Source organism: Homo sapiens, chromosome 16, assembly GCF_000001405.40.
Source record: "Homo sapiens chromosome 16, GRCh38.p14 Primary Assembly".
Taxonomy (NCBI): domain Eukaryota; kingdom Metazoa; phylum Chordata; class Mammalia; order Primates; family Hominidae; genus Homo; species Homo sapiens.
In genome coordinates this window covers 24,424,534-24,533,954 of record NC_000016.10, presented here as the reverse complement: position 1 = coordinate 24,533,954, position 109,421 = coordinate 24,424,534, and the positions used below count along the sequence as shown (strand labels likewise).

General features: G+C 44.8%; 1 long non-coding RNA gene across 1 annotated transcript, besides 2 other annotated features; it reads left to right on the top strand.

Moving 5' to 3' along the window:
- Positions 16,653–16,947: an enhancer, noted in NCBI's record as "tiled region #9346; HepG2 Activating DNase unmatched - State 4:PromP, and K562 Activating DNase unmatched - State 4:PromP". NCBI's record gives its function as "activates a minimal TATA promoter and a strong SV40 promoter by Sharpr-MPRA in HepG2 and K562 cells {active_cell/tissue: HepG2 | K562}" and the evidence as "EXISTENCE:reporter gene assay evidence [ECO:0000049][PMID:27701403]".
- LOC105371143 (uncharacterized) lies at positions 38,778–68,429 on the top strand. Its single transcript, XR_950928.3, has 4 exons — positions 38,778–38,971; positions 54,842–55,069; positions 62,115–62,211; positions 67,058–68,429. It is a non-coding gene; the product is annotated as an uncharacterized LOC105371143 (long non-coding RNA).
- Positions 50,563–51,437: an enhancer, noted in NCBI's record as "OCT4-NANOG-H3K4me1 hESC enhancer chr16:24493839-24494713 (GRCh37/hg19 assembly coordinates)". NCBI's record gives its function as "activates a minimal SCP1, AML or CMV promoter by ChIP-STARR-seq in naive and primed H9 embryonic stem cells {active_cell/tissue: H9 hESC(naive and primed)}" and the evidence as "EXISTENCE:reporter gene assay evidence [ECO:0000049][PMID:30033119]".
- Positions 68,430–109,421: the final 40,992 nt, after the last annotated feature.

The window sequence follows — 109,421 nt, the reverse complement described above, 5'->3', positions numbered from 1 at the left end:
ATAAATAAGGTGTTACCCTGGCTCTCCTATGCTACTGTTTCCCCAACCCTCCCTTCCACCCCAGACCCCAAGCAATCATTGATTTCTTTACTGTCTCCATAGTTTTGCCTTTTCTAGAATGTCATATAGTTGGAATCATAGATGAAGTCATACAGCCTTTTCAGATTGGAGTAGTTCACACTTATGGATAAGCAGCAAGAACATAAGAAACCTCTATGTACCCTTTACTCAGATTCAGCAATTGTTTACCTTTTTTTCCCATTTTGGTTTTTTTTTCCTTTTTTTTTTTTTTTAGAGGCAAAATCTTGCTCTGTCACCCCAGCTGGAGTGCAATGGCACTATCATAGCTCAGTGCAGTCTTGACCTCCTGGGCTCAAGCAATCCTCCCACTTCAGCCTCTCGAGTAGCTGGGACTACAGGCTCCAGCCACCACACCCAGGTAATTTTTTTTTTTTTTTTTTTTTTTTTTTTTGTAGAGATGGGATCTCACTATGCAGCCCAGGCTGGTTTCAAACTCCTGGGCTCAAGTGATCCTCCCCCATCAGCCTCCAAAAGTGCTGGGTTTACAGCCATGAGCCACCGTGCCCCGTCTTGTCCCAGTCCTTTTTTTGTTTGTTTTTGAGACGGAGACTCACTCTGTCACCTAGGCTGGAGTGCAAAGGCGCCATCTCGGTTCACTGCAACCTCCGACTCCCAGGTTCAAGCGATTTCTCATGTCTCAGCCTTCCAAGCAGCTGGGACTACAGGTATGAGCCACCATGTCCAGCTAATTTTTTGTATTTTTAGTAGAAAAGAGATTTTGCCATGTTGACCAGGCTGGTCTCAAACTCCTAACCTCAAGTGATCTGCCCTCCCCCCACCCCTTGGCCTCCCAAAGTGTTGGGATTATAGGCGTGAGCCACCGTGCCTGGCCCCATTTTTTTTTTTAGTTAACCATTTGTCCCCTGCTCTTCTTCATATAGGTATATCTGGATCTCTCTGAAAGGATTTTGCAGACACGACGCCTCTTTATCCCTAAAAAAATCCATGTATATTTCTTGAGAACAAAGGCATTTATCTTACACATTACACTTATCAAAATCCAGAGGTGTAACATTGATACAGAACTATTACCCAATCCACAGTTCCGATTCGAATTTTGCCACCCACTAATGTAATTTATCTCTTTTTTTTTTCCTGGTCTTTGAGCCATTCCTGGATCACACATTGCAATTAATTGCCATGTCTCTCAAATCTCCCTTAGTCTGAAACATTTTGTTAGCCTCTGTCTTCTGAATTTTTTTTTTTTTTTCCTGAGACAGGGGCTTGCTCTGTCACTGAGGCTGGAGTGCAGTGGCATGACCACTGCAGCCTCAAACTCCCTGGCTCAAGTGATCCTTCTTCCTTAGCCTCCCGAGTAGCTGGGACTAAGGCATGTGCCACCACGCCTGGCTAATTTTTAATTTCTTTGTAGAGACAAAGAGTCTCGCTGTGTTGCCCAGACTGGTCTTGAACCCTTGGCTTCAAGCAATCCTCCCTTTTCAGCCTCCCACAGTGTTGGGATTACAGGCATGAGCCACTGCACTCGGTAGTCTTTTGATATTTTTGAAGAGTACGGGATAATTCATGTATATTTATGTCTCTTGATTTGGTTTAATGTTTCCTCATAGTTGGATTTAGGGTTTGAATACCTGGCAGAAAAACCACAGAATTGATGTGTCCTACTCAGGGAATCATTGCAGCAGGGAGTCCGTGATGGCTACTTATTATTGATGATGTTATTTTTATTTATTTTTTTCTTTTCAGAGACAGAGTCTCCTTTTGTTGCCCAGGCTGGTACAATTGTAGTTCACTGTAACCTCAAACTCTTAGACTCATGCAATCCTCCTGCCTAGGCCTCTCAAAGCTTGGGATTTTGAGAACAAAGACATTTTCTCTCACACATTACATTTATTTATTACATTACTTATTTATTTACTACATTACATTTACCAAAATTCAGAGATGTAACATTGATACAGAACTATTATCCAATCCACAGTTCAGATTTGAATTTTGCCACCCACTAATGTAATTTATCTCTTTTTTTTCTGGCCTTTGATCCAATTCTGGACCACGAATTGCAATTAGATCATTACATTTGCATGAGGCATGAGCCACCACACCCAACCTATTTTTGATTTTTAAATAAGGTTGTTTTGCTGGTTTTATCCACTCTACAGATATTACCCCTTTGTAATTAATAAGTAATTTGTGGGGAGATACTTTGAGACTATTTGAAGACCTTGTTCCTCATCAACTTTTCACTCATTAGTCTAGCATTCATTGAAGAGTCCTACCTGAACAATGATTACTACGGCAGTTGCAAAATAGTGATTTTTCTAAGTCCATCATTCCTTTTTAATTTTTTAGTTGTTAGTTTAGATATACTTTGATGAATAGAAATGTTTAAGTATAATGTCAAATTTGAAAGATGTTCCTTTATAGGCAGTGCATTTAGTCTATTCTAAAAGCTTTTAAGTTTACCATTCATATTTAATTCTTTTGTCTAGCTGAGTTCAGTTTTGTTTATGGCATGAACTGCGGGTTCTGTTTCATTTTACTTTCCACATATGGATATCCAAATGTCTCAGCACCTGTCATTTCATAAGTCTTCTGTTTTCTCATGGATTAACATTTTTTTTTCTCCAAATAGTCAACTGTGTTTTTTGGATTAAAAGTATAATAATTCAGCTGGGTATGGTGGCTCATGCCTGCAATCCCAGCACTTTGGGAGGCTGAGGCAGGTGGATCACTTGAGGCCAGGAGTTCAAGTCCAGCCTGGGCAACATGACAAAACCTGTTTCTACTAAAAATACAAAAATTAGCCAGGCATGCTCGTGCACACCTGTAATTCCAGCTACTTGGGAGTCTGAAGAATGAGAATTGCTTGAACCCTGGAGGCAGAGGTTGCAGTGAGCCAAGATCACGCCACTGCACTCCAGCCTGGGCCACAGAGCGAGACTCTGTCCCAAATAATAATAATAATAATAAAGTATAATAATTCACTGAAAATCATTTCTCCCAAAAGTAACCCGTACTATTCTTCCAATAGCACCGATTTTCGAGTTTAATGGTTTTTTTTTGTTTTTTGCTTTTTTTTGTGAGAGTTTCTCTCTGTCATCCAGGGTAGAGTGCAGTGGTTCAACCATAGCTCACTGTAAATTCAAACTACTCGGCTCAAGCAATTCTCTTGTCTTAGCCTCCCTAGTAGCTGGGACTACAGCTGTGTGCCAACATGGCTGGCTAATTTTTTTTTTTTGTATTTTTTGTAGCAACAGGAGTCTTGCTATATTGCCTAGGTTGGTCTTGAACTGCTAGGCTCAAGCAATCTCCCAACTTCAATCTCCCAAAGTGCTGGGATTGAGCCACCACTCCCGGCATTTCTTAAAAATTTAAAGGGGTTAAAAAAAAAAAAGCAAAGAAGAATAATAGTTCATGAAATGTGAAATATTTCCTACTTAGCCCTTTACAGAAAAAGTTTATTGACCCTTTTTCTAAATATTTTTCAGCCATTCCAGTTTGATAAATGACTAGCTGAACTTACAACATTTACCAAAAGTTTGTTTTTTTTTTTTTTACTATATTTTATGATGGTTTAATCACATGGGATGATTTTAGTTTTTAGAAGATTTTTACAATATTATAGTTGACTGCTTTTTGTTTTGCCTTCTCAGCAGCCTTTTAAAGAATGTTCAGCAAGTATGATGGCTCAAGCCTGTCATCCCAGCACTTTGGGGAGATGAGGTGAGAGGATCGCTTGAGCTCAGGAGTTCAAGACCAGCCTCGGCAACATAGGGAGACCCCCATTTCTACCAAAAATTAAAAAATCAGCAGGGCGTGGTGGTGTGCACCTGCAGTCCCAGCTACTTGGGAGGCCAAGGTGAGAGGATCACTTGAGCCCAGGAGGTTGAGGTTGCAGTGAACTATGATCTTGCCACTCCGCTCCAGCCTGGGAGACAGAGCAAGACCCTGTTTTGTTTTGTTTTGTTTTGTTTTGTTTTGTTTTGTTTTCAGATGGAATTTCCCTCTGTTGCCCAGGCTGGAGTGCAGTGGCGTGATCTTGGCTCACTGCAACCTCTGCTTCCCAGGTTCAAGCAATTCTTCTGCCTCAGCCTCCTGAGTAGCTGGGATTACATGCATGAACCACCACGCCAAGCTAATTTTTATATTTTTAGTAGACATGGGGTTTCACTGTGTTGGCCAGGCTGGTCTCCAACTCCTGACCTCAAGTGCTCTGCCTGCTTGGCCTCCCAAAGTGCTGGGATTACAGGCGTGAGTCACTGCGCCAGGCCTAAATGAGACCCTGTCTCCTAAAAGAAAAAAAAAATTCAATTTGTAGAAATGTAAAGTAATAAATTAAGTCATCATATGAATAGATTTTCCGAAAATTGATGTGAGAAATCCATTGTTTTCCCACTATTCATTTAATTCAAAACTCATTCAATTTGAAAAATTTAAAAGTTTGACAATACCATGTGTGAGAGTTGGAGACCAGACCAATTGTTTCCCAAAGTGATTATTCCAATATACATTCCATCACTGGTGGGGGATGTATCCCAGTGATGGGATATATATTGGAACGATCACTTTGGGAAACAATTTGGCATTTTCTAGCAAATTTGAACACTCCTATACTCTATGTAATTTCATTCTTGCTTATATACCCATGGTAAAATTTAATTCTAGCAACTTTGAGCATTCCTTTACCCTATGAATCAGTAATTCTATTCTTGATTCTATACCCGAGGTAAAATTTAACTATACTTGCACAAGAATTCATGGAAGCTGTCTTTTTAAGACAAAAATCTGGAAAGCTTGGCATGGTGACACATACCTATAGTCCCAGCTACTCAGGAGGCTGATGCAGGAGGATTGCGTGAGCCCGGGAGGCCACCACTGCACTCCAGCCTGGGTGCCCAGAGGGAGACCCTGTCTCAAAAAAAAAAAAAAAGGCTGGGCATGGTAGCTCGTGCCTGTAACTGTAATCCCAGCACTTTGGGATGCCAAGGCAGGAGGAGGATTACTTGAGCTCAGGAGTTCTACATTAGTTTGGGCAACATGGTGAAATCCTATCTCTACAAAAAATGCAAAAATTAGCCAGGCGTGGTGGTGCTCACCTGTAGTCCCAGTTATTTGTGAGGCTGCAGTGGGATGATTGCTGGAGCCCAGAAGGCTGAAGGTGCAGTGAACTATGATAATCCCACTGCACTCTAGTCTGGGTGCCAGAGTGATACCTAGTCTCAAAAAAAAAAAAAAAAAAAAAAGCTGGAAACAACCCAAACACCCATCAACAAGAAAAGATTGTTGTTGTGGTCTATCCAGATAATGGGATATCATACAGCAGTGAAATAAATGAAATATAGCTACATGTAATAATATGGTGGTGAAATCTTTTTAGCTCATCTGGGTCCACAAAGCAAGTATCCAAAGATGACATAACTTTTTAATGAATTTCAAAGACGCATAAAACTGAGCAATACATTATTTAGCTAGGCATACCTCTTTTTAATTTAATTTTTTTTTTTTTTAGAGACAGAGTCTCGCTCTGTTGCCCTGGGTTCAAACAATCTTCCTGACTCAGCCTCCTGAGTAGCTAGGACCCACTCAGTTAACTAATTTTTTTTTTTTTTTTTTTTTTTTTTAGAGACAGGGTCCCACTACGTTGCCCAGAATGGTCTTGAACTCCTGGCCTCAGGGGATCCTCCTGTCTTGGCTTCTGGAAGTGCTGGGATTACAAGCAAGAGCCATGGCACTTAGACCTTAATACTTCTTTTAAAAGGGTGACTAAACAACACAAAATTCAGGGGCTGGGCATGGTGGCTCACACCTGTAATCCCAGCACTTTGGGAGGCTGAGGCAGGCGAATCTCTAGAGGTCAGGAGTTCGAGACCAGCCTGGCCAAAATAGTGAAACCCTGTCTCTACTGAAAATACAAAAATCAGTGGGGTGTGGTGGTGCTTGCCTGTAATCCTAGCTACTCCGGAGGATGAGGCAGGAGAATCACTTGAACCCGGAAGGCAGAGGCTGCAGTGAGCTGAGATCGCACCACTGCACTCCAGCCTGGGTGGCAGAGTGAGACTCTGTATCAAAAAAAAAAAAAAAAAAAAAAAGGCCGGGCGCGGTGGCTCATGCCTGTAATCCCAGCAGTTTGGGAAGCCGAAGCGGGCAGATCACCTGAGGTCGGGAGTTCAAGACCAGCCTGACCAACATGGAGAAACCCCGTCTCTACTAAAAATACAAAATTAGCTGGGCATGGTGGCACATGCCTGCAATCCCAGCTACTTGGGAGGCTGAGGCAGGAGAATCATTTAACCCCCCAGGAGGCAGAGGTTGTGGTGAGCTGAGATCGTGCCACTGCACTCCAGCCCGGGCAACAAGAGCGAAACTATGTCTCAAAAACAAACAAACAAACAAACCCCCACCAAACAAACAAAATTCAGGATGGTGATTACCTCTGAGATGGAAAGATGAGATAGGAGGAAACCATCCGATCCCTCCATGTCCCCTCCCAGAGATGTGAGTTGTTGGTAATGATGTTGTTCTTGGGTGAGTGAGTGAGTTCACAAGTGTTCATTATTTTACTATAAATAAATAAAGAAAAAATAATTAAACTAACAGAGAGTCATGCCTAGGGCAATGATGATGAGGTGTTACGACATTAGGATTATGATTAATTCATTTATGTTTTCCTGAGTTTCCTTCTCTCCCCCCCTCCACGAACCGACTGCCAGCAAAGCATCTTATAAACATTCAGACAGAAAAATGTAGTTCCTTTCAAAGAAACAATAATTAGGCTAGCTCCCTAAATCTAGTTAAGATTAGATTACTCTGATTAGATTAATCCAGATTAAATTTGGCTGATCTAGTTATTTACGGTTATGGCATTAGCTGGTGGTGTTTGTGTGTGTGTGTGTGTGTGTGTGTGTGTGTGTTTGTTTTTTGAGACAGGGTCTTGCTGTGTTGCCCAGGATGGAGTGCAGTGGCACAACCACAGCTTTCTGCAGCCTCAACCTCCTCGGCTCAAGCGATCCTTCTGCCTCAGCCTCCTGTGTAGCTGGGACCACAGGCACGTGCCACCACTCCTGGCTAATTTTTAAATTTTTTGTACGGGTGGGGTCTCACTATATTGCCCAGGCTGGTCTCAAACTCCTGGGCTCAAGTGATCCTCCTACCTCTGCTTCCCAAAGTGCTGGGATTCCAGGCCTGAGCCACTGTGCCCAGCAGCATTAGCTGTTTTTTCACTTAATGCCATAACCACAAATAAAACCCATTTTTTCCTTCTGCTTTAATAAGTTGGTTCTAGTTTCCTTGCATTAGGATCAGACCAGGGACTTGGCCATCAGACTTCAGGTGATGTGGGGGCCTGGAGTGAGGTATGCCATCAGTGACCTTCCATTATCTCATGTCCTCTAGCTTCATTCCACCCCATCACAGTGGGACTCAGAGGCTAGGAATGCTCTGGAAAGGTGGAGCCTCATAAAAGTGTCCGGCGTGTGGCCATTACATGTAGACAGGCATGCCAGTTTTGCTTTTTCTAGGAATTCAAGGCTTCAAGTAAACATGAAGGAGGGGCAGAAATGGGAGTGTTACTTGTGCCAGAGCCAAGGCAAAACAAAAGAACCTCCAAGAAGCTGCTTGGCTCTTGGGTGAATGTGACCTACTCATTCATTCCTCCAAATATGAAATACGTCATGAGTGCCAATGTGTGACAAGCCCTGAGAGGGAGCCAGGCAATCGGTGGTGATAAGATCAAAGCCCCTGCCTGCAGGGAGTTTTCAAAAAGTAAAGGGAGTCATGTCATTTTAGAGGCTGGGCTTGAATCCTGGCTCCAACACTTGCTGTGTGACCTTGGGAAAGTTATACAACTTCTCTGGCCCGTGGTTTTCTCCACGGTCAGCTTCACCGGCCCTGTGTGACTATTCAGAAGGGCTCTGTGCTTCAGTTAATGTTCTACTGTCACTGTCTTGACCTTCTTTAGAGCAGTTTAAACACTGGGGGCCAGGTACAGTGGCTCACGCCTGTAATCCCAGCGCTTTGGGAGGCCAAGGCTGGCGGATTACTTGAGGTCCGGAGTTCAAGACCAGCCTGACCAACATGGTGAAACCCCCATCTCTATTAAAAATACAAAAATTAGCCGGGCGTGGTGGTGTGCGCCTGTAATCCCAGCTACTTGGGAGGCTGAGGCAGGAGAATTGCATGAACCTGGGAGGCGGAGGTTGCAGTGAGCTGAGATTGCACCCACTGCACTCCAGTCTGGGTGACAGAATGAGACTCCGTCTCAGAAAAAAAAAATTTTTTTAAACATGTTTTTATTTTACTCTGAGTCCCTCAAATTATGTAGCTGGATTCGGTTTCTTGATTTGTGAAACAGGGCTAAAATAGTCCCTTCCTAGAAACAAAGTAGAATGGTGGTTTCCAGGGACTGGCAGTGAGGGGTGGGGAAGAAGGAAATGGGGAAATGGTATTCAAAAAATACAGAGTTTCAGTTTTGCAAGACAAAAATTCCTAGAGATCTGTTGCACAACAGTGTCAATATACTTAATACTACTGAACTGTGCACTTAAAAATGGTTGCGAGAATAAATTTTATGTTATGTGTAAAAAAATGATATGAAAGATAACAAAAGTACCTTCCTCATACAGCTGTTTTTGTTTTGTTTTGTTTTGTTTTTGAGACAAGATCTCATTCTGTCACCCAGGCTGGAGTACAGTGGCACAACCACAGCTCACTGCAGCCTTGACCTCCTGGGCTTAGGTGATCCTCCCACCTCAGCCTCCCAAGTGGCTGGGACTACAGGCTCATGCCACCACACCCAGCTAATTTTTTTTTTAGTAGAGATGGGATCTCACTATGTTGCCCAGGCTGGTTTCAAACTCCTGAGTTCAAGCTATCCTCCCACCTGTGCTGAGATTACAGGCATAAGCCACCATGCTCAGTCCTTCATAGAGTTTTTAAGGCAATTTAATGATCGTGCCTGGTACACAAGCACCACTTAGGGGTTGTTTGGGACATAAATTCATGTGGCATGTTTCTCTGAAGTGCTTCCAACTTGGTAAACCTAACACCAACAAAACAACACCTGCTTGCATTTACCATGCATTTTCTGTTCACCATACCCTGAGCCAAACACTTTTTACTGCACTGAATTCTTAAATCTTCCCAGCAACACTGTGAATCCATCCCAATATTATCCCATTTTATAGATGACGCAATGAAGTTTAGAGAGTTGAGGTCACACAGGAGCCATCATTTAAAATGGATGTGAGCTGGATGTGGTGGCTCATGCCTGTAATACCAGTGCTTTAGGATGCCGAGGTTGGGGGATTGTTTGACATCAGTTCAAGACCAGTCTGGGCAATAAGGTGAGATGCTGTCTCTACAACAACAACAACAACAAAAAAGTTACATTATAAAAACAAAACTAAACCAGAGACCAGGCACAGTGGCTCACACCTGTAATCCTAGCACTTTGGGAAGCCAAAGTGCTTGAGCCCAGGAGTTTGAGAACAGCCTGGGCAACAGTGAGACCCCATTCCCACAAAAAATACAAAAATTAGCTGGATGTGTTGGTGCATGTCTGTAGTCCCAGCTACTCGGGAGACGGAGGTGGGAGGATCGCTTGAGCCCAGGAGGTGGAGGTTGCAATGAGCTCTGATCTTGCCACTGCACTCTAGCCTGGGTGACAGAGTGAGACTCTGTCTCAAACAAACAAACAAACAAACAAAACAACATCAAAACCTCCAAGAAAACGGGATGTGTCTTGCCAGGGAGAGCAGTGTCTCCCCCACTCCACCAACTCTATTTTCCTGCATGTGGCTAACATTTCCCGTGGAGAACAGGAGCAGAGCTGGCCCTCTGTAAACAGACCAACATATCCCCTTGCGACAGTGAGTCTCCTATTATCTTTGTTTTTATCTTGTCTCAGCTTTGAGATAAGATTCCCAGAGGGCACAGACCTTGTCTGCCTCACCTGTGTCTTCCCTAAGCTCGTGGCAGGGGTTGGGGAATTATTTGTGGGGCCCCAGAATGACTCTTGATAAGTGGTTCTGTCTGGCTTCCGCAGCAGTGACAAGCTTGATAGATTAAAGCAGAGTGCTGGCCTGGAGTCTCCCCTCGCACTGCTGAACCTCCCTGGACGAAGTGCAGACGGGGAAGCCTTCGCTCATCTGGGTCATCTCTCAGGCTTTGTGAGTGATGCTGCCAGCAAATATCTGCCCCGCCCTCCTCTCCCCAACTCTGCAACCGGGGTTGCTGGTCCTATAGGCCTGGTGCTGTACTACAGGCTTAACAGGTACTATCTCACTTATCCTTGTGATGACCTGGTGAAGGAGGCCTGATTCTTCTCCCTGTTTTACAGAGGAAGAAACCCCGGGCTTACAGAAGGAAACCTCAGGTTATATATCCCAGAGGTGGGTCCAGGGCCCCCGCTAATAGTGATGGAGTCAGGGTTCAAACTCAGGGGGTGAGCTCGCCCTCCCTGTTAGGTGCTCCTAATGGTGTCTGTCACACCAGTGCCCATCTCAGGCACAGTAAGTCCTCACCTAACGTCATTAACAGGTTATTGGAAACTGTGACTTTAAGCGAAACAACACATAACAAAACCAGTTTTACCATAGGTTTATTGATATTAACAAGAGTTAAATTCTTACGGCATATTTCTGGTCAGAAAAACATCACCAAACTTCTAAATAAAGACCAACACACTTCTCCTATTGAACATTGAAATGAATGTGAGCTATACATACTTTTAAGAAAGATTAAGAAAAACATGTAAGATTGTTATTTTCCTGTTTATTCCAGTTCACGGTCTCGGGTGGCCTGAGCCTGTCCTGGCAGCCCAGGGTGCGTGATGCGACCCCATCCCGGCAAGACACTCTCCATCACAAGGCACACTCACAGACACACTCACTCACACTGGGACCATGTAGACGCCCGGTTCCCCGAACAGGCACAGCTTTACAATGTCGGAGGAAACCTAATGAGGTAACCCATGCAGATGGGGGGAGAGTGTGCGAATTCCAGATAGTGGCCCCGGCTGGCGATTGAGTTATGGTGAAACCACTGATGTTGAATGAAACAATGTATTATTCAAGGACCTTCTTTTTTTTTTTTCTTTTTTGAGATGGAGTCTCCCTCTGTCGCCCAGGCTGGAATGCAGTGGCATGATCTGAGCTCACTGCAGCCTCCGCTTCCTAGGTTCAAGTGATTCTCCTGCCTCAGCCTCCTGAATAGCTGGGATTACAGGCGCACGCCACCACACCCGGCTAATTTTTGTATTTTTAGTAGAGACAAGGTTTCACCATGTTGGCCAGGCTGGTCTGGAACTCCTGACCTCAGGTGATCCGACCACCTCAGCCTCCCAAAGTGCTGGGATTATAGGTGTGAGCCACTGTGCCTGGCCAACATGGTAAAACCCAGCTTTAGAATGCAGTAAGTGCTGGGAAGACAATAAAGCAGGGTAGTGAGATGGAGAGTGATGGGGAGGCAGAGAGCAAGGGTGACTTAACATTGGGTGGTCAGAAAAGGCCTCCGTGAAGAGGTGACATTTGACTTGACATTTGATTGACAAGAAAGAGTTAGCCATAGGAAGTTCTAGGGGAAAAACTTTCTTGGTAGGGTGAACAGCAAGTGCTGAGGCCCTGAGGTTTGATCAAGAGAAATTTAGGCAGGCACAGTGGCTCACACTTGTAATCCCAGCACTTTGGGAGGCTGAGGTGGGAGGATCACTGGAGCTCAGGAGTTTGAGGCCAGCCTGGCCAACATAGTGAGACCCTGTCTCTATAAAATAAACTGGCTGGGCGCGGTGGCTCATGCCTGTAATCCCAGCACTTTGGGAGGCCGAGGTGGGCAGATCATGAGGTCAGGAGATTGAGACCATCCTGGCTAACACAGTGAAACCCCATCTCTACTAAAAATACAAAAAATTAGCCGGGTGTGGTGGCGGGCACCTGCAGTCTCAGCTACTTGGGAGGCTGAAGCAGGAGAATGGCGTGAACCTGGGAGGTGGAGCTTGCAGTGAGCGGAGATCGTGCCACTGCATTCCAGCCTGGGAGACAGAGTAAGACTCTGTCTCAAAAAAAAAAAAACAAAAAAACACCAAAACACTAAAAAATTAACTGAGCATGTTAGTGCTTGCCTGTAGTCCCAGCTACTTAGGAGGCTGAGGTGGGAGGATCGCTTGAGCCCCAGAGGTCGAGGCTGCGAGGAGCTTTTATCATGCCACTGCATTCCAGTCTGGGTGACAGAGTAAGACCCTGCCTCCAAAAAAAGGGGAGGGGGAGGGAAGAGTCAAAAGGCCAATGTGGTTGAATGAAGTGTGGTTATTGGGGTTGGGGTTGTGGGGAGTGGTAGGGCTTGGGCCTGACAGATGAGCAGAGGTCAGATAGTGTAGGATCATAAAAGACACGTGAATGAATTTAGATTTGAGAAGGGAATGTTCTAGAAGGGTATGAGAACTGAAGACATTCCTATTTTAATGTTCAGGATTCTCAGTATGGTTGGTACCGTGGGTTCCTAAGTCCTTCAACTTACAACTGAACTGTAATTATCATCAAGAGCATCCTGGGAGGTTCCAGGAACTTGCAGGGGCTCAGGAGAGCATGGGGTTGCCAGGTGTGGTTTATTTAGAATGCAGAGATTGGGTGACACACACCATGGCTCATAGCATCTTTGCCAGAGGCCACATGACCAGAGTTACAGCTTCAGCCACGCAGGTATGGATGATCCAAGGGGCAGGGGCAGCTGTTTCCTGCCGAAGCTCCTGGAGCCTGTTCCACCTGTTGCTCAGGCTGGTGACATAGATCTATCAGGAATGGGTCAGAGGTTACCCTAATAATCTAGGCCTGCAATTTGGTTGAGAACCCATAAGAGGCTGGCAGCAGCAATCCTCCCCTGTAAATCAGGAAAAGGGAGACCAGGAGGTAAGGATGTTCATATTTCGGCACTGATTCAATGCCAAGGCATGGAGATTTTTCCAAATACAGAGGCTGGAGATTCTGATTCAGCAGGTCTTTGAGGGAAGCCCAGGTGATTCTGATGCAGACCCAGGATGAAGAAGCACCACATTCGGCTGGCCGTGGTAGCTCACGACTGTAGTCTCAGTTACTTGGGAGGCTGAGGCGGGAGGATCAGCTATGATTGCACCACAGCACTCTAGTCTGGTCAACGAGTGAGACACTGGCTCTTTGCAATTTTTTTTTTTTTTTTTTGAGACAGGGTCTTGCTCTGTCACCCAGACTGGAGTGCAAAGGTGTGATCTCAGCTTACCACAACCTCCACCTCTTGGGCTCAAGTGATCCTCCTGCCTCAGCCTCCCAAGTAGCTGAGGCCACAGGTGTGCACCACCACCCCCGGCTATATTTTTGTATTTTTAGTAGAGAGGGAGTCCCACTATGTTGCCCAGGCCGGTCTCGAACTCCTGAGCTTGAGCTATTGGCCCTCCTTGGCCTTCCAAAGTGTTGGGATTACAGGCATGAGCCACTGCACCTGGCCTGACACTGACTCTTCAAAACAAAACAAAACAAAAACAAACCCCACATTATAGGTTCCACATGATTAGGTGCACGGATGCAGGCACCACATGGCCTTGGTTCAAATCCCAGCTCCACCACGTACTCCATGAAGGATACTGAGCAAATCACGTAAACTCACTGTGCCTTCATGTCCTCACCATCAGATGGAGCCGATAATCAGAGGACCTCACTGATGGGCTGTGGCAGGGAATAAAGTACCTGAGCAGCAGTACCTGTACACTGTAAGTGCCACAAAAATATCAACCATCACTGTGCTTTCTCATTGAATTTCTGCGCAAGCCTGCAAGGAAAGACTCATTGACATTCAGTTTTATAAATGAGAACTGAGGTGAAGCGGCCCTTCCAAGGTCATGCTGACAGTGTTTTATTTGTCAACACACACAAAAACCAAAACCACACTCCATCTTAAATTGCTCAAATGATCTGGGATCTGATGGCCCATATCACCTGTTGCTCTGAAGACAGGAGGGTTGAAGAGTTGTGATCTTTCTCTTTCTTCCTTCCTTTCCTTCCTCCCTCCCTCCCTCCTTCTTTCCTTTCTTTCGTTTTTTTTTTTTTTTTTTTTTTTTTTGACGGAGTTTTGCTCTTGTCGCCTAGGCTGAAGTGCAGTGGCACAATCTCAACTCATTGCAACCTCCACTTTTTGGGTTCAAACAATTCTCCTGCCTCAGCCTCCCAAGTAGCTGGGATTACAGGTGTGAGCCACCGCGCCCAGCTGGGTTGTGACATTTCTGAAGGTGAAATGTGGCAGTTAAAGAGTGAGGCAAGCTGGGCGCGGTGGCTCACATCTGTAATCCCAGTGCTTTGGGAGGCCCAGGTGGGAGGATTGTTTGAGCCCAGGAGTTGGAGACCAGCTTGGGCAACATAGCAAGACCCCATTCTTCAAAAAAAAAAGAGTAAGGCAAAAATTCATTCCCATCCTGGATCAACCCTGTGCAGATAACAACTGTAAACTCTGGAAAAAATGTGAAAACCTGAAAGCACTGAGGAGTGAGCACAAGCAGGCAGGTGCTAGAGTGGTGCTGCCACTTGGGACAAGCCGGGTGAGTGCCTCGTTTTTGAGGGCAGGGCAAGTCTGTGCCAAGGTCTGGGAGTAGCTTAAACCCTGCAAAAAAAACCTGGTTTTATGTGGAAAAACCAGAGGGCAGGGTATGCACAAACACAGTGTCTGGAGATCGAGGCAGGGGGAATCCTGGAAAAGAGAGATCTGGGGAAGGGGAGACCCCAATTCTATATATGGGCCAGGCACACTGCCTCATGCCTGTAATCCCAGCACTTTGGGAGGGCTGAGGCAGGTGGATCACTTGAGGTCAGGAGTTTAAGACCAGCCTGGCCAACATGGCGAAACCTTGTCTCTACTAAAAATACAAACATCAGCCAAGCGTGATGTCACATGCCTGTAATCCCAGCTAGTCGAGAGGCTGAGGTGGGAGAATCGCTGGAACCCGGAAAGTGGAGATTGCAGTGAGGCAAGATCACGCCACTGCACTCCAGCCTGGGCGACAAGAGTGAAACTCTGTCTCAAAAAAAAAAAAAAGGAATTAGATGGCATACTATTTACTGTTGTGGAAAGGTGTCCAAGATATATATAGACAAGTGAAAAGCACAGTAAAAACCAATGTATAATATGCTACCAAAATTATATCTATCTATCTATCTATCTATCTATCTATCTATCTATCTATCTATCTATCTATCTATCTGCAGTTGGCCCTTGAACAACCTGGGTTTGAACTGCTTGAGTCCATGGATTTTTTTCAATAAATGTATTGGAACATGTTTAGGAGATTTGCAATAATTTGAAAAAACTTAGGCTAGGTGTGGTATCTCATGTCTGTAATCCCAGCACTTTGGGAGGCCAAGGTGGGAGAATTGCTTGAGGCTGGGAGTTCAAGACCAGCCTGGGCAACAAATTGAGACCCTGTCTTTACAAAAAATTAAAGAATTAGCTGGGCATGGTGGTGTGTGCCTGTAGTCCCAGCTACTTGGGAGGCTGAGGTGGGAGGATCACTTGAGCCCAGGAGGTGAAGGTTGTAGTGAGCCGAGATCACACCACTGCACTCCAGGCTGGGTGACAGAGTGAGATCCTGCCTCCAAAAAAAAAAAAAAAAAAGAAAAAGAAAAAAGAAAAAAGAAATTTGCAGAAAAACTGCATAGCCTAGAAATATCGAAAAAATTTAAAAAATAGGTATGGCATGAATGCATAAAATATATGTAGATGGTAGCCTATTTTGTCATTTACTACCATAAAATACCCTTGAAACAGTTAAGACTAACTCCTCCTTTTCCTCCTCCTCTTCAGTCTACTCAGCATGAAGTTCTTTTTTTTTCTAATAAATTATTCTTTTTCAAGACTCCTAGACCTGAGGCAATTTTTTTTCTTTTTTTTAAAAGACTTTTGAAAGGATGGAGATCTTTATGATAATCTACTTATACTTAACAAATAGTAAATAATTTTTCTCTTCCTTTTGATTTTCTTAATATTTTCTCTGGCTTACTATATTGTAAAAATATAGTATATGATATATTTACCATACAAAATACGTATTCATCAACAGCCTATGTTATTGATAAGATTTCCAGTCAACAGTGGGCTATTAGTATTAATAGTTAAGTTTTGGGGAAGTCAGAAGATAACATTTGCATTTTCAACTGCATGGAGGGTTGGTGCCCCAAACCTTCATGTTGTCCAAAGGTCAACTGTATATAAATTATGTTTTGTTTATTTTTTTGAGACAGGGTCTGGCTCTATTGCCCAGGCTGGAGTGCAGTGGGGTGATCTCGGCTTACTGCAGCCTTGACCTCCTGGGTTCAAGTGATCCTCCCACCTCAGCCTCCTGAGTAGCTGGGACTAAGGGCATGCACCTTGGCATGTTCAGCTAATTTTTGCATTTTTAGTAGAGAGAGGTTTCACCACGTTGGCCAGGCTGGCCTCGAACTGCCGACCTTAAGTGATCCGCCCTCCTCGGCCTCCCAAAGTGCTGGGATTACAGCACCGGGCCTATTTGGTTCCTTTCGATCCCTTATATTTTCTTATAGTGGTTTTGCAGTTTCAGATCTTATGTTTAAATATTTAATCCAGTTTGAGTTCATTCTTGCATAAGGGGTGAGATAACGGTCTGTTTTCCCTGTGCCCGTGGATTTCCAGCTTTAGTTTCATTTGATTTGAAGCGACTTTAGCAAGTGAATGCTGTTGATGGCTGCCCCCTAGTGGACTCCCATGAGATTGTGTTTTCGTGGTCTGCTCTTTTCCGCGGGAGGACCTCTACTGGATACCAGCACCTGGCCTCCAGCAGAGGGTAAACAAATTAATACTCCCTAGTGTGGCAAGAGTTTAGATAAATCACATTCTTATCCCCGCAGCATGGACACACGCTCGGGGAACAAGATGAAGATCTGCCTTCAATATCACCGTTATGATTACAAGGCTGGACTGGCCGTCAGAGAAGCACAACAGGACCAGGTGGGGTGGCTTACGCCTGAAATCCCAGCACATTGGGAGGCTGAAGCAGGAGGATCACTTGTGCCTAGGAGTTCAAGACTATCCTGAGCAACATAGCGAGACTCATCTCTACAAAAATTAAAAAATTAGCCAGGGATGGTGGCGTGTGCCTGTAGTCCCAGCTACTCAGGAGGCTGAGGTGGGAAGATTGCTTGAGTCCAGGAGGTCAAGGCTGCAGTGAGCTATGATCACACCACTGCACTTCAGCCTGGGTGACAGAGCAAGTCCCTGTCTTAAAAAAAAAGAAAAGAAAAGAAAAGAAAAAAGCCGGGACTGGTAGCTCACACCTGTAATCCCAGCACTTTGGGAGACTGAGGCTGGTGGATCACCTGAGGTCAGGAGTTCAAGATCAGCCTGACCAACATGGTGAAACCCTGTCTCTAGTAAAAATACAAAAAAATTAGCTGGGTGTGGTGGTGGGCGCCTGTAATCCCAGCTATTCAGGAGGCTGAGGCAGGAGAATCGCTTGAACCCAGGAGGCAGAAGTTGCAGTAGCTGAGATCGCACCATTGCATTCCAGCCTGGGTGACAAGAGCAAAACTCCATCAAAAAAAAAAAAAAAGAAAGAAAAAAGAGAAAAGGCACAACAGGCTTTAGTCTAATAGTTCTTCAACCTTGAGGCTGGACAATCTTTTGTTGTGGGAGACTGTCCTTTGCGTTGTAAGATGTTTAATTACATGCTTGGGTCTTTATATGCTAGATGCTAGTAGCATCCCTTCCTCCATTATGACAACCAAAAATATCTCCACACATTGCCTATGGTCCCTTGGGGGGCCAAGTTGCCCCCATTTTTTTTTTTAGATGGAGTCTTGCTTTGTCTTCCAGGCTGAAGTGCTGTGGTGTGATCTCGGCTCACTGCAACCTCCACCTCCCGGGTTCAACTGATTCTCCTGCCTCAGCCTCCTGAGTAGCTGGGATTACAGGTGTGCGCCACCATACCCAGCTAATTTTTGTATTTTTAGTAGAGACTGGGTTTCACCATGTTGGCCAGGCTGGTCTCGAATTCCTGACCTCAGGTGATATGCCTGCCTCAGCCTCCTAAAGTGCTGGGATTACAGGCATGAGCCACCACATATGGCCTTTTTTTTTTTTTTTGGAAACAGGGTCTCATTCTGTCATCCAGGCTGTAGTGCAGTGGTGCAATCACAGCTTACAACAGCCTCGATTTCCTGGGTTCAAGCGATCCTCCCACTTCAGCCTCCTGAGTAGCTGGGACTACAGGCGTGTGTCACCATGCCCAGCTGATTTTTTAATTTTTATTTTTACTAGAGACGGGATCTTGCTGTGTTACCTGGGCTGGTCTTGAGCTCCTGAGCTCAAGCAATCTGCCCTCCTCAGCCTCCCAAAGGGCTGGGATTACAGGCATGAGCCACTGCGCCCAGCCAGCAGATTAGTCTTGGTGAAAGGGAGCCCATGTTATTGAGCTCTTAGCAAGCCTCCGTCTGTGCCACCATGGTTAGTCTATTCAAGGACCCACTGTGCCAACACAGTTACGGCTGGGTACACAATCTGGCGGGCCTCCACTGGACCAGTCAGCCTGTCCGCCCAGTTGTTTAATGCTGTCTTTTGGAAGATACCCTCTGGTGGGCATTGACATGAGACTTGAAGATCCACACAGTTGGCACCTCTCCCACAAATCCATCTACATACTTCTGCTTCAGGTTCTCCTGTCTTCCAATCTCACTCCTTCAAGGCTCCCTGCCAACCATTTAAGCTATTCACCACTGCCAAGATGTCTGCATATATGCTCATGTCAGGCAACTTCTCTCTTCTCACAAAGTCGATGGCCGGGTATACCATCCAAAGCTTGTCCAGCCTTCCTAAGCTGCCCCTGCCTGGGAGTCTAGTGTAGCAGCAGGACATCTTCAGCTCTCACCAACAGAGGAGACATCCCGTGCATAAACTTGGCTTGGGGTCTCTCCTTCTCCATCAACTGTACATAAGAAACCCTTGGCCGGGCGCGGTGGCCCACACCTGTAATCCCAACACTTTGAGAGGCCAAGGTGGGTGGATCACGAGGTCAGGAGATCGAGACCATCCTGGCTAACATGGTGAAACCCCGTCTCTACTAAAAATAAAAAAAAAAAATTAGCCAGGAGTAGTGGTGGGTGCCTGTAGTCCCAGCTACTCGGGAGGCTGAGGCAGGAGAATGGCATGAACCCGGGAGGCGGAGCTTGCAGTGAGCCGAGATCGCGCTACTGCACTCCAGCCTGGGCGATAGAGCGAGACTCTGTCTCAGAAAAAAAAAAGAAACCCTTCATGAAGATGTAAGCATGAGCTGAGGAAGGCATCAGAGCAATGAGGCAGGGAACATGTAGGTCTGGGTCACATCTTTCTGTAACTTAATTGAACTTTGGACCTGCCCAGGACTGACCCTGAAGGTGCTGTTTCCACTGTACTACGGATTTCTGCTGTACTTTTCAAGCTAAAGACTTGGTGGGTCTGACAATTACTGGCTCACGATAGGCATCCCATGGTTAAGTACTCCATCTCTACTAGGGCCCAGTAGCATGCCAGGAGCTGCTTTTTCCAATGTTGAAGAGTTCTCTGTTGCAGATGGCATGGCCTTGCTCCAGAACCCTATGGGTATTTGTTGTAACTCTCTAGTGGGGCTTGCCAGAGATTCCACATGGTGTCATTTTCCACCCCAGATAGCTCTATGCCATGGGACCTGCCATGCTGCATGGCCCAAGTTGCAGAACCATTTGTATTGCAGCTGAAACCTACTACAAAGCTCTATTTCACTCTACGTCTACTTCAAAACTAATATTTTTTTTTCTGAGTTAGCAAGAAGCAGGAGCCCAAAGGATGGTATGAGCTGTCTCTAAAACACCAAAGACCTTGCTAATGCTAGGTTTTTCTTTTTTTCTTTTTTCTTCTTCCAAGACGGAGTCTTGTTCTGTCACCAGGCTGGAGTTCAGTGGAGGGATCTTGGCTCACTGCAACTTCCACCTCCCTGGCTCAAGCAATTCTCCTGCCTCAGCCTCCCAAGTAGCTGGGACTACAGGCATGTGCCACTATGCCCGGCTAATTTTTGTATTTTTAATAGAGACGGGGTTTCACCATGTTGGCCAGGCTGGTCTCGATCTCTTGACCCCATGATTCACCTGCCTTGGCCTCCCAAAGTGCTGGGATTACAGGTGTGAGCCACCGTGCCTGACCAATGCTAGGTTTTTCTTAGTGATAGTAAGTGAATGGTGCAGGCCAGGCACGGTGGCTCACGCCTGTAATCCCAGCACTTTGGGAGGCCGAGGTGGGCAGATCACCTGAGGTTAGGTGAGACCAGCCTGGCCAACATGGTGAAACCCTGTCTCTACTAAAAATACAAGATTAGCTGGGCGCACTGGTGCGCACCTGTTATCCCAGCTACTCAGGTGGCTGAGGCAGAGGAATCACTTGAACCGGGGCGGGGGAGGTTGCAGTGAGCTGAGACTCTGTCAAAAAAAAAAAAAACAACAACAACAACAAAAAACAAGGAAGTAAGTGCATGGTCCAATATTCTTTCCTCTGTCTTGGAGGAGACGTCTTTCTATGCCCCGGACCACTAGGCTGCAAGGAAAACTTCACCAATGTGACAGGTTCCTGGATCTTTGTAGGATTTATCTACCATCCTGTGGCACACCAGAATGTTCAGATATCTTCCACTTCCTGCTCACCAGGTCTGATTGACATGGCGTCATCAATATAGTGGACCTGAGGGATGTTCTGTGGGAGGCCCAGAAGATCAAGGCCCCTTGGGACTATGTTGTGACAGACAGCAGGAGAGTTACTATAGCTCTGGGCTAGACCTCAAATGTGTACAACTGTCTGTCCCAAGTGAATTGAACTGCTCGAGACTCGCCTATCTGATGGGGATTGAAAAGAACTCATCTGACTGGGCACAGTGGCTCATGCCTATAATCCTAGCACTTTTGGAGGCTGAGGTGGGAAGATTGCTTGAGGGCAAGAGAGTGAGACCAGCCTGGGCAACATGGCAAGACCCCATCTCTACAAAATAAAATAAAATAAAAAGATGAGCCACACGTGGTGGTGTGTGCCTGTAGTCCCAGCTACTCAGGAGGCAAAGGTGGGAGGATCACTTGAGCCTGGGAGGTTGAGGCTGCAGTGAGTCGTGATCATGCCACTGTACTCCAGCCTTGCTGACAAAGCCAGACCTTGTCTCAAAAAAGAATTTAAAAAAAGAATAGAACTCATCTGCCAGATCAACAGCTGCTTGTTCAGTTCAGGGGCTGTGTTGATTTGCCCTGGTGAAGATTTCCAAAGAGCAAGAGGCAGATGCTGAAGATTTTGATTAGGGGAGTGATATAATTACATTTGCATTGTAAAGGGCCACTTGGGATTCTGTGTGGGGAAGTGATTGGAGAAGAGGGCAAGAATAGATGCAGTAAGACCTTATATTTTATGTTCTTCACAAATTTGCACCCAGCTAGCTTGGCTGGCAGAGCATGAGGCTCTGAAAACACACACACAGACACACACACACAGACACACACATGTGTGCATTTGGAGTTGTTGGTCTGGTGGGCTTAGCTCTATTCACTAAGGTGAGGGAATAGGAGCTAGGATTGATCTGATGCATCTGTTAAGGTGAATAACATGAGCTGTTGTAATGAGAGGTCTCCCCAAAGCTCAGTGTTCTACACAATAAAAATGTATTTCTTACAACGTAATAGAAGGCAGGTCATTCAGGGACCACTGCTATGAACTGAATTGTGCTCTCCTCGCCCCAATTCATATGTTGAAGCCCTGACCCCCAGTGTGATGGAATTTAGAGATGGGGCCTTTGGGAGCTAATTAGATTTAGAGGAAGTCACCATGGTAGCGCCTTTATGATGGGAGTAGTGTTCTCATAAGAAAAGACGCTAGAGCAGGCACCAGGGCTCTCTCTCTGTCTGCCAATGTGAGAACACAGTGAGAAGGTGGCTGTCAGCCAGCCAGGAAGAGGGCCCTCCCCAGAACCTGACATGCTGACTCCCTGATCTCATACTTTCTTTCTTTCTTTTTTTGAGACAGAATCTCACTCTGTCACCCAGGCTGGAGTGCAGTGGTGCCATCTTGGCTCACTGCAGCCTCTGCCTCCTGGGTTCAAGCGATTCTCCTGCTTCGGTCTTCTGAGTAGCTGGGATTACAGGCACCTATCACCATGCAGACTAATTTTTGTGTTTTTAATTAGAGAAAAGGTCTCACCATGTTGGCCAGGCTGGTCTCGAAATCCTGACCTCAGGTGATCCACCCACCTCAGCCTCCCAAAGTGCTGAGATTATAGGCGTGAGCCACCGTGTCCTGATCTCATACTTTCAACTTCCAGGACTGTGAGAAAATAAATCTCTGTTGTTGAAGCCACCTAGTTGATGGTGTTTTGTTATGGCGGCCTGAGTTGACTAGTACAGATCCCATTTAGGATCTTGAATTTTTCTAATCAACTGGGAGATGGGGAAAAACAATGGAAGACAGCATGTAGGAGGTTTCACTGGGCCAGTCTTGGAAGTGGTGCCTTGCTTATGCTCAGTTTATTGGCCAGACTCAGTCACATGACTACTCCTAACTGCAAGGGAGGCTGGGAAATATAGTCCAGTTTTGTGCTCAGGAGGAAGAAGAAATGGGCTGGGTAAGAACCTGAAGAATCTCTGCCACAACTTGAGAACCAGGAAACAAAACACAGTAGTGCTAAACATAACTTGTCAGGTCCCAGTAGCCCCATGGAGCCAGGCTATCTTCCAATGGAAGGAGGAATTGTCTGAGTTATTATAAATGTCTTGTTTACCAACATCTTGTCTTTACCAACAAGACCATACTAATGTCTTGTTTCCCATCAAAAGGCGGCCATCTCTGCCAGGTCACTCAGGCAGGTGGAGCAGGTCACTGGGGAATCCAGGAGGTGATATTTGGAGACCCTGGCAGGAAGGTAGATGGGTAAATAGGTTATCAGAAGTGATATGGCCCCAGGCATCCAGGCTGGGGTCCAAGGGTGAGATTCTGATCCCTGAGTTACAGAGAGGGAATATTAAACTAGGCAAGATTCTAGGTGTATGCAGGTGGTCCAGCCTGGAATTTAGGCAGAGAGAGGAGAGAAAAGTCCAACTTTAAAAGTAATGGCAAAAACTGCAACTACTTTTGCAGCAACCTATTAAATCTGAAGTCTAAGGTCAGGAGTTGACTAGAAGCCTGGATTCCTGGATGCAGAGCCTCACACTGTTGGGTTCAGAACTCTTGATCTCCACCTGTCTAAAGCTATCTAAAGTCTTTATTGGTCTCTCAAATGGAGTGGGATAATAGTGGACACTTGTTATTTTTCCTTGAGCAGCACCTGTTTTCATTTTTTTTCTGCTTTAAGAACTTTTTTTTTTTCTTTGAAGAGCTACTCCTCACTGACTCTCAGTCCATGCAGCTTTAGCGGTGCTGAGCACAGTCCCCTGGTTCCAGGGTTAGGAGTAGGACCCAATCCTGGCCAGTCAGAGTCACTGCCATGGTTCATGGATGGACCCATGACTCCGCTGGAACCCATAAGAGTCAAGCGTGTCATGAGAGAATGTGAACCAGAAGAAGAAGAGTAGTCTTCTAAAAAAATAAACAAAACATAATTTATATACAGTTGACCCTTGGACAACATGAAGGTTTGGGGCACCAACCCTCCATGCAGTTGAAAATGCAAATGTTATCTTATGACTTCCCCAAAACTTAACTATTAATACTAATAGCCCACTGTTGACTGGAAATCTTATCAATAACATAGGCAGTTGATGAATACGTATTTTGTATGGTAAATATATCATATACTATATTTTTACAATATAGTAAGCCAGAGAAAATATTAAGAAAATATTAAGAAAGACACATCTCTTGGTGGTCATAGTGGTCGACTCTCTAAAATTCATTACCCCCAGATAATTATCTTAAGTTAATCATAATAATCCATTTTCTTGGCAGTGACTAGTTCAAGGGTGGACAAGTTAAAATCAATTTGGGCCAAGAGGTGCAAGGAAAGTCTTGCTAGGAGCTTCTGAAAAGGATGCTTTAATACATTTAAGCCAGATCGAGGATGAAGCCAGTGCTGTGAATGGGCAGAGTAAAGAGACAGAATAAAGATTCATCTTGGTGCAGATGAATCAACTGAGCTGAAAGCTCAGCCCACCTCTGGACTCTGTCTCTGGGTGCTGTCTGTCTTGTTGAGTCAGCTTTTTGGTTATGAGTCTCCAAAAGGCATCTTAACTGGTAGAGGTATCCATGGGATGTAGACCTGGGGCTGCTTGGGGTCATCTGTGCCACTTCATAGCGACAGCCTGCCTTCCATAGAAGCCAGCACAGAAAAACTGAACTAAGGGGTTTAAAAGGACACATTCCCAAAGCTACTTTTTTGGACACCCAATCCAGTAGTGCCTGGCATATTCAGTAACTTGAGCCTATAAACCCACCCTCTCTATTTTTAAGCCAATTTGTACTGAGGTTCTGCAACTTGGAACCAAGGAGTCCTGATTTTCTTTTTCTTTGTCTTTTTCTCCTTCCCTTCCTTCCCTTTCTTCCCTTCCCTTTCTTCCCTTCTTTTTCTTTCCCTCTTTCTTTCTTTCTTTCTTTCTTTCTTTCTTTCTCTTTCTTTCTTTCTTTCTTTCTTTCTTTCTTTCTTTCTTTCTTTCTTTCTTTCTTTCTTTCTTTTTTTCTCTCTCTCTTTCTCTCTCTCTCTCTTTCTTTCTTTCTTCTTTTCTGAGATGGAGTTTTGCTCTGTCACCCAGGTTGGAGTGCAATGGCACAATCTCAGCTCACTTCAACCTCTGCCTCCTGGGTTCAAGCAATTCCCCTGCCTCAGCCTCCTGAATAGCTGGGACCACAGAAACATGCCACCATGCCTGGCTAATTTTTGTATTTTTAGTAGAGATGGGATTTCACCGTGTTGGCCAGGCTGTTCTCAAACTCCTGACCTCAGGTGAACTGCCTGCCTCAGCCTTCTAAAGTGCTGGGATTACAGGCGTGAGCCACTGCACTGGGCCCAAAGAGTCCTGACTCATAAGCTTGAGCTGGAATGTGAGACAGTGAAATTGCTCCCGCTCTGGGATGGAAAGAGTAGCTAAAACAGGAAACCAAGCAGGCTGTAATGGAAATGCTCTGACTTGACTTGGCAATTTGTTGGCACATACAATTGGTAGAAAAATCACTTAAAGATCTGCTGTTGAAACAAACTAGAGTTGGCTCAGAGCCAGGTACCATAACATAAGAATCAGGTAGGCTGAGCATTGTGGCATATGCCTGTAATCCCAGCACTTCGAGAGGCCAAGGCAGGAGGATCACTTGAGGCCAGGAGTTCAAGACCAGCCTGGGCAACATCGTGAGGCCCTGTCTCTACAAAAAATAATTTAAATAAGTTAGTGAGGCATGGTGGTGCACAAATGTAGTCTCAGCTACTTGGGAAGCTGAGGTGGGAGAATCACTTGAGCCCAGGAGGTCAAGGTTGCAGTGAGCTACAATTGGGCCACTGCACTCCAGCCTGGGTGATAGGGCAAGATCCTATTTCAAAAAAAAAGAATCTGATGGACTTAGGGGGTTTATGGGGTGGCATAGCAAGACAGTCAGTGCCCCACCCAAATCCTCACGCACTCACTGTCCCTTTTCATGCTGACTGCATCCTGCTGTGAGCAGCTGCATCTGTCAGCCCGAATACTTTCTCTTAGACTGTGAGTGCTGGGGAGCTAATGTCCTGGAAGCAGCCATTGACAACACAGATGGGCAATGAAAGATAAACACCCCACTCCTTGTTCCTCAGCAGGGAAGGATCACCCTGAGAGTGTTTATTTTATTTTTATTTATTTATTTTTTAGACAAGGTCTTTCTCTGTGGCCCAGGCTGGAGTACGGTGGTGCAATCACAGCTCATTGCAATCTTGACCTCCTGGGCTCAAGCGATCCTCCCACCTCAGCCTCTAGAGTAGACGGGACTACAGGTGAGTGCCACTGCACTAGCCTTATTTCTTCATTTTCTTTTGGTAGAGATGAGGGCTCTCTATGTTGCCCAAGCTAGACTTGAACTCCTGGACTCAAGGGATCCGCCCGTTTAGGCTTCCCCAAGTGCTGGGATTACAAGCGTGAGCCATCACACTTAGCTTGAGAGTGTTTTTTTTTTTTTTTCTTGAGACAGAGTCCCGCACTGTTGCCCTGGCTGGAGTGCAATGGTGCAATCTCTGCTCACTGCAACCTCTGTCTCCCAGGTTCAAGTGAGTCTCCTGCCTCAGCCTCCTGAGTAGCTGGGACTACAGGCACACGCCACCACGCCTGGCTAAATTTTCGTATTTTTAGTAGAGATGGGGTTTCACTATGTTGACCAGGCTGGTCTCAAACTCCTGACCTTGTGATCCGCCCGCCTCGGCCTCCCAAAGTCCTGGGATTACAGGCATGAGAGAGTGTCCTAAACTGTCTCAGATGTACCCAGTGGGATCAGCCCCGGTTCCCCACAGCAGTAACCTACTTAGTCAAATGCCCTTTCATTGTGTCTTTCCCTCCCGTCTTACTTCCTGTTAGGGACTGAACTGTGTGCTCCCCTCCCAATTCACATGTTGAAGTCTCAACCCCCAGTGCTTCAGAACGTGACTGCATTTGGAAATAGGGCTTTTCAAGAGGTTAATAAGCTAAAATGAGGCTGTAAGGGTGGGCCCTAATCCAATCCGACGGTTGTACTTAACAGAGGAGATTAGGACACCGAGAGACACCAGGCATCTGCTGCACAGACAGACAACCATGTGAAAAGGCAGCAGGAGGTCAGCCACCTGCAGCCAAGGAGAGAGGCCTCTGAGGAAACCAACCCTGCCAGCACTTTGATCTTGAACTTCCAGCCTCCAGAACTGTGAGAAAGTATATTCCTGTTGTTTAAGCCACCCAGTCTATGGCATTTTGTTTTGGCAGCTTTAGCAGACTAATATACTTCCCCATTCCCCCACAGTGCTTCCTGGGGTCAATTCTCAGATAAATGATTTGCACTTTAATCCTTATCTCAGGGGCCAGGTGGGAGGGGGCTCACGCCTGTAATCCCAGCACTTTGGGAAGCCGAGGTGGGCAGATCACCTGAGGTCAGGAGTTCAAGAGCAGCCTGACCAACATAGTGAAACATCGTCTCCACTAACTTTACAAAATGTAGCTGGGTGGGGCGGCACATTGCTGTAGTCCCAGCTACTCAGGAGGCTGAGGCAGGAGAATCCCTTGAACCCGGGAGGTGGAGGTTGCAGTGAACTGAGATCGTGCCACTGCACTACAGCCTGGGTGACAGAGTGACTTCGTCTAAAAAAAAAAAAATTATCTCAGGAAACCAACTCGCAGACCAACAACGCATATGTAAGTACATGGAACCACATGGAACTTTGTAGATCAAACAACAGTGCCCAGAAGTCAGGGACAAAGTATTATAGTGCAGTGGTTAAAAGTGTGAGATTGCGTGGTGATTTGTGCCTATAGTTCCAGCTACGTGAGAGGCTGAGACAGGAGGATTGGTTGAGGCCAAGAGTCTGAGGCTGCAGTGAGCTATGATTGTGCCACTGCACTCTAGTCTCGGCAACAGAGCAAGATCCCGTCCTTAAGATAAAAATTAAGGGAAAAGAAAAGAGGGCTCAGTGACTCATGCCTGTGATCCTAGCACTTTGGAAGGCCAAGATGGGAGGGTTGTTTGAGCCCAGGAGTTCAAGATCAGCCTGGGCAACACAGTGAAACCCCATCTTTACAAAACATTTTTAAAAAATGAAAAATAAAAAAAATTAGCCAGGCGTGGTGTGCGCCTATAGTCTCAACTTCTTGGAAGGCTGAGGTGGGTGGATTGCTTGAGCCTGGGAGATTGAGGCTGCAGTGAGTCATAATCGTGCCACTGCACTCCAGCTTGGGTGACAGAGCAAGACCTTGTCTCATTAAAAAAAAAAAAAAAAGAAAAGAAAAGGGAAAAAAAGGTGAAATTTGGAGTCAGGCAGAACTGGACTCAGGCTCTGGATCTGTGGATAGAGTAAAAGAAAATTAAGCCCTAGTATCCCCATCTTTGCTGAATTTCTAGTCCAGGTAAGAAGACCAGGCCAGGTGCAGTGGCTCACAACTGTAATCCCAGTACTTTGGGACACCTGAGGCAGGTGGATCACTTGAGGTCAGGAGATTGAGACCAGCCTGGCCAACATGGTGAAATCCCGTCTAATAAAAATTAGCCAGGCATGGTGGTGGGTGCCTGTAGTCTCAGCTACTTGGGAGGCTGAGGCACGAGAATCGCTTGAACCCAGGAGACAGAGGTTGCAGTGAGCTGAGATCACACCACAGCACTCCAGCTTGGGTGACACAGCAAGAGTCTGTCTCAAAAAAACCAAAAACACAAACAAAAAAACAACAACAAGCAAATAAACCAAAAACTAGCCACCCAGAAAATCAGCTGGCATTCCTAGTGTCATAGCAAAAAGATCATTTGCCTGGGCAACGGGGACCTCAGTTCTGGTAGCAACTGATTAATCTCCAAGCCTTTTGCGGGCAGGGTAGGGATCTTGTGTGTTTTGCTTTCCATTTATTTCCAGTGTCCAGCACTATGCTGAAGACTGAGTGATAAATTAGCATTGAATGAAGGACGGAGTATGACTTTGGGCTAGGCTGTTGAGCACTGCAGCTTCTAGGTGTAAGAAGTGGGTGTAATAACCTTTGTCACAGGATGTGTGTGTTGTTTCAATGATGTAAGGGAAGGGCTTTATCCACTGGGTCACCTGTCTGGATGCAACGTGATGGTTTTCTCCAGCCAGGCGCTGTGCCTTGTGGATAAACAAGAAGGCTCTGAGGCCAGACAGGCTTGGGAGACCCCAACCCTGCCACTTACAATCTGTGTGGACTTCAATGAGGTGCTTAAATTCAACATCTAGTAAGCTGTCAATAACAGCTACTCAATAAAGCGTCCTGCCAGGGCGGGGACTTCGCTTTGCCACATTTGAGCATCTCCCGCCAGCTTTGTACTGTTTTCTGTTTGCCCACTAGAGGTCAGGCTAACCCCAAAGTTCAAAGCTCCTAAACCCAGCCCAAAACACCATTTCTAAAGTGTCCAGGCAGGGCGCGGTGGCTCACGCCTGTAATCTCTGCACTTTGGGAAGCTGAGGCGGGAAGATCACTGGAGCCCAGGAGTTCCAGACCAGCCTGAGCAACAAAGTGAGAGCTCCAAAATACGAAAAAATTAGCCAGCAGTTGTGACGAGGGCCTATTGTCCCAGCTATTTGGGAGGCTAAGCTGGGAGGATTGCTTGAGCCCTGGAGGTTTAGGCTGGCTGCAGTGAGCTATGATTGTGCTGTTTCACTCCAGCCTGGGAAACAGAGCGAGACCCAGCCTGAAAAAAGTGTCGGGAGGGGAAGATGACTTAACCTGTGAAACCGCGCTGGTCATACAAACACATTTTCCAAGGTTGCTCTCTGTCCTTCTCAACCAACCCTCGGATTTTATCACTAGACTAAGAGAATGGAGATTTGTATGGAGGGCAAATTTATTGAGTTACTTCTGAGAAATCATCAGGGAACAAAGGACACAAAAGAAAGCGAAAGCTGGAGGTAATAATAACAATTTCCGAGTATTGACGATGTATTGGGAACTTAAATAATTTTACACTTATTAACTGATTTCATGATTGTAACACTCTATGGGGTAGGTATAGTTTCATGTTACAGATGAAAAGCCGGCACGGAGATGTAGCACTGGGCTCTTAATCACAGTGTGATGCTGAGATTGGCAAGAGCCTGACTGCCATTAGGAACCAGCTGATATATTTCAGGCCTGGGATCTATGAAATACAAAAGGCTTTGAGCATTTCCCAGGTGCAGATATTTTTGTTGTTGTTGTTTGTTGTTTTGAGATGGAGTCTTGCTCTGTTGCCCAGGCTGGAGTGCAGTGGGGTGCTCTTGACTCACTGTAACCTCCACCTCCTGGGTTCAGGTGATTCTCCTGCCTCAGCCTCCTTAGTAGCTAGGACTGTAGGTAGGTGCAACCATGCCCGGCTAATTTTTGTGTTTTTAGTAGAGACAAGATTTTGCCACGTTGGACACACTGGTCTTGAAGTCCTGCCCTCAGGTGATCTGCCTGCCTCGGCCTCCCAAAGTGCTGAGATTACAGGTGTGAGCCACCGTGCCCGGCCCCCAGGTGCGGATGTTTTTGGTCTTTGAGACACATCTTTTGGGTTCGTTGAACCAGGGAGAAAACTCTCCACCTCCCTCCTTCATTTATCTCTGTCTGTGGCTCTTTGGGGGTCACACAGACATGGGTTCAAATCTTGGCACTGCTGTTTGCCAGCCGTGTGGCCTGGGTAAGTATGTACTTTGCTGAGCCTCAGTTTCTTCTACTGTAAAATGTAGAATTTTTCTCACAGGCCACTCTCCAATCTCTCTGACTCCTCTTCTGTCTCCTCTGGAATGTGAGTTCCTGGAGGAAAGTTTCCTTCTTGGCCAGGCATAGTGGCTCACGCCTGTCATCCTATCACTTTGGGAGGCTGAGGTGGAGGATCACTTGAGCCCAGGAGTTCGAGACCAGCCTGGGCAACATAGTGAAGCCCTGTATCTGCAAAAATTAAAAAATTAGCCATATGAGGTGGCATGCATGTGTAGTCCCAGCTACTCAGGAGGCTGAGGCAGGAGGCTGACTGAGCCCAGGAGTTTAAGCCTGCAGTAAGTTATGATTGTATCGCTGCACTCCAGCCTGGGAGACTCTGTCTGGAAAGAAAAAGAAAGAAGGAAGGAAGGAAGGAAGGAAGGAAAGAAAGGAGGGAGGGAGGGAGGGAGGGAGGGAAGGAGGGAAGGAAGGAAGGAAGGAATTTCTAATGTCCAGAACAGCCTGGCATATGTTAGATGCTTAAGAAATAAATGCTGATGGCTGCCTGATGCTTCCCACTGAATGTCCCTTAAAGTGTAAGTCTATATTCCCATTGAAAGTGCAGAACTTCAATCATTTGCTAATGACTGTCAAGCAGCCATTCATTCATGGATGCATGCGTTCATTGCTGAACACTTGTGCATTAGAGGCTGGGCATGGTGACTCACACCTGTTATCCCAGCAGTTTGGGAGGCTGAAGCAGGCTGATCATTTGAGGTCAGGAGTTCCAGACCAGCCTGGCCAACATGGCAAAACCCCGTCTCTACTAAAAATACAAAAATTAGCTGGGCATGCTGGTGCATGCCTGTAATCCCAGCTACTTGGGAGGCTGAGGTAGGAGATTCACTTGAACCTGGGAGGTGGAGGTTGCAGTAAGCTGAGATTGCACCACTGTACTCTAGCCTGGGTGACAGAGCTAAACTCCGTCTCAAAAAAAAAAAAAAAAAAAAAAGTAGGAGCCTGCTCTCAAGAACTTCAAGTCCAGCATGAGACAAGCTGGCCATTATGGAGTTCCAGCCTCAACAGTCCCACCCTTGGCTGGCCCCACCATCCATGTGCGTTTTCTGTGTATTTGATCCTTGCCCACTTAGAAGTGGAACTCGCTGGGCCAGGTGCAGTGGCTCACGCCTGTAATCCCAGCTCTTTGGGAGGCCGAGGCGGGCGGAACACAAGGTCAGGAGATTGAGACCATCCTGGCCAACGTGGTGAAATCCCATCTCTACTGAAAATAAAAAAAATTAGCTGGGCGTGGTGATGGGTGCCTATAGTCCCAGCTACTTGGGAGGCTGAGGCAGGAGAATGGCATGAACCTGGGAGGCAGAGTTTGCAGTGAGCCGAGGTTGCGCCACTGCACTCCAGCCTGGGTGACAGAGTGAGACTCCATCTCAGAAAAAAAAAGAAGTGGAACTCGCTGTGGCCATGCCATGCTCTTCTCTTTTGCTCTTCTGGATTGCTTGAGCCCAGGAGGTTGAGTTCAGTCTGGGTAATATAGGGAGACCCCATCTCTTAATAAACAAAAAACACCAGCCTGGGCAACATGGTAAAACCCTGTCTCTACTAAAAATACAAAAATTAGCTGGGCACAGTGGTGTACGCTTGTAGTCTCAGCTGCTGGGGAGGCTGAGGCAAAAGAATCACTTGAACCCAGGAGGCAGAGGTTGCAGTGAGCCGAGATCAAGCCACTGCACTGCAGCCTGGGAGGTCTGGGTCACATTCTTGGACAGACTGAGGATCAGGTGCTGTATTAGTCCATTATCACACTGCCATTAAAAAAAAAACTGAAACTGAGTAATTTATAAAGAAAAGAGTTTTAATTGTCTCATGGTTCTGCAGGCTCTACAAGAAGCATGGCTGGGGAGGCCTCAGGAAACTTACAGTCATGGAAGAAGGGGAAGCAGGCACATCTTACATGGCTGGTGTAGGAGGAGGAGAGAGAGGTGGGAGGTGATACACTTTAAACAACCAGATTTCATGCTGGGTGCGGTGGCTCATGCCTATAATCCCAGCACTTTGGGAGGCCAAGGCAGGCGGATCACCTGAAGTCAGGAGTTCAAGACCAGCCTGGCCAACATGGTGAAATGTTGTCTCTACAAAAATACAGACACACACAAAAATTAGCTGGATGTAGTGGTGGATGCCTGTAATCCCTGCTACTCAGGAGGCTGAGGCAAGAGAATCGCTTGAACCCAGGAGGCAGAGGTTGCAGTGAGCTGAGATCATGCCACTGCACTCTAGCCTGGGCGACAGAGCAAGACTCCGTCTCAACAAAACAAAACAAAAAACAAAACCAAAATAAACAACCAGATCTCATGAGCACTCACGAGCAGCACCAAGGGGGAAATCCACCCCCATGATCCAATCACCTCCCACCAGGCCCGGCCTCCAACATTGGGGATTACGATTTGGCATGAGATTTGGGTGGGGACATGGACCCAAACCATTTCAGGGGCATAAATCAAGACTCCTGGGGCTGAGTATGGTGGGTCATGCCTGTAATCCCATCACTTTGGGAGGCTGAGGAGGATGGATCACTTGAGTCCAGGAGTTCGAGACCAGCCTGGAAAACATAGTGGGACACCATCTCTACAAAAAGTAAAAAAATAAAAAATTATCCAGGCATGGTGGTGCACACCTGTAGTCCCAGCTACTTGAGAGGCTAAGGTGGGAGGATGGCTTGAGCCCAAGAGGTTGAGGCTGCAGTGAGCCAAGGTGGTACCACTGCATTCCAACCTGGGTGGCAGAGGAGACCCTGACTCAAAACAACAACAACAACAACACAAAACAAAACAAAACAAAAACTCCAGTTTCCTCTTATATGGTTGTAGCAGGAAGAAGTGGGGGAGGAGGTGTGTGTGTGTGTTTAAACCTTTTTTTTTTTGGCAAGCACACATGTGCACAACCCAATATACACATCACGCTTACTTCTCTTTTCTTGGGGTAAGCTCCAGCATGACCAACCTCGGGCAGGTCTATTCTCTCTGGGCCTCATTTTCCTTATCTGCTCAATGAAGCTGATGGATACAGCGCTTTCCAAGGTACCTTTTCACAATAACATGTTCTCAACCAGTGTGCAGGTATTCCCCTCCTAGGGAGACGTTTCTTGCATCTTTCCCACACACATGGCCCTGCATGCACACACAGACACAGAGCTGCAGTGTGTGCACATCTATCCCACACTCTGTCCCTCCAAGCCTTCCTACCCTGGACTATCTGGACTAGTAAGGAATGAAACAAGAAACACAGGGTCCGGGTCATGGTGGTGAGGGTGAGGGAGGCAGAGTCCCAAAGGCCTGTTCTCACCCTTAGGAGGTTCTGGGGCAGGAGGTCTGGGTCACATTCTTGGACAGATGCTGGAGGCCAGCTCTGCCCTAGTCTATGATCGAGGCCAGGCACTCTTTGAACTGATGGATATGGGGAAGCAGTACTTTTGAGCCCTCTCTAGACCCAGCTTTACCCCTACAAGCTCTGCAAATCACTTCTTAGTATTTAACTTTTTTTTTTTTTAATTTAGAGATCAGGTGTATCAGTCCGTTCTCACACTGCTATAAAGAAATAACTGAGACTGGGTAATTCATAAAGAAAAAAGGTTTCATTGGCTCATGGTTCTGCAGGCTGTACAGGAAGCATGGCTGGGGAGGCTTCAGGAAACTTACAATCATGGCAGAAGGCGAAGGGGAAGCAGTTTCCTCTTATATGGTTGGAGCAGGAGGAAACAGGGGAAGAGGTGCTACACAATTTTAAATGAGCAGCTCTAGTGGTAAGTCACTATCATGAGAGCGGCACCCAAGAGGAAATCCCCTCCCATGATCCAATCACCTCCCACCAGGCCCCACCTCCAACATTGGGGGTTACAATTCGACATGAGATACGGGTGGGAACACAGACCCAAACCGTATTACCAGGTCCTGCTTTGTTGCCCAGGCTGGAGTGCAGTGGCATGATCATAGCTCATTGCATCCTCAAACTCTCAGATGCAGAGATCCCCCCGCCTCAGCCTCTGGAGTAGCTAGGACGACAGGCATGCACCATCACGCTCGGCTAATTCTTAGTATTTCTGAAAGCATGGGTAGCAGTGCGTGTGTGGAGGAAGGAAGGCTGTAGAGGGCTGGTGTTCCCTCGCTGTTCCTTCTCCACAGGAGAAATTGAGTTGGGTGTGTCTAATTCCAGCTTGCCAGCTGAGGGCGCTTCTGTTCCGTAATTCCACCACCCTGGCCTTGGTGAGCCGAGTACAATTTCTTATCCCAAAGATAGGCCTAGGAGCAGGTTCTTTTTCACTCAAAGTAAGGGAGGCTTCAACACAGACCATAGCCAACACAGACCAGGCATGGTGGTGGGCGCCTGTAGTCTCAGCCATCAGGAGGCTGAGTCGGGAGGATTGCTTGAGCCCGGGAGGTAGAGTCCAGTCTGGGCAACATAGGGTGACCCCATCTCTTAATAAACAAAAAACACCAGCCTGGGCAACATGGTAAAACCCTGTCTCTACTAAAAATAGAAAAATTAGCTGGGCACGGTGGTGTACGCTTGTAGTCTCAGCTGCTGGGGAGGCTGAGGCAAAAGAATCACTTGAACCCAGGAGGCAGAGAATGCAGTGAGCCGAGGTCAAGCCACTGCACTCCAGCCTGGGTAAAAAAGCCAGGCTGTCTCAAACAAAACAAAACAAAACAAAACAAAACCACCCCGAAATCAAGCAAACAGAAAACAAAAACAAAACAAAAAATACCCACAAGGTTTAGGCTGCCGCCCATCTTTCTTTGATGGTGAGGTGGAGATTGGGAGGAGAGAAAGTAATCATTTCTTGCCTATGGGGTAATAGGGAATGCAAATTCTCATCCTTTGACTTGAGTTGGGTTCCCTAGCAGGAGATCCTAAGATGGAAACCAAGAATTCTCAGGAGGAGATGAGTGAGGAAGCAGGATAAAACAGTACAGAAAGCTCACTAATGCCACAGGAAGCAAAATGACAACACAGAGCTGGTCCCCACTTAAGGCCAAGGGGCTGGCCCCATTCCCGTGGGTTATCGTCCGAGGTCTGATCCCAGGAGGTGTGGGGGCCATCATCTAGTGGTTCCTTTCTGCCCAAGGGCTGTGCATTAGTTTGGAAGGCTGCTGAAACAAAGTACCACCACCTGGATGGCTTAAACCACAGACATTTATTCTCTAATAGTTCTGGAGGCTGGAAGTCCAAGTTCAAGGTGCCAGCAGGGTTGGTTCTTTCTGAGGGCCATGAGAGAGAGTCTGTTCCATGCCTTTCCCTCAGCCTCTGGTGGTCTGCTGGCAATCTTTGGTTTCGCTTGGCTTGTAGAAGCACCACTTCAATCTGTCTTCTTTTTTGAGGCAGGGTCTTGTTCTGTCACCCAGGTTGGAGTGCACTGGCGCAATCATGGCTCACTGCAACCTCTGCCTCCCAGGCTCAAGTGATCCTCCTGCCTCAGCCTCCCGAGTAGCTGGGACTACAGGCACGTGCCACCATGCCCAGCTAGATTTTTGTGTTTTTGGTAGAGATAGGGTTTCACTATGTTGCCCAGGCTGGTCTCAAACTCCTGAGCTCAAGTAATCCACCCACCTCAGCCTCCCAAAGTGCTGGGATTACAGGTGTGAGCCACTGCGCCTGGCCCTCTACCTTCATTTTTACCTAGCAGTGTGTGTGTGTGTGTGTGTGTGTGTGTGTGTGTGTGTATCTGTCTGTCTGTGTCCAAATATCCCCTTTTTATAAGGACAGTGGTGGTCCTAGTCTGTTTGCATTACTATAAAGGAATACCCAAGGCTGGGTAATTTATGAAGACAAGAGATTAATTTGGTTCACAGTTCTGCAGGCTGTAGAGGGAGCATGGCATTAGCATCTGCTTCTGCTGAGAGCTCAGGATGCTTCTATTCATGGCAGAAGGCCAAGGGGGAGCTGGTATGTGCGGAGATTACATGGTGAGAGAAGAAGCAAGAGAGGGAGGGAGGTGCTGGGCTCTTTGTAAGAATCACTTCTCAACTTATTACTGGGAGGATGGCACCAGGTCATTCGTGAGGGATCCACCCCCATGACTCAAATACCTTCCACTAGGCCCCACCTCCAACACTGGGGATCACATTTCAACATGAGATTTGGAGGAGACAAATATCCAAACTATATCCGTGGTTATATTGGATCAGGGCCCTAAAGACCTAATGATATAATTTAAGTTAATTATCTCTTTAAAGGCCCTCTTTCCAAATAAGGTCACATTCTAAGATATTGAGGGTTAGGACTTTAACACTGGAATTTTAGGAGCATACAATTAATTCAACCCATACCACGCAGTGCTCTAGAGAGGAAACAGCTGTGAGCTATTAGCAGCCAGTGCTCTGGGCATCTGGGGATGGATGCACTGGCTGGGAAGAGGGTCCCTGTGAGGCACCAACAGCACCCACTACACCAGTGGGTGCCTCCTGGGCCAGCAACATCAGCCTCCCCTGGGAATGTGGTAGGAATGCAAAGTCTTGGGCCTTCCTCCAGACCCTACTGAATCAGAAACTCCGGGGATGGTGCCTCACAGTCTGTCGTGATTCCAATGCATACCAACGTTTCAGAACCACTGCAGTATACCACTTGGGTCACTGAACAACAAATGCTGATGGCAGAGAAAGGCAGTGAGCATTGATTCAGGAGGCTCGAGGTTCCCCAAGGAACACAGGACTGCCGCACTGCATAACTCTAGAGAGCACTATTCCAGTTGCAGTTCAGGTCAATGGTGCTCACAGAGTACAGTCTGAAGCATGCAATGGAGTACAGTTGCATGGTGTACACATGGAGTGGTGCAGCTGCCACCAAGGAGCCAGGCCTGGGCTACTCTATTAAGGGAAGTGCAGTGCTTTCTAGCAGGGCTAGAAAGTCTAATCAGGGCCAGGTGTGGTGGCTCACCCCTGTAATCCCAGTGCTTTGGGAGGCCAAGGTGGGAGATCGCTTGAGTTCAAGAGCAGCCTGGGCATCTCTACAAAAAATGAAAAAATTATCCAGGCATGGTGGTGCATGGCTCTAGTCCTAGCTACTTGGGAGGCTGAGGCAGGAGGATCACTTGAGTGCAGGAGCTCCAGGCTGCAGTGAGCTTAGGTTGCACCACTGCACTCCAGCCTGGGTGACAGAGTGAGACCCTGTCTCAAAAAATAAAAAAGTAAAAACAAAAATCCCAGAGAAGCCATGCCCATGTGTATGCCCCGATCATTTCTTGAGGCCCATCTGACCTACTGCATGATGTGAAACTGAGACAGAGTGAGGAGCCCCTTTTGTAAGGGCCTGTGAAGCCTAAGAATGGAAGTAAAGGAAAATCCTGAGTTCCTTCAAGGGAAATTCCAGGCACCTAGCTGGCCCTGAGAACTAAATAAGTAACTTACTTTTTTTTTCTCTCTCTCTCTTTCTTTCTTTTTTTTTTATTTTTGAGGTGGAGTTTTACTCTGTTGCCAGGCTGGAGTGCAGTGGCGTGATCTTGGCTCACTGCAACCTCTGACTCCTGGGTTCAAGCCAATCTCCTGCCTCAGCCTCCCGAGTAGCTGGGACTACAGGCGTGTGCCACCACCTCCAGCTAATTTTTGTATTTTTAGTAGAGATAGGGTTCACTATGTTGGCCAGGATGGTCTCGATCTCTTGGCCTCTTGATCTGCCCACTTCGGCCTCTCAAAGTGCTGGGATTACAGGCCTGAGCCAATGCACCCGGCCCTAAATAAGTAACTTCTTAAACAAGAAAGGCAATCATCCTGAAACAATAGCCAAGGAAGTTAAGAGTTAGGAGATATTTGCTTACCCTACAGAAACTAAAGATAACAACTTAACAAAGCTCCCTGAATTGTCTTTCAGATGGTGGGACATAGACCCCAAGTAAGAGTGAAGCGAAGACTCAACTTTAACCACCACCCTCTAAGTTTCTTTTGAGGAGCTTGGAGAACGTCACTCCCTGTGGGTCTAAGTGGTACAGGCGCTAAAAAATTATTTAGGCAGATAGTGAGGGTAAGGAAGTCCTCGGCTGTTTCCCTTTTAACAAAAAGCAGTCCCTAAATCATTTATTTTCTAACAAAGAGCAGCCTGTAAAATCGAGCTGCAGACATAGATAAGCAAGCTGGAAGCTTGCATGGGTGAATGCAGCAGCTGTGCCAATAGGAAAAGGCTACGTGGCGGCCAGGCATGTTCAACATGGCGGCTCCATCTTCCCTTTTCTTTGTCAACTAGGTGTACAGTAAGGAACCGACAACATCACACCGGCCAGGTAGAGAAGCCATTTGCATAATAGAAGATTAGGGTGGGGTGGCCAGCTTCTTTGCGCGCTTTGTAAACATCACACCTAGTCCACCAATCTTTGGGCCCTATGTAAATTAGACAACACCTCCTCAAGCCAGTCTATAAACCCTCCCCTCCCCGCACATGCATTTCACCGCAAAACCCAAAGACCCACTTAGGTGTCCCCTCTCTCCGCAGAAGAGAGAGCTTTTCCCTTTCTCTCTGTTAAACCTCTTCTCTTAAACTCACTTCTTGCGTGTCCTCGTCCTCGATTTCCTTGGCGTAAGACGACGAACCTCAGGCATTTACCCCAGACAACGAAGGTGCTTCATAAGGTCATGCAGCTGGTAAGTGGCAGAGCGAGGATTTGAACGGAGGGAGTCTGGCTCCAAGGCTGGGCTCTCTCTCTCTCTCTCTCTCTCTCTCCCTCCCTCCCTCCCCCCACCTTCTCTCCTTTTTTCTCTCTCCCTTTCTTTCTCTCTTTCCTTCTCTGTTGCCCAGGCTGGAGTGCAGTGATGCAATCTCGGGTCACTGCAGCCTCTGCCTCTCCAGCTCAAGCAATCCTCCCACCTCAGCCTCCCAAGCAGCTGAAACTACAAAAATGCACCACTATGACCAGCTAATTTTTTTTTTTTTGAGACAGATTCTCACTCTGTCACCCAGGTTAGAGTGCAGTGGTGTGATCGTGGCTCATTGCAACCTCTGCCTCCCAGGTTCAAAGGATTCTGGTGCCTCAGCTCCTGAGTAGGGATTACAGGCACCCACCACCATGCCCAGCTAATTTTTCTATTTTTAGTAGAGAAGGGGTCTCATTATGTAGCCCAGGTTGGTCTCCTGGACTTAAGCAATCCTTTTACCCCAGCTTCCCAAAATGCTAGGATTTCAGGAGTGAGCCACTGTGCCTGGCCAAGGCTAGGCTCTTATCTCCCAGCCTATGTGACCTTCTGATGGTGTCACAGGTGAGGGGGGCATGGTACATGGCGGCTTGATTTTCACCAAGCACTCAACTTGGTTCCCAGTCCAACTCTGTTTCTGCCCTGGGGACCCTTCTTGATATTGGAAACGGATAAAGCCTGTGGGTTTTTGTTAAATTTATTTTTCCCCACACAACACTGATGTATCAAGGGGGTTTTACCCAGTCTGGATTATGACTTTGTCTTTGACTTTTGATTTTAAAAACTAAGCATTTGTTTCTATTGTTCTCTGGTTTTATGGTGACAACTTTCTCCCTAAGGCAATGAGTAGGTGACTCATGTTGCGTTGCCTAGAGGACGGGGTGGGGAAGGAGTGAGCGGGAAAGGGCGTCAGAGTACCGAGCATGATTCCACTTATAGGAGGGATTTAAAATAGTCAAATGCACGGAATCAAAGAGTGGAATGGTGGTTGCTAGGGACTGGGGGAGGGCAAAATGGGGAGTTACTAATCAATGGGCAGAAAGCTCCAGTCAAGCAAGATGAATAAGCTCTAGAAATCTGCCGTATGACATTTACCTATAGTCAGCAGGAATGTATTGGACACTTAAAAAATCTGTTAAGAGAGGAGATCTCATGTTGTGTTCTTTTTTCTTTTTTTTTTTTTTTAAGAGATGGGGGTCTTGCTATGCTGCCCAGGCTAGTCTTGAGCTCCTGGCCTCATGCGATCTTCTGCCTTGGCCTCCCAAAGTGCTGAAATTACAGGTGTGAGCCATTGCACCTGGCCCCTAGTGTTCTTATCACAATTAAAAAATAAAAAAAGATGGCCAGGCATGGTGGTTTGCACCTGTAATCCCAGTGCTTTGGGAGGCTGAGGTTGGGGGGATTGCTTGAGGTCAGGAGTTTGAGACCAGCCTGGGCAACACAGTGAGACCCAGTCTATATTTTAAAAAAGAGAGAGAAAGATGGACTATATCACATCTGTTTCTTTGCATCCCATTTTTCATCTCCTCCACCTTCACTTTGTTTTACTTCTTGTCAGCCTCAAGTCTTGGGGATGGGGTTGAAGATTCTGTGGCTAGCCCAGGTCTGCCTTTCTGGGATACACTGCCTGTCCAGGGAAGTGCTGCCCAAGAGAAATGTCATCTGACCCACACATGTAATTTTAAACTTTCTGCTAGCCACATTAGAAAGGTAAAGAGAGGCCGGCGTGGTGGGACATGCCTGTAATCTCAGCACTTTGGGATGCCAAGGTGGGAGATTGCTTGAGCCGTTTAAGATGAGCCTAGGCAAAATGGTGAGACCCTGTCTCCACAAAAATAAATAAATAGCTGGGCATGGTGGCTCAAGCCCGTAATCCTAGCACTTTGGGAGGTGGAGGTGGGCAGATTGCCTGAGCTCAGGAGTTCAAGACCCACCTGGCCAACATGGTGAAAGCCCATCTCTACTAAAAAAATATAAAAATTAGCCGGGGGTGGTGGCGTACATCTGTAGTCCCAGCTATTTGGGAGGCTGAGGCAGGAGAATCGCTTGAACCTAGGAGGCAGAGGCTACAGTGAGCCGAGATCGTGCCACTGCACTCCAGCCTGGGTGACAGAGTGAGACTCTGTCTCAATAAATAAATAAATATGAGGCCAGGCACGGTGGCTCACGCCTGTGATCCTAGCACTTTGGGAGGCCGAGGAGGGCAGATTACTTGAGGCCAGAATTTTGAGAGCAGCCTGGAAAACATAGCAAAACCTGTCTCTACAAAAAATTAAAAAATTTTGAGACTCCGTCTCAAAAAAAAAAAAAAATTAGCTGACTGAGGTGGGAGGATGGATTCAGCCCAGGAGGCTGAGGCTGCAGTGAGATATGATCACACCACTGACTCCAACCAAAAAATAAAAGACACCCATGACAATTTTCTTTTTTTTTTTTCTTTTTTTTTTTTTGAGACGGAGTCTCGCTTTATTGCCTAGGCTGCTGGAGTGCAGTGGCACAATCTCATCTCACTGCAACCTCCAACCCCCTACCACGGGTTCAAGTGATTCTCGTGTCTCAGCCTCCAGAGTAGCTGGGATTACAGGTGCCCCCCACCACGCCCAGCTAATTTTTGTATTTTCAATAAAGAGGAGGTTTTGCCATGTTGGCCAAGCTGTTCTCAAACTCCTGACCTCAAGTGATCCGCCTGCCTCGGCATCCCAAAGTTTTGGGATTACAGGCGTGAGCCACTGTACCCGGCTGACAATTTTCATAATGTTTTATTTAACCCAATATGACTAAATTACTGTTACTTCAGTGTGCTATTAATATAAAACATCGTTATTTTCTTTTTCCATACTAAAGTTTTTTAAAATACTGGGGTGTAATTTATACTAATGATCCCAACTTAATGCAGACTGACCACATTTCAAGTGCCCAATGGCCACATGTGCCCATGGATACTGCAATGGACAGTGGAGCTCTAGAGCTCTGAACCTCTGTGTTCTGGGGTGACCTCACTCCCGTGACTAATGTCAGAAGATGGCTGTAAGGCCCAGGGCTATTTGTGTCCAGCTCCAACTTAATCTCTCCTGGGGAAATGAGCTTTGTTCTCTTTTAGTGGAGAATCTGTCCTTGGTTTGCCCATTGTGGGATGTTTTCTAGAGCACAGATGCTAATGTTGTTCTAAAAAACTGGGGTTCTTGGCCAGGTGAGGTGGGTCACACCTGTAATCCCAGCACTTTGGGAGGTTGAGGTGGGTGGATCACTTGGTCAGGAGATCGAGACTATCCTGGCTAACACGGTGAAACCCCATCTCTACTAAAAATACAAAAAATTAGCCAGGTGTGGTGGTGGGCGCCTGTAGTCCTAGCTATTCAGGAGGCTGAGGCAGGAGAATGGCGTGAACCCGGGAGGCGGAGCTTGCAGTGAGCTGAGATCGCGTCACTGCACTCCAGCCTGGGCAACAGAGCGAGACTCCATCCCAAAGAACAAAACAAAACAAAACAAAACTGGGGTTCTTCATCAGGCAAGTAACAAAGACTCTTTATAGGGATGTAGGTTTGGATCAATAGGAGTTTTATTACTTGATACAAGTAAAGGAGAACATTGAGAGTATTCTCCAAAGCAGTGTCTTCCCAAGGGAAAGTGATAGGCGAGTTTTATGGGGTAATAGAGAAGGGAGAGGGTGCAGCATTGCGTGTAGTGGGGTCTCAGTTGTGCAGATGCGCTGAGCTATCATGCCAGCACATAGGTTGCATGTTAAGGTAATGAAGCTATAGCTCCTCTGGGGGTGGAGACTTTAGCATGGTAATGAGGAATGTTCACTTGGGTTCATCTGTAAGTTGTGGGAGTCTGCCAGGAGCTGGTTTTAACTGATTAGGTGACTGCATTCCATACAAGGTTTAGGAAGAAAAGGACTTCAGGGCAGGAGGCTATAAAACAGGCTGATTGCTCAAGTTCATTAAATTCTTGTAATCTCTGGAGACCCTCCCTATCTGCTTACACTAAGTAAACCTGACCTGCATGTTAGCATGGAGAGCAGAGGATGCTATGTATTCATTTAAAAATCATGTATTGAATATGTCATAAGCTCAAGATTCTGTTCTAACATGCAGTTCAGGCTCCTGGGGGATGGGACCAAAGCCTCAGTGTTTTTTTTTTTTTTTTTTTGAGACAGAGTCTCACTCTGTCACCCAGGCTGGAGTGCATTGGCACGATCTCAGCTCATTGCAACCTCTGCCTCCCAGGTTCAAGCAATTCTTGTGCCTCAGCCTCCTGAGTAGCTGGGATTACAAGCATGTGGCACCATGTCCAGCAATTTTTTTGTATTTTGGATTTCACCATCTTGGCCAGGCTGGTTTCGAACTCCTGGCCTCAGGTGATCCACCTGCCTCAGCCTCCCAAAGTGCTGGGATTACAGGTGTGAGCCACGTGCCGGACCTCAGTCTTTAGGATCAAAAGCGAAAGTCCCTGCCCTTGTGGAGCTTTCATTCCTTGGAGGGAAACAGGGAGGACAGGGAGTGCAGCTGGGGCTGAGGTGGTGTGCAAAGACCTCTCAGTAGTGATGTGACATTTGAATAAACACGAGAAGGAACTGAAGGATTGATAAGGGATGGGGAGGAAGCTGAGGAGTCAGTCTCCCTGGGTTCAGATCCTGGCTTCAGAGACTTCAGTTTTCAACCATGGCAGACTGGGAGGGACCAGATTTACTCTCTTGCTTTAAACAACTCAAAAACCCGATGACATATATGAAACAATAATTTCCGGACATTGAACCACAGATAGCACAATACAGAGATCCTGAAAGAAAGGAAATAGCTAAGTCTTTTGATGGCCACAGGTCTTGATGCAGAGAGGAGAAACACAACAGAATACGACAGTGTCCCTGCATTGAGAGTCTGGGGAGGCCAAGGCAAGGGAGTGAACCACACAGAAAGGATTTTGGAGCTGTTTAGAGCATTCCCCTCCATTTCTTAGCTGAGTACTGATCAGTACACGCCTGTGAAGAAACTCCCAGAGGCCAAGGAAAGACCACCAAGAAGGACCAGGTGGAGCTCACATAGGATCGGGAATTGTGTTCTTACTGACCAGAAAGGAAAGACCTCTCCATGAGTCCATTTTGCATTGCTCCAAAGGAATACCTGAGGCTAGGTAATTTATAAAGAAAAGAGGTTTATTTGGCTCAGGATTCTCAGGATTCTGTATAAGCAGCATGGCACCAGCCTCTGCTCAGCTTCTGGTGACAGGAAGCTTTCAGTTATGGCGGAAGGTAAAAAGGGAGTAGGCACATCACATGGTGAGAGAGGGAGCAAGAGAGAGAGGAGGAGATGCCAGGCCCCTTTAAACAACCAGCTTCTGCATGACCTAACAGAGTGAGAACTTTTTCATGGCCACGGGGAGTGCACCAAGCCATTTGTGAGGGATCTGCTCCCGTGACTCAAACACCTCCACTAGGCCCCACCTCCAACACTGGGGATTGCATTTCAGCATGAGATTTGGAGGAAACACATATCCAAACCATATCAGCCTCCTCATATATGGGACATTGAATGGAGTCCTGAGAAGGATATTGTCTCACTGGTGGCCAAATTAACTTTAGACTAGAGGCTGTTTTGGACCTGGCTAACAGTCTGAAAAGCAAGCCTTGAAAGTTTCATACTGTTTCGCATAACTTAAATGCATGCTAAAACAAAACTCCCAAATATTTATGGGAATATAAAAAATGTCGGCACTCAGCAATGTAGAATTCATAATGTTTGAAGTCCAGTAAAAAGTTACCAGGCATGCAAAGAAGCAGAAAAGTAGGACCCAATCGTGAAAAAAAAATCATCCAATAGAAACAGAACCAAAGATGTTACAGATGATAGAATTAGTAGATAAGGACATTAAAACAGCTATTAGAAATATGCTCTATACAGGGAATAGATGCACAGAAAGAGCAGAGACTCCTGAGGGAGGGGCTGGGCTTTCCAGGAGAGACATGGAGAGGGCTCCCCAGGCCTCAGAGCTGTCTTGATTCTAGCACCAACCACATGGACTCTTACAATTAGTCCCTATTTTCTTGAGACAGTTGGAGAGATCTTTGTTCTTATGATCAGCAAATCCTGAATAAAGCCACTTTCAGTTTAGAGGAAAAAAAAAAAAAGAAATATACTCAAGAAGATGGAGGCCTGAGCATGTTAATGAGAGATATAGGAGACAGAGAAAAAAGACCCAAATTAAACTTCAAGAGATGACAGTACAATGGTGGAGCAAATAGCAAATTAGACACTATGAAGGCATAGGCTATGGGAAATATTCAGACACAGAGAAAAAAGACTAAAGAAAAAAAAGTCACACACGCACACAAAGAACAGAGCCTCTGTTCTCTGCAGTGGCTCATGCCTGTAATCCCAGCACTTTGGGAGGCTGAGGCAGGCAGATTACTTGAGGCCAGGAGTTCAAGATCAGCCTGGCCAATGTGGCAAAAACCCTTCTCTACTAAAAAAATAAAAAATTAGCTGGGCATGGTGGTGCATGCCTATAGTCCCAGCTACTTTGGAGGCTGAGGCAGACAATTAGTTGAACCTGGGAGGTGGTGGTTGCAGTGAGCTGAGATTGTGCCACTGCACTCCAGCCTGAGCAGCAGAGTAAGACTCTGACTCAACCCCCTCCCAATGCCAAAAAAAAAAAAAAAAATCTATGATAAAGTTTGGTCAACATCAGGTGCTCTAATATATGTATAATCGGAGTCTCTGAAGGAGAGGTGAGAAGTAAGAGGAATAGAAAATGTATTTGAAAAAATAACAACTGAACACTTTTCAAATTTCATAAAAAGGTATAAACCCACAGTTATGAGAATCTCAAGGAACCCAAAACAGATCTTGCATCGAATACTTGCTTTGTAACTGTGGGCAAGTTACTATGTTGTCTGAGGCCACATTTCCTCATCTGTTGTAATAACAAATCTTGTATGGAGCACCCTTGACATAAGTGATTCCACCTTAGAAAAAAGTCCAGGTTGGCCAGGTGCAGTGGCTCATGCCTGTAATCCCAGCACTTTGGGAGGCCGAGGCGGGCAGATTACCTGAGGTCAGGAGTTTGAGATCACCCTGGGCAACACGGTGAAATCCCATCTCTACTAATAATACAAAATTAGCTGGGTGTGGTGACACATGCCTGTAATCCCAGCTACTTGGGAGGCTGAGGCAGGAGAATTGCTTGAACCTGGGAGGCGGAGGATGCGATGTGCCGAGATCGCGCCATTGCACTCCAGCCTGGGTGACAAGAATAAATCTCCGTCTCACCAAAAAAAAAAAAAAGGAAAAAAGTCCAGGTAACTTTTCAAAACACATTAAGGCAACAGGGTCCAGATGTTCTCTTAATCAATAGAGACAAAACCCAACCAGATAAGGGCATCACCCTTTACTATCAGTTCTCACCTGAGGACTCAAAGGCCATAAAGTGAGCAGAACTGTATCAACTAGACATGGCCATCTTGGCAGACCTGGTCTTGCTTTCACTCATGAGCAGCACCTGGCATTTGCCCCTGAAGATCCTGCCCACATCAAGGAGACAATGTCTTGCTCTCCTCGCAAGACATTGACAACCATCCAGGTCATCCCAGGACACTCTAACTGTCCACTTCATTCTCCTTGGCCTCATTCATTAACTCCTTTTCCTATCCCCTTTTCTCTTGCTGTTAAATGCTTCTCTGTTTCGTGCGAAATTTTAATCTACAACATTTATAGACTGATTAAGCATACTCTTATATATGGTTTGCAATATTGACTGACCTGTGGATTGGCTTGAGCCCGTGTGCCCACAGCTCTGACTACTGAGTGAATGGGAAGTACTAAGGAGAATTGCCTGCTCGGGAACCCCATGATTGAAATAACATCAGTAAAAGTTGACCTAATCAAGGAAATCTTGTGATTTCCTTAAGTGATTACCTTAATCTACAAGGTAACCAAGTGGTTACCTTGATTAAGTTCACCTAATCAAGGTGACCTTGTGTTCACCTAATCAAGGTAACCTTGTCTGACCTTGTGGAAAGACACAAATGTGCATGGACTTGGTTATGTCTGACCTTGTGCTACTCACTACAAACTTACATTAAGCACTAGTTCTGCTCCAGGAACTGTTCTTTTTTGTTTTATTTTGGGGGCAAGGTCTTGCTCTGCTGCCCAGGCTGAAGTGCAGTGGCATGATCACAGCTCACCGAAGCCTGAAACTCCTGGGCTCAAGTGCTTCTCCTGCCTCAGCCTCCGAGACTACAGTTGCATGCCACTGTGCCTGGCTAATTTAAGGTTTTGTTTGTTTGTTTTTGTAGAGAAGGATATTGCTATCTTGCCCAGGCTGGTTTTGGACTCCTGGCCTCAAGCAAGCCTCCTGACTTGGCCTCCCAAAGTGCTGGGATTCCAGGTGTGAGCCACTGCACCTGTCCACCAGTCGCTGTTCTAAAAGCTTTACAACAAAACCATGTGGGTGCTGTTACTGTCATCTTCATTTTGCATATGAGAAAAGTGAAGGATGAAGCATGGGAAGGTTAAGTAATTTGCTGAAGATTACACAGCTCAGAAGCCTGGTGGATCCAGCATTCAAATCAGAGCCCCAGCTCCTAGCCTCTGTACAGCTTCTAAACTCTATAAGATTGGGAAAATGATAGTGCTGAATTCATAGGCTTTTTGTGATAGTTAAACCTGGTAATCCATATGAAGGTGTTTACTTAGCAGAGTGTTTGTTCAAAACAAAAGACTGAAACTTCAAGTGGAGTTGGAATGGCTGGTGTGGGGAGGGGTGAGGCCTGTAAGGCCATGAATGAGAATTAACACCATTATTTAGCAGCCACAGGACAGAGCGCAGTCCTTTAGGCCCCTGGATTCCCTTGGATTTCTATTCCTTCCCACATCTCTACCTGCCCTTTCCCTGGGAAAGGAGGAAGTGAGCAATCAGTGAGCTTTTCTTCTCATTTCCACTTTACATAGACTGTGCCAGTTATGGTTGGGGAAAATGAGCTAGAAGATGACTGAAGGTTCGTTAGTGTGATTTGCTCTTTTTTTTGAGTCACCAAAATGGCATCCTTTCTGTTTTGTTTAAAGGTATTGTCAAATGTCAAAAGATCGCATATGGGCTGGTGACACGGCTCACATCTGTAATCCCAGCTCTTTGAGAGGCTGAGGCAGAAGGATCACTTCAGCCCAGGAGTTTGAGACCAGCCTGGACAACATGGCAAGACCTCATTTCTACAAAAAAATATAAAAGAAACACATATCACTCCTGTAATCCCAGCACTTTGGGAGGCCGAGGCGAGTGGATCACCTGAGGTCGGGAGTTCAAGACGAGCCTGGCCAACATGGTGAAAACCTGTCTCTACTAAAAATACTAAAATTAGCTGGGCATGGTGGCGGGTGCCTGTAGTCCCAGCTACTCGGGAGGCTGAGGCAGGAGAATCACTTGAACCCAGGAGGTGGAAGTTGCGGTGAGCCGAGATTGTGCTATTGTACTCCAGCCTGGGCAACAAGAACAAAACTCGGTCTGAAAAAAAAAAAAAAAAGAAATACATATAGGCATGTTAAGTATAAACCAGATTACATTCAGTGTAATCTGATTTCTAACATGTCCTTTGTTGCATTTTGAGAGATTTAATTGACTCTGAATTGGGCTCCTGGGGCCTGAGGCTGAGCTCTGGTCAACACTGCCATATGGGCATTTTCCATCCAGACCTATCTCTGGGACCAAGTATTAGAGAAAAACAAGTAGTTTCTTAAAGCTGTAGACATTCTATGATAAGGCAGAATTATTTTCTTTTTATTTTATTTAATTTTATTTATAATTTTTATTTTAGCATTCTTATTTTTTGAGACAGTCTCACTCTGGCTCCCAGTCTGGGTGCAGTGGGGCAATCTCGGCTCACTGTAACCTCCACCTTCAGGGTTCCAGCGATTCTTCTGCCTCAGCCTCCCGAGTAGCTGGGATTACAGGTGCCCGCCACAACGCTCGGCTAATTTTTATATTTTTTTAGTGGAGATGGGGTTTCACCATGTTGGAACCTGGCCTCGAACTCCTGACCTCAGGTGATCTGCGTGCCTCAGCCTCCCAAAGTGCTGGGATTACAGGCGTGAGCCACTGTGCCCGACCCTTTTATTCTTATTATAAAAATAATACATGTTCCTTTAGCGCATTAGGAACTGTAGGCAAAGAAAGAGAAGGAAACAACAATTACAAGTAACCTGCTAGCACACATGAAATTTTGCTGTCTATTTTTCCAGTGTTTTAAAAATGTCTATCTGGTAAAAATGGGGTCACACTTTTAAAAATGGATATATCATGGATGTCATCCTCAGCTGTTGCTTATTCTTCTGCAACATAAATTTTTGTGTAGTTCCATAATAAATATACAGTCAGGTTACATTTAATGCAAATTTGAATTACACAACTTGAAATAGTAGGATATAAAATATTAATTAAATCCAACTTTATGGGCAAAATTTCATAAAATGTGAATCCTGCCTTGCATTTATTTTCTGTAGGAAATTTAATCTTGCATAATGTGAGGTATTGTATTATGAGAGGTGTTCAGCAATTCAATCCTTTGCATAAAATATGGCTGCCCTGTCCCATCATTTATTTAGCCAGGCCCTTGTTTATGGTCACTTAATACTGCAGTGAGCCTCTTTGAAGATAAATCTTTGCACATGTCCCGTGATGATGTCTTTAGGAAAAATCCTTTGATGTGTAATTGCTGGGTCAAGGCTTTTAATGCATATTATCAAATCCCATCCTGGAAGGTGGTATGAACATTGATGTAACAAACATTTCCATAGGGCTTACTATAGGACAGGCACTATTCTAAGAATTTTGCATCCTCATAATAATGGTATGCAATAGATGCTGCTATCATTACCATCATCCCTGTTTTATGGATGAGGAAGCTGAGGTCGCCTCAGAGACTCAGGTCGCAAAACTAGTAGGTGTTAACGCTGGCTTCTGGGTCCTGGCTCCTAAACACTGGAGTGTGGTATTTCCCTAACATCCTCAGCATCAGAGTACAAGGTGATTTATTTCCCTATACCCTTGCCCACGAGTAATATGTGTCTGCTCAAAGGGATTGTGACTACATTATTATACTCGGGAAATCAGTTAACCAAATGGTGATTTCTGAGCACTGGCACTATGAGAGATAGAGAAGAAGTTCTAATCTATGGCTTCCAGTGAGCTACTATTTGATGTTGATTTTTTTCCCTCAAGAAACCCCATCGTTATGAATTGCATGCTTGTGTCTTCCCAAAATTCATATGTTGAAACTGTTATTCTTAATGTAGTGGTATGTGGAGAAAGGGCCTTTGGGAGGTGATTAGATATGAAGTTGGAGTCCTTATAAGATTAATGAAGTTATAAAAAGAGACAGGAGAGCTTTCTCTCTCTCTGTTCATATGAAGGTATAATGGGAAGTGGCCTTCTGCAAATCAGAAGGAGAGCCCTCGCCAGACACAGGATCAGCCCATGCCTTGATCTTGAACTTCCCAGCCTCCAGAACTATGAGAAACAAATGCTTGTTGTTTAAGCCACCCAGTCTATGGTATCTTGTTATAACAGCTCAAAATTACCAAGGCACCATCAAAGTAATATTTTCTGATGCTTCCTCCCGGCAGAAGAGTCCCTCATTTTTGGTCTTCATGTAACAGATGTTTTGGGGGTTCACTGGTTCTCTCAAAGGCTCTGCTCACAGCACCAGGATTTTAGGAAACTCTCTTAAGCTATGTGGCATACTTTCCCTGCTGTCTGCTACAGATGCTGGCTCCATGCCTTACAGTCTCTGCAGCTTGCCTTAGCCCCTGACCCAGTGCTGGCTTTATTCATTCACTGCAGTGAGCTTTCATGCTGAGAGAATAACAAAGAGGCATGAGATCCTGTGGCTTTTAACCTGAGATAGGGAGCTGTGTTTAGTTACTTTTCTTGAGCTCACCCGTAACATGACTAATTCTTTTCCAAGACCTCTAGATCCTTGTCTTAGTGTAAAACTGCTAAGCGGCCATAACAAAAGTATCCAACAATACATGGCTTAAAGAACAAAGTGGTTTTTTCCCTCTCATGTAACAGTGCTGAGGTTAGCAGTTGAGATCATTGAGGTGGCTCTAATCCACATAGTCTTTCAGGGACCCAGGTTCTTTCATCGTGTTGCTTTGCTCTATACCAGTGCATTAACATCATCTGCATGGTGAGGGTTCCAACCAGTGGGAAAGAGAAAGAACATGGAGGAGTCACGCCCACTGCATAGGCCTAGACACACACCACTTCCACTTGAATCCCTTTGGCAAGAACTAAATCACTAAACACCTAACTGCAAGGGATGCTGGGAATTGTAGTTCACCTCCATACCTAGAAAGAAGAGAATGGATTTAAGGGGAGGGCCAGTGGTATCCAAAAGACCCTCCAAGTAGGGAATAAATCTAGCTGGGTTTCTGTTTATGCATAGCTAGGTTATTATTATCTTTATTGCCCCTCTTGCTATACCATATCAGTGGGTGAATTTAAGACTAAGATATATAGAGGCCAGGCATGGTGGCTCAAATTTGTAATCCCAGGCTACCTGGGAGGCCGAGGCAGGAGAATCACTTGAACTTGGGAAGCGGAGGTTGCAGTGAGCTGAGATCCCTCCACTGCACTGCAGCCTGGAGGCAAGACGCTGTCAAAAAAAAAAAAAAAAAAAAGAATAAGATACAGAGGCATTTGACATTTATTGAGTGTTAGTACACCAGCCTCATGGGCTCTGGAACCTTGCTCTTAAAAACATGTGCCAGGGCGGATCACGAGGTCAAGAGATCGAGACCATCCTGGCCAACATGGTGAAACCCCATCTGTACTAAAAATACAAAAATTAGCTGGGCGTGGTGGCACATGCCTGTAGTTCCAGCTACTCGGCAGGCTGAGGCAAGAGAATTGCTTGAACCCGGGAGGTGGAGGTTACAGTGAGCCGAGATGGCGCCGTGAGCCGAGATGGCACCACTACACTCCAGCCTGGTGACAGAGCGAGACTTTGTCTCAAAAAAACAAAATAAAGACAAACAAAAAAACGCATGTGTCAACCTTGTTATTGGCTCTACCTGACCCCAAAATGAGCTCATAGTTTGATGTTAAAGCAGAATATGCAGACTTTGTAGACAAAAAATTCTGAATGAGAATCACAGCTCCATCATTTATCTCCCTTCTGTGTGACTTTGGACATGTTACCTAAACTCTCTGAGTTTTAGTTTATTGTGAGGATTATATAAGCATGTAGAATGATTAAGAGCCAGGGCTTTGGCATCCAAGATGATTGGTTGCAAATCCTGGCTTTTGTGACACTAGACAATCCTCTTAATTTATATGAGTACCAGGTTTCCTGTAGAATGGGGTAATACCCTACCTCTTACTGGGTTGTGCAAATGATGTATGTCCTAAGCACTTAGGTCAGTATTGGCTCACAGTACTGAGAAGTTAATCTACATTCAGCCTCAAGTAGTGTGACCATCCTTTCTCACTGCCTTCTCCCATAGGTTGGCTTCATCCTTAGGCTGCCTCTACAGTGGAAACAAGATGGTGGCTACATATTCAGAAGAAGAGTGACATCTTCTCTTCCACGCACCCCCTTGAAGCTCATTGGCTCTAACTGGTTATGTGTGAATCTTTAAACTGTGGCTTGGGGGATTAGACTGATTAGCTGATTGGCTTCAGGGAGTTGATACCCATTCCTGGAGTTAGGGATGGGGTCATTCCCAATCAATTATATGGCAGACATTTGGGGGAGGGATGTTCCTCCAAAGGGAAACTGGCTTGTAATTACCCGAAAGGCAGCCAAAACAACAGATGTCCACTACAGAGAATGTGTTTGAAGGATGAGTTAATTGGACCTAATTATGGCCCAATTTTTATTTGTTTTTTTTGAAATGATGAGTTGATTCCTTCTGATGATAGATGAGCTAATCACCATTTCTGGTAGTTTTCGTTCATATCCCACTTAGTTGACTCCTAGAGTTTTCTTTTATTGCTTTGCCCATACCAATGAATGCTTTCTCCCCCATTACATCTTCAGTGTCTCACCCAAAACTGAGCTCATAGTTTCAAGTCAAAGCAGAATACAGGAGCTGTGATTCTCATTCAGAGTGTTTTTTTTGTCTCCAAAGCCTAAAGACACTCCAAAGAGTCAGTGTCTTTCTGACCTGTAAGTTCATGTTACACGTGCAGACAGAACTTGTATGTGGTGATCAGACACCCCCAAACAAATGCATTGAAGGGGAATCTAGTTGGAGTCTATTTATTTATTTCGAGACAGAGTCTCCCTCTGTCACCCAGGATGGAGTGCAGTGGTGTGATCTCGGCTCACTGCAACCCTCACCTCCCAAGTTAAAGCAATTCTCGTGCCTCAGCCTCCCGAGTAGCTGGAATTACAGGCTTGTGCCACTGCACCACTAAAAATACTAATTTTTGTATTTTTAGCAGAGATGGGGTTTCACCGTGTTGGCCAGGCTGGTGCTGAACTCCTGATCTCAAGTGATCCGCCACCCTTGGCCTTCCAAAGTGCTGGAATTACAGGCATGAGCCATTACGCCTGGCCTGCATATTTTTGAACTTGTAGTATTTGTCTTTGAAATAGCAGTGAGCTTTTTGATTCCAAAGTTTTTGATATAAGTGCATGTGTGTGTGTGTGTCTGTGGGTGAAAGAGAGAGAGAGAGATTGGGAGAGAGAGAGAGAGAGATTGGGAGAGAAAGAGAGAGAGAGAGAGGAAGGACAAGGGTCAGGTAAGTGTGTCCTGTCTCCCTCCCTCTGGATCAAAACTCCTGCTGGGTGGGGTGAGAATGTGTAGTAGCAAAAACTGGAGACATATGGGGGAATCCTCAAGCAGTGGGGTATGGGCCCCAGTCCCCATTTGAGACTCTGGGATGCAAATGAGTCATCGGAAGCCCTGCACCAGCACAGAGTGGCTGCATTAGAGGAACACTGGTGGTGTCGTGTGTTTATGTAGAGAGGGCTTTCACTGGTGCCTTGGGTCTCTGTCAATTCCTGAGTGCCTGGGAATACCTCCAGCACTCCCCTCCACCATTACCAAGAGAGACAAAGAAAGTAATTGAATGTACTAGCTGTCTTTTTATTTTTTATTTTTAGTTTTTTAGAGACAGGATCTTGCTCTGTCACCCAGGCTGAAGTACTGTGGTGTGATAACAGCTCACTGCAGCCTCGACCTTCAGAGCTTAGGTGATCCTCCTGCCACAGCCTCCTGAGTAGCTGGGACTACAGGCATGTGCCACCGTGCTCAGCTAGTTTAAAAAATATTTTTTGTGGCCAGACGCGGTGGCTCATGCCTATAATCCCAGCAATTTGGGAGGCCGAGACGGGCGGATCACCTGAGTTCGGGAGTTAGAGACCAGCCTGACCAACATGGAGAAACCCCGTCTCTACTAAAAACACAAAATTAGCCAAGCGTGGTGGTGCATGCCTGTAATCCCAGCTACTCGGGAAGCTGAGGCAGAGAATCGTTTGAACCCGGGAGGCGGAGGTTGCAGTGAGCCGAGATTGCACCATTGCACTCCAGCCTGGGTAACAAGAGTGAAACTCTGTCTCAATATATATATATATATACACATATATATATATATATATGTGTATATATATATATATATGTGTATATGTATATATATATATGTGTATATGTATATATATATATGTATATATATATATGTATTTTTGTAGATACAAGGACTTACTATGTTGCCCAGGCTGTTCTCGAATGCCTGGCTTCAAGCACTCCTCCCACCTTGGCATCCCAACGTGTTGGGATTACAGGTGTGAGCCACTGCACCCAACCTGTCTTTTTATTATAGGGTCAACATAGGACTGTGTAGCCAAGAGCTACAGGATGGATTGCTGAGGCCAGGGAGATTGAAAGGAAGTCACAGCCCAATCTCAGAGGGATCCACGGAGCCAGCGAAAGCTAAGGCGGGACTTACCCAACAGAGGGTCCTGGCCCAGTCACCCAGTGGCACAACCCAACTGGGAGATCTGAGCATCTACCAACTGTGGCCACCAGTGAGATGGTGTCATTGTCTGGGGTAAATACCGGGGGTTTGTTGTCTCATGCCAAGGAAATCGAGTTTGCGGACACAAGAATTGGGTTTAGGAGCAGAGGTTTAATAGGCAAAAGAAAGAGAAAGGGTAACAGTAGGAGAGAGAGGAGTGCGCCAGTGGGACTTCTGACCCACGATGGAGTGCATTGGATTTTATAGACAGGCTTGAGGAGGCAGTGTCTGATTGACACAGGGCCCACAGATTGGTTGGACCAGGTGTGAGTTTTACATAGCGTGTGGGGAAGCTGGCCACGCCACCCTAATCTTATTATGCAAATAGGCTTTCCACTTGGCCGGCACCATGTTGTCTGCTGCCTAATGCACATGTGGTTGGAAAGGGAAAGGGAAGATGCAGCTGCCATTTTGAACATGCCTAGTCCCAGGTAGCCTTTTCCTATTGACACAGCTGCCGCATTCACCCGTGCAAGCTTCTGTGTCTGCAGCTCAATTTTACAGGCTGCTGTTTGTTAGAAAAGAAATGATTCAGGGGCTGCTTTTCATTAAAAGGAAACCTTACTGAGGACTTCCTTACCCTCACTGTCTGCCTAAATAATTTCTTCTTTACTCCTATATCACCGGCATCAGAGGCCAGCAGAAGTCTCAGTGATCGGGCAGGACAAAGGACATTTCTGCAGAGAATACTGAAGGTCCAGGAGACAGCACAGTGGGACATATGTGGGCCCCTGCCCCATCATTAGGAGGAAGTGTAGGCTTTTCTGAGGACCTGGATGCCATACCATCTTGAGACAGAGAATGAGGAACCAACCCTTGACAAGAGAGAGATGGCCCTGGTAGAGAATTTGAACCTTGAATTGGATTGAATATTTATCCAAAAGAAATTGAACCAGCACTAGAGAGACTGTTTTGAACTAGAAGTAACCAAGTTACCTTAACTGGAAGTTAGGATTTTTCCACCCCTGACATCAGTGGGACAAGGGCACATGAGCAAGATATTTACGGACAAAGAAGAACGTTCATGTTTTGTACACCTGCTTTGTAGTATGTTGCAGATACCGTTGGTTCCCCTGATTTCAGGTGTTCTCGTTCTTTCTGTACAGTCACTTGCTCAGGGCAAATGGTCCTCTCCTGCATGACTCAGAAGCACATACTGATTATTCTAAACTGGTCTTCATGCCCCGTTCCCTTGTCAGTGATGTAGTTAGGCAAAGGATTATGTAACAATTCTGGCTATGAGACATTGAAACTTCTACTGTGGGGCATCTGGGAAGATTTTTCTCATTGAAAAGAAGAGACGCAGGGTGTGGAGACTCATGCCTGTAATCCGAGCCCTTGGGAGGCCCAGGAGGGAGGGTCACCTGAGTCCAAGAGCTCAAGGCCAGTTCGAGCAACATACCAAGGCTGCAATAAACAAGCAAACAAACAAACAAACATTAGCTGGGCACGGTAGTGCACACCTGTAGTCCCAGCTACTCAGGAGGCTGAAATGGGAGGATTGCTTGAGCCCAGGAGTTTGAGGCTGCAGTGAGCTATGATTGCACCACTGCACTTCAGCCTGGGCAACAGAGCGAGATCCTGTCTCTATAAAAAAATTTTAAAAAAAGGAAGAAAAGAAAAGAAGAGACACACGTGGAAGAAACAGTCTCTATTCTGATGCAAGTAATGACTGGAACTGTGGCAGACAGCTTGGAACCATGAGAGGAGTTAACTGAGGGCTATCAGGGAAACTAGAAGAAGCCTGGGTCCTTGAGGAGGCAGACTACTAAATGGACCATCGTCCCTTCACCCTTTTTGTTATGTGAGATAATAAACTCTCTAATTTAAATCTACTTGAGATGAATATCTGATACTTGTAGCCAAAATCATCCTTAATGGGACAGAGTGTGGGTAAATTATCAACCTTGCTAGCCTTGCCTCATAATTTTTGAATTTATTTTTATCTTTTAATTTTGTTTATTTTTTATTTTTAAAGTAGAGACAGGATCTCATTATGTTGCTCAGGCTGGTCTCGAATCCCTGGCCTCAAGGGATCCTCCTGCCTCAGCCTCCTAAAGTGCTGAGATTACAGGTATGAGCCCCTATGCCAGGCCATTGCTTTGCCATTGTATCCATGTGATTGCAAAAAAGAAAATCGTGCTAATAGTCATTAGCTTTGAAAGACACTTGGAATTTCTTCCTTCAAGCGAGCTTTATTCCCAAACTGTTGAACCCTCTGGGTTTGACAGCAGGATCTACTTCACATGGTAGCATCTCCTTCTATTTGCCTTCAAGACATTTCCTAAGGGAAGAGATGAAGACACACTTGTAACGTGAACAAAATAATCCTTTTTCCTTTTAAAAATGTATGATTAAAATGTAAAATATATATATATATTCTTAAATGTAAAATATATATATATATCTTCTAGAGTTGCCTGGAAAGTGAGCTGAGAGCAGTTAAACATCAAACCCACTGCTGCTTTCCAGCTTTAACCAGAATCACCATTGTCTTTCCCTATGAAAGAAAGGAAATCTTAGAACTTAAAAGGATTTCAAGAAGAACTGAATTTTAACCACTGAGATGACCAGAGATGTAAGGCTCACACTGACTGAAGCAGTATAATTTGGCTGTCTTTTTAACATTCAGAATTCTCTCTGACTCTCCAAAATTGCATCTACTTTGATGAGCTTATTTTTTTCCTCAACCAAATTACATTTCTTGGAGTTCACCTGATACATCATGCCTACTTACTTTTTTTTTTAGATGGAGTCTTGCTCTGTCACCCAGGCTGGAGTGCAGTGGTGCAATCTCGGCTCATTGCAACCTCTGCCTCCCAGGTTCAAGTGATTCTCCTGCCTCAGCCCCCCAAGTAGCTGGGATTACAGGTGCGTGCCACCACGCCCAGCTAATTTTTGTATTTTTAGTAGAGACAGGGTTTCGCCATGTTGGTCAGGCTGGTCTCGAACTCCTGACCTCAAGTGACCCACCTGCCTTGGCCTCCCAAAGCGCTGGGATTACAGGGGTAAGCCACCATGTCCAGCCCTGCCTACTTACTTTGAACAAATTATTTCAGGCTAATTTACTAGCTGGAGAGAAAGAGGGAGGGAAGCAGGGAGGAAGCAAAGATAGAGGGAGAGAAAGAGAGGGAGACAGAGAGGAAGAGGGAGAGGGAGAGGAGAGAGAGAGAAAGAATGAATTGTGTTCTCCCAAAATTAGTATGTTGAAGTCTTAATATCCCAGTACCTCAGACTATGACTGTATCTGTAGATAGGGCTTTTGAAAAGGTGATTATGTTTAAATGAGGCCATTGGGGTGGGCCCTAATCCAGTCCAACTGTTGTCATTGTAAGAAGAAGAGATTAGGACACAGAGATACCAGGCATGTGCGTGCCCAGACAGACAACTATGTGAAGAGACAACAATAGGTCAGCCATCTGCAAGCTGAGGAGAGAGGCCTCAGAGGAAACCAACCCTGCCGGCACCTTGATCTTGGAGTTCCAGCCTCCAGAACTGTGAGAAAATGTATTCCTGTTGTTGAAGCCATTTCTGTTGTTCTGTGGCATTTTGTTATGGCAGCCCTAGCAAACTAATATGATAATTAACTCTTCCAAGTGCTGTTTCCATTACAAAGTATCCCAGAATTTTATATTGGTGAATCTGTGTTCCTCAGGCCATGTCTTCCCTGTTGGAAATGCTGTTATTATGTCCCAAGGTGACTTCAAGGAGTGGGTTAGAGGCTGAGACAGAGGGTGTGAGATCGTCACTACTGTAACCTTGCTTTGTTCAGTATGAACATGCTCAGATATTCTCTGTTTTGTATTGGGAGATCGGGAAAGGATTTATTGAAAAAATGTTTCCATTAGCAAATGAAGTTTGAAGGCAACTACCGTCTACAAGAGCAAACAAATGCATAAAATTCAAATATTATTTTGTCCCAACCTCAGTGTCATGAGGGTCTCTTATACAGAATAGTAGATGAGAATAAAATTTGAATTGATAATACTGGAATAGAGTAGTCATTATGCAATGTAACAAACCTCAAATATTCAGTGGTTTAACACTATAGATGTTTATTTACCACTCATTCAATGTATGTGTTCCTTGTTAGCAGTAGTTTTCCTTGTAGTCATTCAGGAATCCAGGCATATTAGTTATCTATTTCTGTGTACCCCATAAAAACCATTTATTATTGCACACTTTCAGAGGGTCAGTAATTTGGGAGTGGCTTAGCTGGGGTGTTCTGACCAGAGTCTCTCTTGAGGTTGTAGTCAAGATGTTGGCTAGGGTTGCCATCATCTGAAAGCTTGACTGGGACTGTATCCACTTTCAAGATGGCGCACTTACTTGGCTGTTGGCAGGAAGCCTCAATGACTTATCATGTGGTCTTCTCCACAGTGCTGCTTGAGCATCCACACAACATGGCGCTAGCTTCCCCCAGAGTGAGTAATCCAGAATGAAGAAGACAGAAACCACAATATCCTTTATGAACTGGCCTTATAAGTAATATTTTGTCATTTCCATAAAGTCCTATTGGTTACACAAGACTGCCGTATTCAATATAAGAGTGACAACACATGGGGATAAATACTTGGAGGTGTAAATCATTGGGAACCATCCTGGAAGTTGCCTACAATACTAGGATCTATGGCTACAATTCCCTGGGTCTTGGCTTCAAGACAGAGAAAAGGGAAAGAACATGAAACAGCCCCATGTGGTTTTTGTTTTTTTTTTAATGGACAAGAGTAAGAAATGGTGAACATTTCTTCTACTCATATTCTACAGTTAGAATTTGGTCACATAATGTATCTAACTATGAAGGTAGCTAGGTAATATCATCTCTTGTTGGGAGGGTAGCTGGGAATACCTCTATACAATGGAAGGAAGAGCATGAACTTTTGGTGGAGAGATAATGCTCTCTGCCATGATAAAATGAAAAAAATAACATATGCAGAATGGTCAACATAACAGCATGAAGCAAATGCACAATGAATGATAATCATAATATAGTGCTCTTTTGATAATCTAGTGCATACCCAGAACCTGGGAGGTATTTGGTTTTAATACATGTTTGTTGTATGAATACGTGAGTTAAGGTAATGGATGCAAAAATGGTATAAATAGGAGGAATTATAATTGATATTTCTTGAGTTAGCATGTTTCATTGGCTATCTTTATGGAGGTCCAGACCCTCCTCCGAAGGTGGATATTACTGTTCCGATTTCAATTGGTCAAATAGAGACCAAGAGACTTTAGGCAACTTGTTTTAGATTTGGCACTGAATGGCGGGAAAGTGCAGATTTTCTGAGTACTATGTCTGGGCTCTTTGCTATAAGCACTATTGATTTGAATGGATAAGAACAGAAAAGTCCTTTGCTCAGAGGAGAATCAGGGCCACTGTATCAGTCAGGGTCCAATCAAGAGGCAGAAACTATACCAGTTATTTAATTTCATTTATTTATTTATTATTATTTTTTAGAGATGTGGTCTTGCTGTGTTGCTCAGGCTGTTCTCGAACTCCTGGGCTCAAGCAATCCACCTGCCTTGACCTCCCAAACTGCTGGGATTACAGGTGTGAGCCACTGTGCCTGGCCCCGTACCAGTTATTTTAACAGAGAGAATTTAGTATGGCCCAGGCGCAGTGGTTCAAGCCTGTAATCCCAGCACTTTGTGAGGCTGAGCAGGGAGGATCACTTGGACCCAGGAGTTTGAGACCAGCCTGGGCAACATATTGAGAGTCCACTTAAGAAAAAGAATTTAATATAAAGAACTTTTTTCTTTTCTTTTTTTTTTTTTTGAGATAGATGGAGTCTCACTCTGTTGCCCAGGCTGGAGTGCTGTGGCGTGATCCCAGCTCACCGCAACATACGCCTCCTGGAATCAAGCACCTCTCCCGCCTCAGCCTCCGGAGCAGCTGGGATTACAGGCACTCGCTAACACGCCTGGCTAATTTTTGTATTTTAGTAGAGGCAGGGTTTCACCATGTTGACCAGGCTGGTCTCAAACTGCTGACCTCAAGTGATCCCCTGTCCTCGGGCTCCCAAAGTGCTGGGATTACAGGCATGAGCCACCACGCCTGGCCGAGAATTGTTAACTAGGAATCAAGTTGATAACCAGGCAACTAAAAAGGAAAAAAAAACAACAAAACAAAACCAACCCAACAACAATATTAATGTATCACAGAAGAAGCAACTGAAGGAAACAGCTATACTCAGAGGTCTGGGGGAACAATGAGAAAAGGTTGGCATTAACACTTAGAATCAGCCAAGTGCAGTGGCTCATATCTGTAATCCCAGAGACTCAGGAGACCAAGGTGGGAGGATTGCTTGAAGCCAGGAGTTTGAGACTAGACTGGGCAACATAGTGAGACCCTGTCTCTACAAAACATAATAAAATTGGCCAGGCAGAGTGGCATTCACCTGTGGTCCCAGCTACTCGGGAGGTTGAGGTAGGAGGATCACTAGAGCCCAGTTACAGTGAGTATGACTCACTGTAACTACACTCCACTACACTCCAGCCTGGGAGACAGAGTGAGACCCTGTCTCAAACAAACAAACAAACAAACCAAAAAATCACTAGAATAATAGGAGAAAAGTGCCCTGCAAACTGAAACTCAGATCTCTAAGGAGGGACGGGGGTTGGAGTCTTTGAGGGGTGCAATTAGACTGGTTCTGCCAGTGTTAGGAAAACTGCAAACTGGATTGAGATGCTGCTATGGGAAGGAACTGCCATTGCAGGAGAAAGGAAGCCTTGCTAGGAGAGTGTTCACAGGAACAGAAAGAGCAAGTTCCTTTTTCCTCCAGCCTTGCAGTTCCCCTCTAACACCCCCATGGGTAGAACCTCACAGGAAGCAGCTGGAACAGCAGAAATATGCTTTTCCCAATTCCAACTCTTGTATCACAAAGCAGAATACAGAAGGTTGGGTTTGGAGTTGAGAGATAACAACTAAATAATAGCTGGCACAAGGCCCACCTGATCAGAAATTAATCTCACCTCCTTGGGGATAAGGGCTTTGGGTGGGAGGAAAGGAGGCTCTTGAACTCATGGGCATTGAGCACGTGACTAGTTGTCTTAGAGAAAATGTGCCACCCTGCAGGGCCGCCTGAAAGCTTGTACAAGTGCCTGAGGAAAGCCGGATTTGGCAGGCTGCAACCACGGTGGATGACAGCTGAAGGAGAATTACAGCAGCAGCAGTTAAGTAGAAGATGTTCACACTTCCTCGCTCTGCATCTTTCTTCCTGGAGCCCAACACCTCGGAGGAGAATGGGAAACCCAGAAGAAGGAGTGGGAAGTAGGGTTGCCACATAAAATATAGGACTCTCAGTTACATTTGAATTTCAGATAAGCAGCAGATTATTTCTTAGTATAAGTATGTGCCAGTATGTGTGTATGTGCACACATATGTGCACATGTATGCATGCATCAGCTAGATTCTGCAACCATCAGAGAAATAGACAAAGGTCCTTTTGACCAGTGGTCAAACTGAGCTATGAGGAGAAGATCTTGAAATTGCATGTGATATTGAAGCTTTAAACTTACTGAGTTGCTTGTGTTAGGCTTTTAAATACCGTAATGGGACTAAAAACTATGTTTCTAAGAGAGAGGAATATTTGGGAGTACAGCTGACCCTTGAACAATGCAAGGCTTAGAGGCATTGTCAAAAATCCACATGTAACTTTTGACTCCACAAACATTTAACTATTTTTCTTGTCTTTTTTCTTTTTTTTTTTTTGAGATGGAGTCTCACTCTGTCTCCCAGGCTGGAGTGCAGTGGGGTGATCTCAGCTCACTGCAACCTTCACCTCCCAGGTTCAAGCAATTCTCAAGCCTCAGCCTCCTGAGTAGCTGGGATTACAGGTGTGCACAAAGATGCCTGGCTAATTTTTGTATTTTCAGTAGAGATGGGGTTTCACCATGCTGGCCAGGCTGGTCTTGGACTCCTGACCTCACGTGATCTGCCCACCTTGGCCTCCCAAAGTGCTGGGATTACAGGCATGAGCCACGGCATCTGCCCAAAAACTGAACTATTAGTAGCCTACTGTTGACTGGAAGTCTTACTGATAACATAGTCAATTAACACATGTTTTGTGTTATATGTATTATATACTATATTCTTACAATAAAGCAAGCTAGAGAAAATAGAATATTAAGAAAATCATAAGGAAAATATATTTAGGATTCTTTTTTTTTTGAGATGGAGTCTTGCTGTGTCACCCAGGCTGGAATGCAGTGGTCAGCCTTCCAACGTGCTGAGATTACAGGCGTGAGCCACTATGCCCGGCCATATTTACTATTCATTAAGTGGAAGCGGATCATCATAGATGACTTCATCCTCATCCTCTTCACACTGAATAGGGTGAAGAGGAGGAGGAAGAGGAGGGGTTGGTCTCACTGTCTCAAGGGTGGCAGAGGCAGAAGAAAATCCAGGTAGAAGTGGACCCAAGCAGTTCAAATCCATGCTGTTCAGGGGTCAACTGGGTCAACTGTGTAGTTAAAGGTAGTGAGTAGTTGGAGAAAAATGAAACTGCTTTCGTGTTTATACCTTCACTGAGTTCAGACCTCGTAATAAACTGGGTATCTGTATGTGTGACAAACAATAGAGGAGATGTGTGTGCAGGGTGTTCAAGGGGCTTTTGCATCTTTGCTGGTGATCACAAATAGGGCTTTAATTCTTGGACTTGAAGAGCTGCAGGAGCCATTGAAAGGATACATGGAGCTAGTTGAATACCACATTATCATTTAGCAAGTGATATTTAGCTCTATTCCTGTGGATGAACCCTGATTAGGATCTTAAGTTTGTATGTTGTTGGAGATTATTCTTGTTTGTCTTGGAAATGAACATTCATTCATTCGTTCTGGTGCCTAGCATAGACAATAAATCACAATTCAAATAATGAAAAATTATATATTTATTTATTAAGCATCTACTGCATGTAGGTTCTGTGTTAGATGCACAAAAATGAATACCATAAAATCCTTTACTAAAACGCCATTCCTGTCTTTGAGTGGAAAATGTAGCAGCTACGGGAATTAAGTTATATGGTAGCATGTGTGGTTACCTACTTGACGGAGACAGAATCCACATTATCAGGTGTGGTCAGATGAGGGATTCTCTGCCTGGAGAAGTTGTCATGGACAAGGTAGGATTTAATTTAGGTTGTAAAAGAATACCAGGATTTAGGGACTCCTAAAGACAGAGACTGTATATCCCTCATCAGATCAGCCACTCTTTTCTTTTTTTTTTTTTTTTTTTTTGAGACAGTTTCGCTCTTGTTGCCCAGGCTTGATTGCAATGGTGCGATCTCGGCTCACTGCAACCTCCACCTCCTGGGTTCAAGCGATTCTCCTGCCTCAGCCTCCCGAGTAACTGGACTACAGGCGCCTGCCACCACACCCAGCTAATTTTTTGTATGTTTAGTAGAGGTGGGGTTTCACTATGTTGGCCAGGCTGGTCTCGAACTCCTGACCTCAGACAATCCCCCCGCCTCGGCCTCCCAAAGTGCTGGGATTACAGGCGTGAGCCACTGTGCCCAGCCAACCAGATCAGCCATTCTAAGGCCAAGAGTTGCATTACTCTTTTCTCTGTTTCTTGGAAACATGACTGGAGGACTTGCTGTAAAAAATATTAAGACTTATTATGATAAAGCTATGGTAATAACAAGGTGTAGTGTTAGAATGAACCTGGGCAACATGGCAAAATCTTGTCTGTGAAAAATATCAAAAATTAGGTCAGGTGCGGTGGCTCACGCCTGTAATCCCAGCACTTTGGGAGTCTGAGGCAGGCAGATCACCTGAGGTCAGGAGTTCTAGACCAGCCTGGCCAACATGGTGAAATCCTGTCTCTACTAAAAATAAAAAAAAAATTAGCCAGGCGTGGTGTCGCATTTCTGTGGTCCCAGATATTTGGGAGGCTGAGGCAGGAGAATCACTTGAACCTGGGAAGTGGAGGTTGCAGTAAGCCGAGATCGTGCCATTGTGCTCCAGCCTGGGTGACAGAGAGACACTTAATCACAAAAAAAAAAAAAAAAAAAAAAAAAAAAATTGGTTGATAAGCCTGGCCAACATGGTAAAACTCTGTGTCACTACTAAAAATACAACAATCAGCTGGGCGTGATGGCATGCGTCTGTAATCCCAGGTAACTGGGAGACTGAGGTGGGAGGATTGCTTGAGTCCAGGAGTTCGAGGCTGCAGTGAGCCGTGCACTCCAGTATGGGTGACAGAGGGAGACCCTGTCCCAAAATAAAAAATAAATAAATAAAAAAGCCTAGAAAAACAAAGACAAATAGAGCAATATAGCAGAAAAGGAAGCCCAGAAACAGACTCAATATATGGACAGTTGATTTATCACAAGAGGGACTCAGCAGAACTTTAAGAAAGGACAGTCTTTTTTGTAAATGGTATAGAGAAAATTGGATATCAATATGGAGCAGAAATAAAATTGGACACCTACATCATACTTACACAAAAATCTATTCCAGGAAGATAATAGACCTATTTTTTGGAAGGCAAAATAATAAAGTGTTTAGATGACAACATGAGAAAATGTCTTCCTGACCTCATGATACAGAAAGATTTCTTAAAGAATATACAAATCACCAATTATAAATGAAGAGGTCAATAAATTTGGCTATGTTCAAGTTAAGAACTTCTGCTTATTAAAAGAAATGATTAAGGGCCGGGCGTGGTGGCTCACACCTGTAATCCCAGCATTTTGGGAGGTCGAGGCGGGCAGATCACCTGAGGTTAGGAGTTCCAGACCAGCCTGGCCAACATGGTGAAACCCCGTCTCTACTAAAAATACAAACTTAGCTGGGTGTAGTGATGCATGCCTGTAATCCCAGCTACTCGGGAGGCTGAGGCAGAAGAATTGCTTGAACCCGGGAGGCGGAGGTTGCAGTGAGCTGAGATCATGCCATGGCACTCCAGCCTGGGTGACAAGAGCGAAACTCCATCTCAAAGAAAAAAAAATAATAATATATAAAAAAATACATGATTAAGAAAGTGAAATGGTCCCAGCACTTTGGGAAGCCAAGGCAGGAGGATAGCTTGAGGCCAGGAGTTCAAGACCAGCCCGGGCAACATAGTGAGACACTAATTAAAAAAAAAAAAAGTGAAAAGGTAAGCCACATGGTGGAAAATGTTTGTAAAACACATGAACAATGGCTTTATATGCAGAATATAAAAAGTACTACCTAGGCTGGGCATGTTGCTATGTGCTTGTGGTCCCAGCTAATCAGGAGAGTGAGGCAGGAGGATCATTTGAGCCCAGGAGTTTGAACTGTAGTGCACCATGATCACACCTGTGATTAGCCACTGTACTTCAGCTTGAGCTTGGGCAATATAGCAGAACTTCATCTCTAGAAAAAAAAAAGTATTCTTACAGGACAGGAGTGGTGGCTCATGCCTGTAATCCCAGCACTTTGGGAGGCCGAGGCAGGAGGATCACTTGAATCCAGGAGTTCAAGACCAGCCTAGGCAACATAGGAAGACCCCATCTCTACAAAAAATAAAACATTAGCCAGGAATGGTGCCTGCCTGTGGTCTCAGCTCTTTGGGAGGCTGAGGCAGGAGAAATGCTTGAGTGGAAGGTGGAGGCTGCAGTGAGCCATGATTGTGCCACTGCACTCCAGCCTGGGTGACAGAGCAAGGCTCTGTCTCAAAAAAAAAAAACAAAAAACAAAACAAAACAAAAAAAACAAAACAAAAACCCCAAACACTCAAGCACTCATACAGCTCCACAGAAAAAATGACCAAAATACTTACAAAAGAAGAAATTCTGATGGCCAACACAAATGAAAAGGTGCTCCACATATTAGTAATCAGCGAAAAGCAAACGAACACCACAATGAATGTGCTAGCCAGACTTCAGGATGGCTCCCAGTGATCCCTGCCACCTTGTGTTCACACCCTCCCATATTGCACTACAGTTGGTTTGTGTGATCAACAGAATATGGCAGATGTGGTGGTATGTCACTCCTGAGTTGAGGTCATAAAAGAAACCACCTTGATTTCTCATTCTCTCTTTCTCTCTCTCACAGATCAGTTGCTCTGGGGGAAGCCAGCTGTCATGTGACAAACAGCTCTCCACAGAGGATTATGGGGCATGTAACTGAGGCCTCCAGCCAGCGGCCACGTCAGTGAGTTTGGAAATAGGTCCTCTAGCCCAGTTGAGCCTTCAGAAGACGACATGAGGATTTGCTGCAGTTCTGCCCAACATCTTGATTTCAAGCTCATGAGACAGCCTAAGCCCAAACCACCCAGCTAAGCCATTCCTAGATTCCTGACCCAAAGAAACTATGTGAGATTATGTGTCTGGTATTTTAAGCACTAAGTTCTGGGATAATTTGTTTTGAAGCAATAGTTAAGAAATACAATGAGATAACACTAAACGCAATGAGAGAGCACTAAACACTATACTTGGTGTAGATAAGGTCATGGAGCCACAGGAATGCTCATTTTGTGCTAGTGGAAAAGGAAATTGGAAAAACCATTTTGCAATGTATAACCAGGTGGCAATATCTACAGTTTTAAAGCTATGCCTATTATATGATCTCACAGTTCCACTTCTAGGTATATAGTGCATGATCCTGTGCACAGGAGACATGCACATGAATATTCATAGCAGGAATGTTTGTAGTAGCCTCAAATTGGAAACCATCCACATATCCATCAGTAATGGAATGGATAAATAAGTTTTGGTAGCAGTTGAGCCTTGAACAACACGAGTTTAAACTATGTGGGTCCACTTAATATGCACATTTTCTGGGTCCACTTATATGCAGATTTTCTTCTACCTCTGCTACCCCTGAGATGGTAAGACCATCTTCCTTGATCCACTTCCACAGTAAATACATTTTCTCTTTCTTATGATTTTCTTAATATCATTTTCTTTTCCCTAAGCTTACTTGATTGTAAGTGTACAGTATGTGATAAAAATAACATGCAAAATATGTGTTAATCAACTGTTAATGATCAGTTAATACTTCTGGTGAACAGTAGGCTGTAAGTAGTTAAGTTTTGGGGAAGTCAAAAGCATATGCAGATATTTGACTGTGTGGGGTGTTGGTATCCCTAACCTCGTGCATTGTTCAAGGGTCAATTGTATTTGTACAATAAAATGTTATACAGCAAGGGTTGGAAGATTTGTTCTGTTAAGGGCCAGAGAGTCAATATTTTAGGCTTTAAGGGCTGTACAGTCTCTGTCATACCTAGTCAACTCTGCTGTTGTAGTATGTAAGCAGCCACAGAGAATAGGGAAATGAATAAGCATGGCTATATTTCAATTATACTTTATTTACAAAACAGATGGGGAACTGGATTTGGCACAGGGGCCACAGTTTTCTGACCATTACTCTATAATATTGAGAGTAAAAGGGGCCAGGTGCAGTGGCTCACATCTGTGATCCCAGCACTTTGGGAGGCTGAGGCAGGAGGATTGCTTGAGGCCAGTAGATCAAGACCAGTCTGGGCAACATGGCGAGACCCCATGATATGGTTTGGATGTGTGTCCCTCCTCAAATCTCATGTCAAATTGTAATTCCCAGTGTTGGAGGAGAGGCCTGGTGGGAGGTGATTGGATCATGGGGACAGGCTTTCCCCTTGCTGTTCTTGTGATAGTGAGTTCTCATGAGATCTGGTTGTTTAAAAGTGTGTGGCACCTCCCCCTTCTCTCTCTTCTTCCTGCTCTGGCCACATAAGACAAGCCTACTTCCACTTCACCTTCTGTCATGATTGTAAGTTTCCTGAGGCTTCCCCCACCATGCTTCCTGTAGAGCCTACAGAACCATGAGCCAATAAACCTCTTTTCTTTATAAATTACCCAGTCTCAGGTATTTCTTCATAGCAGTGTGAGAATGGACTAATATACCCCATCTCTACAAAAAAATTTAAAAAATTAGCCAGGTGTGGTGGTGTGTGCTTGTGGTCCCAGCTACTTGGGAGGCTGAGATGGGAGGATCTTTTTAGCCCAGGATGTGGAGGCTGCAGTGAGCCATGCTCAGGATTTTAGTCTGTTCTCACGCTGCTAATAAAGACATACCTGAGACTGGGTAATTTATAAAGGAAAGAGGTTTGATGGACTCACAGTTCCACGTGGCTGAGGAGGCCTCACAATTATGGTAGAAGGTGAAGGAGGAGCAAAATCATGTCTTACAGGGCGGCAGGCAAGAGAGCATGTGCCAGGAAACTGCCCTTTATAAAACCATCAGATCTCACGAGACTTATGCACTATCATGAGAACAGCACGAGAAAGATCTGCCTCCATGATTCAATTACCTCCCACAGCGTCCCTCCCATGACACACGGGAATTATGAGAGTTACAATTCAAGATGAGATTTGGGTGGGGACACAGCCAAACCATATCACTCAGGTTGGGTGACAGAGCAAGGCCCTGTCTCAAAAAAATAAACAAGTAAAATAATAAAAAAAGAGAGAATGAAAGAGCCCAGGTACAAACAAGAACATAGATAAGTCTTTGAAAAGTATTGAATGAAAGAAATCGGACATAAAATATGTACTCCTATTTATAAAAAGTTCAAAAGCATGAAAAATGAGACGATATTGTTGAGGGAGCATCTTGAGGAGGTGAAACTAGAAGGCAAAACAAGGAATTGAGTCTTTAAAATGCCAGGATTGTTGTTACTTTGGAGGGTAGATAGGGGTGTGTAATTGAGAAGGGGTACCTAAGGGACTCATGGGGTGCTGGCAATAACCTTATTTATTAATCTGTTGGGGGTTTCACAGGTGTTTATACAATCTGGTAAGTTGTATATTTGTGTTTTGTGTTCTTTTCTGTATTTGCATTCTATTTCTCAATAAATTGTTGAAGAAAAATGAATATTAAGAACTATGTACCATGCTATTATGTTCCATTAACTAACTGAGAAACATTTTTCTTTGGTTGACAAATATGAGTCTTTCCGCATCATTCTAATAAGCCAACTCATTGGGATTCATTCCTCGCTGTGCATCAGAATCTCCAGTGGAGTGTTTCTCCCTGCACAACACAGATGCCTGAGTCCATCCCCCTTCTAAGATTCTGATGCAGCAGGTCCAGCGTGGAGCCCAGACCTTGGCAATTTGCAGACATTCCCCAAGCAATGGTGATCTGCAGCCTCAGGCTTAAACCAGAGACCCTCCGGTTTAAACTGTGCTCTTCTGTTGCGATTTCTGCGTAGTGTATTTCCCTTAGTCATCCATTTCATTCCAACATTCACCCAAACTGACAACCTAAGCATTTTATTTTTAATTGCATTTGCCTCGAAGTTAGTTGTTCTTTGAGTAGAAGAGTCAGTTCTATTCAAGGTATTATCTCATCTGGCATTTATTCCAGCCTCCCATTCACTCGCTCCTAAACTGCAACACCTTGAAACTGCCTTGTAAATGCACTCATTGCCTTAAATGAAAGCAAGTGCACATTCTCAGCTTATAGCCCATCCCATCTCCCCTCCTTTCCCCCCAGCGTTGTGGCAGGCTTGCCACCCACCCTAGCGTAGATAAGTGCTTGTTCGTCCCTTGCCTTTGTTTCCAGGCTCTAAGTCACTTTCCTATCACGAGGAAACATTCCTTCCATCCTCTGGTGACTCATCTTTATCAGCCTTTCCTGGAGAACCTTATCAATAGCCTTTTGAACAACTACAGAAATTAAATCTATCCCTCTTATCCTCCCTCCTTGTTTACTGCTTCTGAACATCTCTAGCAATTGCAACATATTGCTGATTAACTTCCTCCTAGAGTAAGCACTGCATTTCCTCCCAATAGATATTTTAAAATGCTTAATAATTTGTTCATTTGAAGTTAATCTCTACTTCTTTTACTGGCAACGTAACCATAAGTCTCTATTTGCTTTAAACAGTCCTGCTCTGGCCCCAGGAATCATTAACGGCACCTCCTTTTTCCTTATTACAAGAAGTCACATTTGGGATGATGAATTTTTTTCCTTTTTTCTTTTTTTTTTTTTGAGATGAAGTCTTGTTCTGTCACTAGGCTGGAGTGCAACGGCACGATCTTGGCTCACTGCAACCTCTGCCTCCCGGGTTCAAGTGATTCTCTTGCCTCAGCATCCCAAGTAGCTGGGATCACAGGCGCCCCCCACCATGCCCGGCTAATTTTTTGTATTTTTACTAGAGATGGGGTTTCACCGTGTTGGCCAGGCTGGTCTTGAACTCCTGACCTCAGGTGATCCATCTGCCTCAGCCTCCCAAAGTGCTGGGATTACAGGCGTGAGCCACCACACCCAGCAGGGATGATGAATTTTATCGTTACCTTCCTAAGGTCTATGTGGGATAGATGAACAATAACTAGATTACCTGGAGGCTTGGATTCTAATCCCTGCCAGGATGTAAATGGGCTCTGTGGGTTTGATAATGGCAAACTCTCACTCTCAAAGTGTGGTCCCCAGACCAGCAGGTCAGCTTCACCAGGGAGCTTGTTCAAAATGCAGATTCTCAGGCCTCACTTCTGACCTGTGGTGCCAGAATCTGCATTTTAACAAGACTCCCAGGTGATTTACCTGTGCGTTATAGTTTGCAAACTCTTGTCTTTTTTAAAAAAATTCTCTGTTGTTATTGTTTTTTGGTAGAGTCAGGGTCTCACTATGTTGTCCAGGCTGGTCTCTAAACTCCTGAGCTCAAGTGATCCTTCCACCTCGGCTTCCCAAAGTGCTGGGATTACAGGTGGGAGCCACTGCACCTGGACTCAAACTACTATCTTAAACCTCACGGGGGCCGGGCACAGTGGCACAAACCTGTAATCTCAACACTTTGGGAGGCCAAGTTGAGGGATTTCTTGAGGGCAGGAGTTTAAGACCACCCTGGCCAACATGGTGCAACCGTGTCTCTACTAAAAATACAAAAATTAGTTGGATGTGGTGGTGCATTCCTGTAATCTCAGCTACTCGAGAGGCTGAGGCTCAAGAATCCCTTGAAGCTGGGAGTCGGAGGTTGCAGTGAGTCGAGATCACGCCACTGCACTCCAGCCTGGGTGACAGAGCGAGACTCAGTCTCAAAACCAAAAAACAAAAACAAATCCCAAAAAACCTCATAGGGCTTCAGTTAATTAGTAAAATAAAAATATCCAGCCCCTTAGTAGCATTAAAAATAAGTAGTTCAGTGCATTTTAATAATAAATCCCCAGGAACAACAGGGAAGTTCATTAAAATACATGTACTTACATGTAGGATAATTTGCTTTAAAAAAAAAAAAAAGGGGGGGGTCAGATGCAGTAACTCATGCCTGTAATCCCAGCACTTTTGGAGGCCCAGGTGGGCTGATCTTTTGAGGTCAGGAGTTCGAGACCAGCCTGGCCAACATGGTGAACCCCGTCTCTACTAAAAATACAAAAATTAGCCAGGCCTGGTGGCACACATCTGTAATCCCAGCTACTCAGGAGGTTGAGGCAGGATAATTGCTTGAAGCTAGGAGGTGGAGGCTGCTGTGAGGTGAGATTATGACACTGCACTCCAGCCCAGGCAAGAGCTGATTCCATCTCAAAAAAAAAAAAAAAAAAAAAAAAGGGGAATTAATGGATTCTACTATACATTTAACATGCTCTAAACATCATTTAGTTGTCACTGATTTAAAAAAGTTACCTGTTTAAAAAAAATCCAAATGCTGGCATGGTCTAGAAAATACTTAACTGGTCTATTTGTGATTATTATAAAATTGTTCAGTAAACATTTTGACTTGCACAAATACTTTATGTCCCTGTTTTGCATGAAAAATCCCCACACAAATGAAAATGGAAAGAAAAAATAATTTGTCAATATCTATTTATGTCTCCTATTTTTCCATGACCTGTCATTATACTAAGATTGCTTTTACCCTCTTGGAAAAAAAACAGTATTAAGTTCAGATTTCTGATAATAGCAGAGGGAGAAAAAGGTATTTTTATTGGCTTGGCAAGGAAATGTTTCTTATTGTACTGGAACTTAAGCATGGCGTCCAGTATGTAGCAGGCTGTCTGGTTGTTTTGGGGCATGGTAGTTACTCGTTTGACATGGGTGGTACCAGGATGGAATCTTCAAACAAGAAGACCGGTAGGCCTCACTTGCCTCCCCCAAAGCATCAATGTCATCTTCCCAGAAGCCCAAATCTGGTGTGATGCCCAGGGCCACTGTTTGCACCAGACCTAGGAAAGTATGTTCATGGGTTCCATGGATCTTTGATAACATCTGATTTCATGGAATGCCATTGTATCAGGCTTGTAGCAAGGCAGTTTCATTGCCCTGTTAAACCAAGGTGTGGTCTTGCAAGCCATGTCTGTAAGGAGTTATTGCCTGGGGTTTTTTTCCACTTGTTGATTGGCAGGCAACTTCTTTCTTATCACACAAGGTGGAGGGAAAGTCTCGTGATCTTATTGTCCAGCTCTTATGCCTACAACTGGGTTGTGATAGTTAATATTGAGGGTCAACTTGATTGGATTGATGGATGCAAAGTATTGTTCCTGGGTGTGTCTGTGAGGGTGTTCCCAAAGGGGATTCACATTTGAGTCAGTGGACTGGGAAAGGCAGACCCACCTTCAAGCTGGGTGGGTGCCATCTAATCAGCTGCCAGCTTGGCCAGAATAAAAGCAGGCAGAAGAACGTGAGAAGACTAGACTGGCTTAGCCTCTCAGCCTACATCTTTCTCCCATGCTGGAACATCAAGTTCACCAGGTTCTTCAGCTCTGGGACTCGGACTGGCTTCCTGGCTCCTCAGCTTGTAGACGGCCCATTGTGGGACTTCACATTGTGATCATGTGAATCAATACTCCTTAAAAGACTCCCCTTCATATGTACATCTATCCTATTAGTTCTATCCCACTAGAGAACACTGACTAATACCTGGGTGAATACAGGGTGGCCTGGCTTTAGAAAGAGGTGATGGTGGTGGCTAAATCCAATTTATAGATCCCCATAGGATGTTGCCATCACAGAGATAAAATGCAGATATGTAGTTATAATTTTGTGGCCCTGATGCTGGTCAAGGTACCTGCTCTATTGAACCTAGAAAGTTCCACTGTTTCACTCTCTGTGTCCCATCTCCCATGTACAGACAAATGACATTTCATATGGGATTGCCATAGGCTACACAGGCTGTAGGACTTTTGTATATACTCTACAAACACTTATTATGTACCGTGTTTGGGGGATGTTCATAAGGTCAAGTGGGGGAAACAGACAAAACTCAAGATTATAAGACAGTTCAATAAGAGAGGAAAAAAGAGAGGGTTGCACCCACTTTTGTGGGATGTGATACAGCTTGCTCACTTGGGAAGGTCAGGGAACAATTTCAGGCAGAGGGAAGGCTTGACCTGAGTCTCAGAGAATTAAGTAGGAGTGATGCAGGCAGCTGAGATCCTTGTGGATGGAGTGGAGGGTTTGTCACTGTGTGATGATGATTCTCAGTGGGGGGTTGACCCCTCCCTCCTCTTCCCTTCCCTTCCCCTCCTCTACAGGCAGTAGGTAATGTTTGGAGATATTTTTGGTTGTTACAACTTGGGGTGGGTGTGCTGCTGGAATCTAGTGAGTAGAGTCCAGGGGTACTGCTCATCATCCTACAGTGCACACGACAGCTCCCCACAATTATCTGGGCCAATATGTCCATAGTACCAAGGTTGAGAAACTTTGCACTAGGAGAAAGAAAATGGATCTTTAAAAAAATTGAAGTATCAAGGAGCATCAGGTCCCTATACGTCTGTTCCAGCAATAGTTCCGACAACTGATGCAGAAGTGCCTTGTGCAGTTAAAGAAGAAAGAAGACAAATTTAAGAAAGGATTTGTAAGCTGGGAGCAGTGGCACACACTTGCAATCCCAGCTACTTGGGAGGCTGAGATAGGAGGATTCGTTCAGGCCAGAAGTTCAAGACTAGCCTGGGCAATGTAGTGAGGACTCATCTCAAAAAAAAAAAAAAAAAAAAAGGAGAAGGCCTTTGTATAGTGTACCAAGATAAGAATGCCTGAAGGAATTAGGGAGCCCCAAAAGGTTTACTGTATTATAAAAAATCATTAAAGTGATATGTGCTCTGGCCAGGTGCAGTGGCTCATGCCTATAATCCCAGCACTGTAGGAGGCTGAGGCATGAGGATTGCTTGAGGCCAGGAGTTTGAGACCAGCTTGGGCAACATAGTGAGACCCTGTCTCTACAAAAAAATTTAAAACAAAATAGCAGGCCATGGTGGCATGCACCTGTAGTCCTAGGTGGGAGAATAATTTGAGCCCAGGAGTTTGAGGCTGCAGTGAGCTATGATTATGTCACTGCATTCTAGTAGCCTGGGCAACAGAGTGAGACTTTGAATCTAAAAAAAAAAAAAAAAAAATCTCATTATTGAGATTTTACATGCCATTTCTTTTCTTTTTTATTTACTAAAATTTCCCTAAATATCATTTAATGCATATGTTTTTGTCACAAATGCTATTTTTATAATAAAATGTTATAAATTTTAATTTATCCAAGAAAAGCTAATCATAAAAAATGAAAACATGAAAGAGATGTGAGAAAATGTGTGTAGTGATTATTTTATCAGATCTTGGGGAGGATGAGAGCCTTTTTCAGCATAACAGGAAAAAAAAACTCCATGAAGGAGAATACCCTTGGGTTTTACTCCATAAAATTCAAAACCATGTTTAGTAAAATTGTAAGGGAACAAGGAGAACCCCGTTAAACATAAAATAATAGAAGAAATTTTAGAGGAAATGATTGATTTTGCTACATTATTCTTTAAATGTCTGTGAATCAAATGTGTTAAGCAAAATGAAAATACAAAAAGCATTGTGAAAAAAAGCCTTTAAGGCCATGTGTGGTGGCTCACGCCTGTAATCCCAGCACTTTGGGAAGCTGAGGTGGGAGGATAGCTTTAGCCCGCAAGATCAGCTTGGGCAACAAAGTGAGACCCCACCTCTACAAAAAATAAAAAAATTTGCTGGGTGTGATGGTGCATGTCTGTGATGCCAGCTACACGGGAGGCTGAGGTGGGAGAACTGCTTGAGCCTAGGAGGTAAAGGTTTCCGTGGGCTGTGTTTGCATTACTGCACTCCAGCCTGGGTGACAGAGTGACATCCTGTCTCAAAAAACAAACAAACAAAATCTTTAATATCAAAAGTAATCTGGCAATTCAATAAGAAAATCTCCAGAAATATCTAAATATGAAAAATTAGTAAAGACATAAATTCTTGGTGTGCTCACTAATAGATAGTAATTATAATAAAATTGTTTAATCTTGCTTGTATTGAAATAAACACATATTCAAATAACAAGAAACATTTTATTCCTTTAATCTTTGAATAGGCAAAGATTAAAGAAAAATGAATCAAAAGAAAAGAATAAAGGAAAACTAATCACGTAGTACTCAGTTTTGAAGAAGTTGAAGTAAGATCCACCCTTTCCTGATTGGAGGTGTAAACTTGGAAAACCTTCTGGAAAGCAATTTGGCAATATATACCAAGAGTCTGGAAAAAGCCTATACCCTTTGGTCCAGCAATTCCACTTCTAGGAATCTATCCTGAGGAAACAAACAAGGACATAATAAGAGATTATATATAACTGTTCATCAGTCATGCTGTCATAAGAGCAAGGAATAAGAAATATTCCCAATAAGAAGTAAAAAAAAAAAAAAAAAAAGACCAGGCATGGTGCCTCACACCTGTAATCCCAGCATTTTGGGAGGCTGAAGCAGGAGTGGATTGCTTGACCTCAGGAGGCCAAGGCTGCAGCAGTAAGCTGTGATAACACCACTTTACTCCAGCCTGGGTAAGAGAGTAAGACCATGTCTTAAAAAAAAAAAAAAAGAAGTGAAAAAAATACATTATGGTACACCTATCCAATGTAATAAAATGAATTTTTGAATAAATGTTTAATAACAAGGTAGAAATAAGTGTTTAATAACAAATCATAGCTTTTTTTTTTTTTTTTTGAGACAGAGTCTTGCTCTGTCGCCCAGGCTGGAGTGCAGTGGCATGATCTTGGTTCACTGCAACCTCTGTCTCCCAGGTTCAAGCGAGTATCGTGTCTCAGCCTCCTGAGTAGCTGGAACTACAGGCATGCACCACCACACTCAGCTGATTTTTGTATTTTTAGTAGACACAGGGTTTTGCCATGTTGCCTAGGCTGGTCTGAACTCCTGGCCTCAAGTGATCCACCTGCCTCGGCCTCCCAAAGTGCTGGAATTATAGGTGTGAGCCACTGCACCCAGCCCCAACAAATCATAGCATATTATTAAGAAAATAAGACACAAAACTATTTGTATTTTCATTCAGTCCCAAATGTCATGTAAAGAGTGGTGTGTGTGTGTGTTTGAGTGTGTGTGTGTGTGTCTATGTGTATGTAACAGGGCATCTTCACTAGCACTCAAATATTCTGTTCTGTGCAGTTAGATACTATTATCTTGGAGGTCTTTCTGTAAGTGTTGGGAAATAGAGCTGCCCTAACTGTATGTAATGCTTGTGGACACCCGATTCATTCCTTCGACCTCATCTGTTTGGGTCCCAGAAGGCAAGGTCAATTTGCAATTTGGGTTTAACACATATTCAGACTTGTCTAATGAACTTGGGATGGCCCTGATGGAAACTTGCCTATAGGAAGATGTATTGGTCCATTTTCACATTGCTATAAAGGTACTGTCTGAGCCTGGGTAATTTATAAAGAAAAGAGGTATAATTGATTAACAGTTCCACATAACTGGGGCGGCCTCAGGAAACTTACAATCATAGGGGAAAATAAAGGGGAAGCAAGGCATGTCTTACATGGCAGCAGGAGAGAGAGAGCACGGGGGGAAACTGCCACTTTTAAGCCATCAGATCTCATGAGAACTCACTCACTATCATGAAAACATCATGGGGGAAACCACCTACAATCCAATCACCTCCTACCAGGTCCCTCCATCAATACATGGGGATTACAATTTGAGATGAGATTTGAGTGGGGACACAGAGCCAAACCATATCAGGAGGGACTACAGAAACCCTCCAGACAACCATCACCCTATTCCAGGGGGAACAGTCTGGTACTGGGGTCTGGGCTCCGTGCAAGGTTCAGAGTTTGAGAAGGAGGAGATTCTGGGTCTAGGCAGGTTAGAGTGCTTGTGCTTCCTGGGAAGGAAGAGGCTGAGGTGACATTAGAGGAACTGTGTCAGCCTCTACATTGAGGACCCTCCCAGAAGAGTCAAGTGGTAAAATAAAATAACTATGTCAATGTGAAATAAAAATAAAATCCTTAGCTCCCATCTGACTGAATGAACCCCACTTGGCCAAAGAAACCCCCCCAAAAAACATTAAAAACTAATTTTCCCAGCTATGATAACAGGAAGTTGGTCTACTCTCTTCTTTACTAGCTGATACCAAACGGTTTTTCCTAAGAATTAAACAAAAACCAGCCCTGCAAAAAAAGAAAAATAAAAAAAAAAAAAGAAGATTTCTCCATTGACTCCAACTTTCAACTTCAACAAGCTGCCTGGCACCATGGCCAGAGTCCCCTCCCTTTTCCCTCCCTTTTTGTGTTTTTGACATGGCAGCTGACCAGATTCATAAAGCATTCCTTCCTGATAAATGACCACCGACCACGGACTGGTTCTGGCCATTTTATGGAGGCTGCACACAAAATGACTTTGTGTCCTGTGTTTCACCTTTTGATGTATAAAGCCAAATTTTACTGCATTTTAATGTTAACTCTCTACCCCAGAGTGAACATGGGATGCATGTAACATGTATGTTTGCTTAGCATGCATGCCTACAACCCCTTTCATGAATATGCGTAGCTTCCCCATAACCTCTTAAATATATATGTTCAGCCAACCCATTTAGCATAAAACTCCTGTCCCACCCTTCCTCTATTAAAGCGCCTGCTTTTGGTCTCCACTGGACGCTCTGCTTCCCAACCTGCAGGTTGCAATCCTTCTCAAGAAATGAAGTCCTCATTTAAAAATTTATAGGTCTCTTGACTTTAAGCCAATACTATTAAGGGCTTGAACCACGTTTTTTTTCTCTTTTTTAACAGATGGGGCCTCATTATGTTGCCCAGGCTGGTCTCGAACTCTTGGGCTCAAGCAATCCTCCCATCTCAGCCTCCCAAAGTGTTGACAATATGGGCATGAGCCACTGCACCTGGCCCTGAACCTCTGAGTGAAGGCAATCCATCTTGTAAAAGTCTGGATGGTAAGAGGCAGGCATTTCCCTACCAGCCAGTGAGAGACACAGAGGCAAGCAGAAGTGTCAAGTTGCTTATACAGTCAGCAGCAACAAAGCCAGAGTGAAGAGAGGCATTGGTGGTGAAGGGTGGAGGGGCCTCTGGAGGGGTGGCTGAGCTGTCTATCAACAGGACGATGAACTGGGGCTGGCAGTGGCCAATCTGTAGCAGCAAAGGGGACAGGGAATGGTGAGGACCAGGGTTGGTGCAATGACTCCCAGGCTGCATGTGGAAGTCCATCTTACATGTGAGACAACCATCTCATGTTGAGAATTCCTAGGGACACACAAGTGGGAAGTGCCTTGCCATTTGATAGATGGGGCTAGTCGTCCACTGGACAAAGAATAAACCATGAAGGTGAACCAATTATATGAAGGCTGGCTAATTATATTTTAGAGACTTCACCATGTGTTATTTGAATTATAATGCAACAACTAACCATTACCCCTAGAATACAGCCTGGATTTCCATCCTCATTATGGTTGGTAAATCACTAGCTGGATGGTTCAATGGCCTTGATTGGCTTTGGGATACACCAAAGAAAGAGAATATATTTGAAACTACAGGGATTTTATCTTCACTCTTCTCCAAGTTAAGGCAATGGTTGTGGGGAGAATGCACTCTTTGAGGCAGGCAAGTTAAGCCTGGAAACATTTGCAGGAAGAGGTGGGGAGGATGGGTGTATTTATATTTACATTTTTAATTTATATTTTTTCCATTGCAACAGACAGAAAAACAAGCAAACTGGCTTAAAAATGAAATATTGGCTCACGTAATGGACCATTTCAGGGGTAACTGGCTCAGGCGACTCAGATAGGACATCAATAGTTTTCAAGCCCACACTTTCCACCTCTTGGCTCCCCTTTCTTGCTTGTTAATTCCATTATCAGCTTTTAAAACTAGGTATTAGAGGATTTTAAGCAGCCTTGGGTTGGGGTAGGGGTGGGAGTGGCAGGCCCTAATTACCTAATGGCTATTTGGTCAATTTTTAGTATTCTATATCATTTTAATTCATTTTACAAAAAGGTGATTCTTTTACATTGCCCTTCTAATCTTTCAGTTTATGTCTTTAAATAAGGAAACATGAATGACAGCAAAATGAAAGGGGAAGATACATGAATCCTTCTTTCTTTTCTTTTCTTTCTTTTTTTTTTTTTTTGAGATGGAGTTTCACTCCTGTTGCCTAGGCTGGAGTGCAATGGTGCGATCTCAGCTCACTGCAACCTCCACCTCCTGGGTTCAAGAGATTCTCCTGCCTCAGCCTCCCAAGTAGCTGGGATTACAGGCACCTGCCACCACATCCAGCTAATTTTTGTATTTTTAGTAGAGATGAGTTTTAGCCATGTGGGCCAGACTGGTCTTGAATTCCTGATCCACCCGCCGTGGTCTCCCAAAGTGCTGGGATTACAGGCATAAGCCACCAGGCCCAGCCAAATCTTTCTTTCATTTAATGCTACAGAAGTCCACTTGAGTGGAAGCTGAACTTCTATTCCAATTTCAGGGAACTCAACTGATCCTAAAGATTGTTCTCTGGGGCAGGTATCAGCCCGTCTCTGGAAATCTCTGCTCCTCAACAACTTTGAAGACATGCAACCAAAAATGTCCCTTGAAGAAAACGAACAAACAAAAAATGTAATCCCCAAACCAAGACTAGCATAAAGGAACATGCCCTGGAGAGAGAGGATATTGAGTTAAATGTATTTGCTGTGTGATGGACAAATCTTCAAACCTCATTCTATTCCTTTGCAAAAGGAGACAAGTGTTCTCATCTGAAGGTTTTCCAATTCTCCTTATGGGTATTTGGTCTCCATAACAGTTCTATGAGGTGGGCTCTTACTTCCTCCACTTGACAAAAGAGGAAATGGAGGTTTAGAGAAGTAACCTGGAATTTCAACGCAGTTCTGCTTTGCTCCGGGGAGGGTGGAGGTACATTCCTTCTGTGAGCTAAGATTCCAGAAAGTTCTACAAAGCTGATTCCGTTGCAAGGGACAGAATTGCATCTCTCTGGTTCAGGACCCCTGGGGTCAACTGTGCTTAGCCAAGGTGAGTGTGTTTTGTTTTTTCTTTTTAGAGACAGTCTTGCTGTGTCACCCAGGCTGGAGTGCAATGGTGCAATCATGGCTCACTGCAACCTTGACCTCCCGAGCTCCAACCTCAGCTTCCCAAGTAGCTGAGACTACAGGTGCATGCTACCATGCCAGGCTAATTGTTACATTTTGTTGTTTTTTTGGTAGAGATGGGGGTCTTGCTATGTTGCCCAGGCTGATCTCAAACACCTGGACTCAAGCAATCCTCCCACCAAGGCCTCCCAGAGTTCTGGGATTACAGGTGTGAGTCACTGTGCCCGGCCTGAGTGTGGTTTTGTGGCTGTAAGGAGCTGCACCCTGTGCTCACAAGTGGATGCCCCCAAAAGTCAGCTAGAGGTGGAAGTTGGAGCCACGGGGGCTATGAGTGAAAATAGAGAGGCTGATGGTGCTTTGGGGACAAAAACAAGTAATTCTGACACAGGAGACTTTTTACTAGGGAAGCCAGACAAAAATCGTGTTAACAAAGCTTCAGTCTTAGCTGCTTCTAATGAATGGCTTCCCTGGCTTTCTTTATGTCTCCAAACCGTGGTCTTTGTTTTCATATTTTCTCTAACACCTTTTTTGTTTAATGTACCTTATACTGCCTTTCTCATTGTTACATCTTTGACATTTCATCTCAGCGTGCTTTTTAATTTTTAACTTTGAATGGATAATTGTTATAACTTCTCATTTTCATTATTTTCTTTCAAACTGCGTCGGTTTTTGTCTTTTTATCACAGCCTTGTTTTATTGGAATTTTAACAAAATAAACGTTTATCTTAAGTATCTAGTCTTTTAATTATCTCTCCTCATCATGTTTTAACATTTTATTATTCACATTAAATGTTTCATAGATTTATTTAAATGTAGATGTGTATAAAATAAAAAGTTCAAATGCTCTCTCCCTAATTTTATTCTCTAGATGAAACTACTGTGAAAAAGCTGTGTGCCCATTCAGTTTTTTTTTTCCTATAAACTGATAAAGTATCTAAACATATTTGTTTTCATAGTGAAACACTGTCTCTATAAAAAGTTAAAAAATTAGCTGGGTGTGGTGGTGCACACCTGGAGTCTCAGTGACTTGGGAGGCTGAGGTGGGAGGATCATTTGAGCCCAGGAGGTTGGAGCTGCAGTGAACTATGATCGGGCCTCTTCACTCCAGCATGGGTGACAGAGTGAGACCCTGTCTGAAAAAAAAAAAAAGAGAGAGATCACACTCTCCTCACTGCTCTGCAGTTTGCTTTTTCTTACGTATTATGATTGTTCACATTTTAAACCTTGTTTCCTTTTCTCCTCTATAACTTAGAGGAAATAAAAATTATCATTCATTATTTACTCAATGTATTATACTTTGATCATTCCTATGGAGGGGTAATACGCTGCTATGCAAGTCATGTGAATTTTTTGTTTTCTCTTGTAGTTTCTACTTTTTTCTTCCTATACCCAATGACCCTCTTCCATTTGGGCTGTCGGAAATGAAGCATCTGTTGCCTTGAGGGAGAGTGGCACAGCAGAAGGGATTTTGAGTTTCTGAAGCTAAGGCTATTTGCTTAGCTGAGATTTCCTGCTGTAGAGGAGATAAAAACTCCCTGAGCATGAGCAGAGGTGACGAGTAGAAGCAAGAGCGTGAGAATGAGATGGGGGTGTGGGGTCTTTGAGATGGGGAAGGGAAATTAGTAGGACTGTGTTATGGACTTAATGTTTGTGTCTTCACCCTCTTCCAGCCCCACAAATTCATAGCTGAAGTGCTAACCTCTAGTGTAGCTGTTTTTGGAGAGCAGAAGTGATGAAGTTGAATTGAGGTCATAAGTGCAGGACAGTTCTCCCAGTGGCCTTGGATCAGCCCAGTACCTCCCAGGAACACCTCCCACTCCGCTTTGTCACCTGTACTTCTCAAGAATAACTGTATGCTGGGCACAGTGGCTCACGCCTGTAATCCCGACACTTTGGGAGGCCGATACGGGAGGATAAATTGAGGTCAGGAGTTCCAGACCAGCCTGGCCAACAGGGCGAAATCCCATCTCTACTAAAAAAAAAATACAAAAATTAGCAGGATGCAGTGGTGCATGCCTGTAATCCCAGTTACCTGGGAGGCTGAGGCAGGAGAATCGCTTGAACTCAGGAGGTGGAGGTTGCAATGAGCTGAGATCATGCCACTGCACTCCAGCCTGGATGGCAGAGCTAGACTTCGTCTCAAATAATAATAATAGTAATAATAATAATAACTGTAATGTAGAATGTGCTGGGAATGCAGCATCCTGGCAAGAATAGTCTGGGCTCTGTTTCAAAGCTCCTGGAAACAGGAGGATATCCTTCAATGCTTTAGCCTAGTGATCACATGCCCCTGGGGTATAAAACCCAGGATGGGTTGCTTTTCAGAGTCCCTTAGCTATGGTACACTTGGGTCATGCACAGACAAGACTCCATCTCCCCTAGGCAGCTTCCCTGAGACTTGGGGGACTGGCTTGGCCCAAATCCTAGCTTCTATTGTCCCTTTCTGTCTACCTGTGAGTAATAGAGTTGCTTTGCTGAACTTGTGTGAGTGTTCTGTCTCACCAGACTTGTACAAGTGATAGAAATTGCAGCCCAAGATGCAGTGGGCTGAAGTGGTAACCAATGAACAGTGAAACTGCTTTGCGATAAGGGTAGGAACCCAATCTGATAGGATTAGCATCCTTATAAGAAGCATAGCAGAGAAAATTATGACCATCTGATATGGTTTGGTTGTGTCCCCACCTAAATCTCATCTTGAATTATAGTTCCCATAATCCCCACGTGTCATGGGAGGGACCTGGTGGGAGGTAATTGAATCATGGGAAAGTTACCTCCATTGTGTTCTCGTGATAGTGAGTGAGTTCTCATGAGATCTGATGGTTTTATAAGGGGCTTTCCCCGCCTTTACCTGGCACTTCTCCTTGCTGCCACCATGTGAAGAAGAACGTGTTTTCTTCTTCTTCCACCATGATTGTAAGTTTCCTGAGGCCTCCCCAGCCATGCTGAACTGTGAGTCAATTAAACCTCTTTCCTTTACAAATTACCCAGTCTCAGGTATGTCTTTATTAGCAGCATGAGAATGGACTAATTCACCATCTTACATACTTCTTATTTTTAGGCATTGAATATTATTTTCCTCAGATACAATTGTCTGAATTCATTTTAATCTTTCCTTTAATAACGACTCTTGAATGATATGAATGTAATATTTATATTGATTTTGTCCTCTTAATCTAGCCTAAATGAATCTAATAAAACAAATAAAAGTTATTTAAGATAAAAAAAAAAAAGGCTGGGCATGGTGGCTCAAGCCTGTAATCTCAGCACTTTGGGAGCCTGAGGCAGGCAGGTCACTTGAGGTTAGGAGTTCGAGACCAGCCTGTCCTACTTGGTGAAACCTTGTCTCTACTAAAAACACACACACAGACACACACACACACACACACACACACACACACAAAGCCAAGTGTGGTACGCACCTGTAGTCCCAGCTACTTGGGAAGCTGAGACAGGAGAATCGCTTGAACCTGGGAGGCAGAGGTTGCAGTGTGCCGAGATTGTGCCACCACACTCCTGCCTGGACGACAGAGTGAGAGTCCAACTCAAAAAATAATAATAATAAAAATTAAAATTAAAAAAAATAATAGAAAAAGAAGAGACACCAGACACCTCACTCTCTCTCTCCAAATGCACTTGCTGAGGAAAGACCCTGTGAGGACACAGTGAGAAGCAGTCATCTGTAAGGCAGGAAGAGAGCTCTCATGGGAAACCCATCCCTGCCAGGCCTTGATCTTGGACTTTCCCACCTCCAGAACTGTGAGAAAAGAAGTTTCTGTTGTTTAAACTGTGCAGTCTGTGGTATTTTGTTATGGCAGCCTGAGCAAATTAATATACACTCCAGGACATGTGTGGGCATTTCTCTGTTTCTCTAGGGGCCCTCAGGAAAAAGGCAGGCCTCACTTGTTCATTCAACAAATACTTTTTTTTTTGAGACAGAGTTTTGCTCTGTCGCCAAGGCTAGAGTGCAGTGGTGCGATCTTGGCTCACTACAACCTCCACCTCCCAGGTTCAAGCAATTCTCCTGCCTCAGCCTCCTGAGTAGCTCGGATCACACACATGTGCCACCACACCCAGCTAATTTTTGTAGTTTTAGTAGAGACGGGGTTTCACCATGTTGGCCAGGCTGGTCTCGAACTCCTGACCTCAAATGATACACCCTCCTTGGCCTCTCAAAGTGCTAGGATTATAGGCGTGTGCCACAGCGCCCAGGGCATTCAACAAATGCTTAATGAAGACCATGCATATGCCAGGCACTGGATATAGCCATGAACCAACAGATGCAGTTCTTGGTCTGGTGCTGTGGCTCATGCCTGTCATCCCAGCACTTTAGGAGGCTGGGGCAAAAGGATTGCTTGAACCCAGGAGTTCAAGATCGGCTTAATGAGACCCCCTCTCTACAATAAAACTTTAAAGACTGGGTGCGGTGGCTCACGCCTGTAATCCCAGCACTTTGGGAGGCTGGGGTGAGTGGATCACCTGAGGTTGGGAGTTTGAGATCAAGCTGACCAACATGGATAAACCCTGTCTCTACTAAAAATACAAAAATTAGCCGGATGTGGTTGCGCATGCTTGTAATCCCAGCTACTCGGGAGGCTGAGGCAGGAGAATTGCTTGAACCTGGGAGGCGGAGGTTGTGGTGAGCCAAAATTGCGCCATTGCACTCCAGCCTGGGCAACAAGAGCGAAATTCCGTCTCAAAAACAAACAAACACACAAATAAGCAAACAAAGAAAAAACAAACAAAAACAAAAAAACTTAAAAAAAAGTTGCTGAACGTGGTGGTGTGTGCCTGTAGTCTCAGCTATTCAGGATGCTGAGGCAGGAAGATTGCTCGAGCCCAGGAGTTTGAGGCTGCAGTAAGCCAGGATCATGCCACTGCACTACAGCCTGGGTGACAGAGTGAGACCCTGCCTTTATTAAAACAAAAAACCCAGACACAGTTCTTGCTTGCATTCTCAAGTCTATTGTGGCTTAGTTGTGGCCATGCAGAGAGGGCATGAAACTCTCTTTACATTTCCTGCTGCCCAAGAGTGGCATGAGAGAGCCTCTGAGATGAAAGTAGGAGGTCAGCCAGGAGTGGTGGTGCACGCCTGTAATCCCAGCACTGAGGTGGGAGGATCATTTGAGACCAGGAGTTCGAGAATAGCCTGGGCAACATAGTGAGATCCTATCTCTATTTTTAAAAATTAAGTAAAAAAAAGGCCAGCAGTGGCTCACACCTGCAATCCCAGCACTTTGGGAGGCTGAGGCGAGTGAACCACTTGAGTCAAGAGTTCCAGACCAGCCTAGCCAACATGGTGAAACTCTGTCTAAAAATACAAAAAATCAGCCAGGCGTGGTGGCACCTGCCTGTAGTCCCAGCTACTCAGGAAGCTGAGGCAGAAGAATCGCTTGAACTTGGGAGGTGGAGGTTGCAGTGAGCTGAGATCATGCCACTGCACTCCAGCCTGGGCAACAGAGCAAGACCCTTTCTCAAAAAAAAAAAAAAAAAGAAAGAAAAAGAAAACGAGAGGCAATTGTGAGTTAAAATGAAAGAGAAAAGAAAGAGGAAAAAAGAATGGTTGTCAGTGCTGGATCAGCTCTTGTCTGATTTTTCTGATTTCTTTTTTTACTCAATGATTAATTGACTCAGATACTCAGGGACCAGCTAATCTGGTGCTTCTCAAACTTCAGCGTGCATGGAAATCTCCTCGAGGGTTTGTTAAAGCATAAAATTACTGGGCTTCTTCCCAAGAAAGTCTTGGCGGGAGGCCCAAGGGGGACAAATTCTCCCAGACCAGATACAAAGGGTCTGGGAGGGGCCCAAGAATTTGTATCTCTTTTTTTCTTTCAGAAGGAGTCTCGCTCTGTTGCCCAGGCTGGAGTACAATGGCGTGATCTCCGCTCACTGCAACTTCCGCCTCCCGAGTTCAAGCGATTCTCCTGCCTCAGCCTCCCAGGTAGCTGGGATTACAGGCACGTGCCACCACACCCAGCAAATTTTTGTAGTTTTAGTAGAGACAGTGTTTCACCATGTTGGCCAGGCTGGTCTCCAACTCCTGACCACAGGTGATCCACTCGCCTTGGCCTCTCAAAATGCTGGGATTACGGGTGTGAGCCATCACGCTGGATCAATAATTTGTATCTCTATTAAACACCAGGTGATGTTGATGCTGCCTTAGTCCACAGTAGATGTAGCACTGACCCAGTGCCACATTCCTAAAATAGACACCCACAGAGGTAAATGACTCACCCAAAGTCATCCTGCAAGCCAGTGAAGGAGAGGGCCTCAAGGATTTGTTTTGGCTTCTATATGACCACACACCCATCCCTGGACAAATCCCGGTAATCCTTCTGGATTTGGAAGAATACTAGGCTCTGATTGGCTAGGCCTGAGTCAAGAGCCACCTCTGTGTAGATGAGGGTAGAGTCAACCCCACCAGAATCACATTTTTTTGTTTGTTTGGTTTTTTGTTTTTTTTTTTTTTTTTGAGACAGATCTTGCTCTGTTGCCCAGGCTGGAGTGCAGTGGCAAAATCTCGGCTCACTGCAACCTCTGCCTCCCGGGTTCAAGCGATTCTCCTGTCCCAGCCTCCTGAGTAGCTGGGACTACAGGCACATGCCACCATGCCTGGCTAATTTCTGTATTTTTAGCAGAGACAGGGTTTCACCACGTTGGCCAGGCTGGTCTTGAACTCTTGACCTCAGGTGATCTGCCAGCCTCAGCCTCCCAAAGTGCTGGGATTGCAGGCGTGAGCCACTGCACTTGGCCAGAATCACATATTGTTAATGGAAGAGAAGTTTGTTCCTACTACTAACCCACAAAACTCTTCGACACCAGATGTCTGGGGGCTTTTTCTCCTGTCAACCAATTCTCTTACCCCCGCTGGGTGTCCTACAATGTAATTCAATTCTGACACTATGTACCAGGAGTTAACCTCTGTTAATAAAAAAATAAAATTTTGTAAAATATCTTAAAGAGGTTTATTCTGAACCAATATGAGTGGCTCAGGGAAAACCCAAACCCAAGAAGCCTGGAGTAAGGGATCCTGAGGTGGTCAAATTACAGTTTGGCTTTATAATTGTAAGGAGGCAAGAGTTACAGGCAAAGACATAAATCAATACACAGAGGTTTTACATAGGTTCGGCGCAAAAAATTGGGACATCTTAATGCAAGGGCTTACATCTTACAGGCAGATGCAGAGATTCTTTAATTTGCAATTGGTTAAAGACGTAAGGCTCTGGCAAAAACTTGGAGTCAGCAGAAACAAGGGTTTTCAGTGAAGGATGCGATGTAGCAAGATTGATGGTCTGCGGGCATGATTAAACCGTTGCCCTGCGCGGCTTTTGGTCCTGATTATACTTTGGTATCTTATTGCCACAAATAGTCTGTTCCATCAGTCTTAATGGTCTGTAGTTTAACATTAATGCTTGTCAGGTATTGTATCTAAACCCTGAAAGGGAGCGTGCATAATGAGGTGTTTCCAACCCTTTCGCGTCATGGCCAGAACTGAGTTTGTTTGTTTGTTTGTTTGTTTGTTTTTTGACACACAGTTTCACAATTGTTGCCCAGGCTGGTGTGCAGTGGCACAATCTCGGCTCAATGCAACCTCTGCCTTCCGGGTTCAAGCAATTATCCTGCCTCAGCCTCCTGAGTAGCTGGGATTATAGGCGTCCGCAGCCACCCCCGACTAATTTTTTTTTTTTTTTTTTGGTATTTTTAGTAGAGACAGGGTTTCACCATGTTGGCCAGGCTGGTCTCCAACTCCTGACCTCAGGTGATCCATCCATCTTGGCCTCCCAAAATGCTGTGATTACAGGCGTGAGCCACCGCGCCCAGCCAGAAACTGAGGTGTTTTTTTTTTTTTTTTTTGAGATGGAGTCTTGCTCTGTCGCCCAGGCTGGAATGCAGTGGCTCGATCTCGGCTCAGTGCAAACTCTGCCTCCCGGGTTCACGCCATTCTCCTGCCTCAGCCTCCCAAGTAGCTGGGACTACAGGTGCCCACCACCACGCCTGGCTAATTTTTTGTATTTTTTAGTAGAGACGGGGTTTCACCGTGTTAGCCAGGATGGTCTCGATCTCCTGACCTCGTGATCCGCCCACCTTGGCCTCCCAAAGTGCTGGGATTACAGGTGTGAGCCATCACACCCAGCCAGAAACTGAGTTTTTAAGGTTTCTTTGGGGTCCTTTTGGCCAAGAGGAGGTCTGTTCAATCAGTGGGAGACTTAAGATTTTATTTTAGTTTAAGCATCAGACCCCACAGGTTAACAGCTCAGTCGCACAAGACCGCCCTCACTTCAGATGCCAATCCTGGAGCTCCAGTACTTTTTTTTTTTGAGACAGGATCTCACTCTGTTGCCCAGGCCAGAGTGCAGTGGTATGCTCATGGCTCACTGCAGCCTTGAACTCCCAGGCTCAAGCAATCCTTCCCCCGCCAGCCTCCCGAGTATCTGGGACCACAGATGCATACTACCATACTTGGCTAACTTTTAAATTTTTTATAGAGATGGTGTCTTTTTATGTTGCCCAGGCTGGTCTTGAACTCCTGGCCTCAAGTGATCTTTCCATTTGGGCCTCTCAAAGTGCTTGGATTATAGGCATGAGCCACTGCACCTGGCTCCTCAGTACTTCTAACCAACCAGCTCTAAGTTTCCCAGGATCTACTCCTTGGGTTCAATAATTTGCTAGAATGGCTCACAGAAATCAGGAAAACAGTGTGCTTACTAGATTACCAATTTATTATTTTAAAAAACCCTCAGGAACAGCCAGATGGAAGAGGTCCACAGAGCAAGGCCTAGGAGAGGGGTGTGGAGCTTCCATGCCCTCTCCGGGCACATCACCCTCCCAGCATGTCTGTGTCTTCACCAACCTGGGAGCTCTACAGACCCCACTGTTTAGGGGTGTTTTGGGTGGAGGCTTAATCCTGCAGGCATAATTGATTAAATCACTGGCCATTGGTGACTGTCTTCCTTTCCAGCCTCTCTTTCCTCCCTAAAGGTTGTGGGAGTGGGGCTGAAAGTTCCAAACTTTTTGTTTTTGTTTTTTTTTGAGACGGAGTTTCGCTCTCGTTGCCTGGGCTGGAGTGCAATGTCACGGTCTTGGCTCACTGCAACCTCCGCCTCCCGGGTTTAAGCAATTGTCCTGCCTCAGCCTCCTGAATAGCTGGGATTACAGGCGCCCGCCATCATGCCCTACTAATTTTTGTATTTTTAGTAGAGACGGGGTTTCCACCATGTAGGCCAGGCTGATCCGGAATGCCTGACCTCAGGATATCCACCTGCCTCAGCCTCCCAAAGTGCTGGGATTACAGGCATGAGCCACCGCGCCTGGCCTGAAAGTTCCAAACTTCTAATCACATGGATGTGATTCCCTCTGGCAACCAGCCCCAAGCCTGAAGCTATCTAGGGGACCCCCCCTTGAGTCATTTGCATATACCATTAGCATATACTCAGGTGTGGTTGAAAGGACCTTACTATGAATAACAACAGATGCCCCTAACATTCTGTCACTCAGGAAATTACAGGAAGCTCTTGTACCAGGAACTGGGGAGAAAGACCAAGTATGTATTTCTTATTACATCACAATATTACGGTTTCCCAAATGAAAACGAGCAAAAGTGAGGTTAATTGTTGAGGTAGGGCTGGAAACAACAAATTCTATAGACCAGGGGTCCCCAACTCCTGGGGTCACAGACCATGGCCTGTTAGGAACTGGGCTGCATGGCAGGAAGTGAGCTCGGCGAACCAGCATTACTGTCTAAGCTCCATCTCCTGTCAGATCAGCAGACGCATCAGATTCTCATAGGCGGGAGAACCTTATTGTGAACTGCGCATGTGAGGGGTCTAGGTGTTGTGCTCCTTATGAGAATCTAATGCCTGATGATCTGTCACTGTCTCTCACCACCCCTGAATGGGACCATCTAGTTGCAGGAAAACAAGCTCAGGGCTTCCACTGATTCTACATTATGGTGAGTTGTATAATTATTTTATTATATATTACAATGTGATAATAATAGAAATAAAATGCACATTCAATGTAATGTGCTTGAATTATCCCCAAACCATCCATCTCCCTCCCTGCTGTCCATGGAAAAATTGTCTTCCACGAAACTGGTCCTGGTTGCCAGAGAGGTTGGGGATGGCTTCTACAGACTGTAAACTATAGGGGAAAACCTATAGGGAGGCTCAGATAAATCTGCTTCATAGGTAAGAGCAGAGGCTCAGAGGGAATTTGTCCACCTTCAAAATGCCCCTTGTTATGTGACCCTGGGAAGGTCATATAAAGAAAGTTACAAAAAGAGGAGAGGCTGGGCATGGTGGCTCACCCCTGTAATCCCAGCACTTTGGGAGGCTGAAGCGGGTGGATCACTTGAGGCCAGGAGTTGGAGACCAGAATGTGCAACATGGTGAAATCCCTCCTCTACTAAAAATACTAAAAAGTAGCCAGACATGGTGGTATGCACCTGTAATCCCAGCTACTCCAGAGGCTGAGGCACAAGAATCTCCTGAACCCGGGAGGTGGAGGTTGTAGTGAGCCAAGATCACACTACTGCACTCCAGCCCAGGTGACAGACTGGGACTCTGTCTCCAAAAAAAAAAAGGAATATCAGTAACTGCTTCATAGGGCCGTTGTGAGGACTGAACGAAATGATACACATGAAGCATTTAGCAGGGTGCCTGGTTCATTGCAAGTATTGACAAAACATGCCCTCCACATCCAGGGGGTGTGGGGAGAGACAGTCTAGTCCCTGACCCCAGCCCTGACCAGCTTAATACCTACCCTAGAGCCCACCCTTCGGAATGGAGTGTAAACTTCATGTTTAAAGCCTTCTGGCACTGAATAGAAAAGATGTAGCTCGGAAAACTCTTTTAGTTAGGCTCATGGCTCTAGGGCTCAGTCGGAGATTATTTGTTTTTTCTTTTTTTCAGTGCTGCCAATGCTGGGGATGAGAGTTGGCAGAAAGAGGGTTTTTAGAGGATGGACTTTTTTTATTCCCATGAGATACATGTAACTGTCAGCTGCGCCTCCCCCTGTGAAGGTGTTATTGAGCAAATGGGCTTGCAGCCTGATGTGCATGGAAGCCAATAACTGTGGCACCAGAATTTGAGAAAAGAAAGGCTTTACTGCGAAACCGGCCAGCAAGGAGACAGGAGTCAGGCTCAAATCTGTCCCCCTAGGGCTAGGCGCAGTGGCTCACGTCTGTAATTCCAGAACTTTGAGAGACTGAGATGGGAAGATCTCTTGAGGCTAGAAGTTCGAGACCAGCCGGGACAACATAGTGAAACCCTGTCTCTGTAAAAAATAAAAAATAGCAGGTCGTGGTGTTGTGCACCTATAGTCCCAGTTACCTGGGAGGCTGAGGAGGGAGGATCGCTTGAGCCTGGGAGGTCGAGGCTGCAGTGAGCCATGATTATGTCACTGCACTCCAGCCTGGGTGATACAGCAGTATGCTGTCTCAAAAAAAAAAAAAAAATCTGTCTCCCTGATTTGGGCTCTGGGACAAGTTTTAAAGAATCAGAGGACAAGGGAAAAGATTTAGGAATGTTAGCTTGGCAGGGTTTGATTGGAGGGCTTCAAATTTGACCATTTATAGTAAGATATGTTGAGGTTGGGCTGGGCATGGTGGCTCATGCCTATAATCCCAGCACTTTGGGAGGCTGAGGTGGGTGGATCACCTGAGGTCAGGAATTCGAGACCAGCCCGACCAACATGGTGAAACCCTGTCTCTACTAAAAAAACACAAATTAGCTGGGCATGGTGGCACACACCTGTAATCCCAGCTACTCAGGAGTCTGAGACCGGAGAATTGCTTGAACCCAGGAGGCCGAGGCTGCAGTGAGCCGAGATCGTGCCATTGCACTCCAGCCTGGGTGACAGAGCAAGACTCTGCCTCAAAAAAAAAAAAAAAAAAAAAGATATGTTGAGGCTGATTTTGGCCCAGATCTTTCCAGCCAGTGAAACCCTTGCTTTCGAAGAGTTCTGGTGTTCAGGTTTCGGCCATGTCCCGGTCTTCTTGGTTCCAAAGGGGAGGAATTGTTGGTTCTTGGTCTTGTCAAAGCTTTTTCTATTGCATATGCCCAGGCTGCCTGACTTGCAGCTTTTGGCTCTGTTACGTCTAAAAGACAAGCCCACATTTGCTTATAAACAGAGTAGGCCCAGTTTGGGCTGGTCCCATGGTTACAAAGGGAAGTGACTCAGTCACCGAAATCAGGAAGCATAGATTAGCCTATTGGGACCAGGACTTTGGTGCCCGTCTGACAAGGAAAGAGATGGGTCCCAGGCAGCAACCACCTGCCCCTTCTTGCTACTGCATTTCATGGCTGCCACCATAGCATGCATGACTACGGTTTCTGAGCAGCAAAGGCTGGGGTGGGGCCCAGGAAGTCACAAGAACCTTCTGTAGGGATGTTCCCATTTGGGTCGGAAGGGTGGATGAGACTAAAAATACCACCTACATGACATATTTACTCTGCTCTTGTTAATACCCTAGAGAGATTGCCAAGAGTCACTACCACCAAGCCTGTGATTAAGCCGTAATAACCACTTTTGTGTTTATAAATTTTGTCCTTGATATCAGAGAGGAGTATTTTTAGGCTAGAACTTGGAGCTAACAAATCCCATTGCAGGAGTGCGGATTTAGGCAAGCATCTCTCAAGGAGAACTTCCCAGGGCACAGCAACTAGGCCAGGAGAGATCTGTCCATAGGAATAAATTGGGAGGCTCCAGGCACCATGTCTCCATCTTGTGGAAAGCTTTGTAGGGAAAACTCTCCCCAAACTGCACTTTTCCTCTACTCTCACGCTACAACAATCATCAACACAGAAGAAGACTTCTGTGACCAAATGTGTGGGTTTTTTTCCCCACACACCAAGCAGTGGACCCCAGCTGGGTGTCCTCTAATTCAGTTCCTTCACTATCTACTTGGAGATAGTGTCAGATCCCAGGCTCAGTCCCCAGTACTGTCCCCCTACCACACTAGTTGCAAGTCTGGCCTCTGGAACTTCAAGTTGGGGTTCCCATGATTCACTGAACTCAGGGAAACACTTACTTACATTTGCCATTTGTGATAAAGGATATTTCAAAGGATACAGATGAAGAGATACATAGGGCGAGCTATGGGGGAAGGGGCGTGAAGCTTCCATGCCCTCCCTGAGTGCAGCATCCTCCAGGAACCTCCACGTGGTCAGCTATCTAGAAGCTTTCTGAACCCAGTCCTCTTGCTTTTTTATGGAAGCTTCATGACATCAGCATTCCTTCCCCCAGAGTATAGGGTGGAACCCTCTAATGGGAGGGTCTTAAGACCCACAATCAGAAAGGCGGGTAACATTAGAGTCCTGCCTTGGAGCAGGTGAAAGGAGGGTAGGGAGAAAGCCAAAGGCCTGTCGCTGAGGCCTAACACACCCAACAGGACCACAAATCACTGTAGCAAAGGCTGTGGGAGTTAGGAACCAGGAACCATGGATGAAAACCAATACGTATCATAACACTACAGAAGCTAATCACACCAGGGCGCACATCCCTTTAACTCAGGGCACCTTGGCAAATGTGGAAGCTTTGTGGATATCTGTGCCTTTTTATTTTTTATTTTTCATTTGAGACAGGGTCTCACTCTGTCACTCAGGCTGGAGTGCAGTGGCATGATCACAGCTTACTGCACCCTCAACCTCCCAGGCTCAAGTGATCCTCCCACCTCAACCTTCCAAGTAGCTGGGACTACAGGCACTCGCCACCATGCCCAGCTAATTTTAAAATTTTTAGTAGAGACAGGGTCTCACCATGTTGCCCAGGCTGGTCTTGAATTCCTGGGCTCAAGTGATCCTCTGGCCTCAGTCCCCCAAAGTGCTGGGATCACAGGTATAAGCCACCACACCCAGCCATATCTCTGCTTTTCTATCCTCCCACCCTCATAGCACTACTTATTCATCCATCCATCCATCCATCCATCCATCCATCCATCCATCCATCCATCCATCCATCTGTCTATCCGTCCATCCATCCGTCCATCCATCTATCTGTTCATTAATGAATTCATTCAACATATATTTATTCAGACAGGTCCCTGCTTTCATGGAGTTTACATTCTTGTGGTGGTGGTTGCCAACTGGAGGACCAGACAATAAACAAATTAAAAACACAGTGCCATTTTGGATTGAGTACTCTGATGGAAATAAACAGGAATAAATGCTGTATAGGACCTGGGCAGACAGGGCTGAGGTAAGATCAAGGAGGTAACAAGCCACTGGGAAGGAGCCAGCCATCTGAAGAGCCAACTCTATCGTCTGCTTTGCTGACCCAAACTCTCCACTTTCCCCTCCCTCTTAAGTCTTCTCTCTGTGCTCATTTCCAAGGTAAGCATCTACAACTACTCCATGAGTCTGTCTTAAGGGAAACTTGACTCTCCTTGAAAATATTGCTTCCCCTTGCAGCTCTTGCAAATCTGGGTTGTTCATTCCCTGCATCCCACCTTATTCCCAGCCAGAAGAGGGGGTGCTGGAGCCCCAATTCCTGGTGCTCTTTCCACAGGCACATAAACGTCCCCATTCCTTTACTATATGGATGTATGTATAGAAGAAAGACATGATATAGACAGAGTTCAGTACTATTTGCAATTTCAGGCATCTACAGGGGTCCTGGAACATGTATCCTGCTGATAACAGGAGACTGCTGTACACCACACAATATACAGGAAGACTTCCTAAACATCTGTCTTAATCCGTTTGTGTTGCTATAAAGGAATATTCGAGGTTGGATGATTTACAAAGAAAAGAGGTTTATTTGGCTCGTGTTTCTGCAGACTGTATAAGAAGCATGATGCCAGCATCAGCTTCTGGTGAGGGATTCAGGCTACTTCCACTCATGGTGGAAGGGGAAGAGGAATGGTGCTTGCAGATGTTACACGACAAGAGAGAAAGCAATAGAGAAAGAGAGTGAGGAGAGGTCCCAGGATTTTTTTTTTTTTTCCTTTTTCTTTTCTCCCTCTTACCACATCCCAACCAGGCTCTTTTAAACAATCAGCTTTCCCAGGAACTAATAGAACTAGAACTCACTCTTTACCAATAGAATGGCACCAAGCCTTTTATGAGGGATCTGCCCACTATGATCCAACAGCTCCCAATGGGCTCCACTTCCAACACTGAGGGTCAAATTTCAACATGAAATTTGGAGGAGACAACATTCAAATCATAGCAATGACCTTTTCTCCTCTCTCTTCCCAAGATTCTGCACCTTATGGAAGTTCCTTATCTCTTTTCCTCTACCCCACTCAAAACTTCTGATCCACTTAATTCTCTTGTCTCACTCATCCTTCCCATCCATTGCCTCCTCTTCCCACTTCTTTTTCTTCTCTCTCTCAACTAGGATCTATGTTTTTATTTTATTTTATTTTATTTTTTGAGACTGAGTCTCACTCTGTCACCCAGGCCAGAGTGCAGTGGCTCCACCTCAGCTCACTGCAAACTCAACCTCCTGAGTTCAAGTGATTCTCTTGCCTCAGCCTCCCAAGTAGCTGGGATTACAGGTGCATGCCACCACACCTGGCAAATTTTTGTATTTTTAGTAGAGATGGGGTTTCTTCATGTTGGCCAGGCTGGTCTCGAACTCCTGACTTCAAGTGATCCACCTGCCTCGGCCTCTCAAAGTGCTGGGATTACAGGTGTGAGCCACCATGCCCAGCTCTGGGCTCAAGTGATCCTCCAACCTCAGCCTCCCAAGCAGTGAGACAGGATTGTTCCCTTGATCCCCTTTGTAGGCGGGAACTGCAGTGGCTTGTTTCACTCAGCCTGCAGTCTGTGGATGGCTAAGTGTTAACAGTCCATTAAGGGTCAGGGTGACAGCCTTCTGCACCTGCCCTTTTTGACACCTGAGTTCTTGTTTGGTGTCCAGGAAGAATCAGGTCACTCGGACTGATTGAAGGATAGTATATGCAGAGGATTTTATTGGGCAATGGATGTGGCTCTCAGCAGAATGGGGAGTTGGAAAGGAGATGGTGTGGGAAGAAGGTGATCTTTTCCTGAAGCCGCACCCTCTGAAGTTAGCTGCGTCTATCTATAGTCTCTGGTGCTCAGCTGCTTGTATCCCCGATGCTCAGCCTTGCATCCACGAATGCTTGCATTAGCTGTTTGTGTTGCTCTGCCAGCTGGTCTTTTTATGGACACAGGATAGGGGCATGGCAGGCCAAAAAGGCAACCTTTGGGCAGTAAAAACAGGGTCAGCTGTTTCACTTAGGGGCATGGTTCCAGGCTTAAGGGTGGGGTTTAGCCAGGAGCCCAGTTTTTCTGTATCAGTAGCTGGGACTACAGGTGCATGTTACCACACCTGGCTAATTTTTGTAGAGACGGGGTTTCACCATGTTGCCCAGGCTGGTCTTAAACTCCTGGGTTCCAGTGATCCTCCTTCCTTGGCCTCTTAAAGTGCTGGGATTACAGGTGTGAGTCATTTGCCCAGCCCCATGTCAGATTTCTCTGTGCCATAATTTTTTTTTTTTTTTTTTGAGACACAGTCTCACTGTGTCACCCAGCCTGAAGTGCAGTGGTGTGATCTCGGCTTACTACAACCTCTGCCCCCTGGGTTCAAGCAATTCTTGTGCCTCAGGCTCCTGAGTAGCTGAGACCACAGGCATGAGCACCACGCCTGGCTAATTTTCGTATTTTTAGTGGAGACGAGGTTTCACTATGTTGGCCGGGCTGGTCTTGAACTCCTGACCTCAAATGATCCACCTGCCTTGGCCTCCCAAAATGCTGAGATTACAGGTGTGAGCCACCGCACCCAGCCATCACTGTCATAATTTTTGTAAAAGTGGTTTCATCCCCTTCTCAACTTAGGCCCATCTTGGGGGAGCTCATCTGAATGGTCATTTCTCTTATATTTCTTGACTTCTAGTTTTTTTTTTTTAACCATATGTGTCAAGCTAAACTCAATTCAAATTCCTCAATCAGCCATTTCTGCATCCATACCTGAAGAAAACTGCACAACTTGAAAACTGGTGCGTTGCTAATCCATGGCAACGAATCCTGGGCCCAGAGGGCTGCTTGTTAATCCTTTTACTTGTCCATGACGGGTTCCTTCTCCTGCCCCCTCAACCTGGACCCAGTATGCCTGAAGCCAAATCATACTTGGACTTTGCAGCTACAAGAACAAATAATTCCTCTCCTGCCTTTTCTGTTGGTTTATTTAGTTTGAATTGTGCTTCTTCCACTTGAAATCAAAAGACTCTTGACAAATAAAATTAATGACCCCAAGCTTAGAGAAGGTGCTAGGAAAGAAGGGAAAAAGCCTCTTCTGAATGAATAATAATTTGGGAGTAGTTGTTGATTCAATTTGACATCCAGTTTCTGCAAATTCTTTTCTTTTTCTTTCTGTTTTTAAGACAGAGTCTCATTCTGTTGCCCAAGCTGGAGTACAGTAACATGATCATAGCTCACTGTAGCCTCTAACTCCTGGGCACTAGGGATCCTCCCACCTCAGCCCTCCGATAGCTGGGAATACAGGGTCATGCCACCCTGCCTTGCTAAATTTTTAAATTATTTTTGTAGAGATGGGGTCTTGCTCTGTTGCCCAGGCTGGTCTCAAACTCCTGGGCTCAAATGATCCTCCCACTTCAGCTTCCCAAACTGCTGGGATTACAGACATTTGCCACCACACCTGGTCTCTGCAAATTCTGAGGACAAGCATGGTGGTCTATGTAGGCGTGAAGGGAAAACTTCCCTGTTGTCCTTGGAAGATTCATTGACAAAAATCAGATTAATAAGGGAAAAGCCATACTAATTTATTATGCGTGGGGTAAAAATTACGGAGTGATTACCCAATATCTCAGTGAGGCCCAGATACCTACCATAGCCTGTTTCAGAGCGGAGAGGAGAGATGGGGAACATAGGTAATTCTGTTGATGGGCAATAAATGATTACTAGGAGGGATGAATGGAACAAAGATTAATTTGTGAATAGTTCTCTTTGGCAATTGAATGAGCCTGAGAGGCAGACAGACATTATCCTGTGAAAGGGTCTGTTTAGGTGTGGTTACATTCTTGGTCTTCTTTTGTGCAATAGAGAATAAGATAGGGAAGCAAAGGAAGAAAAGAAAAATTGTTCTTCCTGCAGGGTCTGTCTAGTCCTTTTTTTTTTTTTTTTTTTTTTTTTTTTTGAGGCAGAGTCTCACTCTGTAGCCCAAGCTGGAGTGCAGTGTCGTGACCTTGGCTCACTGCAACCTCCACCTCCCAGATTCAAGTGATTCTCCTGCCTCAGCCTCCTGAGTAGCTGGGACTACAGGCGCGTGACACCATGCCCAGCTAATTTTTTGTATTTTAGCAGAGACAGCGTTTCACCATGTTGCCCAGGGTGGTCTTGAACTCCTGAGCTCAGGTAATCCGCCCTCCTCGGCCTCCCAAAGTGCTGTGATTACAGGCATGAGCCACCGCACCTGGCCAAGGTCTGCCTAGTTTTTACGTAGCTAAGGGAAAAGTCTCTAACCGTGTCTTTTGATGTCTAAGGGTCTTTAATTCAAAATATGCATTATAACAAGGAGCTACCTTTTGGGATGAAGTTTCTGGCTCTCCTTCATCTGGAAGCACAGGCAAATCTCACAGAGAATATTCTGGAAGGCAATTGATGAGAGAGAGTAGCTCTGTCCTCTTCCTCTCTTTGCTCCAGATCTTCCTTAGAAAGGCAGAACTCCCTGCAGAATGAAATGGACAATCAGACACTGCTAACAGCTGCATCCCAAGAACTTCGGTTCTTGGTAAGAGGATCCTGACACAAAAGTATTTCTTGTGGAAAATTATGCATTCATTGGGCTCATTTGAAACAAAATAGGATTTGCATCTTAACTTCCTGTAACGAGCTCCACTTCTTTTGTGGATTTCATAATGTCTGATTTTGTTGAACCAGATTGGTGGGGCACATGCTTTTACCAAACAGTTTAAATTCAGGCCCAGGTTTTTTCTTATTTTAAATAGCAACAGCTGCTAAGCACATGAATTATTGTATTTCATCAAAATAAACTCACCAACTTGCTTCTGAATGTTCCTTGGAGCTGCTCTCCTGGGGGCTGGGGTCCTCAGGGCTGTCAAAGAAGGTGCAAAGTTTGGATTTGGAAAATGTAGGAGAGGAGGCTGCAAGTCCGAGGAGGGGATGGGTGAGCAATTCCGGAAACAGAGAAAGGGAAAAAGTCACTAGCTGGAGACAGAAGCAGTGGGATACTCACTTCTCAATATCTGGTTGGGCTTTCTCTTTGCAATGTTCAGCAATTTCATATTTCTGAGGGTCGTCAGGAAGTGGGGAGAGAAGGAAGAAAACACTGGAGATTGTGTGGGAACGTCTTGTACCTATGTGGCAGCCGGCGATTTCTTTCTTTCTCTCCCTCTCTCGTTTTTTTTTTTTTTTTTTTTGTAGGGACGGGGTCTTGCTGTGTTGCCCAGGGTGGTCTCAAACTCCTGGCCTCAACTGATCCTCTTGCCTCAGCCTCCCAAAGTGCTGGGATTACAGGCATGAGCCACCATATCTGTCCACAGAGATCTCTCTTAAAGAGAATTCAGATCATGTCACTTTCCTGTTCCCCACTTTTCTCTCGTGGCTTCTCAACTTTGGCTGCCCATTGGAATCATGGGAGAGCTTTAAAATACCCCCAAATGCCCAGGCTGCCCCCGAGACCAACTATATCAGAATCGGTGAGGCTGCAGCGTAGACATCAGTATTTGTCAGTTTCCTGAATGATTCCCAGTGCAGTCAATGTTAAGAACTACTGCATTACAGGCCGGGAGTTTGAGGCTGCAGTGAGCTAGGATCACTTTACCGCACTCCAACCTAGGGGAGAGAGACAGAGACCCCACCTCTTAAAAAAAAAAAAAAAAAAAGAAGAAGAAGAAGAAACTCTCCACTGCATTACATTCTGAATTAAATCAAAAAGTCTGACCACAGCCAGGGATTCCCTGTCTGATTTGGCCCCTGCCTTTCTCTCAGATCTCATCTCTGAACATTTATCCTCTTTTTTTTTTTTTTTTAAATTGAGATGGAGTCTTGCTCTGTCACTTAGGCTGGAGTACAGTGGCACAACCTTGGCTCACTGTAACCTCCACCACCTGGGTTCAAGCGATTCTCTTGCCTCAGGCTCCTGAGTAGCTGGGACTACAGGCGTGCCCCACCACATCCGGCTAATTTTTTTGTATTTTTATTAGAAATGGGGTTTCATCATGTTGGCCAGGCTGGTCTTGAACTCCTGACCTCAGGTGACCCGCCTGCCTCGGCCTCCCAAAGTGCTGGGACTACAGGCGTGAGCCACTGCGCCCGGCTGTATCCTTTGTCTTCACTGAGGTTAAGTATCTGATATTTTAGTTATTTGCTCTGTGTTGAGTACTTTTCATGTCTTCTGAGACCTCCGACCCAGGGAGATACATAGCTCTGGTGTTCTGGTCTCTACCACGTCTCCAATCTAACCCTGATCTCCTCACCCTCTCCCCGACTGCCCTTCTTTCTGCTCCTTAAATACATCTCTCCTTCTAGAATCTACTCACCGGTCGTTCCCTTTGCCTTCTGACAACATGTTCTTTCCCGTCTTCCCAGGGCCAGCTTGACATTCAGGTGTCTGAGAAGCCTTCCACAACCACGCAACCTCTAATGTACTCTCTTATTACTTTCTATCCCATTATTGTGTCTTGTTTCAGGTATAGCTTATCATTGTCTGATGTTATCTGGTTTATCTATCTACTTGTTCTTTGTGTTCCACCTAGAAGGAAAACTCTAAGAGCTGAGACCCTCTAGATAGGATTCACTGCTGCATCCTCAAGGGAGTGCGGCATATAGCAGATGCTCAGTAAATATTTGTTAAATGAAAAAAAGAATGACTGGCATAGGAGTTATTGGCTGAATACATGAATGAATGATCTTATTAAAAAAGTTGCTGTCGTCTTTATTTTCTATTTTGTAATTTCAACTTTTATTTTAGATTCAGGGGGTACATGCACAGGTTTGTTAAATGGGTATATTGCGTGGTGCTGAGGTTTGGAGTACAACCTGTCACCCAGGAAGTGAGCATAGTACCCTGAATGATCTCATTTGATCTTTCAAACAGTGGGCGTTGTTAGCACCATTTTAAAGATAATTCATCAGGGTCAGAGGTTAAATAGCTCTTCAAGGTTACAAATAATGGCAGAGGTTTGTAAGCTATCTGCCATTGAAAGGAGAGTGGTTTGTTAGGGGAGAGCAGACATCCTTTTTTCAGATTATGGATTTTTGGGGACTCTGCCATCACTAGAGAGGGCAACTCCTTCCCTAATTGGCAAGAATATGTAATTAGGTTTTAATTGTGGGCTTCTGAAGGGACTATTTTAAAACCACATCTGTGGTTGTCTTTGATGGAATCTGACCTTCTGACCTTCAGGAGGGTGATGGGAGGGCAATTCTGATGATTTGGAAACCAAGGGAGAACTGTGTTATTTTGGGGTGACATGGTCTTGGCACACCCAGAGGAGCTGGGGGCTGGGGAATGGAACAGGTCATAGAATTGCAGGGACTTCCCTGCTGTTGACTCATAGCAATTGTCAGATGGTCTCTACCAAGCTCTGCATCCTATACTGAATCCATAAAAGGGATGAGTCATTCTGCAATGGTCTCTGTAGCGAGCCAGCCAATGTGCAGGACTGGAAAGGAGTGTGGATTTTGGCTTCCTCTGCACGATAGGTCTGAGAACCTTCATTAGTACAGAAAACGAAGAGCACCTTGGTTTTCAGCTTTGCGTCTGGATTTAAAAATAATAACAATAAGTGACCTATTAGTTCACTGGGGCTGCCATATCAAAATACTACAGACTGGGTGCTTTAAACAACAGCCATTTACTTTCTCGCAGTTCTGGAGTCTGGAAGTTCAAGATCAAGGTGTCAGGAGGGTTGATTTCTTCTGAGGCCTCTCTCTTTGGCTTGCAAACGGCTGTCTTCCTGCTGTGTCTTCTTGTGGTCTTTCCTCTGTGCATGGGCATCCCTGGTGTCTCTCTTACTCTCTCTCTCTCTTTTAAGATAGAGTGTCTGTCACCCAGGCTGGAGTGCGGTGGCATGATCTCGGCTCACTGCACTGCAACCTCTGCCTTCCAGGTTCAAGTGATTCTCCTGCCTTAGCCTCCCAAGTTGCTGGGGGGACTATAGGCGCCTGCCACCATGCCCAGCTAATTATTTATATTTTAGTAGAGGCAGGGTTTCACCATGTTGGCCAGGCTGGTCTTGAACCCCTGACCTCAGGTGATCCACCCACCTTAGCTTCCCAAAGTGCTGGGATTACAGGTGTGAGCCACCGTGCCTGGACTCCTGGTGTCTCTTTGTGTGTCCAAACCTTCTCTTCTTAAAAAACCTCCAGTCAGATTGAATTATGACTCACTCTATTGGCCTCATTTGAACTTAATTACCTCTTTGAAGGTCCTGTCTTCAAATACAGTCACATTCTGAGGGACTGGGTGTTAGGGCTTCAAAAAAGGAATTTTGAGGGGACACAATTCATCCCATACCAGGTGTCATTTATTGTTTATTATGTGTTAGCCTCATGCAAATATTTTACAAACATCACCTCACATAATTTCCCAAGTATCCTAAGAGATCAATACAATTATTATAACCCCTTTCATAAAACTAAGAAACTGAAGTAGAGAGTAAGAAGTTGCCTAAGTTTCCACAGTTAAAAGTGCCAGAGGGGCTGGGCACGGTGGCTCATGCCTGTAATCCCAGCACTTTGGGAGGCCGAGGCAGGTGGATCACCTGAGGTCGGGAGTTCAAGACCAGCCTGACCAAGATGGAGAAACCCCATCTCTACTAAAAATACAAAATTAGCCGGGTGTGGTGGTGCATGCCGGTAATCCCAGCTACTTGGGAGGCTGAGGCGGGAGAATCGCTTGAACCCAGGAGGCGGAGGTTGCAATGAGCCGAGATCATGCCATTGTTCTCCAGCCTGGGCAACAAGAGCGAAACTCCATCTCAAAAAAAGAAAAAAAAAAATACCAGAGCTCAGATTCAAGCACAAGCATCTCTGATTTTGAAGTCTTTTTTTTTTTTTCATGAAATCTATGCTAAATTGCTGAATATTGTACTTTGGCCTTTCTGTTCTCTCTTTCTGAAGTGGCCAAATACACATATATTTTTGGATGTCGCATATCTATTTTTCATGTTTTATCTTTTTTCTAATAATTTTTATCTCTTTATTGTAAAAACATAAAGAGATTCCAGGAGATTTTTTTGAGCTTGTTTTTTTGAGTCACTTATTTCTTTTTCTTTTTTTTATTTTTATTTTTTATTTTTTTTTTTGAGACACAGTCTGGCTCTGTCACCCAGGCTGGAGTGCAGTGGCACTATCTTGGCTCACTGTAACCTCTGCCTCCTGTCCTCAAGCCATCCTCCTCCTACCTCAGCCTCCCGAGTAGCTGGGACAACAGGCATGTGCCACCATGCTTGGCTAATTTTTTTAATTTTTATTTTTGGTAAAGGTGACATTTCACTATGTTGCCCAGGCTGGTCTTGAACTACTGAGCTCCAGCAATTGACCTGCCTTGGCCTCCCAATGTGCTGGGATTGCTGGCATGAGCCACCACACCTGACCTGCTCATCAATTTTTCTATGATAACCAATCTGCTTTTTCCTGATTCTACTTGCATTAAAAATTTTGAATAAGGTCTTCTCTCTTTAAGGTCATTTTCCTGTTCATGGAGTTCCTTCTCTATGGCTGCACCCTTTTGCTTTAGCAATGCCTTGAGCAATAAGGAAGTGAGCCTCAGCTGAGTACCATATGAAATAAACAAAGATTGTGCTGGCATAGTGGTTCACGCCTGTAATCCCAGAGCTTTGTGAGGCCAAGGCAGTAGGATCACTTGAGGCCAGGAGTTTAAGATCAACCTCGATGACATAGGGAGACTTGCCATACCCATCTTCACAATAAAAATAAAATAAAATAAAATAAAATAAAGTAAAATAAAATAAAATACAAAAAGATTGTGTAGCCATGCCTTCTGAGAGGAGAGAAATAATCTTGTATACAAAAACAAACAAAAATAAACTAGCTACCTGCACGCCCAAAGGAAACCCTACCCAATATTCAGGACAAGGAAATGTTGACTGATGTCATTTTTACTTCACTGTTTTCTGTACTATTCACTGGCCCTCTCACTTTTTCCAGTCCTTGATTTTCAGTCTCCTTGTCTAAGATCAGAACACTACCCCACCCCTGCCCAAAGTGTGAATTTCCTCTAATCTATGGAAAACCTGCCATCCCTGAAGGGCAGGGGTTAGGAACACTAGTAAGAATCAAAAGGGTTTGAATTCTGGTTATACACTCATGAGAACTGGAATTGAAAGCAGGGTCTTAAGGAGGTATTTGTACACTCATGTTCATAGCAGCATTATTTGCAATAGCTAAAACATGGAAGCAACCCAAGTGTCCTTTGATGAATGAATGGATAAGCAAACTGTGTTATAGCCTACAACAGAATATTACTTAGCCTTAAAAAGGAAGGAAATTCTGCAATATGCCACAACGTTGATGGACCTTGAGGACATTTTGCTAAGTGAAATAAGCCAGTCACAAAAAGATAAATACTATATGAATCTACTTTTTGAGGTACTTAGAGTAGTCAAAATCATAGAGACAGAAGGTAGAATGACATAATAAAAGTCATATATGACAGACCCACAGCTAGTATCATACTGAATGGAGGAAAACTGAAAGCATTTCTTCTAAGACCTAGAACATGACAAGGATGCCCACTTTCAGTACTGTTATTCAACATAGTATAGAAGTCCTGATTAGGGCAATCAGAAAAGAGGAAGAAATAAACGGTATCCAAATTGGAAAGGAAGAAGTCAAATTATCCTTGTTTGCAGATGATTTGATATTATATTTGGAAAAACCTAAAGACTCCACCAAAAAAACTATTAGAACCAACAACAAAAATCAGTAGCATTTTATATGCCAACAGTGAACAATCTGAGAAAGAAATTTGTAAAGTAATACCAATACCATTTACAATAGCCACAAAAAATAATTATCTAGGAATTAACCAAAGAAGTGAAAAATCTCTATAATGGAAACATTGATGAAAGAAATTGAAGAGGACACCAAAAATGGAAAGATATTCCATGTTCATGGATTGAAAGAATCAATATCGTATAAATGTCCATACTACGCAAAGCAATCTACAGATTCAATGTTCAATGTAATCCCTATCAAAATACCAATGTCATTCTTTACAAAAATAGAAAAAACAATCCTAAAACTTATATAGAACCACAAAAGATGCAGAATAGCCAAAGCTATCCTAAGCAAAAAGAACAAAACTGAAGGAATCATATTACCAGACTTCAAATTGTACTACAGAGCAATAGTAACAAAAACAGCACTGGTCTAAAACCAGACCAGGTACTGGTCTAAAAACAGACACAAAGTCCAGTGGAACAGAATAGAGAATCCAGAAACAAATCCACACACCTACAGTGAGCTCATTTTCAACAAGGGTACAAAGAAGATACAATGGGGAAAATATAGTCTTTTTAATAAATGGTGCTGGGAAAACTGGATATTCGTATGCAAAAGAGTGGAACTAGACCCCTATCTCTCACCATATACAAAAATCAAATCAAAATAGATTAAAGACTTAAATGTAAGACCTCACACTATGAAACTACTACAAGGAAACATTGGAGGAACTCTCCAGGAAACTGGTCTGGGCAAAAAATTCCTGAGTAATACTCCACAAGCACAGGCAACCAGAGCAAAAATGGACAAATGGGATCATCAAGTTAGAAAGCCTCTGCGCAGCAAAGGATGCAATCAAAGTGAAGAGACAACCCATGGAATGGGAGGAAATGTTTACAAACTACCCATCTGACAAGGGATTAATAACCAGAATATATAAAGAGCACAAACGATCTATATGAAAAAATCTAAGTATCCAATTAAAAAATGGGAAAAGATTAAAATAGACATTTCTCAAAAGAAGACATACAAATAACAAACAGGCATATGAAAAGATGCTCAACACCATTGGTCATCAAAGAAATGCAAATCAAAACTACAACAAGATATCATCTCACCCCAGTTAAAATGGCTTATATCCAAAAGACAGGAGGTTGTGGAGAAAAGGAAATCCTTGTACACTGTTGATGGAAATGTTAAATAATACAACCGCTATGAAGAACAGTTTGGAGATTCCTCAAAAATCTAAAAATAGAGCTACCATATGATCCAGTAATCCCACTGCTGGGTATATAACCAAAAGAAAGGAAATCGCTGTGTGAAAGAGATATCTGCAGTCCCATGTTTTTTTGCAGCACTGTTCACAATAGCTAAGATTTGGAAGCAACCTAAGTGTCCATCAGCAGATGAATGGATAAAGAAAATGTACACAATGGAGTACTATTCAGCTACAAAAAAGAATGAGATCCTGTCACTTACAAAAACATGGATAGAACTGGAGGTCCTTATGCTAAGTGAAATAAGCCAGCACAGAAAGACAAACATTGCATGTTCCCACTTACATGTGGTATCCAAAAATCAAAACAATTGAACTCATGGAGATAGAGAGTAGAAGTATGGTTACCAGAGACTGGGAAAGGTAGTGAGGGGTGGGGGTAGTTAATGGGCAAAAAAAGTATACTTACAAAGAATTAAATAAGGCCTAGTATTTCATAGCACAACTGGGTGACTATAGTCAATAATAATTTAATTGTACGTTTAAAAATAATTAAAAGAATATAATTGGATTGTTTGTAATGCAAAGGATAAATGCTTGAAGGGTGGATACACCATTTTCCATGATGAGATTACTATGCATTGCATGCCTGTACCAAACATCTCACATACCCCATAAATATATACACCTACTATGTAGCCACAAAAATTAAAAATTTAAAAAATTTAAAAAAGTAGAATGGTGGTTGCCAGGGACTGGGGCGGGGGTTGGGGCATGGCAGAAATAGGAGTTATTGTTTAATGGGTATAGAGTTTCAGTTTTGCAAGATGAAAAGAGTTACGGAGATGGATGGTGGTGATGGTTGCACATTATGAATGTATTTAATATGACTCAACTGTACACTTAAAAACTTATAGGATGGTAAGTTTTATGTTATGTATATTTTACTACAATAAAATAATTGAAAAGAAGAGGCAAGGTGTGGTGGCTCAAGCCTACAATTCCAGCACTTTCAGAGGCCGAGGCAGGCACCTGAGTTTGGGAGTTGGAGACCAGCCTGGCCAACATGGCGAAACTTCGTCTCTACTAAAATACAAAAATGAGCTGAGCATGTTGGCGGGCGCCTATAATCCCAGCTACTCAGGAGGCTGAGGCAGGAGAATCGCTTGAACCCATGAGGTGGAGTTTGCGGTGAACCAAGATCATGCCACTGCACTCCAGCCTGGGCGACAGAGCAAGACTGTCTCAAAAAGAAAGAAAGAAAAAAAAATCGAATCAAGAGTCAGTAGGGTTTGGCAGTGGGGGGGAGAAGAAAAGTTGAGCATTACTCTGAGATTTAAGACTCAGGGTTGAGAATTTAAGACTCTGAATCACCTTGAACTTGAAGCACCGTATAATATCAAGAACAAGTATAGTTTCTCTTCTAAATGATCTCTTGTCCTATCTGGTTTACTCCTTGCAGGAGGAGAGGGCTGCAGGTTCTCCCAGTTGAATTATGCTGTCCCATGTGGAGCCTTATTTGGATCTTCTGTGGGGTCCCAGACAGAAGAAAGGGAGGTTTTGCTTAATTGTCTCCTGGAGAAGCAGGCAGGAGGTTCGGTAAAGGACTTTGAGCTAAGTCCTCTGACTGTCACCAGCGTCCCTCTCCTCCCCGATCCAGATATCTTTTCCGTCAACCAAAATCCCCTGAGAGCCATTGCCATTGCCTCTGACTCCCCTCGCCTTCCTGTGTGTTTGTTTAGATTCTAAAAAGGGATTTACTTTAGTAGCCTCCGGGCATGCATTCAAAAACACCCAAACCCCAAGGAGAAATTGTCCAAACTCACATTGCACCCGGCTTTATTGGGGGGCACTTTTCACAGCAGCTGAAGATTAATGCAGTTGTTCTTTGCCAACTATGAGCTGCTTAGGCCTCAAATCACTTTCTGAATATTCAGTGAGATGGGCTCAGAAAAACATATGCGTAATGATTATACCAGGATGACTCCAGAAGAGCAGC